Source organism: Borostomias antarcticus (genome assembly GCF_949987555.1).
Source record: "Borostomias antarcticus genome assembly, chromosome: 17".
In the NCBI taxonomy this organism is placed as follows: Eukaryota; Metazoa; Chordata; class Actinopteri; order Stomiiformes; family Stomiidae; genus Borostomias; species Borostomias antarcticus.
The window spans coordinates 5353607-5461106 of record NC_140250.1 but is presented as its reverse complement, the minus strand read 5'-3'; the positions used below and the strand labels follow the sequence as shown (position 1 = coordinate 5461106).

The 107500-nt window shown below is 46.4% G+C and overlaps 7 protein-coding genes across 9 annotated transcripts in view; 4 read left to right on the top strand and 3 right to left on the bottom strand.

Annotated features, from left to right (window-relative positions):
• LOC311319869 (CTD nuclear envelope phosphatase 1A-like) overlaps positions 1–3780 on the bottom strand; it is a gene marked incomplete at its 5' end in the record, with an annotated part of 6756 nt that extends 2976 nt beyond the window's left edge. The window contains 4 exons of the mRNA XM_084451493.1: positions 152–223; positions 759–877; positions 1674–1740; positions 3676–3780. Of these exons, the coding sequence (XP_084307619.1) occupies positions 152–223; positions 759–877; positions 1674–1740; positions 3676–3780 (363 nt within the window). The remainder of the gene's footprint in view (positions 1–151; positions 224–758; positions 878–1673; positions 1741–3675) is intronic.
• Positions 3781–4640: 860 nt separating this feature from the next.
• elp5 (elongator acetyltransferase complex subunit 5) lies at positions 4641–8110 on the bottom strand. Of its 2 annotated transcripts, XM_084452369.1 has the most exons (8): positions 7797–8110; positions 7574–7634; positions 7423–7503; positions 7113–7324; positions 6465–6643; positions 6204–6299; positions 5994–6094; positions 4641–5664 (listed from the first exon to the last, which is right to left on the bottom strand). In XM_084452369.1, exons 1-8 carry the CDS (start codon positions 7849–7851, stop codon positions 5556–5558), a joined length of 894 nt encoding a protein of 297 aa, XP_084308495.1. In that variant the 5' UTR covers positions 7852–8110; the 3' UTR covers positions 4641–5555. The 2 variants fall into 2 exon arrangements, with proteins under 2 accessions (XP_084308495.1, XP_084308496.1); XM_084452370.1 differs by lacking the exon at positions 7423–7503.
• A 496-nt stretch (positions 8111–8606) lies between these two features.
• On the top strand, positions 8607–12246 carry phf23b (PHD finger protein 23b). Its single transcript, XM_084452363.1, has 5 exons — positions 8607–8826; positions 10004–10035; positions 10142–10234; positions 10351–11011; positions 11287–12246. The coding sequence occupies exons 1-5, from the start codon at positions 8799–8801 to the stop codon at positions 11478–11480; spliced, it is 1008 nt and encodes a 335-aa protein (XP_084308489.1). The 5' UTR covers positions 8607–8798; the 3' UTR covers positions 11481–12246.
• A 9269-nt stretch (positions 12247–21515) lies between these two features.
• Positions 21516–30477, top strand: LOC311319867 (phospholipid scramblase 1-like). Its single transcript, XM_084451491.1, has 8 exons — positions 21516–21629; positions 22368–22493; positions 26829–27157; positions 27600–27642; positions 28224–28444; positions 29214–29375; positions 30041–30202; positions 30372–30477. Exons 2-8 carry the CDS (start codon positions 22481–22483, stop codon positions 30429–30431), a joined length of 990 nt encoding a protein of 329 aa, XP_084307617.1. The 5' UTR covers positions 21516–21629; positions 22368–22480; the 3' UTR covers positions 30432–30477.
• Positions 30478–48670: 18193 nt separating this feature from the next.
• Positions 48671–66872, bottom strand: tnk1 (tyrosine kinase, non-receptor, 1). 2 transcript variants are annotated; one of them, XM_084452222.1, is made up of 14 exons: positions 66745–66872; positions 63994–64181; positions 63540–63610; positions 60114–60311; positions 59115–59267; positions 57772–58049; positions 56864–56990; positions 54984–55130; positions 53535–53629; positions 51923–52165; positions 51358–51431; positions 50056–50543; positions 49875–49970; positions 48671–48956 (listed from the first exon to the last, which is right to left on the bottom strand). In XM_084452222.1, the coding sequence occupies exons 2-14, from the start codon at positions 64154–64156 to the stop codon at positions 48780–48782; spliced, it is 2310 nt and encodes a 769-aa protein (XP_084308348.1). In that variant the 5' UTR covers positions 64157–64181; positions 66745–66872; the 3' UTR covers positions 48671–48779. The 2 variants fall into 2 exon arrangements, with proteins under 2 accessions (XP_084308348.1, XP_084308349.1); XM_084452223.1 differs by having other exon boundaries at positions 51358–51428.
• Positions 66873–69450: 2578 nt separating this feature from the next.
• On the top strand, positions 69451–93456 carry trmt44 (tRNA methyltransferase 44 homolog; the record flags this gene model as incomplete). Its single annotated transcript, XM_084451636.1, has 18 exons — positions 69451–69796; positions 70077–70194; positions 70374–70593; positions 70795–70863; positions 70957–71064; positions 71446–71517; positions 74047–74153; positions 75147–75330; positions 75690–76041; positions 79322–79438; positions 81980–82206; positions 82730–82843; positions 83624–83705; positions 85613–85695; positions 86206–86362; positions 89294–89440; positions 92818–92929; positions 93396–93456. 18 exons carry the CDS (start codon positions 69451–69453, stop codon positions 93454–93456), a joined length of 2676 nt encoding a protein of 891 aa, XP_084307762.1.
• Positions 93457–97494: 4038 nt separating this feature from the next.
• LOC311320211 (uncharacterized protein) lies at positions 97495–100240 on the top strand. The gene is made up of 4 exons (XM_084451914.1): positions 97495–97596; positions 98850–99082; positions 99195–99354; positions 99931–100240. Exons 2-4 carry the CDS (start codon positions 98861–98863, stop codon positions 100047–100049), a joined length of 501 nt encoding a protein of 166 aa, XP_084308040.1. The 5' UTR covers positions 97495–97596; positions 98850–98860; the 3' UTR covers positions 100050–100240.
• The last annotated feature ends 7260 nt before the right edge of the window (positions 100241–107500 follow it).

Genomic DNA, 107500 nt, shown 5'->3' with positions numbered 1-107500 from the left:
AGGTACGGTTCAGAATCTGAAAAATGGCGGCTGATCATCAGAAAACCAAAAAGTTGTCCGTGGCATGTTGAAGAGAAGAAACCCCAACAAATGAATTTCTAATAAGAGCTAATACGGCAAAGAATGAAAAGTGAACCTAAACTTAACTTACCACTTCCAAAAAGAAGTCGACGTGCGGCCTTTTATGTACAAAGAATCTGACTGGGTGTTTGTCAATGACTACCTGCAAACAGAAAGACAAGAAAGATGCTCAGGACAGAGTGGCAATCATAAACAGAGCTGTTTCATTGTGTGTGTGCGTGTGTGTGTATGTGCGTGTACCTTGAGGATGAAGTCTGGAGGTGTACCAGATGTGTGTGTGTGTGTGTGTGTGTGTACCTTGAGGATGAAGTCTGGAGGTGTACCAGATGTGTGTGTGCGTGTGTGTACCTTGAGGATGAAGTCTGGAGGTGTACCAGATGTGTGTGTGCGTACCTTGAGGATGAAGTCTGGAGGTGTACCAGATGTGTGTGTGCGTACCTTGAGGATGAAGTCTGGAGGTGTACCAGATGTATGTGTGTGCGTGTGTGTGCGTACCTTGAGGATGAAGTTTGGAGGTATACCAGATGTGTGTGTGCGTGTGTGTACCTTGAGGATGAAGTCTGGAGGTGTACCAGATGTGTGTGCGTACCTTGAGGATGAAGTCTGGAGGTGTACCAGATGTGTGTGTGCGTACCTTGAGGATGAAGTCTGGAGGTGTACCAGATGTGTGTGCGTACCTTGAGGATGAAGTCTGGAGGGGTACCAGGTCTCACTGTGGGTCTGAGGACTCCATCGTGATGAGAGTGGATCAATGTCTCGTCCAGATCCAGAACCAGAACCTTCCTCTTCACAGAGTCTAATATATACACACACACACACACACACACACACACACACACACACACACAAAGGCTCATTTCTGAAGCACTCACATACCAGTTATGCAGTTATAAAAGCAGTCTAACCTGTATGCGTTTCATTCTAGCTTCTACCTACCACCCACACACACACACACACACACACACGCACACACACACGCACACACAGGTGCTTCAACAGAGGCTGTCGAAACGAGTCTGCTAAGAGACTGGGAGCATTTGTGGGCATATCCTCGATTTCTGAACGGAGGTTACAAAAACAGCATTCATCTCTCGCTCATTCCAGTTTCCAGGCCGTCTCCAGACTGCTCTGTAGACTTCTCTATAGACTGCTCTCCAGACTTCTCTATAGACTGCTACCCAGACTGCTCTGTAGACTTCTCTATAGACTGCTCTCCAGACTTCTCTATAGACTGCTACCCAGACTGCTCTGTAGACTTCTCTATAGACTGCTCTGTAGACTTCTCTATAGACTGCTCTCCAGACTGCTCTGTAGACTGCTCTATATTGCACGTGTCAATAAATACACAGTGTGTGCATATATGGATTTAAATCCATCCATGTCTGTCCAGGTCCTAAATCAGAGCGCTATCTAGTAAGACGGATATGGTATCTGCGCTATAGTAAGACAGATGAATACAAAATCAATAGGCAGTGGATCTAATCTAGACCGCCTGACCCTGCCCTGAGTTCTGGAGGAGGCTGGAGGCGCTACTGGAGGCGCTGTCAGAGTGTGTGCGTACTGATGGACTGCTGGAAGACACGGGTACTCACTGAGTCTGGTTCTGGAGATGGGAGACAGAGGTAGGGTGTCATACCGCACCGTCTGGTATTGGATTATCTGCATGAGGAAGTGACAGATGAGGTGTTTAGACAAGAGACTTGTAGTACAAAGTACAGTAGATAACACAAGTGCCTGTTTTTATGGTCAGTGCTAAGAACACTCACCCAAGCCGTGGATAAACTGTTCTATAAAGCCTTTAGGGGCAATGAAGCCTGAAAGCTCCCACCAAATTGATCCGGTCTCAACTCCCTACATGGACAAGCCTGATTGGGAAAAGTTTAGTCTGAGGAAAATGTGTGTCTGCCTATAATATGCTTGGCAAGATCTGAAAAGCAAGGCAGCACAGGGTCACACTAGACCTGGCTTCTTTTCGTACATCCAAAAACGTGTGTGAAAGCCATTTTGGTTGTGTCACCACCTGTAAGCAGTTATAAACTGTAACGCAAGCCGTGCTCTCTCTCTCTGTCAGTCATGTTTAGAGGAGAGGAGTGGACACCAGGGGAGGAGGCCACTCCAGAATATTGAGATGCATCCCCCATTGTCTCCGCTCCTTCCTTCCAACTTCCTTCTTTCCTCCCAGGTTCCGGACACCATGGAGTGGATACTGTCCTCTACTGTACCGGCCTCGGGCTCCGCTCGGCAGAAGAGGGCTATTTATACGCCCCCAGCTGTCCATGGGTGTCAGCGGAAGAGGGGGGATGAGCGGAAAGGGATCCTTGTCGCAGGGTGACTTTGACGGGATGTCGCTCGGGGCCTGGGTTGATTTGTCCAAATCCTGGAACAGGGCCTCCCTCCAGGGGTCCCTAACATGCCCTTTCTCCTGCCTGGCAAAAGCTGGCCCAGCCAGGCTGGGAAAGCCTGCTGAGAATGGGCTGCTGGGAGCCAAAGGGAGAGTGTGTGTGGGGGGGCAGGATGGGGGGTAACCCTGCTTCTCCACTCTGTAATGCAGTGTACCCCCCCCCCCCCAATCTCCTCTGATCTGAACCGACCTGCTCCCTCCTCCGTGTACGCTGGCTTTCTTTTTTTCTAGGAGCTTGTGCACTGTTGTCTTGGAGATTATGATGCAGCTGGCTTACCCTACGTTTACATGGCGCCTGCCACTCTGGTCAGACTAGACCGAACAGCCTAGCAGCATACGCGCTGGTTTATCAGTTATAGCTACACTAATCGAAGACTGACAGCAGCGCAAAGCAACAAAAGACGTGTTGGAAAGTTGGACATTTTATCTGTGTGTGATTTTCAACTTCCAGATAGACACATGGAGCTACATCATAATGAACTAGCCTCCATTTTTCGACAGGTCTAGGCCTAAACTTCACATCCCACTCAATGGGTAGACTAGCCTCTGGCCTGTGTGTGTATGTGTGCAGAGGGATAGTCTCTATGCCTATGTAACTCATATTGAGGGCTTGGCCCAAGGCTGGATTCCATACCTTCTACGAGCTCTCCCGCTTGTGAGTCGGACACACTAACCGTTGTGCCAAGAGGGACATCCCCCCCAACCTCTAACCACCACCATTATACCTGGGACTCCAGGACATTTTTACTTGGTTAAGCCAAGGAGGTAATCCCTCAAACTTCAGCCGAATCCTACACTCTCCACTCTGCCCCAGCTCAGCATCGAGCACAACAGTGACTGCACACAAACACCACTGTCACCATAACTGCAGTACTACACCCAGGGTTACCAAACCAACCATGAGAGGTGTAAGATGTGGAGTTTGCAGTGCCCTCGTTGGCACTAGTTGGTTTCTGTAAAATAAGGCTGAGTGAATCATCAGGTTGTCTTGCCAGATGTAGGGCCAGGCTGTGTATATGACACAACTGGAAAGTGACCACGTGGCCGTGGTCTATAGAGGATGAATGGTTGTGTGATTGAGATTAAGAGGGGCAGCAACACCAAGAATTCCACCTGATAGAGACAGCACTGACAGGTGTGTGGGCAGGAGCACACGGGGGTACAGGTGTTAAAGTCATATAGTTAATTCTCACCGTGCGAAGGTGCTTCCTGAGAATATACAGGACGAAGCCCCATATTCTGGATGTTACTCCGAGGAAAGTGCGGATGCCAAGTAGACACTGTCGGGTCTTCAGCATGACGACGACCCCTGAAGCACCCACTCAGGAACAGTACTGGGCAGGAATGACACCTAGCCCTCCCAGACACGCTGATAAAGGCGATGGGTTCTTTAATTAAGTCAATTTGCCCCTTTAGCTTCCTGACTGAGTAGCCGAATTTACCACAAGACCATCTAATTCAGACTGAGCAAACGTGTGGGTCTACCTCCGCGCGCCCGCTGCACAAGCTCATTGATTAAAAAGCATCGGCGTTGTGCAGTAGAGGGAATTTAGACATTTAAAAAACGTAAACGGGACTAGACTTTTGTACGACTGCTACCAGTTCACCACGCAGCCCGCTAGCCAGGGAAGCTAACCTAGCGCGGTAGGGTGACCACCTTGAACCCTGGAGAAAAACCAAACAGCTGCAAACTTTAGGGCTCCCCGCGGGCACGTCCCTAGTTAATACTCGTCTTCTTTACGCGGTATCTCAATTCAATTGAGAGAATTGATACAAAAAATAAAATAAAAAACCCAGAGTCCACATAAAAACTGTCTGTAGTTTACAGCGAATCCGGAATAGAGCTGCGAGCCGCCATCGCCGCCTTGCCGTCACTTCCGCGGCTTCTTGCCTCAACCCGATTCGAACCTGCCGGTTGCGCGCAGCACGTCCCCGTGGGAGGCACGCGAACAACGTGGACGAGCGACGAGCACAGGTGGCCAGGTGTGTTTTTGAACGTACTGTACAATATAAATGAGGCAGTGCACAGCAGTCTTCAAATCATTTATGTAATTATTTTTTAAATGTTTTGTGGTTCAGCAGCTGCTGTATTTCAACACACTGCATAGTCAACTCAGGACTGACACTATAAATAGAGGCGTTCATATAGTAGGCTAAACAGAATACAGAGAAGAAAAGCTAAACTTCCACTGCTTGTGTTGGCGCTGATGTAGATGACGTTCACAAAGCTTGGATGATGAGTTCCTAGGATGGGCACATCCAACACAAAAGCCTTCTCAAGTTTATTCATCAGCCTGTCTGTGCACATTCATCCACCGTAGACTCAAGCTCACACTCCAGTGGTGAGTGGTTGAAGCTGCAGACAGGATTACACAGGACAGGTGAACTGAGGTTGGATATCCATGGGAGATATGGGAAATATGATTTTTTTTTGTGTAATTGCTAAATTCATTATAGCATAAAAAAAACATTCTCAATAATGTGTGAAACATACATCAACACCAACATACCCTTCAAAGGCCTGCATTTACTAATCAGCTTTCAACTGCAGTTCAGTTTAGCATTGCTATTTCTATTATGAAACAAATCAAATGACAGTCTACACTGTTTTCATCCACTTGGTTCATAACCATGTTCTTCCACTTTAAATACAAAATGTTGTGCTGATTTTTTGTCAAATGTTATGACAGGCACGTCGCCATCCTCAGCCTGTTTCCAACTTCCACCCAAACCTTCACACCTCTGAAAATATCTGGAGGCACAAACTGGTAATGTCATAGCTCAAGCGCTTGTAGTTCTTTACACTCTCGATCCAGTCTGTGAGTGTCTTTTTCCAACTGTGGATCCAGTCTGTGAGTGTCTTTTTCCAACTGTGGATCCAGTCTGTGAGTGTCTTTTTCCAACTGTGGATCCAGTCTGTGAGTGTCTTTTTCCAACTGTGGATCCAGTCTGTGAGTGTGTTTTTCCAACTGTCGATCCAGTCTGTGAGTGTATTCTTCAGAGTATTAATTGTCTGAGGTGGGAGGAGCAGTGCGAAGCAGAGCGACCCTCTTTAGCGGGCCTTCCTCCTGTCCTACACGTCCAGGTCGTCGTCAGGGTCCTCCTGGTCGAAGTCATCATTGGCGTCAGGCTCGTACAGTATGCGCCCTGAACCGGGCCCGGACAGAAGAAGGGCCGACTTCCTGGGAGCACACGGGAGACGGAGTCATGACGATAACACTTAATGCACACATTCAAACAAGCACCAATTCCACATACAAAATTAAAACCCTCTAGATTCACTTCAACTACCCTGTTTGACATAGCAAAGGTGACTGTAGCCAAAAGGTGACAAGTTTGCAGGTGTGCCGATAGCTGCTGCTATCATGTACACTCAGGTGCAGCCAGACCCAAGTTATGTAGACGGGACAGAGCAAGCTATAGAGCTGCCAGTCCCAGCTAAAGACAATAGCAGGCTCAGCAGTTGTTGAGATAAAAAAATGCCACCGATCATCATATAATATAATCATACTTTTCTTTACTGAAGACGAAGGGAAGGGCCAGTTTTTCTTTGGCTTGGCGCTCCGTCTCAGACAGACGGAGGCTGAAGGTCAAGTTGGCTGTCGGATCCGCCTGAGGAGGCAACAAAAGAGGAAAGAACACGCCTTAGCGTGTTAAACATTTTTTTTTCTCATTGTCACCTATGGGATTAAAATGCCTACGAGTCAAACGGGTGTCCTACCGCCGTTTCCTCTGCGCTGGTCTGTGTGGATCTAGGTTGACTGGCCTTGCTGTGGATCAAGACTGTGAGGTCCTCCTTGATACTGAAGATCTCCTCCTACAGACATGGAAACTGTAATGACGTTTGCGATACGGCAGCACAAGTACCGGGTCTCTCTCATGAAGATCAACCATCCTTGCTCAACCCATCCGCGTCGGCATGCCCGGGGCGGGACTAGAACCCGGGTCTCCCGCTTGGCACGTTTCTATCGGTTACACTTACATCTTGCGTAATCTTTCCCGTCTTCGAGCGCCTCGTTGTTTTGGCGATGGCGGCGCATTGTCCTCGGGGCCCGGTCGTCACGGTGATGACAGAGGTGCCCAGGTGGCAGATGCTCCCCACTGTCCCGCGCTGGTGCAGGTCAGAGTGCAGCAGGCCGACCACGGTGCTCACAGCGCCGCCTGGTATGAGCCCAGCATGGAGAATCAAAAGCATTCTGGCATTTCACAATAGCATTGATTTTACGTCATGAGTGGTTATGGTAAATGGACTGCACTTGTATATAGCGCTTTTATCCAAAGCGCTTTACAATGGCCTCTTAATCCCCCATTCACACACACACATTCACACACCAATGGTGGAAGCTGCCATGCAAGGTGCTAGTCAGCTCACTGGGAGCAATTTGGGGTTCAGTTCATTTGGGGTTCAAGGACACTTCCACGTGTGGACAGGAGCTGGGATTCAAATCGCCAACCCTGCTACGATCATTGGACGACCCCACGCTCTACCTCCTGAGCCACAGCTGCCCCGAGCGTTAGGCGTGATAAACTATAATGGAGTGGTTTATTTTAGTCCATTAACAGCATTTAAAATCACACTGAGGCAGAGCAGGTCAATGCTACAGCAGACAGGCTTCAAACCACGACAAACCTTTTTTTAGCCGCTGAAGTGTCTGACAGACGCCAGCAGGATTGTGATGCCTCAAGATCCATGTCAGAGAGTCGATAACGAGAGTCGTTCCTTTGGGGTGGGGAGACTGCTTGAGGAGAGTGACGATGTGCTCTGTGGTGAACTGGTGGACAGTGAAAGGTGGGTTTTCGTTCCAGCCAAGGGGGTCAGTGTAGGCGTCGTGAAAGTGTAGCCTACATGTGACAAAATGAATGACAAAAGCACAAAATATAAAACTGTCTCCAGGCATCATTCCCCATAGTGTTCGCGGAGGACTTTAAATTTAAGTCACCGTTGAATAGATGATCTGTTCAGTCCATCATGGAGTTCCTCCCTGCTGATCTCGAACCCCAGTACGTGGACAGTTTCCTCCCTAAACACAACTTTGATGTCAGCATGGCCAATTATAGCCTATGATAATATGCAGATGACAACACGGTTACCTGTTCAGGGCTGCGTTAATGTAGCTTTTGAGGAGGTGTCGACCCGAGTAACTCACAGAATCTGTAAATGGGAAATATGTATAAATTTGCTGAAACAATTTCACACGTCATACCTGTTCTATTTGCTTGTACTATGGCTGCAAATAGCCATGTTACTCGATGCAATGAAATGCCGTACACAAACACCCATGCAGCTGTTTAGTTGACCTGCGTACATATTTACCCTGTAAAACAATAAATCCCCCTGCTTCGACTCCGTTTATTATTTCCAGTAACATGATGGAGCTAGTGTTAGCTATCTATCAATGTAGCTGCTACCACCGCGTGCTGTTTCTCGTCTCTTCGTCCTCCTCGAAAACATCCAGCCAGCTAGCTGTATCGCTCCACTCCCAAAGCCTTGGCAAGAGTTAAGAAATGACACAGCAAAGTCCATATATCGGAATGATTAGTAATCAGATTGTGTCAACGACGTGGACATCTGGATTTTTGTGTGCCTTGTTTTCAAAGCTAACCAGCACTAACGTTAGCCACTGTAGCTAGTTTATGTATGCGTCGAAATCAACAACTACATATCCCAGAGAGCTCAATAATGGCTCGTGGGTAATGTAGTTCCGTTATCTCCCACTCTTCGTATGTGTATTATACAATGCCTCGGTATAAACTACTGCTCCCAGCGAAGCTCAGGGGTCTGTCAGTGCGTTGTGGCAACCACAAGGGGTTTTGCATTCAGTTGACATCGCTGATGGCTCGAGTGAGGAGGGCGCGCAAGGGACGAAGACACGGAGACGGATTTTAATCAAACTACAGCTCGTTTGTTGCCTGTTGTGGAGAAAATGACCAAGTTCAGCTAATTCGTCGACCCAACGCTATTCAAACCTAACGTTGCGGGGCCTACTTGCCTTAGTTTCCCCCGGTTACTTTGCTTGTTGGTTTAAGATACAAAACTAGTTTGATTGCCAGAATTATTTATGCAATAGCTGCTGTGACGAAGAAATTAGCTCGCTAGCAAACAGCTAATCTTGCCCTCGTTTTACCACACAACGGGACTCTGGGGGCTCTTCACAGACCGAGGAAGCCTCGTCTCTCGGGCTGAACTGCGGTTGGAGGAGTTGTTTCGAGTCCTTCGTCCTCGGCTGGGGCTGCTCCGAGCAGCAGTCAAGCCGGGTGCGAGACAGCGAGCGGCGGCTACTAGCCAGCCACCAGGGCCTTGCTGCTGAGGGCGACAATGCTTGAAATAATGTCTGAGCACCAAGGTATGTTGTAGCTCTGTTAGATGGTTAAGTTGGTCGGCTAGCTAGACTAGGTCTGAAAGTGTAATTTACATGCATTGCTAATTAATCTTCACTTCATATAGCTGAGTTGAAAATGTTGCCGTAGTTTATAGAAATAATGTCAGTTTATTTTTCTCTGTTGTTAGTGCTAGGCTGGTGCTAGCAAACCTGGCTTGCAAACTTGCTGTCTTAGTGCTAGATATACTGTACTAAATTGGTAGCCTGCTGCAGTGCTAGCTAAGTTGGTCGGCTAGGCTATCAAAGATGTTAGATGTTAGACATCTAGCTAACGTTAGCACCGAGTGTTGTGTTTATGCAGACAGGAGTATATTAGCTAACTTAGCTAACGTGAGATAGTGCTAACGTTCGCTGTCTCCTTGCGGTCTTGTTAAAAAACCCACCGTCGTCGTCAGAACAGCTTCACAGGCAGACATAATTTGAGCTAGTCAGGTTAGCTAACTGTTAGCCAGTAATGCCATCAGTGCGTGGCTACTCCCGCGTATTGAACCCCTTCAGATTCAACACGTTAGCTGGTTAGCCTAGCTAGCTCTCCCGCAAACTTCTGCTTGACTAGAACTCAACGTTCATCGACATATTTGACTGTTAACGTCGAGCTGGTCTGTGCTAACTGTTAGCAGTTTAACACAAAGCACAGTAACGTTGGCGGGTGGCAAAGTTGGCTAGCCTAAGCTAGCTACATTAGATAAGTTAAGGTTAACTAGCAAGGCTAGCTAACTGCTCATGTTAGTGTGTACTGGCCAGCTCGCCGTGCTATTCGGCAACCGTCGTAGGGAACTAAATTGTCCATTGCTCGTTTAACGTTATGCTAACTAACTAGCCTATGCTGCCATCTAGTTAAATCTCAATTCGTTGCATTTTTCGCGAGGCCATATTAATTTCCCGACCGAACAATACTAGTTAGCACAAGTAGGTGTTAGCTACCAAGCAAACTAACTAGCTAGTTCGTTAGTATCAGTCAGCCTCGTCTTGCTATACACAGGCAGCAACAACAACGATGGTGCGCTTTGAATTAACTAATGTTGGGTCTTCTGTGAGATCGTCAGCTAATCTACACAGCCGCGTACAAGTCCGGCGTGAAACGAGCAATACTGTTTTGTTCTTTGTATCTCATACATTTCATCTCCCTTCTCCTACACAGATTCGTTATTGAAGTGCAAAACGGAGCCTCTGGTAAGCACCCCCCCACACACACCTTGAACTTGTCATTGCACCTGTAAGAATTTGATTACAACATTGTTTGGGTATTGACCTTCATCTGTACATGTTCTACCTGCAGCCTCCAGAGAGGAGAAAGAGGACTGTGGAGGACTTTAACAAGTTCTGCAACTTTGTCTTGGCCTATGCCGGCTACATCCCCAGTCCTAAGGAGGTAGGCTATTCAACCTCGTCCGACTGTTTAGTAACTCAAGACTTTTCGAACTCTTGAGTGCACAAAGTAAAAGTTGTATTTCTAAGCGTTGTGTGTTGTTCCCTGGCCATCTGTAGGAAAGCCCCTGGTCCCCAGCCTCCTCCAGCTCCCCTCACAGTTCTGGGACGTCAGCGGAGGGCGGGGGCGGAGGGGGGGGCAGCTCGATGGGAGCCAGCTGGGGCGACGGGGGGTCCGACCTGCACACCATCCACACGTTCGTCCGCAAGGCCCGTGCCAACAAAGGCAAGAGCATGCGGCGCCTGCACCCGGACAGCAGCCTGCTGGACAAGATGCGACTCAAGGACTCTCTATACGAGAGCCAATCCGCTGGCGGCGGCGGCGGCAACAAGGCCGAGCGCAAGAAGGACAAGAAGATGAAAAAGCTGTCGATGGGCCCGGGCATGTCGATGGGCGGCGCTGGGGGGGGCGGAGACAGTGGCAGCAGTGGTGGCGAAAAGAGGGCCCGCATCAAACGCAGCAAGAACCCCAAGCAGCCCAAAGCCCTGAAGAAGCTGAAGAGCTCGGCCACGCAGAGCGAGACAGACTCTGAGACGGGCCACGCCCACGGGGAGCGGTCGGTCATGATCGACCTGACGGGAGGCGGAGGCGGGGCCTCCCCGCCTAGGATGCAGGGGCTGGCGGCTAAGATGCAGGCGGAGGAGTCGACCCGGGAAGCGGAGATGAGCTCCAGCGAGGGAGAGACCTGGATCGCAGACGAAGACATCATGGTGGAGTCTGGTGAGTAAAAAAAAAAAAACGCTAGAACATGCTGAAATGTGAAATGGCGGTTGAAATGTTTACAAACCGCATTGTGTGATATCTTGTGTGTTAATCTGCTGTGCCAAGTTTAAGGTTGCGGCATTGACTCGCGTCCAGTCAGTCGCTCGCAATGTAATGAACCGTTGGAGTCTGCGTCGAGCGCACCCAGCGCGCTCTTCCCGGTACACTGGTCTCCGCTGATGAAAACGTTCTGTTCCTCTGTTCCAACCCTGCTGCTTTGTTCCCCTGCACAGGTGATGATTCCTGGGACCTGATCACCTGTTACTGCGGCAAGCCATTCGCAGGCAGGCCAATGATCGAGTGCAACCAGTGCGGCATCTGGGTCCACCTGTCCTGCGCCAAGATCAAGAAGTCCAACGTTCCTGACATCTTCTACTGCCACAAGTGCAGGGACACGCGACGGTCGGGGCACAAGAAGGACCCCTGAAGAGAGAGAGGGATGGGAAGGACGACAACCCCCCCCCAAACGCCCCATGTACACATCCCTCTCTCAGAACTGCCCCCTTACCCTTTCCTTTCTGTGTCCTCCAAACACACAGGCTCTGTTCTGCCTCGCCTGCCGCTGGTTTAAGCCTAAGCCGTCACCCAGGTGGCAAAGCGCGTTGTTAGTTTGATAGGTTTCTTTTGACAATCGAAGCATTCTCGTTTATTCATGTTAGATGTTTTGTCACTTTCTGCCTCTTCTGAAAACATGAAACAAGGTAAAGAGCGGGGGATCTATTTATCTTTAACACACATGTAACTGCCTCTCTTCCTCAGTGTTCCTACTAAAACCAGACTGGCTTACTGTTTATTGATGGAAATGTTAGGATGTGCAGACAGATATCCGCTCCCCCCGGTTTTCATTGACGGTGTTAGCAGAAGGTGCATGACAAGTTAGAGAATTATTTATTTAGGACATTGGTGGGCCTTTTTTCTGCCTCAGTGTCCAAGGAAAAGGTAGTATTTTATAATGTACATCAACCTTTCTGGAGCCCGTAATCAACGCCATGCTACTGCCACACCATGACTCGTTATAAACTCGGTTCCTTCCTGCGTCATTTGGAAAAGAAAACGGATACTCTTTGGGGTTTTTTGTCCATAGGTTTCTCTATTAGCGCTAGATGGGCAGCTTTTTTGTTTGATTGTTTTTGTGAAGTTTGTGATAAATGTTTGGGGTGGGGGGGTTGGGGTCTCATACTAGACACACGGTATTCGCTGAGTCAGTATGAAGCCCTCACCCTTGGAGGATGGTATCCCATTCAAACAAATGGCAGATCAAATCTGAATGTTGAAACGATTCCACTTTAACGCACATGTAACAGTTGTGCTACAACGGTGCACTTTTTTTTAAGGTGAGCCCACATGACCACCCTTTTTTGGGGTGTGTCATCGGAGAGTAGATTTGACAGTTTTTCCTCTGACTGCTAATTGTAATTTATAACTATATAAACTAACTCTGTGGGTTTCAGCAGGTTTGTGATGCAGAGCTTATCGTTCCCTGGTCTGGCTTGTCAACCTTGTAGTACAGTTCGACACGGCAACGATCGTTCGACCCCTAAATCGAAGCCTGTTCACTTTTTTTGTTGTTTTCATTTACATTTAGTGGTTTTGTTTTTCATTATTGAAAGACGTCTGATTTGGGAGGATTGATTTTTTTTGTCATTGGCAAAGTTGTGAAGATGAAAGTTGGCGAGTCTAGGCTTTACCATGTAGAAGTGGCTCCAAGACATTTGCATGAATGGTTGTACATTTTTATTTCACTTTTTTTTTCCCCTTTTCAGCTTTCTGAAAAGTGTTGATATGCTCCCAGATCAGAGAGTGAACATAACATGACTGTCTTACTCTAAGTGAAAGTTGTTGTGTACAGAAAATAAGTTGATGCCACAGGAGTCATTTATGTTGAGTTGGTTTTACCGATTAGTTTTTCGTTGGTGGTAGTCATGTTTAGTCCCCAAGAGGCAAATGCACACCTGCCACCTCCCTTCTCTGTATATACCCTGTCCTGTTTGACTGTATATACCCTGTCCTGTTTGACTGTATATACCCTGTCCTGTTTGACTGTATATATGTGAAAGTGAAGAAAGAGAAAAAAATAGCCAAGCAAATGTTATATTTTCGGCATCTGATATCGTTTTCTTTAACTGTAGCTTGAAAAATTAAAAAAAAAAAAAAAAAAAAAAAAACTTTTTGGGGAACACCTGCAATGTCTGGTCTTTGAACGTTCTTTTGAAGAAAGAACAGTGAATCGGGTATACATCTTTTATTTAGGCACACTGGAATTGTTTGTCGGTTATACACATCCACAACCACTGGGGGGCGATAGTCAACACGTGCTGTGGTAAGTTCTGTTTAAATATCAATAAATAGTCAAGTAACATCACAAGCCATCAAATAAACACAAATTTGTGAACACAATCCAAAGTATCATATATGGAGCTGTAGGCTAATGAAGGCAGGTTTGTGTTGAACACATGGTTAAATCAGCATTCACCACACTGGGTAACAGTTGGCAGCAGTCTTTACTCCATATATTCCACGTAGTCTCCAGGTTCATCCTGTATTCAAGAGACAAAAGTGAGCACACAGGCTTATTCATATTTGGCCAGACACCTGTAGATGACCTGTATTGCTCTGTCCAGTTCAGTCATGTCTGACCATACTAGTAAATGTACAGTAGGCCACAGTACAGAACACACCCTCACCATGATACCACGCTGGCTGGTTACCAGGAAGCCACCAATGGGGTCCAGAGGAGTCACTTTCCTCCTAGAGCACAGAGAGCAACCAGACAGTCTTCAGTTAGGGTTGGGGTCACAGAACGGACAGCAAACAGACGGTCCTCAGAGGCTGCTGGTTCAACATCGGGCCAGGCCACTTGGCAGTCATTGCCTACTGTTGTGCCCTTGGGCAAGGCACTTAACCCCCAACACTAGCTCAAAACATTGTAAGTCGCTTCCAATTCAAATGACCACATTTTGGTCTGGTGGTGGTGCATTGTAGCATAATATATTCTCATCTTTCCAGTGTTTAGACTTTTACCTATGACTGTCTTTCGCTACACTAGTAAGGTCTAAGACCAGGACAATGGATGTGGATGTTAAATCAATGTTGATTGATTGATTGATTTACTGATTTTATGGATATAGCAGACAATAAAGCCCAAGGGATAACATGCAAAAGTGATACACTTATTTCCAACATGGTCCCTGATGTCTTAAAAACAGGACAGACGGTCACACATGACTGTAATTTACGACCCGTCTCTCACCACTTGTCGTTGGTCTTGCGGCGGGGCTGTCCATGGTGCTGCTGGGTGGACAGGCGTTCCAGCGAGGCGTGGAAGGAGGCCGCCTGGGACTGGAGTCCCTCCCGGTCGCCGCGCCCCACCGCCGCCATCTCGCCATCGGCGTCTCCCGGGGATATGTCAGCGGGGTGGGAGAGTCCGTGTAGGTGCGGTGAGAACTCCTGGTCCAGCCAGTCCACATCCTGAGGAAAGAGACACAATCGTTTGATTTTTTACCCCCGATTGTTTCCACAGTGTTTCTACACACCGCCGTGGAAGCTGTGATGGACTCCACCATGGCAGGAAGATGGAGATCAATCAAGATTCCATCACACACTAACAGGCACATCTTTAAGAGAACAGAGAGAGAGACGCAGAGATTGAAATATGACACTGGGGTGTGTGTGTGTGCGTGTGTGTAAAGCTTACCCTTTTCTGCCTCAGCCTGTCAGGCAGCAGGGAAGCTGATGTGTCTTCCAGCATCAGGTAGAGAGCCAGGAGAGGTAACACACACCTGGAGCAACGCATCTGCCTCCACAAACACACACAAAGCTGTCAGACTGCCTCTATGGCTGAACACCACACACACACACACACACACACACACACACACACACACACACACACACACACACACACACACACACACACACACACACACACACACACACAAATCAACCAGAATCAAAATCCAACAACAAACAGTCTAACAGTCTAATAGCAGACACAGAGCTAGGTAGAGTTTGGTAAACAGTAGACTCACCTTAAAACCTCGTCTTCTCTGTGAAAATAACAAGCGCTGAATTTGTGGTGCCGCTTAATTGTTGCTTCTCAACTCGTATCTGTGTGGTTTCTGTGCCCTGGGCTGGTGTGTACGCTATTTGTAGGCATGTATTTGGGGTGGGTTTATATGTGAATAGGATGTAGGGGTGTTTAGACTATGGGTTTGTGTGTGTGTGTGTGTGTGTGTGTGTGTGTGTGTGTGTGTGTGTGTTGGAGACTGTGACTTCAGACATTCCAATTACATCTCATTCCCGGCATCACTGTTGTTGAGCTGGGGGGCACACACACACACACACACACACACACACACACACACACACACACACACACACACATGAAGAGTTTCAACTGAGTTTGAAAGATGAGGACATGATTAACATCCCTGTGGATACACTGTGTATAAATTATATTGTAAAATGTCTAAATCGTAAAATTAGCTGATTACACTAATTTATATTGTTCTGGTTTGGAACGTTTTCTGAATACAATGCAAAGGGAGTTGAAAGTCTTAAAGACATGGTTTGATATTTTGATATTATCATTGAATTTTAGTAAAACAAAAGTTTATAATATTTGGTAATCAGCAAATCAATAATCAAGTTAAAATTATGATCAATGCTGAAATAGAAAGAGTGCATGAACATACATTTCTGGAGTGGTAATTGATCTTAAATTATATTGGAAACCACACATGAATAATGTAAAAACAAAAATGTCTAAAACCATTGCAATACTATATAAAAATAAAGCTATCTTGAATCAGAATCAAATTATACTGTATGGTTCTCTCATAGTTCCATATTACCTACTGTGTGGAGGTATGGGATAACATACAAAACCAACAGTAATACAATTTTCATGCTACAGAAGAAAGCTATGAGAATTGTAAATCGAGCAGATTACTATGAACCAACCAAAGCACTTAAGAATGTGTAGTTAAATTTGCACAATAAAAACTTATTTCAAAATAAGGTGGTGAAAAAAAAAATCAAACGGAGTTTATTATGGTCCTTAATATGGTCATTATTACTGTATGTATGAAATGTTTGGAATGGTCTTCTCTTTGGTCCTTTGTCTTTGAATACTCTAGTCTAACCCTAGTGTAATGAAAGAGTAATAACCCTAGTATAGTGAAAGAGTAATAACCCTAGTGTAGTGAAAGAGTAATAACCCTAGTATAGTGAAAGTGTAATAACCCTAGTATAGTAAAAGAGTAATAACCATAGTATAGTGAAAGAGTAATAACCTTAGTATAGTGAAAGAGTAATAACTCTACAGTAGTATAGTGAAAGAGTTATAACTCTAGTATAGTGAAAGAGTTGCCTATCAGAATGTGTAAAAAGTGTAGGCATCATAAACTAAACCTTCTAAACTAAACCATCATAAACTAAACCTTCTGTTGCTGTCTGAATCCTGAATTTCCCCATGGGGACAAATAAAGGTTTTCAATTTCAACAATGAGCTTACACCTTCAGTCAATATTTCCAGAATTTCCTTTTAATTTATTGCTTCATTGTTAATTATTTATTCCTATGTGCATTCATTTTGGAAAATTTCTGAAGAGGACAGAGATAAATGACTATACTACTAATGTCTACTATCTCTCATGTAGTTCACATAGTTTACTCTCTGCTCTGCTGTTTCATCATGTTGTTTCTGGAGGCTTTGGAAGGATAGTATGCACATTATAGTTTAGAGACATTCTTCTAACATCTAACAAACTGTTCAACAAACTGTTCACAACCTCAAAACCAAACTATACTAATGTTATGCCGATCTAAACTATGAATGTTTATGCAATTCATAGTTTTAAGAAAAATGTGCTCCCAGTTTGTTTGATTCTTCCTGTGAAACAAGTGAGATGGTTCAACATCAGCATCAGCATCTAATCAATCCAGGTGTTCCCTGGGTCTTTGTCTTCAATTGATTGAGAGGGGAGAGAGAGGGAGAGAGAGGGAGAGAGCGGGAGAGAGGGAGAGACAGACGGACGGACGGACAGAGAAACAGAGACACCGGATGATACCATCAGATGGATGTCTACACCGTGTGTGGTCATCTGGAAACCACCAACTCGTTCTGCCCAATTTCAGCCACGGACTGCTGCCCCCCCCCCCCCCCCCCCCACCCCCCCCCCCCCCACACACACACACACCCTACCAACACACACACACGCACACACACACACACACACACCCCCTACCAACACACATACACACACACACACACACACACACACACACACACACACACACACACACACACACACACACACTACCAATACACACAGGGACAACAACACTGGGATGTAAGTGAAGGAGGGAGAGATGGAGAGAGAGATAGAGACAGAGAGAGAGGATGAGAGAGAAAGAGATAGAGAGAGAGTTGGAGGAGGGGGGGCATAGAGGAGGGGGCGACATGGAGGGCACGCGCGGTTTTACACGTTTTCACTCTTCCTCTCCTCCCTCCCTCCCTGTCTTAATGATGTCTATTTTGGGACGTCCCGTGGAGCTGGTGCTGATGGACATCCCAGCAGACACAGCCCTGCTCAGCCAGAACCCCCACAGGCCCGCCCAGGAGTCTGCCAACAGGGGCCGAGGCTGGATACACCCAGCTGATTACCTTAATGACCAGAGACGCGTGCTACTGCTGCCCATTATGAGTGTGTGTGTGTGTGTATGTGTGTGTGTGTGTGTGTGTGGTCATTCCATGTCTAAATACAGCCCAACTCCTCCACCCAAGTATGTTTGTTAATGCTTGCGTGCACGCGCGCGCATGTGTGTGTGTGTGTGTGTGTATCATTGTGTGTGCAGGGCCCCCACCCAAGTCAACTGCCCTATAAGTATCCAGGACTGCAGTGTGTGCCAAATTTAGCCCACGCCAAAGCACAGATAAAATCCCAGAGCAAGCATCTGACTTCGGTAACGAGGAGGAGGACAGGCCACAGGTCAGCGTACCAGCTCAGAGGTACCAGCAGCACAATGAGAACATGAGTCTGTGATAGGGTTTGTAGGTCAAAGGTCAGATACCGGCTGGTGAACGCCGTTGTATTGGCTTTATCTCTGCTGTGGAATTATTAAAAATACACAGGAATTGTTTTTAGTCACACAGAAACTCATACAGCCTTTGAAAAACAACAACAAACAAACAGACAACCAACTTTGGTCCCCTCGGTCCTCTGATGAACGCCATCTTTCATATTCTTATTTTATTTTATTGCCAGGGAAGGCGAGAAAATAGCAGTCAACCAAAAGGTAACATCCATACTGTAGGACTACACCTGTCCCTGTTGCTGTAAAGTATTTACTGTGTATTGGGTACTTTAAGACAATAAAGGTCTTAATGGTTATGATCTATTGTTGAAGACAGACCTGGATCCCCTGTTGTTTGTCTCACAGTTATATAATCCATCAATACCGGTATCTATCTTTATACTGTATAGAAATGGTACATCAGAATCAGAATCTTTTTATTGCCATGCAGTTTTACAACGTACTAGGAATTTGCTTTCGGTCGTGGTGCATAACATTGAGAAAACATTGGACAGGCTGCAGGGACAAGACAGGACAGTACAAAGACCTCTTGTGTAATTTGTAAATTGAGTATTGGAGTTTATCTGTAATGAGCTTATCTTGGAGCCGGCAGCCACAGTCACAGTCTATACTGTACTTTACATGTGACAAATGAAAGAATGTTGAATCTTGAATCTACCCAGTGCTCACTCCCATCTGGACAGGGCACTGTGAGGACCACATTTTTTATTTCTCCAGGGCCTTCTTCAACAACATACAGCTCTTCCTTCTGGGAGACAAGCTAATGTAGGTGGATGCCCCCTGGTGACCTGGATTACGGACGACTCGACTGGCAGACCACAGTATGTGAGGCTTCAGGACAGTGTGTCAGAGAGAGCGGTCAGCAACACAGGGGTCCTAGTAGTAGTCTAGTTGTGGGCAAAGTTCCACAAGGGACTTTCCTGTCCCCCTTCCTGTTCACACTCTACACATTGGATTTCAGATACACAACTTGGAAACGTACAGGAGTCCTCAGATGACTGCTATTGTTGGCAGTGTCAGAGGAGGACAGGACGAGTACAGAGGCCTGGTAGAGGACCTAGTTGAGTGGTGCACACATAACCACCTGCAGCTCAACGTCGGGATGACCATGGAGATGGTGGTGGACTTCAGAAGACCAGGGAGAGATGGTGGTGGACTTCAGAAGACCAGGGGGATGGTGGTGGACTTCAGGAGGAGCAAGGCTCATTTGACCCCGGTTTGATGTTAATGTGGAGTGCACCTGGACATATCCAAGAGGCAAGAGGGCCAGCATGACCTCCTGAGGAGGCTCTGGTCCTTCGACGTATGTAGCAGAACAGGTTGCACCAGTCTGTTGTAGCGAGTGCTGTCTTCTATGCGGTCGTGTCCTGGGCAGCAGCATCGCGGCAGCTGACCCTGGCAGGATCAGGCATGTTTGCACCATAAAGGCATTCTGAGGAATCTATCTACTGGTATAAACTAGTTTATTATTTAACTTTTTGTTGCATTCTTGTATACTTGGATTTCATCTTGTATTTTTCTGTCTACTGTAAAGTATATTTACTAGTCTTGATTGTGCTTTGTTGTTGTCCTTTGTATACTGCTGCTGCCCTCCCCCCCAGATCAATGAAGAACCCAACCACCTAACTGCCTACCTGATATCAAGAATTCAAGTTTAAGTAAATTTTTGGCTATATCCAAGTACAGGTACATTGGAATTCTTGGTCCTGCTCCTCTCCACAGTTGTTTATCAGTTCCTACATTTCTGACTTAACAATGTAATGTAAATGTGAATGTGAATAATATAATATTTAACCTAGACCTAAAAGTAAAGACTACGGATATGAATATACTACAGTTGAATAGCCGATGTCGATGTCAGGCCTTTCTGTGCGGAGTTTGCATGTTCTCCCTGTGTTCGCAAGGGTTTCCTCCCAAGAACCCAATATGAAAAACATGCAGAAGAACACATGCTCTTCAGTCCGGTCCCTGACCAGGACTTGGACTGAGCACTTGGACTTTGTTACCGAACTCCATGAACAATGGCTGCCCACTGCTCCCGGCTGCCCCTGGAGAAGGACATCTTGGATGGAAGAAATGCAGAGGACAAATTCCACTGGTGACCTGAAGTTGCATGTGTGTTTGATAGTATTGCAACTCAGGTGTGTGTACTTGTGTGTGCTGTGTGGTTGGATAAAGGGTCCGAATTATACTACTACTACTACGACTACTACTACTACTACTACTAGGCTACTACTACTACTACTACTACTACTACTACTACTACTACTACTACTACTACTACTACTACTAGGCTACTACTACTACTACTACTACTACTACTAGTACTACTACTACTACTACTACTACTACTACTACCACTACTACTACTACTACTACTACTACTACTACTACTACTACTACTAGGCTACTACTACTACTACTACTACTACTACTACTACTACTAGGCTATTACTACTACTACTACTACTATTAATAATAATAATAATAATAATAATAGTCCTAGTATAATATTAGCCTGAACCTAGAAATAACCTAAGTCTAAGTCTAAACGCATACCTCAAAATATAGCCTATTAGAATATGAATATAATACAGACAGTTGTACATGTGCAAAGTAATTGTAAAAGTGCAGTCAAGAGAAAAGTGTTGGGTGCCAACAGTTGAGGGGGTGCCAACAGTTGAGGGGGTATCACTGGATACAAAGGTTTGCAACCCTCATCATGGCAATGACAAGGACCTATGGCAAACCTTTCGTGTATGCCTTCATCTAGTTTTAAAAATGTTAATAGTGCTATATTTAATCAATGAAATAAGGCATTTACCATGGTAACAACTTCATGCAGGCTGGTTGTTGAGGAGATCATAATTGGGTCGACATTGCCCTCTGGCGGCCGATGAAGGCAGTTGAATGAAAATCCAAGCCTCTAAAATATTTACATTGATATGAACAGAAATATTGTCCGTTAGTGGCATTTTTGGTATGAACATAACAGTGTGTTTATCCACGTGTGTTTTTAAATAATTAAATGGCAGAGACAATTGTGCAATAGAAATGATTTGTAATGTCTTACAAATACAAGCCTACAATAGCCAACCTGCAAGTAGGCTAGGCTATAACCGCAGCGTCGCAATTTTGCTTTCTCTGGGAATATCTCACTTGAAGCGCAATAAACTCGAGTGTGGCAGACATAACCACGGGTAGCTTACGCTACATCTCTCTATGTTTGCTGTAGCACTAAGTAGCTTAATTCGGGGTTTCCTGACATTTGGTATCGATCACAAACAGCCTAAATAATACGTCATGAGGGGAGGGAGGATGAAAACTAGAGAATCAGGGAGGAGGAGGAGTGGCACAACATCGCCCGAAGACGACAGAAGAACACCAGTGTAGCCGACAGCAAAAAGTGGCTGAAACTAAACTTCCGAGTCCCGATTGTTTGTGTTTAACATCACAAAGTGTGCCCTCCTCTCTAAAGGTAAGATTTTTTGATCTTCCTATAGCCAGCTACTTCTTTCCTGCTTACATTTACACAACAGGTCAAAAAGCAAAACATTAAACAACCATTTTGAATAAAGGCCAACAGGGTAGTCTCGGTTTCTCCTGCGCCACAGATGATTGACGATCATGAGTAACCAGCACTTTACACAGCAGGCTTGGGGCTACGCAGGTTGTTGTGTAATTTGTGGGAAGTGTGATTTCTGATGCGAGATGTAGGCATGTTCTGTGCTGTACTGCGTTGTAGCCTATATTTTGTACTTGAATGGACTAATAATTGACTGAATGCCTGATTCTTGCTGCCCTTAGAAAACCACGCCCAACCCATCCCGCTCTTTCCTCCATACACTAGTTGCAGCCTCCACCAGGAAGCTGTACTTTTTGCTCATCAACCAAACCTCATTAACCACCTGCTGTCAAATGTACACACACATAATGGGAGGAACGGAGTGGTTTAAGGGCTTCCTTATTCCATAGTCCAGCCGGTGTTATCTATAGATGGTGTTTTCTGTTCTTATAATGACACTGAGGGGATTCTGTTCTCACTCTCACTGAGAGGTGAAAGCAGTCCTCATTTGCATGAGTGCTATTGTGTGTGAACCCTGGACTTGGACTGTTGTCAACATTGTTCACATTGTCTTATTCTCCCTCCCTCCCTCTCCCACTCTCTCTCCCCAACTACCTCTCTCTCTCTCTCCCACTGCTCTGCTTTTTATAGGCCTCCACCTCCCCTCCTCTCTCCTAGTCTCCATAGCGATCCTGGGAGTGGACGAGAGAGGAAGTCCGACCTCCTTTTCCCTCTGGTGTCCGAACAGAGCAGCCAAGCTCACCATGTCAGCTCCTGGTGAGTCTCTCTCCTGACCAATCAGCTCATTCTATTTTCCTCCATAGATCAGTCTGGTCATCCAACCATTCAAACTATGTCCTACCTGACCCAATATTAGTCAGGCCAATCACAACCGTTTATCTAGTATGGGGCGGTTTTGATACAATGACTGTATTGATTTGAAATGACAGTACGATGACTAACCCACGTTTCATTGCCCTGATTGGTTGTAGATCTATCCAATCGTATCCAGAAGCATTTTGATCTGACCGTTGATAACACCCCTTGGAAATTGAAAATAAATGCAGGATTTCCAGACACTTCGCATTTTTGTGAATTGGGTCTGGCGAAGCCAGGCTACTAGCCGCCACCATTTTTCACTGAGAAATTTCGCCACAAACACCAGAGCAAAGCTCAGATGCCACCGCTCTGTGACCCACTAGAGGAACAAGAGTTGAGGCAATTCTATATGGAGTGCTTCACAAATGTCAATATTTGTTCCCTGTGTCCACTATGGGAAACTCAATACCATAGATCAGGGCATTTGTACCACCTTTAGTACACAAATATCACTCTCCTCTCTTCTCTCCCTTCATCTCTGTGTATTAAAACACATATATCATATTACATTTCCCAAGGCGACTGGATGCAATGTGATGGGAATATTTTTCTCCAAGCTTACTGACTCGGTCACATTGCTGAGTTCTGCTCCCATTCCTGGAGGCCTTCCTGTAAGCACTCATGCGCCTCAAAAGTGTTGACATGGGATTTGCAAATCGCTCGCGTCTCCCATTTTCGTTAGCCTACTGTTCCTACAGCCAGTAGGAACACAGGCCAACTTCTCAATGTCAGTGTGTGTGTGTGTGTGTGTTCGCATTGTGGAAAAAGCTCTATTATCTACTGAACTATTTAGTGGGTTATGGTTTTTGCGTTGGAAGTTTACATGAGGGGAAAATGCACATCTGTGGATCTTCTGTGCCGAGGGCAACTCCTTCCAGTGAAGGTGTGTCTTCACTCCAGGGGCAGGTTACATTGTCAGAAAATATGCTGGAGGGGAACATTTCTGTTGCTGCCATGAAATTGAGAGATTGGAATGCGGAAAGGGGAGTCAAAAAGTTTCACAGGGCTGTACTAACTTAGTACATTACAGTCATTCAGCAGACGCTTTTATCCAAGGCGACTTACAATAATTGCATTTAACATAGGAAGTCGGTGTACTACTACTCACTGGAACTCACAAGTACATCTACTTTCTAAAACAAGTGATGGTTGCGGTTTTAGCAACCGTATGTGGTTTGGCTATTTTGGTTAGGTGTGTAAAATGTCAACAGTTCAGTATCCTGAGCATCTTGTCTTGAACAAGGAGAACCAATGGCGTCTGATAAGCGGCCTTCTGCCGTTCCCCCACAGTCAAATGACTTCCAAAATACATTAGCAGACTTGTTAGGGGCCATTGTTGTTGACTGGTCCAGCAGCCGGCCTAGGTGCTACATGAGTCAACATACTGACTGACCAACACAACAAGAAACAAACACATTTTCTCTGCCTTTAGCTGAAGCTAACTGAAGTGTAATGAAATTGGTATTTATATATGATACAGTTAAAAAAGCTCCTCTAATACATTTACGTCTGACTCTTCACACCATGCCTTCTTCACCTCTCCCCTATTTCTACAGTGATATTTGTGTACTAAAGGTGGTACAAATGCCCTGATCTATGGTATTGAGTTTCCCATAGTGGACACAGGGAACAAATATTGACATTTGTGAAGCACTCCATACAGAATTGCCTCAACTCTTGTTCCTCTAGTGGGTCACAGAGCGGTGGCATGGTGGCGTCTGAGCTTTGCTCTGGTGTTTGCGGCGAAATTTCTCAGTGAAAAATGGTGGCGGCTAGTAGCCTGGCTTCGCCAGACCCAATTCACAAAAATGCCAAGGGTCTGGAAATCCTGCATTTATTTTCAATTTCCAAGGGGTCAGATCAAAATGCTTCTGGATACGATTGGATAGATCAACAACCAATCAGGGCAATGAAACGTGGGTTAGTCATTGTACTGTCATATCAAATCGATACAGTCATTGTATCAAAACCGCCCCATATTAGATATGGGTCAGGTAGGACAAAGTTTGAACGGTTGGATGACCAGACTGATCTATGGAGGGAAATGGAATGAGCCGATTGGTCAGGCTGGCGATGCCAGGCTAGATGGATAGTATTAGATCTTTCCTTTCCTGTAGTCGTGCTGACATGACTGCTGGTCCATCCAGACACGGCCTGATTGGAATAATAACCAGATGCTGATATGCTTTTAGTGGAATTGCCTTCTTGGCTGGAGGGAAGCAGGACACCTCTCTTCTTGGTAACACTAGTGTTGTAATGTAGAGCAATGACACATGGACACTTCCACTTCTCTGCAATTACAGTATGCTGGAATTTGAAAATACTCAAAATAGGAGTTTGAGACTGGGATAAAGATGTTGAATCCAAGCTTTAAATAAAAGTTTGATGGACACAAAATGTTTTTTTTCCATTCAGGGAACATTGTACTGTAAGTTTGATCTGGTGTTTTTTAATAATACGATTGCCATTTGTCATCTAAAACAATTACGTAACTCATGTGCATATACAGTTGTCAAACATAACATTGGCTTACGCTACTCACATACATGTAATGTGCCTGAGGCTCAAATGCATAGCTTGCTAATAATAATCTCTGTCAACATACAGCCAGTTGACACTTTATAAGACCTGGTCATTGACACAAATAGCCTTCTCGTCCCAAACAGGGAATCACGCAGCTGCAACTCAATACAGTATGTAAAGCATGGAAATATGATGATGAGGTTTAGTTGTTGTTCAATCAAACATAGAATTGGCAAGGTGTGTTTTGACGGTGGTGTGATGGTTGGTGGCAGGTGTGGTGGATCTCACTAACGGCTGTCCTCCTGGGATTTTTACACTACAGTCTCTTGAGGTGACAGAGAACGGTGCCATGACCAAAAAGCATCCACAGCAGTTCTGTGGGCGGAAACACCTCATTAACTGGAAATGGTGGTCAGAGAGAACAGACCTCTGCCCCTGAATGCATTTCGTGGCTCTGTGTGCGCCAAAATTGAATGGGTTCTAAGTTGTCCCATGCTACATCCCTCCACCGAGTTTCATGAAGAGTAGTCTAGTTTTTGCATAATCCTAGTCCAAAAAATATATGGCGGTTAATGGCCAACCTGGCAGTGTTTGGGCAGCTTGTGGAACCGCCCCGTGATTCGGATCCACTCCAGAATTGAATGGGTTGTAAATTTACCCATGCTACACCCCTCCACCAGTTTCATGAAAATCAGTCTGGTAGATTTAGCATTAAACCTGATCTAAAAAATCAATGGAGGTGAATGGCGGGCCGTGTTTAGGCAGCTTGTGGATCAGCCCCGTGATTCGGATCCTCTGCAGAATTTAATGAGCTCTAAGATGGCCCATGCTACATCCCTCCACCGAGTTTCATGAAAATCGGTCTGGTAGTTTTTGTGTAATCCTGGTCAAAAAAATGATTGGCGGTAAATAACCGACCGGTTTGGGCTCGTGAACCAGACCTGTAATTCAGATCCGTTCCAATCCGTTAATGGGTTCAGGGCTCAATGCTAAGGTTTTTTTTTCACTTGCCCAGTCTGGCAAGTGGGTCAGAAATCTACTGGCCCAAAGTCATTTTTTACTGGCCCGAACTCATATTTCGCATTCGCCTCCATGTTGGCATGTTGTCTGACTCTGTGAGAAAGACTGTCACCACTACACGTCACGTACTCTGTAGGCGCTACTCAATCTTGATTGGCGGAATGGCACATTCAAATCAAATCAGGCAAAAAACCTTTTTGGAGATGTTTAAAACCTGCATATTTCCCTTCACCCATACAGACAAGATGCCTACTTCCCTGCTCAGAACCCTGGTCAGTCCATCACATGCAGAGGCATCACGGTACAGCGTTGGGTCATCAGTGTACGGCGTGTGTTCAGAACGACCACGAGTCCGTACCGCGAAGAATTGAGGGTGTTCTGGAGGCAGAAGGGGGTCATATGTTTTCTGAGATGGGCGTTGCGGAAGAGGGAGTCCTCAGCGATTAGTTCATCCCCCTAACCAATCACATCGCATTCAAAGGACGCTGATTGGCCTGGTTGGAATTCCAGCCGAGAAATCACTCTGGGCGAGAGTTTTTCCAGACCCTGAATCGCATTTCAAAAATTAAAGTGGGCATGTGATTCCAGGGCTAGAGTCTGGCTAGGGCCTTCCCAGTACTAAATACTGTAGGTGTTTATCGTCAGTATATCCTCCTAAAATATGTTGTTGTTGTCGTCTGTCTTCCTCAGGTTACCCGTCCCCTAACCAGTACCCCGTGCCCCAGCCCAGCAGCTACTCCATGACCCCCTACCCTGTCCCACAGGGGGGCTACGGCGACCCCAACCAGCCCGCCCCACCCGTGGGCTTCAACGTGGACTACCAGTACCAGCCCCAGCCGGGTCAGCCCGTCATGTACCAGCCAGGAGCGGTAGGCCCCGGCCCTATGCCCGTGCCCGAGTACGGAGCTCCGGATGCGGGCCCCCCTGGAGGCATCACCCCCGCCCCGGCTGGAACTCCAGCTCCGGCCCCGGCTGTAGTTCCGGTCGGTGTGCCGCCTGGGCTGGAGTACCTCTCTCAGGTACTATGGAAGAAGCACGTTGTAAAATCAGAAGCACAATCAGTTTTATTTGCCAGGTACTGAATGTGTTCTGGTCAGTTGGTGCATAACACTGATGGAGACTACATTAGTTTGGGGGGAGACCGGACTAGAAGGGACAGTGCAAAGACAGGACCGCGCAAATGAACAGTGCAAAAATGGTGTGCGATGTGTGTGTATACAGTGTGTGTACAGAGTGTTAATGTGAGTGTGATGTTTTTATATTATATACAATGTGTGTGCCGTTGTGATAACGTTAATCATTATTTCCTGTTAACTCCGTCACCATAATATAATCAGTGTTACTGTACATGATGTTGTTTAAACTGTAGAGTTGCATTTTGTTTTGATAGTGACATTTAAACATCACTTCTTGTTAGGGTGCTATAGAATGCTCTCACACCTTGTCTGTGTCTCACCTTAGATCGACCAGATCCTGATTCACCAGAAGGTGGAGCTTCTAGAAGGTGAGATTGTTAGTCTGGTCTCCTGGCACAGAAGAAACCAGAGGCTTGGCGAGAGGGAACTGTGGTCATCTCAGTCACGTCGCTCGCCATGTAGTCACCGGTCGGTATTTAGGACGACAGAGTGACTCTTGCTGTGAGGCGCTGAGGTGATGACGCCATCTGGACTTCGTTCCAGTTACCCTTCATTCTCCTCTTGATCGCACCATCGCTCGTCAGAATCAAAAGCACAGACACTCCCTCAGTCGCTTCTGACGGTAGTCGCTACGTAATCATAGCTCGTATTTTTGAAAAATGACCGTAAAAAGTTTTGAAGATGCAGGTTAGATTATTAACCTCTCTAAAGCATTGGTTGAGCACAGAATTTATATAGTATTTAGTATTTCTTTCTTTTTTTTAAGATCCCAAGAAAGAAAGAAAGAAAGAAAGAAAGAAAAAATTCACTTCTGAGGGCAGACTTTGTGTTGGTTGTTCCCCTTACAAGACTCCTCACGTCCCTGTACCCTCCCTCCTTCTCTCCTCCATCCTGATCCCTCCTTCCTCATCCTCCCTCCTTCCCTCCATCCTCTCTCCTTCCTCCCCAGCGTTCCTGGGCTTTGAGACCAACAACCAGTACGAGATCAAGAACAGCATGGGCCAGAAGATCTACAAGGCCAAGGAGAAGAACGACTGCTGCACCAGGAACTGCTGTGGCTCGCTGCGCAGCTTCGACATGAAGATCAAGGACAACATGGACCGCGAGGTCGTCCGCCTCATACGGCCCTTCCGCTGCGTCTCCTGCTGCTGCCCCTGCTGCCTGCAAGAGGTACGGACGCTGGGTGGTGGGGTGTGTGTGTGTGTGTGTGTGTGTTTGTGTGTGTGTGTGTGTTGGGGGGGGGGGGGGGGAGCCAATCATATTGTGGCACCTTGAGGGGTAAAAGTCAATTTCTTGGAGCTGACTCTCCAGCTGGGCTGAGAAGACGAGAAGATGACTTTGAGAAGACGACTCTGAATGCTTCTTTGTCAGTTTGAACTGTCTTCCCGGCCGTCGTGATCCCCGGCTGCTATCACTTCCATCTTCAGTCTCTGTGACTATAATTAAATCAGGCTAATTACAGCGCATTCCCTGCAGGCACGGGTACTGACCCTGGACCCTCCTGACCGCGCTCACACATGCCGCGCTTGTTCGACATCCGCCGAATGAATGCACAGCCGCTACTGTTGCCATGTGAAACACATTACCTCTGCAATGGTGATGGTTGCTACGCTAACAAAGGAGAGTCTGGGTCACTTCACCTCTGCGTGGTTTTCTGTTGTGTGCAGACTGATGGCAAAACCCAAGTCCCAGGCAGCGGACCACAGTGGAAATAAGCCGCTGACTTTACTGTGTATTTATCCTACAGTACATAGTTCCTATCATTCCTTTTTTGTGTCTTTGTGCCAGTGGGGGACTATATGTTTGTGTTTTTAACTTTCAAATAAACCAAACCAAACCAAGCACATGCTTTTTACTGCAAGGCCCAAAGCCAGATTCATGCACTTAAAATTTTGTGTGTGTGTGTGTGTGTGTGTGTGTGTGTTTTTTTCTCCCTTAGCTGGAGGTCCAGGCTCCTCCAGGCACCACCATAGGCTACGTGGTCCAGGACTGGAGCCCCTGTGCTCCCAAGTTCTCCATCCAGAACGCGGAGCGGAAGACCCAGATGAAGCTGGAGGGACCCTGCTTTGCCTGCAACTGCTGTGGGGACGTCAACTTCGAGGTGAGGGTTCAGCAGCTGGGAGCTCCAGTTTATGGTGGGTGCAGACTAGAGAATTTTTAGCCAGATTTTGGCTCCGATTCCAGGGGGGGAATTGTTTCCGAATCGAGTCTGGTCAGAACCGATTATCTGCCCAAACAATCCTGTAGTGTGAGGGGTTTACCCACCTAATCTTATGCCCCTGACACACCAGGCCAATAATCGGCCGTCGTGAACGTCCGTGAGTGTCGGTGGCTCGAGTTGGTGCGGTGTGTCGCGCTACGAGAATTTTCAGGACGAGTCAGGACATCTGAGCATGTCTAATCGGCGTTGGAGAGAGTGCGCACGTAGGGAAAAGAGAGATCACTCTGATTGGCTTACAGAAGTCATGGAAGTGACGAAAACAAACAAACTGAGGCCAGTGATGTTAAACATGACTGCCATTACGGTGAAAAAAAAAAAAAAAAACATGTGAAAAAAGCTATATATCTTCGCAAATAATCATTAAATTTGTAAAATCCGTGGAATAACTTAGTTTAATGTGGATTCAAAGGAACTTGTCACTGGATCGTTGACACACATTTCAGAAAAATCGCAATTCACGATATCTGTATCTACTGTACCTGCCTCTTCATATATACTGTACATATATATAACTAAAGATCTGTGTCCACTGTACCTGCCCGCAGCTGATGCCGAAAGATGGTGGGAAGCGGATTGGTCGCATCAGTAAGCAGTGGAGCGGTCTCCTGAAGGAGGTCTTCACCGACACCGACAACTTCGGTATCCAGTTCCCCCTGGACATGGACGTCAAGATGAAGGCCGTGCTGATGGGCGCCTGCTTCCTCATCGTGAGTCAAATCTGTCTTCAGATTTCATATCAAATCGGAAGAAACTTCAGTCCCGTTTTAATGTCGTTCTCTCCCCACGCTTGGCTATTGATCAGGCGTTAGCATAGAAACAACAGAAAGTGTTTTACTTTGGGTTCTTGTTGACGTGTCTCATTCTTTTGCCCGACAGGATTTCATGTTCTTCGAGAAGGTCGGAGAGATGAACCAGCGCAACACAGTGTTCTCCTAACACCGGAAGATGGAGAGAAAGAAAGAAAGAAAGAAAGAAAGAAAGAGAAAGAAAGAAAGAAAGAAAGAAAGAAAGAAAGAAAGAAAGAAAGAAAGAGTTTTTCTGTGTCCGTATTGAGGTGGTTCCTTTTTCCAGATCCCAGCCGTAATTCCTTCCTGATTCCAAAGTCCTTGGCAAACAGCCAATTTAAGAACTTTTGATAACACAACACAAGCTTTCTCCGATGACGGACTTCTGTTTGAGCCAAGATGGCCTCCTGTCCTACAATAATATCCGTCCAAATGGAAAAAACCCCAGCAATTTCACTTTCAGCTTTGAATGTTTGTTTTTTGTACTGGGTGTCTGTATTACTCTTTTGGCCAGAATGTTTTTATCTGTGTTCTCTGAAAATGCTGTCATTTGAAATATATTACTTGCCCATTTGTACCTGTGGGATTCACTTATAGAAACATTTCACTTTACCATAGGTTCAAGTCACGCAAAGTCACAGGCCTCAGAATATTCATTGCTGTAACTGTGTTATGTTATGTTTGTCATCATTTAATTAATATGTCTATGTAACATGTCTATCATCACTACAGTATATGTAACATGTCTATCACCTGCACCACTTTGGTAATCGAATTAACCAGGCATTTTTAAAGAGATTGTAGGGTTTATATATATATGCAATATGTTTATGGTGTCACAAACTACCTTGTTTTATATTGTAAAATTAACATGTACACTGTGATTAATCACATTTACATTCAATATCAGCCATAAGAATAAACAACAGTGTAGTATGAAGAAGTGTGGTGGTGTTCCCAGTGGGAGAGAACCTTCTGACTTGGATTAAATGTTTGAGAATAGACCGGTAGGAAAATTGAAAAATTATACTAGTGCACAGAGGTATTATCAAAGTAATGTTTCAAAGCGAGAATAGTTGAAGTCTGTTTGTGTTCTGTGGCTCTGCCTACTTGCCTTGTATCCCTGTTGTCTGGTGACCTCCTGTAGGGACGTTTTCTGGGTTCTACAGTTCTGTGTTGTGTGTTGCAGTTACAGTTCTGTGCTGTGTAGGCTGCCAGTGTTCATGCTGGTGCTGAATCTAGTGAGCTTGTGCACTGTGTTGGCTATAGTGTAGGCCTACGTTCCGTTTTCTGATATGCTACATCTCTTGATGTTATATCCACATGTATGGTTTTATATTTGGATTCTTTCGTCCACATGTATGTCACAGTATCTGGATGCTATATTCATATGTATGCTAAAGCTCTGGATACTAAAGCTGCTTGCGTTCTACTCGTCTGCATGCTGTAGTGTGCGCTTCTTATCCTATCCGTATGTCCTGTAGCCCTGCAGTGCCGAGCTCGGAGCTGTGTTACTGGTGCTCTTGTAACTGAGAGAAATGTGGAGTAGTTGGTGAAAATCTCGTAAAAGGAGTGCGATAGTCCCTCCAAGAGGGACGTCCCTATTGGCGCAACTGTCAGCGCCTCCCAAGCGGGAGACCCGGGTTCTAATCCTGCCCTGGGCCAAGACGGATGGGTTACACCCTGGTAGACTCTGTGCTCTGAGCTGTGTTACTGGTGTCTGCTAGACTGACACTGTCCATTTTCCCCATGTAGTCTTCTGGGAATAGGCGTATGCAAAAGCAGGGGTTGATATGAGAGGGAGAGAGGAGAGAGGAAGGAGGTGGACAGTAAGGGTGGACGTCAGGCTGTACATAAGTGGAAAACACCAACAGTCAAATCAAACACTGACCTTTCCCTCGGTGCGGCCATGTGGTTAGCCAAAGGAAACACTGAACTTTCCCTCGTTGCTGCCATGAGGTTATAGGAAGCACGCCTTGACGCAGATGTGCTGACTGAGCTCTCTGACTCTGCAGGTCAGAGAGCTGTACACACAACTGTGGTGTGAGGAGGAAACGACAGGTAAGCGTTGCAGATGTTGTGAAATGTGGTCGCTCTTGAACGAACCCCTCCCCACCTCAGACATGGCGGTGTCCCTCACAGGGTTTGGCTTCAAACGTACCTTGTAACCTTAAAACGCATTTGACTGCAGTGCCAATTTGTCTAAGGACTTCGATGCCACTATAGTTTTGTGTGATGTTTTTTTTCAGTTACTTATGTTACCAGTGTGTAAATCATTTTCTGCTATGTTTAATGGTCTGTCAGACTGTTTGCTTTTAAGCATGACCACTAACGAGGAAATAGCCAAAGGATGTTGTCAAAATGGTTTTATTTGTACAAAGGTTTAGGGTTGAGCAAGAGCTGACTCCTGGTTGTGAAAGCTGTGTTTTCATTCAGCACAAGGCAGTGGGTTAACTTCCTGTTTGATGACTTCCTGTTTGATGGTCTATTTGTTGATTCTATTCAAACATTTCTTAATGTCAAATATAAAGTGCAATTTAAAGAACTGTGTGTTGTGTGTCTATGATATATTTGTGGATTTATCTCAGAGCTTTGTGACAGGGACAGTTGGGGAGTGACTGGAGACAGCAGTATTTAGAAACCCCTGTGTAATGAGAGACATCTGTTTCCAATTGGAAAAATTGATCCAGGCTTTAAGAGGGTTCTCCACTCTCTCCACCCACCGCTTAGTCATAAAGTCTGGTTCCTGTTCAACCCACTGCTGCTTTCCTAGGTCTGGTTCCTGGGTCCTAGCTGCAGATTCTCATCTAGGGTGTCTGTGTCTAAGCTGCTCTACTCAGCCTGGGGGAGAGCTTGGTTTTTCATACATGCTTTCTTTTTCTTAGCTTTTCAGGTCCCTAAACAGCTCTGGGGCTGTATTCACAAAGCATTTAAACTTACAACTAGGAGTACTCCTAAATTGCACTAAAAAGTCCTAGCTAAGAGTTCCCTCTTAAAACCTATTCACAAAGCTGCTGGGACCAACTTTTACGAAGGAAGGGGGGAACTCTTAAACTAAGACTTAGAGTAATTATTTCAACATAGACATAGGCTACTGTAGGTATGTAGACATCCAGTTTAAAACTCTGGTACTAGCCTACAGGGCAATGGAAGTAAAAGCTCCCTCCTACCTCCAGGCCATGGTCAAAATCTACACCCCCTCCTGACGACTACGCTCTGTTACCTCAGGGCAACTATTTGCCCCGTCACTCCAAGGCCCCTACAGCCGATCGCCACATTTTAGGTTTGAGGTCAGGGAGAGTGTCCCACAGACGAGGAGTGGCCCAGTGGAAGGCTGGATCCCTGCGGTGCGGAGCTTGGTCCTGGAGGGAAGGACAAGGCTGCTGTTTCCAGAGTGAAGGTTTCGTGAGGAGGTTTGAGGGGTGAGAAATACACAAGCCAGACTTTGACTAGCTTTATTGGCCCTATGAAAGTAGTAAAAAAAAGTATTTCTATAAAAGACGGCATTCACAATAGAAAAGAGAGCATCTCAGAGAACGTAATGTAATAGTAAGAATAACATGATAAAAGCCAAATAAGTAACATTGTGTTTGTGTCAAAACAGAAACAACAGTAGAAATGATGTCTTTAATTTAAACGGTCAACTTGTTGAGTTCCCCATAGAATATCCTCAGCAAAAGTGTAAATATAAATGTCTGGTCATTTACTGAATATATCACTAACACTGTTAAAACAACAAACCACAAAAGTGAATGGTAGCTGAAATCACATAAATCTAAAAGAGCTTGAATTAAGAAATTCTTGAATAAAAAAAGCTATTTATAAAATGGACCAGCGAGTATCTTAGACTTTGTGGAATTCGTCCCAAGGCCCAGATCCAGGACCAGACCACCTTCCCCCAAAGCTGTCAGACACCATTGGCAGGGACACCACATGACTGATCTAAAATCAGCCTCTAAACAGCAGCTTCTTCCTGGTCCATCCTCTGGGCTGTTCCTTCCTCCCCCGGCCCCGCTTCAGCACTGGAATGCAGGGACACCATCTCCATGCTCTCCCTCTCTGCTGGCCTCCGCCCACTGGTGGTCTGGAGAGACACAACACTAAGAGTCATGAACACGAGGAGAGACTTGAGCAGCAAGATAATTATCACAGCCAGGCCTACATAAACAGATCACAGACCACAAACAAAACTAAAGCAAATCTACCAGCAAGCAGATAGGCAAATGTTGTAGTTAAGCAAAGACTTGTCCTCTGTGCCATAGCTATCATTCCCCTGACTGGGTAATAACTTGTACCTTAAAGAACAGATAGAGGGCAGTGGTGGATATCAACAAGATCAGCACCACCACCAGCATCACCACTCTGATGAGGAAATCTGTCAGAGGAGAGTCTGGAACAGAAACAGCTGTTGAGGAAACTGATAATCATCAGATCAGATTAAGCTGTTAACTGAAAAGTTTTAGTCACAATATGTAACTTTCATTTCCAGTCAAACGTGCTGCTACTTTGTGAACTGTGGAGAGAGGCAGTTAAACTAAGTTAGTAATACTGACATACATATTAAAATGATGTGGTCACATACCCACAGATCACCACAGGAATCAAAGGACTCACTGACAGTTAGTAAATCCTTTGACAAACTCAACCCAAAGAGGTTTACAAAACCAGGTCACAGCAACCCTTTTGAGTGGGTGAAAAGCGATAAGAGATTTTTAGAACTCCACTCTCATTTACCTGTGACAGTGACAGAGAGGAGCTTGCTCTCAGAGGTGAAGTTATGAGAGAAAACGTAGACCTCATAAACACAGCTGTAGTTTCCTTGGTGGGCGTGGTCTACAGCAGGAAAGAGGAAGTTGGAAGATTGATTGACAGCTGGGTGGGTGTATCTCAGGGTTGTGTTGGAGCTGGTGAAGATGAGGTGGAAGGAGCCTCCTGGGTACTGTGGCTGGATGGAGCAGCTGATGTTGAAGCTGTGGTCCTTGAACACCTGCAGCCCCTGCTGCTGGCCCTCTGAGACCCCTCGCATGGAGGAAGACAGGGAGATAATCGGCTGGAATAGGAGATCTGCAAAGACATAGAAGAGGGGAGAGAAACCAACCTCTCTGATTCAGGTGTGATGATGAGATCTGCTGTGTTCTCCTCCCTCCCTCCCTCCCTCCCTCCCTCACAGGGCAGCATGAGCTACTTTAGTGACTGAGACAGTTGTATAATATCACATGAAATGTCTTCCTGGTCAAGTATCTGAGAAGATCACTGCCAGAACACCATTAGTATTAGTCTCTTTAAACCAATACACTCCCTCAGACCAAGCACATTTATATTTAAAATGCCATGCATTACAGCGTTCATATAAGCTCTATCAGCAAAAGATAAAGAAATCTTAAATACAACAGATACTGTAGGAGCAGACTAGAAATGTGTGACTGCCAAGATCATCGGCTGAATACAATGACATGATGTGTGTATTACCTGAGCAGACCACCTCCAGGAATTTATAATCATACCCTTCATTCACTGGTCCACAGTCCCTGAGTGCAGACTCAGACCCAGCACAGTGAGATTTAAAATTCCATACAGGGCGGAATACACCACAACCAGTCACCATTCTTGAAACAGCAGAGCCACAGCCCAGCTCTCTACACACTACAGCTGCAGTACTCAGGTTACGGTCAGACCATCTGTTCAGACCTCTCCGCTCTCCCTGGTGGTTCATCTCCACTCTACCAGCACAGCGGCTGCCTCCTCCCACCAACCTCACATCATCAGGCTCTGACAGGAAAGACAGGAGACAGTCTGACATTATGCATCCTAACAAAACTCAGCCAAACTCTTTCTCATTATGTCACTCCAGGTGAGAAGCAGAGGTTGAGAGACAAACAGATTCTTACAGTACCTGAGCAGGTGAGTCCAACAGCATTGCCAGGTGAGCAGGTGTTTCTATCTGCGCCTGAGGTGTCACAGTCCAGCAGGCGGGATTCCTTGCCTTTACACTGGATCTCTTTAGCCCAGATTGGACCCTTCCCTTCTCCATAGAGTGCCCCCTGGAGGGCTGAAGGAGCCCCACAGCCAAGCTCCTGACAGACCACCTCTGCATCCTGCCAGTCAAAGTCAGCTTCACACACTGAGGCCCACGACTGATCAGACCTCATCTCCACTCTGCCAGAGCACAGACCATTTCCATTCACAAGCCTCACAGACTCTGAGGGAAGAGAGACAGATGGTCAATATGAACATTATAATTATTAATAACATAAAATCTTTCAACAAAATAAGAAGTGTGAGATCTCAAATAATACACTAATATCTTTAGAAATGTTGCCATTATTCAATGTGAATCCCTTCAACAGATAACATCAGCATACATCCAGTAAGACAGAAATTTTAAAGGGGTCCACGTTTGCAAAACTAACTTTTTCATTGTTTTTTCATACTGTATACATTTCGAGTCTCTGATGGGCCTACTAACACACAACGTATGAAGTAAAACAACCCAATCATTTTGTTGTGGTCAGCCGAAATGAAAACATTAGAAAAAAAAGTCAGTCCCAGCAAGCCATTCAAATCTCCCTTGTCAAATTACGTCACAGTCAGGGAATCATTATAATAATCCCGCCCCCATTTGAATACCTCCAATCACCAGTGTTTGTTTACCTGGATATAAAGGCTGACATTATTTGCAGGTCCCCCTAGCTAGCATAATGTCTTCGCACGGAAAATGCTTTGTTCTTGGATGTACAATACTAAGCAGCACAGATCGCTACATCGTCTCCCAAGCTCAAAGGACAGAAGAGGTGAGTGGATAATTTTTTTTTTGATGGCAACGTTCCCGCTAAAATTGGCTAAACACTGGCAGTGATTGCTATCCATTTTTTGCCTGATTGCTTTTCCAACCTGGATCAGTACAATGCAGGATTTTCAGGTAAACTCTTTCTGAATGTTCAAGCAATACCAACTGCCCGTGCAAATCATGCAGAAACTGTAAGTAATTATGCTGTGTGTTTCTTTGCATATAGTACTAACGATAGCTAGCTATCACGAATAAACTCCCCTTTCACCTCTACCCGGATGCTCGTCTCATCATATACGTTATAGTGACGTTAGCGGAATTAAATTGACTTCTAGTTGATCTAGCGGTCATTAAAAATGATCAAATAAGTGGACATCATTGGATTCCCCTCGGCCTACAGAATCAAGCTTTCATTGATTGTAGTCGAATTGTGTCATAAAGCCTGGTGGTGTCTAGCTAGCGAATGTAGCTAGAGGTAGCAGCATGCAACCATGGAGATAACATGGACACTATCATGTTTAGTAAGGGAGAGAGGACAATTAACTTTCTCACACAGCCAATGGCCCTGGTTCACAGCCAAACTCAGGAAGTTAAGGCTGGAGAAAGAGGAAGTAAGGATGAGGGGAGACACAGAATGTTTTAAAGAGGCCAAGTACAGGTTTAGCAAGGCAATGAAGGAGACTAAACAACGCTTATCTACAACACCAGTTCTCAGAAGGGAACACGTCCTCTGTCTGGAAAGGCCTCTGTCAGATCACCAACTACAAAATGAAATCCCCCCAGTCCATTGACGATCCAAATAACAATAGCCCCCCCACTCCACCCATCAGCCCCAACAACATCCCCCCAGCAAGGGCCCAGACCTCCCTACAGACCCCCCCCCTCCCTCACTGCAGCACAGCCTCTCACCATCCTAGAAAATGTTGTGAACCAACTGTTCAGGAGACAGAACCACCCGAAAGTGGTCGGACCGGACTCTTTCTCCTCATCCATGCTGAACTTTGGTGCTGATCAGCTGTCCCCGGTGTTCACTGACATCTTCGATACCTCTCTAGAGATATGCCATGTACCAACCTGCTTTAAAACCTCCACCATCATCCCTGTCCCCAAGAAGGCAAAGATCACCGGTCTAAATGACTATAGGCCCGTCGCCCTGACCTCTGTAGAAATGAAGGTGAGCGCCTTGTTCTGCTGCACCTCAAATCCATCACGGACCCACTCCTGGACCCTCTGCAGTTTGCCTATAGAGCAAACAGGTCTGTGGACGACGCAGTAAACATGTCCCTACGCCAGAATCCTGTTTGTGGATTTCAGCTCTGCTTTCAAAACCATCCTCCGCCCACACTGGAGTACGATCACTCCCAGCTGCATACACACACTCACATACTGTACACATTACACTCAGCACACTCTGTATATACACTGACCGCACTACATTTTGTGTATTGTTTTTTGTCTTATCCTATTTTGCACTAGCATTTTGAACCCGCTCTTTGCACTGTCCTGTCTTTGAGTTGAGTTAACTTTATTTGATATGGACATGACAGAAACATAAGACTTGTACATATGCACAACAACCAGATGCACTGTTTTTAGTGTTTGTAGCCTTATGCCAATTTCCAACACCTGTCCACAGGAGGCTTTGCACTGTCCTGTCTCGTCCCTGCACCCTGTCCAATGTTGTCTCCATGTTATGCACCACGACCGAAAGCAAATTCCTCGTACGAAAAACTACATGCCAATAAACGGATTCTAATTCTGATGATGTGTGTATTACCTGAGCAGACCACCTCCAGGGCTGAATTCCAATCAAACACTGTATCCAATTTTAGACACTCCCTCAGTGCAGACTCAGTCCCAGTACAATTAGATGTAAACATCCATACAGGATGTTTTTCACCACCAGGAGTCTCTCTTGTAGATAGAGCCGGGCCACAGTCCAGCTGTCTACACACTACAGCGTCATCACCCATGGTCCAGACATACAAACTGTCCAGACTTTTCCACTCTCCCTGGTGGTTCATCTCCACTCTACCAGCACAGCGGCTGCCTCCTCCCACCAACCTCACATCATCAGGCTCTGACAGGAAAGACAGGAGACAGTCATGCCCTCTGACATTATGCATCCTAACAAAACTCAGCCAAACTCTTTCTCATTATGTCACTCCAGGTGAGAAACAGAGGTTGAGAGACAAACAGATTCTTACAGTACCTGAGCAGGTGAGTCCAACAGCATTGCCAGGTGAGCAGGTGTTTCTATCTGCGCCTGAGGTGTCACAGTCCAGCAGGCGGGATTCCTTGCCTTTACACTGGATCTCTTTAGCCCAGATTGGACCCTTCCCTTCTCCATAGAGTGCCCCCTGGAGGGCTGAAGGAGCCCCACAGCCAAGCTCCTGACAGACCACCTCTGCATCCTGCCAGTCAAAGTCAGCTTCACACACTGAGGCCCACGACTGATCAGACCTCACCTCCACTCTGCCAGAGCACAGACCAGCTCCATTCACAAGTCTCACAGACTCTGAGGGAAGAGAGACAGATGGTCAATATGAACATTATAATTATTAATAACATAAAATATTTAACAAAATAAGAAGTGTGAAGATCTCAAATAATACACTAATATCTTTAGAAATGTTGCCATTATTCAATGTGAATCCCTTCAACAGATAACATCAGCATACATCCAGTAAGACAGAAATCTAAAAGGGGTCCACGTTTGCAAAACTAACATTTTCATTGTTTTTTCATACTGTATACATTTCGAGTCTCTGATGGGCCTACTAACACACAACGTATGAAGTAAAACAACCCAATCATTTTGTTGTGGTCAGCCGAAATGAAAACATTAGAAAAAAAAGTCAGTCCCAGCAAGCCATTCAAATCTCCCTTGTCAAATTACGTCACAGTCAGGGAATCATTATAATAATCCCGCCCTCATTTGAATACCTCCAATCACCAGTGTTTGTTTACCTGGATATAAAGGCTGACATTATTTGCAGGTCCCCCTAGCTAGCATAATGTCTTCGCACAGAAAATGCTCTGTTCTTGGATGTACAATACTAAGCAGCACAGATCCCTACATCGTCTCCCAAGCTCAAAGGACAGAAGAGGTGAGTGGATACATTTTTTTACACGTTCCTGCTAAAATTGGCTAAACACTGGCAGTGATTGCTATCCATTTTTTGCCTGATTGCTTTTCCAACCTGGATCAGTACAATGCAGGATTTTCAGGTAAACTCTTTCTGAATGTTCAAGCAATACCAACTGCCCGTGCAAATCATGCAGAAACTGTAAGTAATTATGCTGTGTGTTTCTTTGCATATAGTACTAACGAAAGCTAGCTAACACGAATAAACTCCCCTTTCACCTCAACCCGGATGCTCGTCTCATCATATACGTTATAGTGACGTTAGCGGAATGAAATTGACTTCTAGTTGATCTAGCGGTCATTAAAAATGATCAAATAAGTGGACATCATTGGATTCCCCTCGGCCTACAGAATCAAGCTTTCATTGATTGTAGTCGAATTGTGTCATAAAGCCTGGTGGTGTCTGCTAGCGAATGTAGCTAGAGGTAGCAGCATGCAACCATGGAGATAACATGGACACTATCATGTTTAGTTAGGGAGAGAGGACAATTAACTTTGTCACACAGCCAATGGCCCTGGTTCACAGCCAAACTCAGGAAGTTAAGGCTGGAGAAAGAGGAAGTAAGGATGAGGGGAGACACAGAATGTTTTAAAGAGGCCAAGTACAGGTTTAGCAAGGCAATGAAGGAGACTAAACAACGCTTATCTACAACACCAGTTCTCAGAAGGGAACACGTCCTCTGTCTGGAAAGGCCTCTGTCAGATCACCAACTACAAAATGAAATCCCCCCAGTCCATTGACGATCCAAATAACAATAGCCCCCCCACTCCACCCATCAGCCCCAACAACATCCCCCCAGCAAGGGCCCAGACCTCCCTACAGACCCCCCCCCCTCCCTCACTGCAGCACAGCCTCTCACCATCCTAGAAAATGTTGTGAACCAACTGTTCAGGAGACAGAACCACCCGAAAGTGGTCGGACCGGACTCTTTCTCCTCATCCATGCTGAACTTTGGTGCTGATCAGCTGTCCCCGGTGTTCACTGACATCTTCGATACCTCTCTAGAGATATGCCATGTACCAACCTGCTTTAAAACCTCCACCATCATCCCTGTCCCCAAGAAGGCAAAGATCACCGGTCTAAATGACTATAGGCCCGTCGCCCTGACCTCTGTAGAAATGAAGGTGAGCGCCTAGTTCTGCTGCACCTCAAATCCATCACGGACCCACTCCTGGACCCTCTGCAGTTTGCCTATAGAGCAAACAGGTCTGTGGACGACGCAGTAAACATGTCCCTACGCCAGAATCCTGTTTGTGGATTTCAGCTCTGCTTTCAAAACCATCCTCCGCCCACACTGGAGTACGATCACTCCCAGCTGCATACACACACTCACATACACATTACACTCAGCACACTCTGTATATACACTGACCGCACTACATTTTGTGTATTGTTTTTTGTCTTATCCTATTTTGCACTAGCATTTTGAACCCGCTCTTTGCACTGTCCTGTCTTTGAGTTGAGTTAACTTTATTTGATATGGACATGACAGAAACATAAGACTTGTACATATGCACAACAACGAGATGCACTGTTTTTATGTTTGTAGCCTTATGCCAATTTCCAACACCTGTCCACAGGAGGCTTTGCACTGTCCTGTCTCGTCCCTGCACCCTGTCCAATGTTGTCTCCATGTTATGCACCGCGACCGAAAGCAAATTCCTCATACGAAAAACTACATGCCAATAAACGGATTCTAATTCTGATGATGTGTGTATTACCTGAGCAGACCACCTCCAGGGCTGAATTCCAATCAAACACTGCATCCAATTTTAGACACTCCCTCAGTGCAGACTCAGTCCCAGTACAATTAGATGTAAACATCCATACAGGATGTTTTTCACCACCAGGAGTCTCTCTTGTAGATAGAGCCGGGCCACAGTCCAGCTGTCTACACACTACAGCGTCATCACCCATGGTCCAGACATACAAACTGTCCAGACTTTTCCACTCTCCCTGGTGGTTCATCTCCACTCTACCAGCACAGCGGCTGCCTCCTCCCACCAACCTCACATCATCAGGCTCTGACAGGAAAGACAGGAGACAGTCATACCCTCTGACATTATGCATCCTAACAAAACTCAGCCAAACTCTTTCTCATTATGTCACTCCAGGTGAGAAACAGAGGTTGAGAGACAAACAGATTCTTACAGTACCTGAGCAGGTGAATCCAACAGCATTGCCAGGTGAGCAGGTGTTTCTATCTGCACCTGAGGTGTCACAGTCCAGCAGGCGGGATTCCTTGCCTTTACACTGGAACTCTTTAGCCCAGATTGGACCCTTCCCTTCTCCATAGAGCGCCCCCTGGAGGGCTGAAGGAGCCCCACAGCCAAGCTCCCGACAGCCCACCTCTGCATCCTGCCAGTCAAAGTTAGCTTCACACACTGAAGCCCACGACTGATCAGACCTCACCTCCACTCTGCCAGAGCACAGACCAGCTCCATTCACAAGTCTCACAGACTCTGAAGGAAGAGAGACAGATGGTCATATGAATTATTGATAACATACATTCTTTCAGGAAAATGTGTGAAAAAGTGTGAAGATCTAAAAGAATGTCAAATAATACACTAATATCTATCAAAGTAAATAAATGTTATTTATCACAGATAGGGGTCACAAAATGCTTCACAAATCATCAATAAAAAAATAAAATGAAATATACACAAGGACAAAGAAACAAATAATAATATCTGAAACAATAATAAGAACCTCAGTCTTGTCAGTATTGAGCTGAAGGAAATTGTTGGCCATCCAAGCCTTAAAGCAATACATCGCGATATTTGGACCTTTACAAACATGTCTGGTGTTAATTCTCCAATTAGATTTCCTAAAGGTAAGCTGAATCGTCCAAACAGTCTACTCAGAAAGATAATACATTGACATTTATTACCTTTTAAAACTCGCGCTCCTGGGACGCAGCATTCAGTCGAAGTGCGCATGCGCAACGTTGTGCTTAAACAACACAGTAGTAGCTAACTATTCCGGCGTCTATGGATATCATGCGTTTTTTAGCTCAATGATATCATGGCGGAGGTGAGAAAACCGAAGCGAAACATCACAGAGGAAGCCAGAAAAAGAAAAAGACAATCTGATAACTTTGACAGTACGACAGTGCACTTACTCGCAGAGCCTGTGGGGGCGCAGTTCCGAGAAAACAGGAGAAAACGCTATGTATTGCTTTAATGGCAGTCAAACAGTCATGTAAAACAGATAGTTTGTCATTATCTGGCTTAAAAGATATGTACAGTTGAATATAATCAGCGTAGCAGTGATAACAGACATCATTACATTTGTTAATAATCAATCCTAGGGGAAACATATATAAATCAAACAAGACAGGACCCAAAACAGAACCCTGTGGCGCACCACAGGACAGGACAGCAGTTTCAGACATAGAGGGACCAACTGACAGAGAAAGTCCTATCGGAGAGATCAGACAAGAACCAGTCCAGGACGCTACCAGAGATACCTGCCCACGGCCTAAGCTTTTCTATCAGGGTGCAGTGATGTACTGTATCCAAAGCTGCGCTAATGGAGGACCTCATGATGTCATTGGAGACTTGGAGGAGAGCTGTTTCCGTAGAATGCTTCTGACGGAAACCATTACGTTACATTACAGTCATTTAGCTGATGATTTTATCGAAAGCGCCTTACAATAATTGCATTTAACATAGGAAAAGCCAATGTACTACTACTTGCCAGAACTCACAAGTGCATCTCCTTTCTAAAACAAGTGATTAAGAGCATAATTCATGCGGAAGGCAAAGTGCAAGAATAGCATTGTAAAAATACAATAGGTACTTAAGAGGGAGGATTGTGGTAGTACTTCTTGAAGAGATTAGTTTTGAGCCTTCGGCAAAAGATGGGCAGCAGCTCTGGTGTCCTGACATCAGTGGGCAGTTCATTCCACCACTCTGGGGCCAGGACAGAGAAGACCTGTGACCATGTCAATCGACCAGAGGGGCCTCGGAGTGACAGGGCAATCAGTCGCCCCGAGGTAGCAGAGCGTAGGGGGGGGGGGTGTAAGGTACAAGCGAGCTGTTAATGATAGTGACAAGACAGGGGCCTATGGAACTCAACATGTCTTTCAGCATGGACGTTGGTATGATGGCAAGAGGGAGGAGGGTGTTTTCATCAAACTAACTAGCTGATGTTATACATAACATCTAGGTGATGCTATATGTAACGTCAATTTGTCCACAAAAAATGAAAGATTGAAAGAAGTTGTCATTTTACATAATGTGAATTCCTTCAACAAATAACATCAGCTTGTAACCAGTCAGACAGAAATATTAAATACAACAGATACCTGATAACAGTTTAACTTAGTAGTCTGTTATTAAGTACTCAAAGCTACTGTGACAGGTGCAGACTAGGAAATGTGTGACTGCCAAGATCATCAGCTGAATATAATGACATGATGTGCGTATTACCTGAGCAGACCACCTCCATGACATCAGAGATATTATACAATCCATACACTCCTCCACACTCCCTCAGTGCAGACTCAGACCCAGTACAGTTATATTCAAACCACCATACAGGACGGTCTTCACCACCAGGAACCACTCTTGTTGAAACAGCAGGGCCACAGCCCAGCTGTCTACACAGCACTGCTTTGGTACCCATGGACCAGAGAGAAGAAAAATATAACCATCTCCACTCTCCCTGGTGGTTCAACTCCACTCTACCAGCACAGTGGCTGTCTCCTCCCACCAACCTCACATGATCAGGCTCTGGAAAAAGACAGGACACAGTCGGGCCCGGTCCAGAAACAAATGTTTACTTTCCTATATTTGTGGGGACTGCCTAAACCTAACCCTAGCCCTAAACCCTAAACCTCACCCTAAACCTAACCTTTGACCCATAACCCCTAAACCTAACGCTAAACATAACCTAACCCTAATTGTAACCCAAGCCCAAAACTCTAACAATTGACCCTAAAATTAACCCTTAACTTGTGAGGACCATCCCCATTTCCCCACAAGTGACCATTGTTCTTGTTTAACTATTCATGTAGTCCCTACAACTATGGATGCACGTTCTACCAACCTGGAAGCTGATCAGTGGCTTGATCCTGGAGACCTGAGGAGACAGTATAGATAGGGAAGAAATTAGCATCAACAAGACCCCCCCCCCTCCCCCCATCTCAAGATTCAAGATTATTTTATTTGCCATATGTAATGTACAGTGTACAGTCACAGTGAAATGTTACTGTACATTACATTAGTAATTTAGCTGACACTTGTATCCAAAGCGACTTACAATAATTGTATTTAACGTGTAAAGGACAGAGAAGAACCGTAGCCGTGTCGATCGACCGCAGGGGCCTCGGAGTGACGGAGCAACCAGTCGCACTGAGGTAGCAGAGCGTAGTGGTCGGGAGGAGGTGTAAGGCTTGATCATGGCCTGGAGGCAGGAGGGAGCTGTTTCTTTCATTGCCCTTTAGGCTAGTCCCAGAGATGCGAGCTGCTACAGGGAGCCAGTGTAGAGAACAATGAAGGGAAGTTGTGTTGGAGAACTTGGGGTGGTTGAACACCAGGGGCCTCATTTATAAGACTGTTACTAAGCTTGCTTACTTAAACAAGTTTGAAAAAATATGAAGAATATGCATATGCAAAAAAAAAAACTGATTTGTATCATGTCCCACATCGACTTATGCCAGACTTATGCCAGTTTCCCATTATAAATCACAATCAATCCTAAACTTGGCGCACGTGAGCACACCTGGTCACACCCTAATCAACACCCATGATTGCCTATAAATGTTCAATGAACCGCCCCATTCATCCATTTTAAATTGTGACAGCATGACGACACTGATGGTGATTTCAAAGTAAAATAAGCTCTTGCAGCAGAGCTGGAAGCAAGACTGGTGTGGTGACTGAATAGCAAAGCGTTGGTTTCGTAAACTGTAGATCACAGGTTCAATCCCAAGCCGCGTTACTGTAATAACAATATTAGTCGAAAATTTAAACTTAATTTATCAGACATTATTTCATGTCATTTAAATTCACAGCTATTTCAGTGGCATGACTAGCTTCCGTCCTACCAGTCCTGAACAGAAACAAGCCAGCCACGCACATAAGCAGGCTGGACCTGGCCTGGTTAGTTTAGTTTAGTTAGTTAGTTTAGATGTTAGGATTTAATATAGGATTTATACAGCCCCCCTAATATGTAACACACACACACACACACACACACACACACACACACACACACACACACACACACACATTCAGTATAGCACAGCCCTATATGAACTAATATATACCCAACACAGGTACAAAGCAGTATAACACAGCCCTATATGCACTAACACAGGTGTAGATCAGTATAGCACAGCCCCTATATGTACTAACACAGGTGTAGATCAGTATAGCACAGCCCCTATATGTACTAACACAGGTGTAGATCAGTATAGCACAGCCCCTATATGCACTAACACAGGTGTAGATCAGTATAGCACAGCCCCTATATGTACTAACACAGGTGTAGATCAGTATAGCACAGCCCCTATATGTACTCACACAGGTGTAGTATAGTACACTCATATATACGGTGTATCAGTACTACCACTATCCTACACGGTACAGATATAACAGAGCCTACCTGTACTCCAGAACATGATCATCAGCATCAGGACAGGGACCATATCTGTATCCAGACCAGTTAGGTCAGTAGATACAGTATCACAAAAAAAAAAAATAACGCTATCACAAAGAAAAGTAACACAACTGTGTGTGGAGAACTGGTTGACTGGTCTGTCACTTCTCAAACCTCCAACTGCTTTGACGTCTTTCAACGCCTCTATCTCCTGTTTATCTAATCATCAGTTATACATACATTATAACATAATTACAGGATGTGATGTGGCTTTAGGCCACCATAAGATAGTCGCATACAGTTGCATCACTGACATGCAGTCAAATGTCCAGTCAATGTCTCCAGGACCCTGAAGCGGGTCAGGAAGATTGTGTCAGACCCCTCCCACCCCGGCCATAATGTCTTGGTGCCACTGCCCTCAGGCAGGAGGCTGCGGTCCATCAGGACCACGTCTGCTCGCCACAGAGGCAGCTTCGTCCCCACGGCCATCAGCCTCTTCAACCAGGCTTGTTTCCCCCTCTGACCCCCCCGGCCCCACCACAGACTCCACCACCACAGAGATACTGTCGATACATACAGTACACACACACACACACACACACACACACACACACACACACACACACACACACACACACTCACTTATACATTACACTCTGCATACTTACTGTATAAACACCGACTCCAGTAATTTTTGTATATTGTTCTTTTTCTTAGCTTATCGTTTTTTGCGATAGAATATTGTACTTGCCCTTTGCACTGTCCTATCTTTGCACTGTCCTATCTTGTCCCTGCACCCTGTCCAATGTTGCCTCAAAGTTATGCACCACGACTGAAAGCAAATTCCTAGTACGTTGTAAAACTGCATGCCAATAAATGGATTCTGATTCCTGTCATTGCATGAACTGGGGACAAGGTGTAATAAGGCTCTATTGGCCCAGGTCACCTCTAGCCTGGCTAAAGCTACAGACTTTGTATCATGCTGTGTCCACATGTGTCTGTCTGTCAGGCAGGGTCCTCTCCTTCCAACCCTAGATGGAGGCCTCATGACCTCCCACTGCCCCCTGGTGGCAAGATGAGACTGCACCAACTGTGGGGATGTGTCTGTCTGTCTCTCTCTCTCTCTTTCTTCTCCTCTCTCTCCCTACCTCTTCCTTCTATCTCTCCCTTGTTATGCGAGTTCTCCATCTGGTTCCCCGTGGTCGTGGAGATCACAGCCATGCTCATGGGCACCTGCTTCCTCATTGTGAGTCAGTTTTTTTTAAATTGACAGTTTTTCACAAGAGTTCTTTTTAGTTCTTTGACAAGACTTCTTTTTAGTTGCATCATGTTTGCCATTAACAAGCATTTTTATTGACATATTTATCTTTTTGTCACACAGGTGGAGCTGATGGAGAAGGAAGCACAAACCCTAAAGGCGGGCGATCAAAACCTCAACCCCCCACCCCCACCCTGCGCCTCATCTCTGAACATGTGCTCCTGCATTGCTTTGGCAGTATATTAATTTCTCTTTTAATAATTAATTGAGTTAGAAAAAACTATTTTAAACAGCTTCACTTAAACCTCCGCCACCCAAGTCTTTCTTTTGACATAAGACACCCAACTTTACAGTTTACAACTTTACAGTAAATACTGTATATCCTACATTGCAGAATACATAATATTCATTTGTGTAAATTGAATCCACAATTTATTCAAATACAATAATCATTAAGAATACAATATGTACAAATCTATCTGGATATTATAGCTATCTATTTTAGAAAACAGACGATACAGCTGGCTGTCAATTCATTTAAAAAAAAAAAGTAAACGGAACGATAAAAAACAGGAGAGTGTGTGGTTGTCTTCCGCTCTCTCCGTGGTCCATGCTTTTTCACCTCATCCTTTTCCATGTCTCTCTTTGTCCAGTTCCCTCATCCTTTCCTTCCTTGTTCGGCGTCCTCCCCTCTCCCGGCTACACCCTGGTTGGCGGGGGGGCCGGCTCCCTCTCCGCCGCCGCCGCCGCCGCCCGCTCCTCCCGGGCCTGTCTGAGGAGGTGCCGGCTGGCCTGCTGCAGGTCCCACTGGTATCTGGAGAGGATCCTGAGGCAGTCGTCCCTGGAGCACAGGCTCAGGGAGTAGAGCTGCTCCATCTGGGAGGGGAGGACATCACATTACATGACGTTATATCAGTCATCATATCAGACACTTTTATCCAAAGAGACTTACAATAAAGATTGTATATGAGATCAGACAGCGGTTTAGTTTAGCCTAGGCACAACTCTGGGTATGTAAGTAAGTCATGTGCATCACCGTTCCCAAATACACTAAAATATGAACTGGTAATAACCATCACAGAGAGGGAGAGGGCGTGAGTGGTGAGCACTAGGTTTGACAACTAATAATAATGAATAATTTTTTTTTTGATTTATAAAGGACTTTTCATTGTGAGGCAAAGTGTTGAACTAGTTGAACACATGAGACAGTTTACAAAGTTTACACATAAAGGGGACTTCCTACTGTCGTTATCACAAAGCTAATGGTTCTTAATCGTATAACCCTTAGTACAATAGTAGTACAGTGTAACTGCATAACCCTTAGTATAATAGTAGTATAATATAACGACTACAGTATAACCCTTAGCATAATAGTAATACAGTGCAACTACCATATAACTGCTGTTTAACCCTTAGTACAGTATAAATGTAGTGTACAGCATAACTACTGTATAACCCTTAGTATAATAGTAGTACATTGTAACTACTGTATTACCTTTAGTATAATGGCAGTACAGTGTAACTACTGCTCATGGCGACCATATCTCCTGACTATGCTGTCCGTCAGTTTATACTTGATTCAGGATGATATGTTATATAAACTTAACTGATTGGATGGATGGATTGGATATTTATTATATATGATATAAACTTAACAGATTGGATATTTATTATATATGATATAAACCTAACAGATTGGAAATGTATTATATATACTATAAACCAGAGATTGGATATTTATTATATATGATATTATATATATATATTTTAACAGATTGGATGTGAATGCGGTACCTTGAGCTGTTGCTCCGCCCTGACCGGATTCCACTCGTTACGACGGAGAGCGTTCCGGACCTCCTCAATGGTCACTCCATGCACCGCCTCCATCACCTGGACCAATCAGAGCACACAACCGTAACACAACCGGCCAATCGCAGACCTGGACAGATCCAACTCCTACGCATCTTGATCATACCTGTGCGACGAGCGCTGCCCTGGTGAGCTGCACCTGAGGTGGGTACCGATCCCTCTCTCTCTCTTTCTCCCTCTCCTTCTCCCGATCCCTCTCTTTATCCCCAAGGTCGTCCAGCTGGGGTGTGGAGCGCACGAGGTGGGCCATCTTGGGCAGGTTGCTGAGCCCCATGGGGGGCTGGGGCGGGGGGGCCGGGGCCGCCTGGATCAGCTGCTGTTGGGGCGGCGGAGGCCAGGAGGAGCCTGGGGCCGGATTGACCGTGGGCCTCCGATCTCGGATCACCGTCTGGGGCTTGAGGCGCTTGAGGTTGGGGGGTGGCGGACGTGCGGGAGGGACGATGCTGGCCTCGCTGAACCGCCGCGGGTCCTGCATGACCACGCTGCGGGCCGCGCCGGGGAGGGGGGCTCTGCGGGGGTCCACTCTGACTCCGCCCACCGTCTGACCTCGACTCTGGGTGCTACTCAGGACCGACTCCAGACTGCGAGACATACCTTGGAACAAAGACACACCGGGGTTATAGCTTCCTGTCTAAAAATAAACTGTACAGCACCATAGTACACACAACATACACTGTACGTACAGTATACAGCAAAGGGTACATTCAAGTCAGTCAAGGGGTCTAGCACACTACAAACAAGTGCACAGTTAACATGTGGCCCCCCCACCAATGACGTATCGCCTCAGAAGAACAAGAAACAATCCCAGAATGCTCTAGAGACAGTGATGTTCAGACCGACAATACTTTTTTTTAGAATGGCAGAATAAATATCTCTGATGAAGTGAAAACAAGTTTCAACACCACCACTACATTTGACATTTGTTGCCTCTAAGTATCGGCACCCTAATGTCACAGACCCAAAACATTTTACCATGTAAATCAAGCAAAACAAAGGCTCATGGTGCATCATCTATGCTGTTTAACAGCAGCTGGGTTTGAACCAGCTGGCGTTAGCCAAGGTGCTGGTGGATGGATGGATGGATGGATGGATGGATGGATGGATGGATGACCTTATTAATCCCCTAAGGGAAATTGAATTGTGTAATTGTGGTTTTGGAAAGTCTTCTAGAATAGAATAATGGGCTGTACTTTTACTGAGACAGTATAGTATAGTTTTTAGTGTATATATTGGCAATGGGAAAACTGCAGTGTGGCTATCACCCTCGGTGGTGATCTCTGGTATAGCTGGTGTGACAGACGCAGGAACGGACTGATGAATGAACAGAGCCCATTTTAACAGACCCCCTGTGATGTCATCATGTGGGGGCCAATCAGAGACCCGCATGAGTGGAACACTGAATCCTCACCTGCCATCTTTTTTAGATTGGACCCTTCCTTTTCTCTGTCTCTGATGGCTAGGACAGTCCTCCGGTTTACACTGCTGGGAAATAAACACAAACGCATCAATAAACACACAGGATAAACATGTAAACAAACTCTGCTTCCCAGGGGGTCACAGTCTGACTGATTGACACCTTATGGCGGCAATCTCAAGGATTTTCATATAAATAAATGTCTGTTTTGTTGCTATCTACATTTAGGTAACAGTAATGATTCAGCCTGTTCTCCATTCATGAAAGCCTTTCCATTTGCAGCATTGGCAAGTTTCGTGAATGTGGGTGTCTGAGGTGACATTCCTGCGCAGTACTCATCAGCAGCGCACAGGTGATGTGATTGGTGGCTCGTCTTTGGTTTCGAAATCTCTGACAAAAACTCATGTGAAGCTGTTTGGTTTTGAAAAAGGACTCCTGCAGTTACTGCCTATTGCCAAAAGGTGGCGCCAAAGACAATGAAACTGAAATCCTTGAGATTGCCACTTCCTGTATCCGCGTCTTTAAGAGCTCACTGAGATGCTGAGAAAGGCCTACTGACTCGTCCAGGCGTTCGGGCGTGCCCCAGCTGCGGTCAGGGTGGGTGTCTCCGTGTCCCGTGTGCTGCAGACTGCCCCGCAAGGGGGCGGAGATGTGGCTGGTGCCAGGGGCGGGGCCAGGGCCGGGGGTCGGGCCGGGGGCGGCGCTGTTTGGGGCAGGTACGGAGGGCGCGGCCAGGCTAGGGGGGAACCAGCCCGCTGTGAGGGTCCGCTGGTTCTGACCCCGCCACTCACACAGCTCCAGACTGCAGGGGAACCAGGAAGAACACGTGGAGAACATACATGAAACACGCTACGGAAGTGTGGAGATAGGTCTGGCTATGTACAAGTGTGGAGATAGGTCTGGCTATGTACAAGTGTGGAGATAGGTCTGGCTATGCAAGACTACTGAAACACTGTTCCCTCCAGCAATGCACAACACTTGACTTGGAAGATCTCCTTATAGAACAGGGTTTCCCAAACTGGGGTCCGGGCCCTCCTTAGGGGGGCGCCAACGATCGTGGGGGGGGGGAGCAAGGCCTCAGATAAATTGAGGCCTTAATATCATATTTAGCTAGACAAATATTTGTGAAAGAACCATGTCATTGACATGTCACACAGCAGTTATAACAAAATACAGGATTGTGTCTGATAGGGCCAAAAGCCTACTACACTACAATTCTAATTTGTAACAAATTAATCTGACTCCGAATCGCGTCAACATTGACGTTACTGCTAAGTTGTCGAAGCGCTTCATTGTACCCTAACTTTCACCTGATGTCGTTGTGAACGTCAAGTTTATGTCGACCTCCGTAGGACGTAGACTGGACATCCAGTGTTGACCACTGTAGGACGTAGACTGGACGTTCACAATGACTTGGAAGGGGGGGGGGGGGCGCAAATTCTATCAGGTGTTAGTTGGGGGGACTCTAGGGGAGAAAGGTTGGGAACCACTGCTATAGACAACCTGTACATGCTCTACTCACTATCTAACATTCAGCGACCGCTCTCCTGACCACATCCTGGACCTTGAAAGAGTAGTTTTAGTCTGTCAGAATTTTGATATGGACCTTTGTATATGATAATAAATAACCTTACAACAGGGCTTATGATGTTAGCTAAATACCAAACTAGTCCTCTAAGCACTTGTTTGATATCAACAGATTGGCATTTGATCATCTACAGTAGCCTATGCTTTATATTAGAGGTCCCCTCCAGATAGAAGTAGCTATCTTTCCTAAAGGGATCTAATTAGAGGCATCTTTACTTTGATAGCCACAATAGAAGCGAGGTGTGATGCAGGCTTGAGGCCGCGGTCTCCACTAGAACCCGGGGTTTGATCCCCAGTCCTGACCATGTTGTTGCTGACCGTTAGCTTGTGTTCCTCTCTCTCAACATCATGGGGGGGGGGGGGTTGGTCTGCTGACTAGTAAATGAACCTGTCCTAGAGCCATTCAAGAGAATGGCCTTTAGTGACTGATACCAGCCACACCCCCTCCTACAGAGAGGGACAAGAATGTAGGGATTAGAGTCTGGAACGCTCTTTTGAAGTGGAGGCCTTTGAAGCAGTAACAATGCCCCCCTTTTTCTCCTTCTCTCTCTCTCCCCCACTCTCTCTCTCTCTCTCTCTCTCACCCGTGGTCTATGATGGTCACCAGGTCGTTGGCCAGCAGGGTGAGCTTCCTGGGCTCAGAGAAGTCCCTCACTGCACGCACCTCCATAGGCTTAGCCTTCAGAGAGAGAGAGGGAGAGAGAGAGAGAGAGAGAGAGAGAAAGAGAAAGAGAGAGAGAGAAGAGAGATAGAGAAAGCGACAGAGAAAGAGATGGAGAGAAAAAAGAGAGGAAGAGAGAGAGAAAAAGAGAGAGGGAGAGAGAGAGAGGAAGAGGGAGAGAGAAAGAAAGAGAGAGAGAGAGAAAGAGAGAGAGAGAGGAAGAGAGAGAGAGAAAGGAAAAAGGAAACAGTGAGAGAACCATTTTGAGAGGAACATTATTTACTGTAGGTCCTGGAGACATGGAGCAGAAGATGTCAGTTGTTGTGGAATCTGGTAGCGATGAGCAACTCCTGTGTGTAACTATTCACACACATCTGGTACACATCCCAGACAGGGTTGATTCTGGATGGCCAACTGTCCCGTACGGCCACCATCACAGCGACTGCGGGCTGCTCCTGTAGATTCTCCCTCTACAACATTAAGAGCCACACCCGTTCCTCACGACAGAAGAAGTGCAACTCCTGGTCCAGGCAGCGGTCATCTCTGGCCCTGACTACCGCAGCTCCCGTCTGCCGTTGCTCACCGGCAGACCTCTGCGACGCGTCCAGGACGCCGCGGCCGGTCAGGCGTTCAAGCTGACCGGATCCTCCCGCACAACCCCCCTCCTCTGCACCCTCAGCTGGCCTCCAGCTGCGGCCCGCCTCCGTTCCAGACCCGGCTGCTTCGCCTACCGGGAGGTAAAGGGAACGGCGCCTCCCCTCTCTGCAGACGGCGGTCTCTGAAGACCCTCTGAAGACCCGTCGAAAGAACGCCCGGGCTCCTCCTCCGACCGCTCCGCCCTGGAACTCTCTCTCTCTCTCTCTCCCTCTCTCACCCAAATCTTACTGCAACTATCGGCACATGTAGGTATGAGAAAAACATTGACTGTATCCCTTACGCTAACCCGGGTTCATATCCACTGGGCAAACCCCCCCCACCCAGCCCCCTAACCCTCACATCATGTATACAGTATGTGTATGATCCAGCACTGTGACTGCTGATGTCACCTGGTCTTACAGAAGGCTTTACTGACCATGACTGGGATGTACAGTCTACTGACTGGTGTGAACCCTGGCGTGGAGGCGTGAGGGGACGGACCTCTGCCACCTGTTATAAAAGGAAGGTCGGTGTGGAACCTGTGTGGAGGTGCATGTGTTAGAGTACGTTGGTGTGGAACCTGTGTGGAGGGGCATGTGTTAGGATATGTTGGTGTAGAACCTGTGTGGGGGTGCATGTGTTAGGGTACGTTGGTGTAGAACCTGTGTGAGGGTGCATGTTTTAGGGTACGCTGTGTACGTTGGTGTGGAGGTACGGTGTGTGTGAGGGAACGGACCTCCGCCACCAGGGTGCTGAGCTGGGTGAAGGTGGGCCGGTCGGGGGGGGAGCAGGCCCAGCACTTCCTCATCACGGCGTAGAGCTCCTGGGGACAGTCGGGCGGCCTCTCCAGACGCTCGCCCTCCCGCTCCACCCGCCACAGGATCTGGACACACACACACACACAGAGGGCAAAGGTCAGGCAGACACCCTAAAACAATTCAGAGGTCACATTCTGTTTCTTTCGCAAATCAGTCTGGACACTCTCCGTTCGACTGATCTGTTTGTGTCAGATTGTAAAACAATCTCGCCAATCAGCGCCAATTAGCTCTGAGGAATATGAATTACAAACAGCTACGCTGGGCGGGTTTAGGTGTGACGACAGCGAGGGGCGGTTGAAGTTGCCGCGTGATAGGCGGTGATAGACAGATGGTTCATCCAATCACCTGCCAAGTTTGAAAGTACCTGCCCTTTTCCAAACAATTTCCAAGGGAGAGTTCCCAGATGGTTATGCGAAGCAAACCATCTGGCGCGTCAGGTTAAAAACCCCCACACCTAAAACCCGCACCTACACACAGGGTCCCGAATCAACACCTGCCAAGCTACAAATGCTGGTAGATTTTCTATTTGGTGAGTTAAGGTTACCTGACACACTGGCGGTACATTTTTGTAACAGAATTATTGCAACTAAATATTATTAAAAAGAATCTTGCTTGGTGGCTGGGAGGAAATAGCTGGATAACTGCTGGAACCAGCTTCTACACATATATCTCATCACTGAATGTGCCACTGGTCAATTCTGCTTCTGCTTCCACCCTCACCTGCCCACACTGGACTCCAGCTCAGGTCCTCTGACGCCAACGCACATGACCACCTCATAAACACTGCTTTAGCCAGCTACTGTACATGATCACCTCTCATAAATACTGCTTCGGCCAGCTACGCCATCAAAAAGCTAGCGATTTTGGCACGGGTGGGTGGTATTCATACTGAGGAGTGAGTTCAAACCAGTTCACCTCAGTTACACTCAGCGTTGGCGCGAGGCCAGTAACTCAAACCGTGGTCTGGGAGGCCAACGAACGTGCCAAATTACCTTTATTATTTCAGCTAGGCTATGTGTCATCTCCTAAAAGCTAGCTAATGTTATATGGCAATTGATACTTAGAAGAAGGCGTGAAGTCTCCTGTAAAAAGCCATCCCTCCACTGAGGTATGGGAGGAGGAAGAGACCGCTAACGTTAAACCGCTAACATTGAGCCCTAACGCTAACCGCTAACGTTAAACCCTCACAGCTAACACTGAACCAGAAAATGTTTTGTGAGAGGCGGAGATATGATGACAACGGAGTTTGTAGAGTAAGGCTAAAGAGAAAACCTACAGCTCATTTGTTATCGTAACACGCCATGACGTTGGAGCATTCTGGGAAACCTTGAATTGAATTGAAATATCATTTTGCTCAAGGTCTGGTCAGGCCATTTCTTGAGGTTTTTATTCAATACAATATCCTATTCTCTCAATGAAATGTACAGTAGGCTGCTGAAAACATACTGTACATTATGTGGCACAAAAAGGCTATTTACAGCCTAATTTGGGCCAGTAAAAATTATCCTTGGCGGTCTCCTTGGCAGGTGAGCGGGACACACCTTTGCAAACACACACCCACATGGAGATACACTCTCACACACACTTCCACATACTGATACACTCTCACATACACACACCCACATGCAGATACATTCTCACACACACACACTCCCACATACAGATACATTCTCACACACACTCCCACGTACAGATACACTGTCACACACACTCCCGCATACAGATACAGTACTCTCTCTCTCTCTCCCTCTTCCACGCACGCGCACGCACACACACACACACGCACACGCACACACACCTGTCTGCCAGACAGGCCCAGCCAGGGCTCCTCACAGTAGGTGAACATCTCCCACAGGGTGATGCCAAACATCCAGACGTCAGAGGAGTGAGAGAAGGAGCCCACGCGCAGAGACTCTGGAGCACACCTGGAGGAGGAGGAGGAGGAGGAGGAGGGGGGGAGGAGGAGGAGAAGGGGGAGGAGGAGGGGGGGTGGGGGGGTGGAGGGAGGGAGCGCACAACCACAAATGAGAACAACCAATTTTTGCAGCTTAAACCCTCCTTGATGGGAATGATGACACTGTGAGTCACTGGCCAGTCTAGCCCACTGTACCCAGCAATCATCTGCTCTCTCTCTCTCTCCATCTACGCTCCTCACACACGCCTTATTACACAACAGACAGTAGATTAACTCATACTCCTCCTTTTAACACATCCTCCTCCTCCTCTTCCACCTCCTCCCTCTAACTCCTGCTCCTGAGCCTCACCCTGACTCCTGCACCTCCTCCCCCCTACAATTCCTCCACCTCCTAACTTCTCCTCCTACTTCTCTTTCTCCTTCCCTCCCCTGCTCCTCCAACCTAGAACTCCTCCTCCACCCCATAGTTCCACCCCCTGCTCCCTCCTCCACCCTAGAACTCCTCCTCCACCCCATAACCCCTCCCCCTGCTCCCTCCTCCACCCTAGAACTCCTCCTCCACCCCATAGCCCCTCCCCCTGCTCCCTCCTCCACCCTTAAACTCCTCCTCCACCCCATAGTCCCTCCCCCTGCTCCCTCCTCCACCCTTAAAACCCCTCCTCCACCCCATAGCTCCTCCCCCTGCTCCCTCCTCCACCCTTAAACTCCTCCTCCACCCCATAGCCCCTCCCCCTGCTCCCTCCTCCACCCTTAAACTCCTCTTCCACCCCATAGCTCCTCCTCCTCCTCACCAGGCGAAGGGGATGCGTCTGTGTGCCGTCATCACGTAGTGGTCCGTGTCCAGGCTCAGGCCCCTCATGAGGCCGAAGTCTCCGATCTTGACCAGCTCCCTGGAGGCCAGCAGGACGTTCCGGGCGGCCAGGTCCCTGTGGACGAACCTGCGGCCCTCCAGGTACTCCATCCCCGCCGCCACCTGCGTGGCGAACAGCCAGAGGCGCGCCAGCGGGTACTCGTACTGGCGCGAGCGCAGCGTGTCGTACAGCGAGCCCAGGCTGGCGAGCTCCGTCACCTGGGGACGGGGGGGGTTATGAGAGACAGGGTGGTTATAAACTGAGGTGTGACCTTTGAACCCGGGAGAGGAGGATCCCTGGCAGCAAGCGCCCTGACCGTCGCCGAGGTGCAGGAGATAATGGGTGAGACGTAGCCGTTGAACAGAGGGCGCTGGCGGCGTCTTGAGAGACGGGCTCAGATAGTTTGCTAGAGACGTTCTAAACCTTCGATCCCAATGCCACAGATTCGATTTTGTTTAGCAATCCTGCAATTAACTGTTACGTAATTGTTGATGTAAATATTACAGTAGAGTAGCTGAGCTGTGTGCAGGTGCAGCCTGTCTTTAGGACAGGTGCAGGATAAGACAACATGTGAATCTTGGAGGAAATGGATGTAAATATTGGTAAATAACTTGGCCACAGGTCTACACGTCACAGAACATAGGCCTGGTGTCAACTCTCAATTCTACCAACACAGTACATCTGTAGTAGAGATGGTCTGTGTGTGTCTGTGCTGTAGTAGAGATGGTCTGTGTGTCTGTTCTGTAGTAGAGATGGTCTGCGTGTGTCTGTTCTGTAGTAGAGATGGTCTGTGTGTCTGTTCTGAAGTAGAGATGGTCTGTGTGTCTGTTCTGTAGTAGAGATGGTCTGTGTGTCTGTGCTGTAGTAGAGATGGTCTGTGTGTCTGTTCTGTAGTAGAGATGGTCTGCCTGTGTCTGTTCTGTAGTAGAGATGGTCTGTGTGTCTGTTCTGTAGTAGAGATGGTCTGTGTGTCTGTTCTGTAGTAGAGATGGTCTGTGTGTGTCTTCTGTAGTAGAGATGGTCTGTGTGTCTGTTCTGTAGTAGAGATGGTCTGCGTGTGTCTGTTCTGTAGTAGAGATGGTCTGTGTGTGTCTGTTCTGTAGTAGAGATGGTCTGCGTGTGTCTGTTCTGTAGTAGAGATGGTCTGTGTGTCTGTTCTGTAGTAGAGATGGTCTGTGTGTCTGTTCTGTAGTAGAGATGGTCTCAAATCACCTTCTGTGTGTGTATGTTGGGTCTAACTCTGTGCTTCATAGAGATGGACGGTCTGTGTGTTTCTAACTCACCATCTTGAGCGGCTGGGTGAGCACCACTCCGTACAGGCGGATGATGTTGGGGTGGTCCAGAGACTGCATGGTGGTCACCTCCTGCAGGAAGTCTGTCAGCGTGTCCGTCTGTCGGGACAGACTGCTCCTCAGGGACTTCACCGCCACAGGCAGCTGCCATGGCAACAGAGAAGAGAGGAGAGGGAGAGGGGGAAGGGAGGGATGAAATAAGAGGAAGAAAGAGGGAGAGGATTGGGTGGACAGAATGATGATGGGTGTGATTGGGTCTTTAGGTGTGTTGATTTAACTGATGTTGGGTGTGATTGGGTCTTTAGGTGTGTTGATTTAACTGATGTTGGGTGTGATTGGGTCTTTAGGTATGTTGATTTGAACACAGGTAGCCGAACAGCCAAAACGGCTTTCTTCAATTATTCTCAATTCAATTCTTCTGTTGAGACCAATACTCTCGATGACGCGGTATTAAGTCATTCACTGTACCATAGTTTAAAACCACTATAGATAACGCGGTATTAAGTCATTCACTGTACTGTAGTTTAAAAATACTCTAGATGACACGGTATTAAGTCAAATGCAAGATGGCTGCAGGCTGAACTACAGGAAGAAGTGAAACGAACCAATCATACCACATCTGATTTTTAAAATCTCCTACAAGATACTGTAACAGAGGAATGTACTTTTTTGAGATGCTATGTTTTACTCCAGACTGAATAGCTGTGTCTAGTTTTATGTATTGTTGACTGTTGTATTGTCTGTAACTATTGTACTGTTTACTGCTGCTTCCCTGGCCAGGTCTCTCTTGCAAAAGAGATTTTCATCTCAATGAGACTTCCTGAATAAATAAAGGTTATATTACATCAACATCTTGAGCGTTACATTACATTACAGTCATTTAGCACACGCTTTTATCCAAAGTGGCATTTAACGTAAAAGTTGAGTGAATGAATGAATGAATGAATGAATGAATGAATGAATGAATGAAGGAAAGGGGCGGAGTCTCACCACTCTGCCGGTTGGCGTGTGCCACTCCCCTCTCTTCACCACGCCGAAGGAGCCAGAGCCGAGCTTCTCCCCCAGGCTGAGCTCGCTGTCCTGGATCAGGCAGGTGAGGGACCGGCCCGTCTCCTGACCCAACCCAGGGCCGCCCGGCCCCCCCGCGCTCCACTGGTCACCCCCCTCCGGGCCACGCCCACTGAACACCTGGACACCGCCGAGCACGGAGGTGTCATGGACATGTCAAGTCAAACTCGTACATTTAAAGGATTAACATGGTGATTTTCACTTTTTTTGAGTTTGAACGTGCTATTTGCACAATAGGACATTGAAGAAACACAATAAAAACATTAAATCTATCCGTTTTGTCGTTTTTGAGAAACTGGAAGCGTAACATTTTCAGTCCAATTTGACTCGGGGTAAAAATACTCCGAATTCGTGACGTTTTTCCCATTCTTGGCGTCACCCTAAAGTTTGAAAATCCCGCCTCCACTCCCCTGCACCGCCTCCAACAGAAACCTGTCTGCGCCGTTTCACCATCTATCGAACACGGTAAGGTAGTTCTGAACCTTTTCTCATCTTGAGAACAATTGAATAGTTGCAGTCTCAATGATGACCACCTCTTATTTTAATATAATTTGTACATTTTATAGGCCTAATTGTATTTGTGGTTGTCATACAAATTGGGAAGTTTTTACCATGATCGTGTCTGATTAATAGCCAACCTAGCTAATGTTAGATAAACGAACCATAACGTTAGCTGTAATTGGCAACAGTTTTTAAAAAGCTGTCTGATCCAGCTAGCTATCTGTCTTTATCCAGCATGTTGACGTTAGCTAGCCTAATGTTTGGAATGTCAGCTAGCTGTGTTAATTATCCTAGCATGCTAACGTTAGCTCTCAATGCATTTGCTTTTGGTAACGTTAGCCCTCCAGTGCAATGGCAGAAACACAGCGCACCATACTGTACCCTTCCCTGGTATAAACACAGCGCACCATACTGTACTCTTCCCTGGCATCAAATCTACTTGCACCAGGTGCAAACTGTGCTGTAAGGTTTCCGAAGCGATAGCCTACCATAACTGTTGTGCTTTGTTGTATAGGCCAATACAATAGGCAACGTTACGAAGTCAAAGGTGGATATAAGTCAGTTTGTCTCCACAAGAATCACCCGATTATCTCTCGCTCAAACTTAATTCGATATAATTTAGACTTACTGATAAATAGCCTATTGTTGTAATTTATGCTGTTTTGCATATGCAAAATATCGATGCTATTACTAATCGCTTTTATAATTTGTCCCCTTTTCTTGTAGCCAGATCACTACATTTCCAATACTGGGACTCGGGAGGTCCAGGTCCCTTCAGGGCTCTGGAGGTGTGCAGGTCCTGGAGGACAGGTTGCAGCCAATGTCACCTAATGATATTATAAATGTTACAACACCACCCTGTTTTATGAGAAAGTAGCCTATGTCTTAATTTAATGTCATGTTGTATGCGCAACAATTACCTCGGAAAATAAAGACGTAGTCCTACAGTACCCGTGCGGGTTTTTGTCATTTATTTATTCTCACATTTGAACTTGATCAAACACACCTGCTGTGTACTGAATCGTTTGTCCTAAGGTCTTGTATTGCAGCGTTGTGATGCGCATATAGAGGCTACTGTGCTAAAATTATGACTACATTTCAGGGTGGGTGGAGGTGAAGATATTAAGTCAAGTTATTATGTTCCTTTCATAATTTACAACTCTAAATAATTGTAATTCTGCAAAACATTCTGAAAGTTGTGTAAACCTTATCATCACTGTGGCATCTGCTCCACATAATGTTGATCATCCCAGCACCTCGATCCGACCCAACTTCAGGAAGCATTGCGCATTTTGGGATTAAACAGCTCCAGTAGATATATTCTATTAGAACCAGAGGGCATTACAATAACATTCAAAACGAGATCTATTGACTGCATGACCTGTTAGTCTCCAGACTCCGGAGTAGGCTATACCCCTTGACCGCTGCGCTCACGGAGTCGTGGTGCACGGCCCGCTATCTCTCCAAACGCATGCAGTCTCCCACATAATTCGGGGTAGGATAAGTAGGCTACATGTAGGCTACATCCTCTCCCCCTTTCTGTAAAGCGCACATTGTGTTGCCTTTGTATATGAAACAAGCTATAATGATTGAATTGATCTGACTAATAATCAGTTATTGCGGTGGTATTCCACTCAGTTCCTTTATATCACCACAACTGACAGATGTTCCCAGAACAGTAACGTTTCAGTGTTCAACTGGCTTTGTTGGACACCTACTAAGATAAATAACGTTAGACTGGTGAACAATGCGGATTTTATATCGGTTTCACAGCGCAAATGATCTGTCTTCTGGTAAGACCCACAGTTGCAATTATTTGACTAACTAGGTCTATACTGTTCGTAGCTGGCTGAAAGCTAGTCTAATAGCCCAAGCCTCCAAGCTTGCGTGGCCGGCTGCAGGGTGCTTTTCCTCTGTCGCGGGGGAGACGTGTCGTCGTTATACTTTTATCGTACTTTTCCCAAATTGGCCTAATGCAAATTCGAGGATACGGCCTGTTAGGTAGCGTGTATCTTTATAATGTTTGGGGGTTAATATAATATTAAGGACTTTGTAAATGCCCCTGGTTAGCAGCTAGAAAAATGGCTATTGATCTGGCTGTTGCGCGATCTAGCTCTTGTGTTGTTTAGCTCGGAGCGGTGGTAGCTATGGTAACGGGGCACACGCCTGTCAATCAGAATGATTCCAGTTGGTCATTTGCTCAGAGAACTGTCAATCAGTTGTTATGAATCACGCCCAGTTTTGAGTGAGTGAACTTTTTGAGTGGCAGATTCAGACCTCTAAAAACATGTTTTAAAAGAATTTGTATGGATGAATTCTGAAATAGTTAAACACATGTGTTTTGTTGTTGCCTAAAGATACCTGGAAAGTGTTATATTGAACCACCATGTTAATCCTTTAAAACAACCATTTAAAACAACCATGGTTGACCAAAATGCCGAACAGGAATACCAAAAATAGATATGAAACAAATAAACAAACAATAACAAACAATCAACATAATACTAATACACACAAATAGTAGCGCAGTTTAAAATGACTTTGAGGGATCTAGCTCTCCTCAAACTGAACACCAACGAGAAGAGGTGGGTCTTTAACAACGACTTAAAGACTCCTATGGTCTGGGCAATTCTTAAAGTAGGTAAACTGTTCCACAGATTAGGAACAGCCAGAGCAAAGCCTCGGTCGCCTCCACTTTAGAGCCTGGATCTCAGAACATCCAGTTGCAGCTGGTTGATGGACCTCTGTGCTCTGGCTGGTCTGATCTGGGAGACATGCTACGGTAGCCAGCCAGACACTCTGGACACGGACGACGGGGGGGGGGGGGGGGGGGGGTGAATATCTCACCTTGGCCATCCACGACCGCGGTCGCGCGTTGGTCTTGTAGCGTTTCAGAGCGTCCCATAGTCTTCTCTGTCCTAAGTGTAAAGAGCGGCTAGTTTAGCACACAGCCACACTGCACAGAAGAAAGCTAATCTTTAGCACCTAGCAGTGTCCCTCCACATGATACGATTGTACAAACATGTACACATTCAGAAGATTATGCAACTGTAAAGCACGTATAACACTGAAATACCAATACAATATATAAATCATTTTAGGGTCAAAATAGTCTTGCATAGCCAGACTTGTCTCTACACTATTACATAGCCAGACCTGTATTTCTTTAAACCAATCACAGTTGTCTTCGGCGGAGCGGTTGTTAGATTGTTGTTGTTTTACATAGTCTGGATTGAATCTGATTGGGCAGACAAGTCAAAATGGTCAGCTAGGGTCAAAATGGCAAGAGCGGCTGACTAACCCGGTTTGCTGATGCCGATCTGCTCGAGGTCAGCCTCCTTGACGTAGGCGAAGTGCTCAACGCGGGTGATGTTGAGGCCGTCGCGGACGCGCAGGTAGAAGCGCTCCAGCTGGACCTCAGCCAGGAGGTGGTATAGCCACTGAGTGTCCTGGTCCATCAGCATGACCCTAGCCGGCACCGCGGCAACGCTGGGGGGGGGGGGGCAAAGGGAAAAGGTCACGACGGGCAGCGGAGGAAGGGAACACATCCGAGGCATTAACGGCCATGTAACAATACTCTTTAAACACCCCCTCCTTTCTTAGAGTAGTCTAGATACCAATCTACTGTATAACTGACCAGAGAGGAGAGAGAGGCAACAGGACAGGGATTGATTGCATGCGTCTCACCAATCAAAGCCTACAAGCCAACAAGTTGAGAACAAGTCCGACTAGACAGCAAACATTGTGTGCTAATTCCCAGTAAAAATGTCAAGACTGCTCCCTTTTTGAGTAACCATGTTTACAGGCTGTTTTAAAATATCGCTAATAAAACCCACCCCTTGCACCCCTTGTGGTTCAGGGGAAGGACCGTAACCAGGGGCGACAAAGCCTTTTCTGGGCCCCTGTTCACTAAGGAGTCTCTATTTTACTGTAACTATGCTGCCACACACACGCATGCGCACACACACGCATGCACGCACGCACACACACACACACACACACACACACACACACACACACACACACACACACACAGGCTACTTACAGTCACCATGGACACCTAACAAGTATTCAACCATAAACCTTAGCAGCTCTGCGGTCTAGAGAGAGGGGCTGCAGTAACAAACTAACAAATGTCTATTTCAAAGAGGACTGGAGTCATTTTGAACAACACCACTTACTGTATGAACTTTCAAGGAACCTACTGTATGTCACGTCACATACAGACATGGAACGTTTGTGAATGGTTGGACGGCCATAAACCAGTCCGACCAGAACAGTTTCACCCAGTTATGTAACCCCAAAGAAAGAAACCCAAACGATGCTCAAGTGCCACAACACTAAATCCTTGCTCTGTGTGGGGAATCGCTTAATAGCAGTGTCATGTCTTCTGAACAAGACAACGATATCACTTACGCCTTCAAATGAACTGTCCACTCCCCACAAACAAGACCTTTATAAAAGTGATACTATAGCTACTATCACCCTGCCGGGTTGTGTTGCTCCCTTGTCAGTTTCAGAGGACATAATTATCTAATTGTGCCTCAGGTAACAACCGTCGTAAAACCATAGCCTGCTGTGTACAGACTGGACTGGAGAGCAGGGTATGAGTCAGGAGGGGCCTACATTCCTGTGTCAACTACAGACCAACAGGTTCTCTCACACAAACGTCTGGCGTGGGACCCGTCTAATAACACACATCCATCTCACCTCGACAGCCACATTATAGAACAGCGTCATCATACACACGCTCGATGTAAACTCCCCTGTGAAGACAGTGGAGATATTATGTGCAATAAGGGGGCTAGCCCAGGCAGGAGGGTTAATGTGGCACTCCCAAAACTACTCCCGAGACCACACCCAAACCCATTACGCTAAAACACACTGTTGTGGGGCTGGGATGGCTATACCTCACCTGCACGTGAGCCAGTCAGCGCTGGGGTCACTCCTCATACCATCGCTCTGAGGTCATTCGACTGGACTGACTCTATGTACATAATGTAGAAATCTTTAACCTCGCTCAGCTACTGAATATGCTTCTGAACTGGTGTGTGTGTGTGTGTGTGTGTGTGTATGTGTGTGGAGAGAGGATGATGGGGGGTGCCTATTAAGCACACAAGTATGTTTCACGTGTCCGATCATTACAAAGTCGGGTAGCTTTGAAGGAGGGGCCCTCAGATGCAAGCTTTGTTGCTGAACCGGGGAGCATGTTAAGTTGCTTTGTTCACACTTGAGGCTACTTCCATTGAAACACACACGATCAAAATGGAGCTAAACATATGGAGCTGACCATATGGCGTAATCCGAGGAGCCAGAAAACAGTTGGAAACATGATCGTTGATATAGGAGAACCCTGACAAAATGACAGTTTCACAATCAAACTGTGCATCTGTCGACTCTTGTTGCAGCAGGAATCACAGACTGATTCTCAGGAGGGGGGGGGACGAAACACAACCAGCACTTTCTGTTACTCATCTTCAACAGTCTACAACAAAGGGTGTGTGTTAATTGTGCTCTGGTTAATGCAGTGTTGCTGTTGGCAAATAGTATTCTGATACCTTAAGCCGGGTCACAGATAGCTGCAGCACCACAGTAGCCATCCAGCCTACTGTGGCCACTTTATCTAAAGTATAGAATAATAAATGTCATTGGACTGCAAATCCTTTATAACACTGTGGAAGTTTTCATGTAACATTATGTAGATTAAAATGTTCCTTCCTACCGTGCTTGTGTAGTTTTCTTTGCCAGGGCATATATATTATATCTTATAGGATAGATCACAACTGGTTAGGATCACATCCTTCTAAATTAATTGAGTTTTGGACTATGATTGGGACTATAAAGTGCATTTTGGGGAAGGTCAACTCAAAAATAACATTCTCTAACCGCACACTCATAGCCTACTTATTAATCATGCTTTGCAATCTTACAACTTCTTTATTTGCAAATAAACATCTGATTTATACAGTAAGCTATAGCCTAACTAGTCTATGTAAATCCACACACCAAAGTCCAATCCACCATTAAGTGGAATTCCCTAGGAAGTACCTACCGTTAATAAAACTGACCAGTGTTGTTTATGATTCCAGCACTCCCGAATCTACATGCGAGACGAAATAGTCCTTCACTGTCACCAGGCTACTGCAGGTACGCATGGGCTCGACGAATCACATAGTCACATAGTTCTTCTAATGAGTATTTAGCTTCGCGTACTCTTCATTTTAACGTGCCGCGGTTTTTTTTTTGTTATCTTGTAAAACAAAATTGTATTCTTCGTACAGAAGTTACTCTGTAACCGAGCAGAAACCTTTTCAAACTACCTGTTGTGCATCCCTAACCCCGCCTCTTCCGTGTTTTTCACTGACGCCGCCCCGCTCGATCTGTCACTGCTGCGCACCTTGACAGGTGCTATGCTGAAGTAGCCATCCGCCTGGAGATCACATGGCACTTCTTCTTTAAGGCACATTAACAGTTGTTCTGTATTACAAGACTATGGCCTGTATGGATCAGCATATAACATATATTTTGGAGCTCATATCCTCCAACATCATTTAGGCTAGACTGAAAATGAAACGGCATTTTCCATCAATGACAGATTGATGGAACAATCTGATAACATTAACTTAAAAGTGTTTTATTGAATCACATATATATGGTAATGTAAATTTCACTGTATATTGTACACTGTACCATATACTGTACAGTACATGTCATGAATAAAACCTGATTTTCTGAGCTTCATGTAACTCATCGTTTTACATTTGAATGAGATACTGTCTTGGCCGGGTGCTTGTTGGCTAACAAAGCAAGCCCTGAGTCAGAAGTCATAATTTGAAATATTATGAAGTTGAATATCAGGTAATTCAAGGTGAATCATCATATTGCATTTCATAGCGCCAAAAACCCATCTCAAGTTGTAGTCTTCTCCGATGTCGTCCATACAATTACCATACAATTACCCATACACAGGAAGAGACTAGACTTGATTCAATTGGTTGTCTTTGCAGCTGCTGAAACTTGCCCGAAGCAATGAGAGACATGAAAAGAAACCCACAGAAGTGCTCTCTCTCCCTCTCTCTCTCTCTTTCTCTCTCTAGGTAGATAGTTCTCCCCCTTTCCCCCACACACAGCCTGGTCTGCTCCCGCCAAGCCAGTCAGACCAGATTGTCACCTCTCACGCGGGCTGCCAATTACAATAGTAAACTACAGGGTTCCTGCTGCTGTACACCTTGCACTTCCTGGTACAGTATCACACTCTAGCCCCTCCCTCCGCCAGATTACATTGCACAATGGAGACCTGCCAGCTTCCATTCACACAGCTCTTCACACAGGAGTGGCCTTTAAAGAACAATTTCCATTTCAAAGACAGCGTTAAGTGGTTTGTCTTTCATGACGTTATGACATGATTGTGTCACTGAACTGTTACTTTGTGTTGAATTGTTCTTTTTGATCATGATTTGTAAGCATCACTCATTCGTTCACTTGTTTATTCATTAACAGATTTGTGTTGAGTTTCTGGAGCTGGTGAGTCAAGGCCTCCTGAATGTGTGTGGGAGTGAAGTCTGAGTCTAACCCTTCAAGATTCTTGTGTAAAAAGTTTTGGAGTGTCATCTTTCATCATGAGAAGCTCTCTCTCTCTCTCTCTCTCTCTCTTCATGGTGTGTGATTGGCCTGGAGGGTATGGAAAGTGCCTAAAATACTCCCTAACGTGCAGTGTTCTTATGTCATATGTATGTACTGTGGAGAACCATTTAGCTGATTTGAATAATACACAAAAGAGGAGGTGGGTGAGCTTCACCGTTCATGGGATAGGCTGTACTAGACAGGAAATAATCCCACTAGTAAACTGCATATAACACAACGCAATTAGGTTTTTACAGATGTTGTATGTAGAGCAGGCCTACTCTCCCACATATGCCGTAGCATGATTAATACCTACTGGATCTAGGTCAGTACCACCAAAACCAGAATAGCAGTGAGGTTGACCCATATAACCTTTTTGCTGTTGTTGTATCAGATACATTACCCAGGTGGTGCACTTTATTCTGGGCTCAGCCGCTGGTACTGAGGGTGAACAGACTGAACTGTGAATACTCATGATCAGGTGATTTGAGACCGATATATAATCTTCGTCACGGCTGTTGAACTTGGATGCAGCTGAGACAAACAGTAGCTGATCTTACTAGTAACTTGAACATAATGTAATTAACAAGCATTGTAATTACACAAAGCAAATGTAATTTCACTGTTATTGGTGCACTGGTTTGCATTTCTTTTTCATGTATTTCTGTATTCTCCTTCATATATATGTAGTATAGTATAGTACTTTATAAATATAATGTATAAAGTGTAACTATTTAGTTAAATCTAATTGCTACACATTCAGAGATCAGAGGTCACAGAACTGAATGCTCTGGAAGTGTTCTAGTCTCCATGGTTCTAATGGTGAAAAACAACAGTAGTGCCACCTGCTGTCCCTTTATGGAATTGCCGTTTTGTTCACTGACGGGATGTCATCATTTTGCATTAGCAAACACTAGATCTGAAAAAAAAGTCCGCCCCCCCTATATTTAGACATTCAAACTAGCTTTTTTGTTTTGTAATATTGCCATGTGTTTAAGCTAATATTCCTATTAAAATTCAACTCAGAAGTCAGGAGCAAATGACGCAATTCTTGACCTTTATTTTGAAAGACAATAAAAGTACCCGGAAGTCATTTCATTCCGTAAACACGTTGGATTTAAAACGCCGCCGAACGATGCCGAAGCTCTGTGATATAAACTTCCCGGACAAATGTACGACTCTTCCAGAGGGATTCTGGTCGGCTGTGGAGGTGTGGATACAGAAACCTCACGTTGTGAACAAACGTCTTTGTGGAGTAAAAGAGACAGAAGGGAAGCAGGTGGACATTGAAGAACTTGGACACATTCTACAAGCCCATAGGGACGTTGCTTCAGAACTGAATGATGTGTTCTCTTTTTTGGGAACGAGTGATATTGAATTTGAACATGGGAAAGAGGGAGTGTGGTCTTACAGTGTTAGAACATTCATTCCAAAAGTAAATTGTTACGGGACAAATGCACATAAAGAAATTATACTGAAAGGTAAGGACATACGACTGTCAGACTGAGCAGCATGTCAAATGTAGCCTACTGTCAAACAATGTTCATTAGATATTATTATTAGATTGCAATGTCGTTATGCAAGGTTATGCTAGTTTAGCTCTCGGTTAGGCTAGATGCTTGTTTAGAAAGGAGAGGCACTTATGAGTTATTGTTGTTGTACAGTTTACTGAATGCACTTACTGTAAGTCACTTTGGATAAAAGTGTCTGCTAAATGACTGTGATGTAATGTGAAGTCATTTGTTATTGTACACTCTCCAGACTTTGACAGTCAGAGAGTGACCTTCATCCCGTTTGAAGAGGAGACGGAAGGGCGGGTGTCTCAAAGAAACGGCAACATCTATCAGCTACGTCTGCGGGCTCAGGACTGTGAAGAGTGGTGAGTCTTCTCTCCTGGTACAGGAGCTCGTAAGATGATGCATCCTCCTTTTGGTAGAAGGTGTCTACCGGAAATCCTTCCAGTTGTGTTCAGTTATAAAATGCGTCTAAAGTATGTGAGTTGTGCCCTAATTTAGCAAGTGAACGATGGTCCCCACGCCCCCCTCCTCCTCTCCTCAGGGTGCTGGAGCTGCACGCCTTCAGCCCAGCGGAGTGGCTCTCGGACGGGGTGGCCTACCCCACGCTGCCCTGGCTCTCCAGAGAGCTGCTGCCAAGGCTGGTGCGCTGGGCTACGGAGAGGCGCGCCAGCGAGTTCCCCAGCACCCTGTCCCTCCTGCCCGTGGAGAAGTACAGCCTCACGTACCAGCGGCTCAAGGACAAGTACAAGGGCATGGTCAAGGTCATACGACTTGTTCAAACACATGTTTCATGAAATGTGATTTATGGTTATCGGTTGTGCAGAATTGTTCCAAGTGGATAGAAAATTAATTTGTATCCTCATGAAGAGGGTGGCTGACACGCAACAATAATATTGCATTTGATTTATGAGCAATTTTATTGAAGCACTTTTCATTGAGTGAGACGATCTTCTGTGTTCCAGGTTTGGCCTGAGGTGACTGATCCAGAGAAGTTCGTCTATGAAGATGTTGCCATCGCTACATATCTTCTGGTAGGACAGTTGTTGGGCTGTAAAACGGGAGTGAATGAATGAATCATGAACAATCATGAAAAGATTTAATATCTTTCTCTTGTTCATCGTCAGGTCCTCTGGGGTGAGGAGAGAGCAGAACAGGACCTCACAGACAAACAGTCTTTTGTGGATCTTGGCTGCGGAAATGGCCTCTTGGTTCACATACTGAGCAACGAAGGGGTATGTAGTCGGCCAGAGTGCAGACACAGTATGACCAGACCTGCTCAGCTGCTAACTAGCACAGCCTCAACCTCACCATGACATTTTTCATATGGAAAACTGACCTCAGTCGCTGTTAGATCTCAAACGTTTAGCGGATCATAAATCAATGACATGGACACAAGTGGAGGAGATTGAATGTCTGCGAACATTTTTATTTAATTAGAAATCCGATATTGGCCCATCGTCCAATCAGGATCCTGGGTTGGTGTAATTTAAATGACACAGAGTGTCTAGGTGGGGAGTGTGGTGGGTTGGTGGGGAGGGGAGGTGCTGAGCCCAGCGTCGGGCCAGATGGTGAAGTGATGATGGACTTGACTGTCACGCTAAATTGTATCGCAGCATCCCGGGAAGGGCATCGACGTGCGGAGGAGGAAGATTTGGGACATGTACGGACCCCAGACGCTTCTGGAGGTGAGAGAGCTAAGCTGTATTAAAATCTCATTAACACTGCGGTTGGAGTGCACCATGGAGAATTGAAATTAGGATGCACTTTGAAGTGTGGACACTGTGGAACATAAAAATTAATAGACTGTAACCACCCACACACACAAACCCCCACTCTTCAACTCCCATACACAATTTGAGGGAACCCCTTTATTCCAAGACTCTCATAGCTTCAATGTTTCCTTTGACAGAAGAACAGCAGTGCTCTCTCAGGCATCCATTATTGACTGTGTTCAGTCCAGGGAGAAGGGGTTCTGGGCCGGAGTCCGGATCCCACAGAGACCTGCTGCACGCTCAGCTGAGGGGGCGGGGGCCTGTCAGAATCTGCACCCCGTTCGTTTTGGCCTCCTGTCTCTCTGAGGTCTCTGACAGGCCTCTCAAGGAAGCTAGTGGTATCAAAACCAAGCTGTGTTTTTAGTGGTTGCGTTTCAACTCTAGGTTCTCAAGGTTAAAAACCTGGTTGAACTGACATCACTAGAAGTTGCTTCAATACGCAAGACCTCGGTGTAAGCACCTTGTCTATACTGCCCTACAAAGCCAGAAGACCGTAACTTAATTTTTGCCGAAAATGAGTTTTTGTCATTTTTGGGACATTAAGCATATACTTTATCATGTGGACAAGTATCTTGAGTCAATTGTGTTGTGTTTTCGAGAAAATAGTGGGTTGACTTTACCTTAACTTCCAAAAGCGCTACAGAAGCCAAGGCAGAAGAACGTAACTTCAGTTACGGTTCTTTGCCATGGCTTCTCGGCACTCTTGAACGTTCGATTTGAGATACGGTAGTCCTACTCTGCCTTTGTTTTGCTGTGCATCAACGTGGAGTTAGCCTACTGTTTACTGCGCTCAAGTTACGGTTCTATATTTGTATAATATCTGTCACCGAAGCATTTCTGACACACACCTTAGTTATAACTTGAGAATCAACACTGCTCCCATATGCGATCAGAACAATGCAAACAACGCATTGGAAAGAAGCAATGCTTGCCAGCTATAAGTTATCGTAAATCATAAGCAATTAATTATTATTTTTTCCTGTCAGCCTTTGACAGCTCGACAGCGAAACAAACTTGGCGGACTGTGGTAGCCCAACAGTGTGAGACACTTTCTAGGGCAGTCGCTAGTGCGAGTGAGACACAACTCCTAGCCTAATCATACACACACACGCACGCACGCAATATGCATGTTCAGCATTATGATTCACAATTAGGCCTATAAAGATAAACATTGCCTACCTTTTCTTTAACCTGATCAAATCTATTGCAAACGGCGACAAACTATCTGTTTTGAGTACGCTGCATTCAAAACGTTAAATCCATTATTCTTTCTTGACCTGCTGACAGGTTATCCTACTGACATTAATCCAATTCAATACAAAACGCGAGTCTGAGTCCCCTAAACTTGCGTTGGTTGTAACCCTTGCATTCAACATTGTCTAACATTGTTTGCAAAAAGTTATCCTCCACATGCAAGAACGTGTGTTTGTTGACCGAACGGATGTTGATGTTTGTGATGTAAAAAAACAACAACATCCAATCACGTTCGCTATGAATTGATATGTTTTTTTCTTTTAATCTTCATAATGCTGTGGTCACAGCCATTATCTGGAATGGTTTACACTAGGTATTTAACCACCTATAGGTTAAATAATTATATATATAATTATAATTCATCCAGTGAGTAGATCTCCACAACAGTGTGGGAACCCCTGTCATAATCATAATGTAATAAATAGGGCCTAATGATATGCGAGTTTGTAATGCCTTCAAATACACATTAATTCATACTCATTTACATTATATTATATATTACATCAAGCCTAATTGTGCCATGATCAGTAGATTGTATGCAGATGGTATCATTATTATCATATACTGATTTTGTATAGTGACCATAAACCAATTGATTGATCAATTGGAAGTTACTGCCTTTTGCCTTGGCATGACTCCGTATTATTTACAGGCAATGCAAAGGCAGAGTACAGTAACTTCCAAATAAGGGTCAAAGGTCAAGTTTGAACTAAATATTTTTATGTAAATAAATTACTTCATAGAAAAACAAATAATTGCCACAATTTAAATATCCTACCTACAATAGATTTGGCTGGACAACAAAAAAACTTTAAAGTCATTTTTTTCAGTTCTGCACTCTGGCGAGTTAAGGTCTTTTGCCTTTGTAGGGCAGTATAGTACCATAGTGCTTTATTCGCCAAAGCAGTCGACCGGATTTCAAAAACAAGCCCAAAGCTCTATTTCAGACCGTCCATCCAAACACACAGCCCAGACACTAAATGAGTTTGGATAACGATCACATTAAACTGATGTTATCCCTGTGACATATTAATAAACAGATGTTATCCCTGTGACATATTAAAATTCTTTCCCCTGGCACCACCAATCACTGTCACAAGCAGCTTGTGATGAATGATTCAAAATCAAATTACTGCCAGCGTGCCTCTGATTTGAAAGGGGCTCTTGGGGGACTTGGATCTATTTCAGGAAACTGCAATCACCCCCGGCGACGGCTTCTTATTCCCTTCCACGGATTGGCTGATTGGGAACCACTCTGACGAGCTGACGCCTTGGATCCCCGTGATAGCGGCCAGGCAAGTCATCAGCATGTCGTTAGCCTGGCGGCTCAAGTGCCAGATGATCTAGAGCGTGTGATAACATTTTTGTGTTTTGATTGAGTTGGGGGTAGGGGGGGGGGGCGGGGGTGACCGAAGTGTGTTTAGCAGTGACGGCCACCGGAGGGCGGTGTTGAGCTGGAGTCCATGTTTTTCCACTGTGTATAGCTGTTGCTCCATAGACTAAATGGTGTGAATCTCCCTCCCTGGAAACTAGGATTACTCAGACCCCATGTTACTCAATCCTTCTGCTTTGAGCCAGTCACACACAGTTGCACTTGATGTGGAAAAACACACAAACACTCGTCCAAATGCTATAACCACTAACCAGGCCCTCCCACACTCCTCTCAGTGCCTGGCCCTTGTGTGGGGAGATGCATGACTGGATAGGTGAAAATGAGTTCTCTACATATCGCCCTCTAATAGTCCATTCATCTCTCTGTGCTGTTTACTGTAGTTTACTCTGATCTCATCCTCTTCAGATCTACTCCGTCTGCCGGGAAGGGAGGAGTTGGTTTCTGACTCAGAAGCTGTGTTCGGAATCGCTCCCTATTCACTATATAGGGCTTCAGCCATTTTGTTTGTACTGTCCGAATTCTCCAAGGAATTTACGTTCCCTATATAGTCCCCTATTTATTACCCACAATTCACCTTGATTTGCAGGGAACAGTGCATGTACCCTACATTTTCTCTGTTCCCTAGGTAGTTCACTACATGGTGAACCCTATGTAGGGAATAGGGAGTGAGGGAACGAGGGAGCGATTCTGAACACAGCTCTAGACATCGATCTATGCTACAACCAAAACAAAGTTCACTGACAGTGAGCTGTTTCCCCCCCAGTTCATCCTGCTGACAGTGAGCTTCCCCACAACCAAAACCAGGCCTGATGATTGGCTGACAGTGAGCTATACTACAACCAAGACCGGGCCTGATGATTGGCTGACAGTGATCCGTGTGCTCGTTCGTCCCCAGGTCGTCCTACGGCTGCCGCTACTTCGTGCTGCCCTGCTGTTTCTTTGACTTCTATGCTAAGTACCAGAGACGGCAGTGTGGGCGGTCCCAGTACCAGGAGTACATCGCCTTCATCAGCGAGGTCAGCGACGCCTGCGGCTTCCACACCCAGGAGGACTGCCTGAGGATCCCCTCCACCAAGAGGGTAGGCAGGCTAACGCTGGAACCATACCTAGAGGCTAGGCAGGCTAACGCTAGAACCATACCTAGAGGGTAGGCAGGTTAATGCTGGAACCATACCTAGAGGGTAGGCAGGCTAACGCTAGAACCATACCTAGAGGGTAGGCAGGTTAATGCTGGAACCATACCTAGAGGGTAGGCAGGCTAACGCTAGAACCATACCTAGAGGGTAGGCAGGTTAATGCTGGAACCATACCTAGAGGGTAGGCAGGCTAACGCTGGAACCATGTGTAGAGGGTAGGCTAGCTGTGACACTGGTACCGTGCGATGCATTGTGCATGAACATCGTGTTTTGACCGCGTTTCGACCGTGTTTCTCGAGCAGGTGTGTCTGGTGGGGAGGTCGAGGACATACGAGCGGGCGGAGGAGGCGCGGGCGGAGCAGCGCAGGGCCCACTACATACGGGGCCGCCAGGCGTACTCCGGGGCCACGGCCCAGCAGACTGAGGTCGTTGCCGCCGCCGGGGGAGGCGAGGCGGTGAGTCACGGCAAGCGCACGGAAACCGACGGGACCCACGCCAACGACTGGGGAGCCGGGTTCCGGCCCAGAGAGAGGGTGGAGGCTGTCCGGAACTGCGCCGCCCTCCCCCGGGCGCTGGTGGACGGCGTGGTACTCAGGGTGGCCGGCGCTCTGCTGGGCCTGAACACGGACCAACACGGGACCTGGAACCAAGGAGGTACGGACAGAATCAAGGTTGTAACAAAACAACAACAGTGCGAGAAAATAGTGGAGAAAAGAATGTCTCCGTCCACGGCTACATGACCGCATGTGGGAGGCAGGGTTCATATCTACCTGATGAACAGATCAGGGTTCATATCTACCTGATGAACACCTCTGACATGCACCATCAGAGCTGTGTCTCTTTCAGTGCAGTTTGACACACACACACACACACACACACACACACACACACACACACACACGGATACACTTTTGTCCTACTCACTTAAATTCCTCTCTGTCCTTCCCTTCACCCCCCCCTCTCCCTCCCTTTATCTCTCTGTCTCTCTCTCCCTCTCTGTCTCTCTCTCTCCCTGTCTCTCTCTCTCTCCCTCCCTCCCTCTCTCTGCCCCCCTGTCTCCCCCCCAATCTCTCCCCCCCCATCTCTCTCTCTCCCTCTCTCTCTCTCTCTCCCTCTGACAGACAGGCTCCTGGTGGCTCAGGGTGACCCTGCTTTGAACTCTGTCACTGTTATATCCCTGTGCCAGCCACTCCCTGCATCACATCGTGCCCAGACCACCAATACTCTCTCTCACACACACACACACACACACACACACACACACACACACACACACACACACACACTCACATTCTCTCTCTCTCTCTCTCTCTCTCTCTCTCTCACATACACACACACACACACATACACATTCTTGCATGCACACACACTCACATTCTCTCTTGCTCTCTCTCTCTCTCTCTCTCACACACACACACTCACACGCACAAACACACACCCATTCACATTCTCTCACACACACACACACACACACACACACACACACACACACACACACACACACACACACACACACACACACACACACACACACACACACTGTACTGTACTGATAGATGAGATAAGGAGATGAAGTCTATCCTGATTAAAACAGAAAATTCTGTCAGAACTTAAATTAGAAGGAGAGAGTGGTGGAGACAGACAGAAAAAAGAAGGTGTGGAGAGAGAGCGAGAGAGGGAGAGGAGAGAGAGAGAGAGAAGAGAGTGAGTGGAGAGGGAGGGGAGAAAGTGTAACCCAGGATAGAAGTGACAGCATGAATAAAGGATTATAATGTGTAATTTATGCATGAGAGTGCGTTTGTGTTGAGATTTTTAAGAAGTGCCTGGTGTATACATGCATGCAACCTACAGCCCCCCCCCCAAAAAAAAATAAAAATAAAAAATAAATAAATAAACAGCTATATGAAACAAATACAGCAAAAACACACCAGTAAGAAGAGAATAGACAGCAACAGTTACTGGACACCGAGCGGCATGGCTGTGACACTGACCAGCCCAGCCAAGCAGTTAACTCATGCAAGTTTAAGTGTAACTTAAGCAGGCTGACGTTTCCCATGCGCCACAATAAGAGGTCTAGTTATTAATGGATGAGTATTGTAATGGGGGATGTCTGGCTGTGGATGTGTGCTTATCGGGTGTCCTGCATCTTTTCTTTGGTGATTATTATGGTATATTCAGTTGCTATGCCAGTACAAAGCACAGTATGAATTATTTTAGGACAGTGTAGTTTCTCCTGGATCTGAGCATACAGGCCAACCGGAGGACCGACTGAGGAGTGTTCAGGTCTGGTTCCATGCAGAAGGGTTCTGGTTGAAGCCCCCCTGTGGTGCTGACATTAAAGTCACCCCCCCTGCGCCCCCCCCGATATCCAGTCCACACTGTGTTTTGTCCACTGCCGGGGCTCCTCTCTGTGCCTGTGTCCTGGCCTGTTCTTCAGCCACTCCGTCTCCCACTCCAGCTGATTCTGAATCGGAGAGCAAGATGAACTCACCACCCGGCTGCTGCAATCAATCTAATGTTAGCTTAGCATCTAGCCTGAGGGGTGAGGTGTTAGCTTAACATCTAGCCTGAGGGGTGAGGTGTTAGCTTAGCATCTAGCCTGAGGGGTGAGGTGTTAGCTTAGCATCTAGCCTGAGGGGTGAAGTGTTAGCTTAGCATCTAGCCTGCGGGGGTGAGCGGGGGAGTGGGGTGTGTTAGTTAAGCATCTAGCCTGGGGAGTGAGGTGTTAGCTTAGCATCTAGCTTGGGCGGTGAGGTGTTAGCTTAGCATCTAGTGAGGCAGGGGCATGACTGTAGGTAAAGTTAAAGGCATTAATAACAGTCCTAGTCCAGACTGAGTTCACATTGTCAATACCCTCCCCGTTTGCCATTAATCCCTATTAGCGGGCTGCTCTCTAAAGGCCAAGTCTGAACCTGTATTGATATTATATTAGGACCAGGAGCTCGCAGGCTGGCGTCTGGGCCCTGGGGCTGTCTGTCTGTCTTCCCCCTCGTTACTGTGCCAGGCTGAGACTGCAGAGAGGTCCCTTAAGAAGTAATGTTTTGACAAATTAAAGTGATTAACATCCATTTTGAAGTTGAAGGTCTTGGAGAGCTGTTGCTGATTGATTGACAAGGCATGAACTGTGATTTTCTTTACAACGAGGACACTGGCATTTACACACGGCCTGGCCTAAGAATCAGGAGAAAGGAAAACGGAGGGACCCCCGGGTGAATTGCCCTCCCGATACGCCAACAAGAGAAGATGAGATTGTCATTTATACGACCCAAAGGTCAGCGCAGATTGAATTCCCCACTGGGAGGCATTGAGAGGCAGAAATACTCTAATCTTGGAGAAATGGAACTCAAAGGTTCTGGTCAAAGGTTCTCCCCGTGCGGACCAGAATTCATTTCTCAATTTGCGGCGTTGTGGCGACACAGACTGGCTTTGGCAACGCAGGCTGCAAGTCTGTAGGAATTCCTCGTTTTAATATCTCACTCCTTTTCCTCTCCCTCGACGGTGTCTGGAATGGGGAAATGGTGGGTTGGTTTGATTTGGATTGTGGTGACAGTGACTCAGACATCATAAAATGGCCACTGGGGACAGTGGTAATTAAAATTCTCTCTGGCTGTTTTGATAGTGTTCGACTTGATTGAACACCACAGCTTAGAGACTGACTTTAACTGAGGAACCCTCACAGCTTAGAGACTGACGTTCAGAGGAACCAACCAAGGGTTTTTTGGTGATGCTTCTGTTCTGTACGCTACACTGTACCACACGACCACACTAAGGTTTCAGCAGAGAGGATGTGGGCTTGAGGTTCACAAGACTCAAGCACTCTCCTCTCTATCCTCTCATTTTCACTGGAAATCAACCTGTTTCTCCTCTCTCGCTCTCTCTCTCTCTCTCTCTCTCTCTCGCTCTCTCTCTCTCTCTCTCTCTCTCTCTCTCTCAGGCAGTCTCCTGATTAGGGAGGTGGCGGAGCTGCTGGAACAGGAGACCCTGCAGAGGCTGAAGAAGGAGTGTGGTGGTCTTCAGACCCTGCTGAGGAACAACCACCAGGTCTTCAGAGGTAAGGTCCGGGACGGGCCCCTGTCCGGCTGGTACAAACACTGGACTGCACTCACCGGACTGATTTAAGATCAGATAACACTTCATTAATCCCCAGGAGAGGAGAAGGGGGGGCGGTGGTTACAGCAGCAGAGAGTGACAGGAAAATAAATCCCCCAGGGGCTGTTGTTGTCCGGACCCACTGGTTCCTCTCCCCGGCTGGATGCGATGGCAGCAGGTGGGGGAGGGCGGGAGGCGTATGGGTGTCCTCAGGTATCAGGGACAGACTGGGGTGGGAGGAGGTGTTGATTGTGAGGTCATCTCCATTGGCAGTTTAAACCATTTTAAAACTAGAAAAAACGCGTAGCGGCTAAATGCCTCCGCCCAACAATGCCAGTTGCAGTTAACCTAACTAACCCTAACCCTAACCTTGACTAACTGCTAACCTAATGCTAACTCCAATGCTAACGCTAATGCTAGCTAGCTAAAGCTAGCATTAGTGTTAGAATTAGTGTTAGCTAGCTAGCATTAGCATTAGGATTAGTGTTAGCTAGCTAGCGTTAGCGTTCAAAAGTGCCTTTTGTGATGTCACGGTGACCTTGACATTTGAATACCAAAATCGAATCCAATTAATCCAATTAAGTCCAACTGGACATTTGGCCAAATATGTACAAATTCTGTCAAGCCTTTCTTGAGATATTGTGTTCATCAGACCAAAAACACATTTTGGGAGGTCACAGTGACCTTGAACTTTGACCTTTGACCCCCACGATCTAAGCAGTTCATCCTTGAGTGCCAGTGATCATTTGTACCAAAGAGGAAGAAATTCCGTCAATGCGTTCCCGAGATATTGCATTAACAGACATCGGATGGACGGACGGACAACCCGAAACCTATCTATCGCCTGGCGGAGGCATAATAATTAGGCCTATCACAGAACGGTAAGAAATAGTAGCCATATAAAATGATGACCAATACAATGACTTGTAAAGGTGCAGTATGTAGACCTAGTACAATAACTTGTAACGTAGGCTATAGGCCTAATACAATAGCTTGTAACGCGTATACACCTATGGGAATTGTGCAAGGCAGCAAGGTGATCAACTGTTAATCCTAGAAAAACGGCAGCTCCATCAGCTCATCAGCTCATCAAACATTCGCGCCACGTCAGCAGGAGGAATGGAGGCCAGGGCTGTTGTTTGTGGGCGAATTCCACATCTCCTTTGTAGCTCACCCACATCTGCTGTACGGCCAGATAGTCTGACTTAATTGGAAAAAGCACCCACGAAAAGCACCCACACATTTGCTCATAATTACTTGATAAAATAAAGGTTAAATAAAAATAAATAAAAACCTTCAGGTGATTACATCTGCATTAGGCTACAAAATATTTAAAAAATAGATACAAAGAAGAAGATTTTTTTACATTACACTGCATTAAAAACAGTTTAAAGGGAAGGGTATCAGATTATACATTCCTACAGTATAGTGCTCAGTTGCTCAGAACCAAAAACTATAGGAATGTATAATCTAGAGATTATAGACCAGGTCCCAGTCCGTGGTCTCTCTAGACCAGGTCCCAGTCATGGTCAGTCTCTCTAGACCAGTACCCAGTCCATGGTCAGTCTCTCTAGACCAGGTCCCAGTCCATGGTCAGTCTCTCTAGACCAGGTCCCAGTCCATGGTCAGTCTCTCCAGACCAGGTCCCAGTCCATGGTCAGTCTCTCTAGACCAGGTCCCAGTCTGTGGTCAGTCTCTCTAGACCAGGTCCCAGTCCATGGTCAGTCTCTCTAGACCAGGTCCCAGTCTGTGGTCAGTCTCTCTAGACCAGGTCCCAGTCCGTGGTCAGTCTCTCTAGACCAGGTCCCAGTCCATGGTCAGTCTCTCTAGACCAGGTCCCAGTCTGTGGTCAGTCTCTCTAGACCAGGTCCCAGTCCATGGTCAGTCTCTCTAGACCAGGTCCCAGTCTGTGGTCAGTCTCTCTAGACCAGGTCCCAGTCTGTGGTCAGTCTCTCTAGACCAGGTCCCAGTCTGTGGTCAGTCTCTCTAGACCAGGTCCCAGTCCATGGTCAGTCTCTCTAGACCAGGTCCCAGTCTGTGGTCAGTCTCTCTAGACCAGGTCCCAGTCTGTGGTCAGTCTCTCTAGACCAGGTCCCAGTCTGTGGTCAGTCTCTCTAGACCAGGTCCCAGTCTGTGGCCAGCCTCTCTAGACCAGGCCGGCACAGTCCTGGTGGTAGCAGACACTGCCTGATGACAGGCTGGTACATGATGCATCAGGCTGTGGTCTGATCTGCCCAGAGCAGACCAGTTCGGCGGAGGGCGTGGTGGCCTTCACATTGCCAACAGGTCCAGATTCGGATGCTTCTGAATGCTATAGTCCGCTAGTTCATATATATACAGTAACTGATCTGTGAATGACTTAACTTGGAGTAGCGTGTAAGAGTCAGGGTGGGTTTGGTTGGCCTAATAGTTCATAGATCAAGGAGGATAAAACGCTGCTTACCTTGCCTATTATCTCTCTCTCCTCTCTCTCTCTCTCTCTCTCTCTCTCTCTCTGGGTCAGTGGAAGGAGGGAGGGTCCACATCAGGGACTGGCGTGCGCCGCCCCACAGACCCGGGGGAGAGCGCGCCCGCCGGCCGCCCCCGCCCCCCGGCGCCCTGAAGACACGCTCCTGCTGGTTCCACCTCCACCACCCCCACGGTTGCCCCCTGCGGGCCGAGGACTGCGCCTTCGGCCACGGAGCCGGGGACCTCCGACCTTCCACTAGACCGCTGAAGAAAAAGAAAGAAGCACTCTGAAAATTGAGGCTTTTATTTAGCGTCGCAGCGACTCCCGGTTGACCGGTGGTGACAGGAGAGTGTCAGAGCCGGCGACATACGGCGAGACAGAGGCAGGACTTCTACTTCACCTGCTCATGGTTTTACTCTATTTATTCAGTTGTCTGGGACTCTTCGTTTGGTTTCTCAAAAACGATTGCCTTCGAAAGGTCATGTAAAGGTCATGTAAAGGTAATGTAAATTAGGCTTGTGTTGTCAATTCAAGGACACACCTTGGTTTTTTTGGGTTCTGGTGTTCCTTGCCTAGCAGAACAGAATAAACACCACAGATAAGAAGGCTGTTCTCCTGGTGCGTTAACCCCCCCCCCCCACCGCCCGTCCCCGACCACCACAGCCCCAGAGCCCCCGGTGAGAAGGCTGTTCTCCTGGTGCGTTAACCCCCCCCCCCCCCCCCCACCGCCCGTCCCCGACCACCACAGCCCCAGAGCCCCCGGTCGGTGTGGCTGTTCTCCTGGTGTGTTAACTCCCCCCCCAGCCCCAGAGTCCCCAGTCGGCGTGGCTGTTCTCCTGGTGTGTTAACCCCCCCCAGCCCCAGAGCCCCCGGTCGGCGTGGCTGTTCTCCTGGTGTGTTAACCCCCCCCAGCCCCAGGTCGGCGTGGCTGTTCTCCTAGTGTCTTAACCCCCCCCAGCCCCAGAGCCCCCGGTCGGTGTGGCTGTTCTCCTAGTGAGTTAACTCCCCCCCGCCCCAGAGCCCCCAGTCGGCGTGGCTGTTCTCCTGGTGTGTTAACCCCCCCCAGCCCCAGAACCCCTGGTCGGCGGGGCTTTGAAGGCGAGCGGAGAGACTGAGGGACTCGGCAGAGTAAATGTTAGCGGTATGAATTATTTGGTGGCGTCGGGAGGCGTTGCGCGGGCGCCCTCTGTACTTCTCTCTACCCAGCTGGACGCAACCCGGGGTTCAAATGTCACTGGGAGACTGCGCGGGGGGGGGGGGACACTTTTCATCAGCTCGGCCGCCGGCCTGGGTCTGTCAGCATTGCTGAGCGTTGGGTCAGCGCAGACCGTATTGCCGGTATAACACTGAAATAACGTTGAGCGGTGTAGATTTTCCTTCAGAGAGAACATCCAGGAGTCGTGACAGTGGTGCGTGTGTTTGAAGTGGGGGGGGCGGAGGACACTGTGACACACTGTGAGCCTTAATGAATGTTTACTGGAACATTTCTCTCTCTCCTCTTCCTCTCTCTCCCCCTCTCTCTCTCCCTCTCCCTCTACCTCTCTCTTGTTCCTCCATGCTCCATCGAGGGAAATCAATTCATTAAAAGCCTCAGCATCTCCGGTGCGTAGATCCAAACTGTCACACACACACACACACACACACACACACACACACCTCACCTTCTATCCATTTTTCTCTGTGACCCTTTGGCCTCAGAGATCCAGTGACCGCATCACCCCCTCCCCCCCTCAACCCAGCAGAGGGAAGATCGATCGCCGCCCCACCCCCCGCCCCAGTGGTGAATAACACACAGACGAACCTTGTCTAAAGAATACATCGCCACACCAACCACAACAACAACAACTAATTAGGAAGTCGTGTGTTCATTCAGGAGTGCCAAAGACAGAACCATTGGGGAGCCCCTGTGGGTATGTTTATAGTGTGTGGGTGTGTGTGGGTGTCTGTGTGTGTATCTGTGTGTGTGTGTGTGTGTGTGTGTGTGTGTGTGTTTATCTGTGTGTGTGTGTCTGTGTATCTGTGTGTGTGTGTGTGTGTGTGTATATATCTCTGTATCTGTGTGTCTGTGCATCTGTGTGTGTGTGTTTGTAAGAGAGAGAGAGAGAGAAACTCAAGAAACATCTCCAGGCCCGGTCCCTCCCTCCAGGAAGTCAGAGAGGGAGAATTCAAAGTGACAGACGGAGAGAGAGAGAGAGTGGGAGGGAGACGGTGTGCCCAGCCCTGGATCTGGGTCAGGGAGGAGAGAAGCGTCTGCATCTCTCCTGGAAGAAGATAGCTTTCGCCGGCGCGTTCCCTCTCGTGTGTTATACGTACTGTACGTGTCTCCGTGCTGCCGGGGCCATGTGTTCGCCCTTTGTTGACGTGGACATAACAAAGAGCCTCTCACGAACTCCATTACAGCGAATAACACCCGACATCGATAGCAGCTGCTGTTTCCGTTTGCATGTGTGTGTGTTATTTGGCGTGGGTCGCTGTTGCACAAGTTCAACCCTTGGTTTCCTCCTCGTGGAGTTTTCTGAAGACCGTAAAGAGCGACTGCGGAAAAGTTTTTGGAACATTCTTTTCCAGCGTGCTTATTAAGGACGGCTCGTTCGCCAGCACTTCGTCAGGGGTCGTACTCAGTGAACACCTGACTTTAATCCACTGTTCACTGTTTAGTTCTACACTGCGTGTGTGTGTGTGTGTGTGTGTGCGCGCGCGCATGTGTGTGCGCGTGCGAGAGTGTATGCATAGTAGTTTGTGTGTTTTGTGCCTGTGTCTGCATGAGAGTGTGTGTGTGTTAGGTGCGTGAGAGTGTTTGTATGTATAGTAGTGTTTGTGTGTGTGTGCATGTTTGTGTAACTGTGGGTGACCATGAACTCGGTGTGTGTGTGGAGAAGGAACAGCTGGACCTGGTCTGAGCTCACTCCTGGCTGCGGTGGTCAGTCAGACAGACGTCTGGAGAGCAGAACCATGTGGTCAGGCTGAGGTCATCGTCATGACGACCGACCATGCAGTGTAAACATCGCACTCCAAAAACACGAGGATTTACGACCATGTTAATGTGGGGAATGTGGTGGTGGTGGTGAGGGGGGGGGGGGGGGGGGGGGGTTGGATACAAGTCTGGGTTTTTGTGTGTATTTGATTTATTAGTGTGTGTGTGTGTGTGTGAGAGAGAGAGAGATACACCCCACACGACTCGCCAGAAACACAGGAATGCATGAAGTAAATAAGTCCAAGACGTAAAACAGAAACGTGTGTGATGCGTGTCAGATTGACATACCAGCTGTAGCCAACTGTACTGTATGCTGTTCACCATCACGGGTGAAACGTAGCGGAGTTCACGTTAATTTCGTCGTACATGTGCTTTGCCCAAGTATAATGACAATAAAACTGAATTTAATTGAATGAATTGAATTCTGTCCACTTCCCGGTGTTTCACTTCACATCACACCTCCTGTGGTAACGCCTGCGTGACTGCAGCTCTGCTGCATTGCTTCTTTTATCATTTAAATAGTGAATGACATACGAGTAAACCTTCACACAGAATTAATAGGCTACTTCACTTCCTGGTGTTGCCAGGATCTGATCATATCAGCGAGATATGAATATGAATTGCCAATTAGCGGTTAGTTAATTAGTGGTTAGCTAATTAAGGACGCAGAGCACAATGACATTTACATCTGCGCCGCGCGTTTGTGCCTCCAGACGCAGAGGAGATGGAGAGGGGGTCAATGGAAGTGCAGAGACTCGTTCCGCTGGAGCTCAGACGCTCGCCGGCGCTTGACGGAGTGTGTTTATTTCCCTGCGGGACTCGCTCAGTCGAGCCCTTTGGGACCAGTTCCATTACTTTTCAAAGAAGCAACTTTACTTTACTCGCTTCTCTCCAAATCGAACACGATTGGATTATCGTGGCACGGTTCCCAGCACATAAAACTCTGTTGGATGAGACGTGGGAAGGGAGCGCTTGACAGGTATTTGGACGGGCTGCTGTACCCCACAACTCTACGCCCCTCATACTATCAGTGCAGAAGCCTTAACCAACAAGGCTGTTTTATTGCTGCTGACAGGTTGGCTACTGCTCACTGATCTCTCTTTGATTAGATTCTCTTCTCGCGGACAGTCAAAAAGTCAAACACTAATACAGTTAGTACACGTCACTCTCAACAGTGGAAAGTGACCGATCCTGTTCTGGTTCCGCTGAGGGCAAAGCACCTAAATAGTCGGTTTGGAAAGGAGACACATTGAACAGAGTAACAGGACCGTAGACCTGAGGCAACGCTGACTCATCCGTGCCCCAGAGCGCGTTTAACAGGGCTGTCAGCTCAGCGACGGTCAGTCCGGTCCACCACCTCCCTCTGGGAGACGACGCTCCGGACGTGTGGGAGTGTCCTCTCAACCCGGAGCCGGGCGCAAAAAGGGAGGACACTGGCGTAAATGAGTTAACCGCCCACAGCGGTCACCGCTCAGCGTTCTGAACACGAACACTTTGTTTAGGACGACGGCTTGCATTCACATCGACCACGGCTGATACAGTTCACCATGGAAACGCCATGGAATAGGGGAATGACGAGGACAGACATAAAACCAACCCATTAAAGACTTCAAACTCACATTTTTCTTCAGTCCATGACTCACGAGGGGCTTCGTGATCGCCCCCCCCCCCGCACTGCTGACACGGAGACCAGTGTGACGCAGCGATAAGGAGCGTACTGCCAGCTGTCATCGTACCTGTTCCCCCAAGCTCCGCCTCCTTGCCGTGGCATTACATTACATTACATTACAGTCATTTAGCAGACGCTTTTATCCAAAGCGACTAACAATAATTGCATTTAACGTAGGAAGAGCCAATGTACTACTATTTGCCAGAACTCACAAGTGCATCTTCTTTCTAAAACAAACAAGTGACTAAGAGCATAATCTAGTGCTGAAGGCAAAGTGCAAGAATCACAATCTAAAGTACAGTGCAATATAATATAATCAGTGCTTAGGTGGGAGGATTGTTGTAGTACTTCTTGAAGAGATGAGTTTTGAGCCTGCGACGAAAGATGGGCAGCGACTCTGCTGTCCTGACATCAGTGGGCAGCTCATTCCACCACTGCGGGGCCAGGACAGAGAAGAGCCGTGACCGTGTCGATCGACCGCAGGAGCCTCGGAGTGACGGGGCAACCAGTCGCCCTGAGGTAGCAGAGCGTAGTGGTCGGGAGGGGATGTAGGGTTTGACCATGGCCTGGAGGTAGGAGGGGGCTGTTCCTTTCATTGCCCTGTAGGTTAGCGCCAGAGTTTTAAACTGGATGCGAGCCGCTACAGGGAGCCAGTGTAGGGAACGGAGGAGGGAAGTTGTGTGGGAGAATTTGGGGTGGTTGAACACCAGGCGAGCAGCAGCTTTCTGGACAAGTTCCAGAGGTTTAATGGCTGACGCCGGTGCCCCCGCGAGGAGGGAGTTGCAGTAGTCCAGGCGGGAGATGACCAGGGCCTGGATGAGTACCTGCGCCGTTTCATTAGTGAGGAAAGGGAGAATCCTCCTGATGTTGTAGAGCATGAATCTGCAGGAACGTGTGACGGATGTGACATGTGAGGAAAATGACAGTTGGTCATCCAGGGTCACACCCAGATTCCTCGCAGTCCGAGTCGGGGTCACCACTGTGTCTTCAATGGTGATGGCCAGGTCCCGGTGCGGACAGCCCTTCCCCGGGAGGAACAGCAGCTCAGTCTTGTCCAGATTGAGCTTGAGGTGATGTGTCGTCATCCACTCCGAAATGTCAGCCAAGCACCCAGCTATGCGTGTCTCCACTTCTGTATCAGAAGGGGGAAATGACAGAACCAGTTGGGTGTCATCGGCATAGCAGTGATAGGAGAAGCCATGCGAGCGAATGACAGAGCCCAGAGATGTAGTGTAGAGGGAAAACAGGAGAGGACCCAGGACAGACCCTTGTGGAACCCCCGTAGTCAGACTACGCGGTTCCGACGTCGACCCTCTCCATGTCACCTGGTAGGAGCGGCCCGTCAGGTAGGATGCAAACAGGGAGTGTGCAGAGCCATCGATGCCTTTCTCCTCGAGGGTGGAGAGGAGGATCTGGTGGTCTACCGTATCAAATGCTGCTGACAGGTCTAGGAGTATCAGGACAGAGGAGAGAGAGTTCGCTCTAGCGGCATGGAGTGACTCTCTGGTCTCTGTCGAGTGGCCAGCCTTGAACCCGGATTGGTGGGGATCTAGGAGGTCGTTCTGGTGGAGGTACGAAGACAGTTGGTTAAAGATAGCACGTTCAAGCCCAGATAGCAAAAGACATTGATTCAACGTTGGATTTTGGTCAAATTGGTTATTTTTGGTTGAGGTTGAAAAATCTATGTTAATTCAATGTTTTATTACAGATACCATTTCAACGATTGAAAAAGTGTTGTTGAATCAATTTAATATAAATGCTGGTTTTTCAATGTTGAAATGCCCTACAATGAATTGACATTGTTTCAATGTGTGGTGCTCCCTCCACCTTGCGCAGCTCGCGAGACCAACCAGATCTCACGGGACTTGAGGTCCCCAAACTTTTGCATTTAATGTTCCAACGGCCATTTATTTTTCCCATACGAAGAGGAGTCAAAGAAATCACAAATCCGTAAGAAATCTCTACCATCCTTCAGACATGACATCGAATTTGGTCTGATACAGTCAAGATAAAGCATTATATGGAATATGTGGGTAAAATTGTGCATAGAAGACGATATGTTGTCTAGCTCCATGTGTAGGCCCGGACTAGCACCTGGCTAACGCAGCTAGCTCATGAAATCCAACATGAATCTCGACCATCCTACAGAAATTAAATCAGATTCGGTCTGATACAGTCAAGCTAAAGCATCGTATGGGATATTTGGGTAAAATTGTGCATAGATGGCTGTTGTGCGTTTTTTGTTTGAGCTAGTGCTAGCATCATGGTCTTCCTAGGTGCCTAGCTAACGTGTAGGCCTGTACTAGCACCTAGCTAACGCGGCAGGCATGCTATCTAACGGAAATTAATCTACCATCCTTCAGACATGACATCAAATTTGGTCTGATACAGTCAAGTTAAAACATCATATATGATATTTGGGTAAAATTGTGCATAGATGACTATGTTGTGTGTTTTTGGTCAGCTAACAGTGGTATCCTCTAACCAGCCTTCTTGGTTGCTAACTTGGCTTAAGCTAGTAACGTTAAAGCTTCATATAGGATATTTAGATACAATTGTTGCATAGATATATATGCTGATATATATTTTTTACTGTTGGTTTATGCATAATTTTTTTATTCTGCTTTGTTTCCTCTAATTTCAGGATTTTACTACAAGTCAAGGGGATTCACTACAAGGCCAAGTAATATAATTAGCACCACCTCTCTTTACCTCTTTTAATCAGCATCAGCCCAGCACCAGGTCAGTCCAGCCCCAGCACCAGGTCAGTCCAGCCCCAGCACCAGGTCAGTCCAGCCCCAGCACCAGGTCAGTCCAGCCCCAACACCAGGTCAGTCCAGCCCCAGCTCAGCTCAGCTCAGCCCCAGCTCAGGTCAGTCCAGCCCCAACCTAGACCCAGCTCAGGTCAGCCCAGCCCCAACCTAGCCCCAGCTCAGCTCAGCCCCAGCTCAGGTCAGCCCAGCCCCAACCTAGACCCAGCTCAGGTCAGCCCAGCCCTAACCTAGCCCCAGCTCAGGTCAGCCCAGCCCCAACCTAGCCCTAGCCCCAGCTCAGCTCAGGTCAGCCCAGCCGCAACCCAGCCCCAGCTCAGGTCAGCCTCAGGTCAGTCCAGTCCAGCCCTGCATAGCTCATATGCAGTAGCATACTGGCAGCCCAGTCCAGCTGAGGTCAGCCCAGGTCAGTCCAGTCCAGGTTAGCCCAGCTCAGGTCAGCCCAGTCCAGCTCAGCTCAGTCCAGCTCAGCCGCAACCCAGCCCAGTCCAGCTCAGGTCATTCCAGTCCAGCTGAGGTCAGGTCAGCCCAGTCCAGGTCAGCCCAGTCCAGGTCAGCCCAGTCCAGCTCAGGTCATTCCAGTCCAGCTGAGGTCAGGTCAGCCCAGTCCAGCTGAGGTCAGTCCAGCTCAGGTCAGCCCAGCTCAGGTCAGTCCAGCCCAGGTCAGCCCAGTCCAGCCCAGGTCAGCCCAGCACCAACCCTTGGCACCGCACCACCTCTCTTTGCCTCTTTTAATTAGCACCACCTCTCTTTACCTCTTTTAATTAGCACTACCTCTTTTTACCTAAGATGGCGTCTTATTGGTCGAAAAGACGTAGAGTAATCAAAACTGTTAAGGATATAGAGAAAGACATCCTCAAGGAATATGAGGAAACTCTTCATAATGAAAGGTCAGATTTAGACCCATGTGTGAATAGGGACCCACCCTTCAGAATCTCTCACGTTTCCCAACTAGATACACCGCCAGCTTCCAATGTACAAATGGAAAATGATCATACAAATGGTAGTGTAGCTGGGGATGATGAAGTTGAATCAGATCATGTACAAATGGAAAATTATCATACTGATGGTAGTGCGGCTGGGGATGAAGTTGAATCAGATCACGTACAAATGGAAAACGATCATACAGATAGTAGTGTGGCTGGGAATGATGAAGTTGAATCAGATTCTGACTCCGACAGCAATGACGAGCCTCAGCCTAGTAAGGATCTGCTTATAAGGAGCCTAAGATATTGGGCAACATCCTACTCAATCAGTCTGGTTGCTTTGTCTGCTCTGCTGTCCATCTTAAAGCTATTTCACCCTAGGCTCCCTAAAGATGGAAGAACTCTGCTTGGAACACAATCTGATGTTGCAACCACTCAAATGCAAGGTGGCGAGTACTACCATTTTGGTTTGGTGAGAGGAATACTTTCCCGATTGAAAGGTTTGAGTTTACCAGTGAACCTCAGAACTCTTACTTTACAGTTCAACATAGATGGTCTCCCCCTCTTTAGGAGTTCAAGACTTCAATTCTGGCCTATACTTGCAATTCTGAAATGTGATTACACTAAGTCCCCATTTATTGTCGGTATCTTTTGTGGTTTAAGCAAGCCCAAGTGTGTTGTTGAGTATTTGCAGCAATTTGTTAGCGACCTTAAAAATGTACTGGCTAGTGGCGTTGTTCATAATGGTAAGAGATTGAAAGTACTGGTTTCCTCATTTGTGTGTGATGCTCCAGCCAGAGCCTTCGTTAAGAATGTCAAGTCACATAATGGCTATTCAGGATGCGACAAGTGTGATCAATACGGTCTGTGGAGGAAGAAAATGACTTATCCTGAAACAAATGTCAGGCTCAGGACAGACTCGAGTTATTGTGATATGACTGATGAGGAACATCACTTGAAACAAACACTCAGTCCTTTAACAGGAACAGTAAAGATGGTTTCTTCATTTCCAATTGATTACATGCACCTCTGTTGTCTTGGGGTGATGAGAAAACTGTTGAATATGTGGTTAAAGGGCAATCTAGCCACTAGGCTTCCTTCACAAACTGTTAACAGTATATCAAGCAAACTGCGGGGGTTACATTCCCACACCCCTTGTGAATTCAATCGCAAGCCAAGAGGTTTGAATGAGCTGGATCGTTGGAAAGCTACAGAGCTCCGATCCTTCATATTGTACTGGGGCCCTGTAGTTCTGAAGGATTGTCTTCCCAGTGAGCTTTATGACAACTTCATGTTGTTTTCAGTGGCCATGTATTTGTTTTTGTCTCCTGGAATTTCTGGCCAAATGGTTGAATTTGCGCATGGATTGATGATTTCCTTTGTGGAACACTTTGGACAGTTATATGGCAGGGGTGAGATTGTGTTCAGTGTACACCAGCTTATACATTTAGCCGATGAATACAAGCAATTTGGACCTTTAGATAATGTTTCAGGATTCCCTTTTGAGAATTATCTTGGCCAAATAAAGCATCTTATACGCAAGCCACACCAACCTCTACAACAGGTGGTCAAAAGGTTGTCAGAACAGCCACATTTTGAGGTTCCATTATCAACAGATGAACCAGTCTTACAGAACATTCATACTGATGGTCCACTCCCCCAATATTTCAGTGTTGCTGTACAGTACACAAAGGTCTCCAGTAGTCGTTTTAGCTTGTCTACAAAGCAGGGGGATAATTGTATTGAGGTGGGAGATTCTATTGCAGTAGTGCAGAATATAGTCCAGGCAGAAGATGAGGTCTATGTGATGTACAAAAGGTTCAGACACCAAGAATCATATTACACATATCCCTGTGAGTCCTCATGCATAGGTACATACAAGGTTAGAGAGTTGTGTGACAATATTGGGGTTGGTAAACTTGGTTGTATCAAACGTAAATGTGTTCTGTATCCAGAGTCAGAGGGAAATGGCCTCATCGCTATTCCAATAGCTCATATGCAGTAGCATGCCGGCGGCCCAGCCCAGTAAAGTCCAGCCAAGCCCAGTCAGTCCAGTGAAGCCCAGTCAGTCCAGCCCAGCCAAGCCCAGTCAGTCCAGTGAAGCCCAGTCAGTCCAGCCCAGCCAAGCCCAGTCCACGTCAAGCCCAGCTCAGCCCAGCCCAGCGAGTTAATGACATTTGATGAGCAGTTTTTTTGGTTATTTTGATTTTGTATACAGAATGGAAAGTGAGGTGGTGCTTTGGGCTGTTGCACTATTTCCAAATGGCGGAGCTGCAACAGTTCTTGCCAGCTGGTTCAATCCAAAAGAAGGTACATTGTTATGGCCCCCCAGAAACATAAATTATTCGAAGGCCCTTAAGGAACATATGACACCCCATAAAGGATGGACCACATACGAGAATGTCCGGCTCTTGATGACTTGTGGTAAGTAGTAATTGCATTACTATTGTCTGATGTGAATTGTTCCATATCTAGGCTTGTCAATTCAATTTGTGACAATGACTACTTATTAAGAAATGTCATACTGTTATTTTCTGCTTGTTCTTTTACAGACTCATTTGAAAAGGCCAAACGAAATGAAGAAAAGTATGTGAATACTGGATGTCCAACCACTGATCTGGACTCGGAGGACGAAGCAGATGCACGTGGGAAAAGAAGAGTAAGGTACAGTTGAATTCCTCAACCAAATGTGTTTAATGTATTGGTTAATTAGCCTACACCTATACGCTTTGTGGTGAGTGTCCACCCTGAGATTAGGAGGTCAGGTTCGATATCCGGCCTGATTTTAACTCAATAGACACCTTATCAGACAACGTCACACTGATAAGAACCAGTATGCGTGCACAGGCTGGAACCAAAAGAACCCAACCGCTCACAAGATGCAATGGAAAAGTGGTCACAGCACCCCCAGTGTAGAGGAAGAAGGCTTAGGATGTGTACTTTGATTGTTCCCTCCTGAAATATATAATCCTTGGTTTCTGTTGTGTGTAAACAATAAGTTAAAAATAAGTTCAAACCCCGCCTCCAGTCGCTGTCAATAGCCGAGACATACGGAGGGAGCGCTTCACTTCACCCTGGCACCAGAGTCTGCTTGCTTTCCCAGTTCCGTGCGTGATGGTTTTGTGTGCAGAGAACGGCCGAGAATAGCAGACCTACAAGCTCACAACGGTCGCATCCACGGTGTGTTGTGAGCTTGTACATCGTTGATAATCGGCGCGCAACACCATTGTGCAGCACCTGTCCAGTCAACATACAGGAGGAGGTTGAATGAACTGAAACCAGCTCTCCCTAAAACAGGCTTGGGGATCTGTTGGGACATGCATGCAACCGGCACTTGCGCGTCCAATCTCAATGTTTTTAAACCAATAATTGGTCTATTCTTCCCTGTAGGGTTGGGCGATGTGTGCTGAAATATGACATCACGATGTGGCCATCCAAACATCGCGATGGACGATGATATCGTCATTTTATGGAAATAATAATAATAATAAAAAAAAAAGTAAAACATGTTTTATTAGGCCTATTACGTATCCCGGGTAGGCTATTGTAGAATCAGGCTTCACATTAACTGGCTACATGACGCAGTCACTTTATATGAAATAACTTAGGCCTATATTTAATTTAGAGAGAAAATGCAAGTCTACAATAGCCTACCCGGGATACGTAATACGCCTATAAAACATGTTTTACTTTTTTTTCGAACAAATATGATATTGACGCCACCATGGCTATCTTGCACAAATCAGCACTGCTTGATCCAAGATACCGAGGGGAACACATGCAGCCACCCGAGCTGAACCACGTCAAGACCGAGCTGGTTGCAGAGATGGTAGCAACAACGACCCGTGCAGAGCGCCCAACAGTCAGTCCCACCACGCAGGAAGATCAGTCCAGCGCTGCTGCTCCTAAGAAGAGCAGAAGCTCGCTGGGCAGTCTTCTAGGGGAAAAAAACAAACCAGCTACGCGCACTGCTGCTGAAATCGCAGAGGTAGAGATCACAGCCTACTTGCTGGAAGAGACAATTGACGGAGATGACGATCCACTCAGATGATGGAAAGATAACCAAACGAGGTTTACTTTTATGGCTAATATTGCGCGTAAATACCTCTCCATATGCGCAACCACACCATCAGAGCGCGTGTTCAGCACCGCAGGTAGTGTTGTCACTCCTCTCCACTCCCTACTAAAGCCTGATAAAGTGAACATGCTGGTTTTCTTAGCCAGGAATCTAGAATAGAAAGAGTAGGCCTAAACCCTGGGGTAAGAGTATAGAGTCAGATTGTGGAGTTTTTGTTTGCCATTTTTTTATGCCATTTGTGGTATTTTTTTTAAAATATATGTAAATAACAATTATTTACAATTTCTTTATTATTACTTATTTATTATTATTTCTTTATTATTCAACGAAATATGCGGTTGATAAACACGGGCCCTATCAAATTTTGTGAGTTGTTTATTTTATGCATAATGGCCCAGAAGCCACACATTTAAATAAAGCCGAATTTACATTGTATTTTATTGTGGTCTTTTGATTAAAGTAGGCAAGTAAGTACGAAACGAAATTATTATTTAACCGGGTATCTACATTTCTACATGCATATTAACTTTGGTATCTACATTTCAGGTCCCGTTGGCGAGTCTAGGTTCTGATTGGCTCTTTCTAGTTTGTTATTCTGCCCAGAAATGAGCATTTAGCTTGCCTGCATGTACGTGTTATAATAGCAACGAAACAAAATATTTTCTGTTCTACAGTAGGCCTAGTGTGTCATTTATTGATAGTTGGTTCGCTTAGAACCTTGAACTGGACTTATTAATGAAAAGCGTTGTATGCCTCAATGTGGCGAAAAGGTAAGAATTAAATTGCAAAAAAATAGGCTAATGCTATATTATTGTTGTAACAGGTAATATTTATGTTGCATGTGGCTGATCATGGCAGGCTAAGTTTGATGAAATCGTTTATCAAGTGGAGTCCGAAGACCCTACTATTATAGGCCTAGTCATAGGCCTAGTTATAGGCCTAGTCTTGTATCATAAATGACTGAGGGAAGAAGTTGCAAATGTTTGCCTATGCCCTTCCACTACATTGTTTATGTGTCATAATTTAACAGATTAGAATTTATACAGCTAAACAAACGTTCACTCCGTGTCCGTGCGTAAAATGTTCCATGAGCGCACGGGCTGTTGAACTACATCAAATTGAGATGTTTGTTAAGCTATAGATACATTCTAATGTTACATTTTATGACACATAGGCCTAGAATTAGTAGATTACGACTCAAATTAGTTAATCTAATTATTTACAATGTTTAAAGAAGCAGAAATAACTCCGGTATAGGCGTCGACTCGCACCATATGCCTCTCGCTCAGTTTGCTGTCCAAATTCTTCACGAAGGACACAATAACTGTGGGAAACGTATTAAATGGTCTTCATTAATGTAGGCCTACACATATATAATACCCAACTGTTCCATTAACGTAGGCCTACACATATATAATACCCAACTGTTCCATTTTCACAGCTCGTGTTTAAAAAGCGCCGATGTGACGATGGTTCTCAACCATCGTATTTTTCTATCAACCATTGGCGATGGACGATGATATCGTCCATCGGCCCAACCCTACTTCCCTGCTTGGCACTCAGACTCAAGGGTTGGATTGGATGTCAGTCCTGTGTTAGACTAGTGTCATGTCTGTGTACTTGAACATCAAGCTGCCTCGTTCTACAGAAACAGGCCATGAGCTCCTGACATGGGCTCCTTATTTCAATTGCTGGGAACGTTGAATGTTTATTTTTTTATTTTCCAGGCCAAATCCTGTGTACATGGATGAGGAGCAAGAAACAGGCAGTGTTAAGAGAAAATTTGTCAAGCCACCTGATGTCCATTTTCCAGGTACAGTGGTGACACCTATCAGTTATGGCACTAACTGCTACACCTACTGTAGCCTACATATTGTCATGTATAATTCCACTTGTTACTACAGTGCTGCAAGAATCCAGCCAGTACCCCTCAGCACCAACCCCAAAGGCAAGCAGTGGTATGTCATAACTAATTAAATGGCAGAAACAAAATGTAATTGCATGTGAGCTTTAATTTACAAGCATTTAGTTCCTCCGTCAAAAACATCAGTCATGTGATATGTGTTCAAAAGCATCCATTATTCATGTCTTTTGTTCCCTTTTAGCCTCTGGAGGAAGCAACTCGGAGGACGTTCAGTCATTTGGCCAGGCTAATAATGGTAAGGGGACCACTTCACACTACTACCTCCGGATTGACAGTATGTAAATGTCCATTGTCCGAGTTACAGCATTCATAGTTCATGTTTTGTATTCTCTCATTGTAGGCTTATGTGGAAGCTACTTGGCCGAGTTGGGGTCAGTGGACCTCTGTAATGATGGTAAGTAGACCAATGGTTTAAGTCAGCGTACACTCGTGTACTGTAGCTGCCATATGACCAACGTTTCAGTCTGTCCGCCAACTCTTTTATTCTTTTATAGTGTGTGTAGTTGACCAGCACCTCCTAATGACAGGTGTGTGTTGCAACTTGCAACCCTCGTTATTAAGTAGACCAATAGGCTATTATGTGGACTTTTTATGTTAGGTGGTAAACTATTATTTTAATTACTCACTCAGTATTCAAGTGTGTTCATCCCACAGGCCTCCTTTATCTAAAGTTGGAAAGTAACCCTATGGAGCTAGGTACATTGCCATATGGTGCTCATGGATGATAACTTTGATAGTGTTCATTTGCCTTATTTTGTTATTTCTGTCTATTTCTCTAGGAACGCCAAAATGTAACGCCAGCCCCTACTACGCTATGCCATCAGAGCAAGCAAGGAATGGTATGTATTTCTCATCTTAAATGTTGCTCAGTGGCCTTGTGGTTAGTGTCCGCCCTAAGATTGGGAGGTTGTGAGTTTGATCCCTGACCGAGTCATACCAAAGACTGTAAAAAAAAAAAAAAAAAAAGGTACCCGATATCTCCCTGCTTGGCACTCAGTATCAAGGGTTGGATTGGGGTAAGTCCCTGCGACATACTAGCCTCATGTCCAGGGGGTGTACTTGTCCATCAAGCTGCCTCACGCTATGGAAACATGATATAGGCTCCTGCTCTATGGGCCACTAGGCTCGAGAAGCATTGGTTCTCATGACTTGCTTATAAACAATTAATAATGGAGTCTTATCTTTTAGACAGCGGTGCCAGCTATGCACACGGCTTCAGCTCACCGGGCCTGACTCAACTGACCCCTCGCCCCCCACCCCACCCCCCTTCAGCTCCAGAAACACCACCGGGAAGGTTATATGGAGGGGAATCAAGCCAAGTGTTGAAAGGCAAGTACCTTTTTCTGAGCAGGCTCTTAACCTTACTGATGCCCTCTGAACTGAGAAACCTATCCCTTGTGACTTTCCCATCTTTGTCATGTTTCTTTTGGAGTTTAGGCTTAAAATTTAAGCACTTAAAGGTGGGGTAAGTAGTTTGACGTCAACAAGGCCTCCGATTGGTCATCTTTTCCAAAAGAACCCGCCCCTCCCTCCTGTCAATCATGATGTAGTCCCTCCCTCCATACATGACTGGTAGGTGTGGCGAGATAGAGGCCCTGATTGGTCAATACATTCGGGAGCGGTGCATTCTTTGAATCCAAAATACAGAGGCAGCGGTAAACACGGAGATCCAAGTTTATTCTCAGAGCACTTCTGTTACTGATAGCTGAAAGGATATTATGCCAATTTTACCAAATAAGCCAAAAGCAAACTACCTATCTCACCTTTGAACCTGCACTACGTAACTTTTTTGTGATTATATTGTTATTTTGTCCAAGCTGTATGGTGTTTTGAAACTCTAAGGATCCTGTATTCATGGAATGAGCAACACAGCTAAACATGTTGGTATTTTGCCAAAATCCCCTGTTGGTATAGGAATGGAGGGAGGGGGGATAGGAGGGAGGAGAGGACGGGAGGGAAGAACGGATGGGGAGGGGAGGGAGGGAGGACAGAAGGGAGGAGGAGAGGAGGAGAGGACAGGAGGGAAGAACGGATTGGACAGGAGGGAGGGAGGACAGGAGGGAGGGAGGACAGGAGAGGACAGGAGGGAGGATAGGAGGGAAGAACGGATGGACAAGGGGGAGGGAGGGAGGACAGTAGGGAGGAGAGGAGGGAAGGAGGACGGGGGGAGAATAGGAGGGAGGGAAGGAAGACAGGAGGGAGGGAAGGAGGGACAGGGAGGGAGGAGAGGGATGGAGGATAAGAGGGAGAGGAGGGAGGACAGGAGAGAGGGAGAGGAGTAGTGAGGGAGAGGAGGGGATTTTGGCAAATTCTTTGGGGGCGCTACCCACACGTTTAGCTGTGTTGCTCATTCCACAAATGCACAATCCTTACAAGTTGTACCTCGTTGTAAAGGTGACTAAAAATGCTTTCCAACGGTATAAAATACAACACCAATTGCTATTACTAAAGGGGAGAAATGATTGACTGAAATAATGTTTCCGAACTTTTTTGAAGAGCTTACATATAACTTACACAAATGGTGTAAATGGTGAATCTATCCTTGAAATTGAATGTAAAACCAATTCTTTTTTTCCCCCAAGACATTGCTGCCATGAGAAACACAAAGATTCTTACGGAGCTATGTATGGAGGTGAAGCAGATCTCACGTGACATTCAGTTTATAAAGACTGAGATTGCTAAACTGAATATTCATGGAGCTGGACCAGTGTCACCGAGAGAAGACAACTTCCCCATCGTGCTGCCACTCACCAACGAGGAGCAGTTTGATGAGGCTGAAGCTGCTCTGAGGGAGGAAGCAGTCCGTCAAAAGATGGTGAACAACTTAAAATTCATTACATTTGTAATTATTTATAAATGAGTAGATACTCTGTGCATTTACATAGTATTCTGTAGCACACTAACCATTTTCTCTCTAATCTGTTAAGATTACGCGCCTGGCATTAGTTGGAGGGACCAACTCTGAAAACATGATCCGACGAATGCTATCCGCTGCCATGACAAACACTCTAGCCTGCATTTTTAACTGGGTGGGAAAGGGAGAGAAGAGGGCCTTCAAGGACACACTGATGCAGGACTGCATGTTTGGTGAGCCTGCACCTCAAAATACTAGTATTAGTACTTTACTCCTCTGAGACACAGAGAGTAGACAGAATTGAGTATTAGGGCCCATTCATACTCTACATATTCATACTCTACGCATATTCTACATAAGCGCAAGCAATGCAAGCTTCGCAAGGCTACGCAAGACTTCCTTGCGTGTGTAATGCCGAAATTTGTCACTTGATGCAAGCACAAATGCAATTCCTTGTGTTTCCGATAGGGATGCTAAACTTTCACCATGGTTTTCGCCGTATAGACCTATTTGCCCCCCCTGCTGGACTGGTGATATATTACATCTGACAATACACAAGCTCAGAGTCGTATTGGAGCTTACGCTCATAACGTAGCTTGCGTTGCTTACGTGAGTATGAATCAGGCCTTGGTGTGAATCAATTATATGAAGATAGGCTTGAGGGTGGGTTGATGGGTGAATTGCTCAATTAAGGCCGCCTGAAAATCTAGTACACTACAGTACACACTGGAACGCATCCACTGCAGCTTTCTTCTCCCTATTATTATAATTAAAAATAACTAAATTATAACTTCTTTTTTTTTTTTCAGTTGCTGCTCGTCAATTTGACCGCAGGCTGACGGAATTGACTTACAGGGATGGAGTGCAGAAGTGGCTGCGTTACGCACCAGAGAGGAATGGCGGGGTACGACGGAAAGAGAAGTCTTAAGAGTTAAAAGGACTAGGTATAATTCATTCAGATTAAGTTCATACCTGTTGATCTGTGATTTAGCTGCTCTCTCCCGTCCTTTCACACTTTCTACTGTTTCGAGTGGGTTTGTTATTTTTTGTTCATGTCGTCTTATTCTGCACGACGGCCTTTCTGAGTATGACAACCCTGTTTGCAGATGCCAGGTTTTTGTGTCCCCTGGAGTTTCAGGAAATGTTTTGTGTGAATGTTGTGTGCTTAAGTGTACAAACGATTTACAATGTTCATATAATTGAAACAGTACTGTAATAAATAACTGAATGAGTAATGGGCTCTTTTTTTGTTCATAGAGCATTGTATAAGATATCTTGGTCGGTTCCCTGTAGTGTCTCAGATGTAGTAGCAGGATGTACGTGCCATATACAAGCGCAAGCTACTTGTGACTATAGAAAGCAAGAAACTGGGTATGGAAAGCACGAGATTGGAAATGGAATATAAGCGGCACTAATAAAGGTCAAGCTAGAGATAAGAAAGCTGAAACAGGATGAAAGTAAATTCGAACACTATAAAATTATTGATTACTAGTTATTTTGAATAACATTGTTTCAATGTATAATGCAATGCATAATATAGTTGAATCAATGTTGATGCAATTCTACATTCTTTCAATGTTGATCATATCGTCATTGAATCAAGGTTGATTCATTGTCGGGATTGATTGAAAATTCAATGTTCTTTCAATGTTGATCATAGCGAGCACTTTCAATGTTATTTTCAATGTCTGACATCAATGTTGATCTCAATCTTCAGCGTGACAATATCTCAATGTTGATTCAATGACTTTTTGCTATCTGGGAGTGTTTTGGATAGAAAGGATAGAAGGGAAACCGGTCTGTAGTTTTTGACATCAGAGGGGTCGAGAGATGGTTTCTTTAGGAGGGGGGTGACTCTGGCAGTCTTGAAAGCAGAGGGAAAACATCCTGAAACAAGAGATGCATTGATGAGGTGGGTTAGGAAGAGCCAAGTGGCGTCATGCCAGGCTGTCCGCTGCCCCCATGACAACCTCCTCTCCTCTGAATGACAAGCTGCCACTTGAGAGCGAGGGATTGCCACCTCCGAGGAGAGGGAGAGAGGGAGGGAGTGATGCCAGCTGACATTCCTCCATTCACTCCAGCGCCATCTTATTAAAAACTCCAAAAGTTCAGCAGTGGACTCCATGCAGTGTATGTATAGGCCTAGTGTGTGTGTGTGTGTGTGTGTGTGTGTGTGTGAGAAAGAGAGACTGCATGCTAGGCCTACTGTAGCGCTAACCAGAGTGTCTAGTGTAGATGAGCACTGGCATGAGCTGTAAAGCACACGCACGGTGGCATCAATTGATTGACGTGGGTGAGAGCTGTCAAACAAATCCAATATTGGCTTGAGCCTTGCATGCACACACACACACACAATGTTTGTCATGTCTGCCTGTCAACTTGAACTTCAGCATGTAAACGCTACACTGCTGTTACTACCCCCCCCCCCCCCACACACACACACACACACACACACACCTCTGAACAAGCCCCCTCCGAGGAGTCCCGGAAGATCAACTGAGATCCAGGGTGACCAGCTGAGATCCAGGGTGACCAGCTGAGATCCAGGGAGACCAGCTGAGATCCAGGAAGACCAGCTGAGATCCACGGAGACCAGCTGAGATCCACGGAGACCAGCTGAGATCCAGGGAGACCAGCTGAGATCTGGGCAGAGGAAAATGTTCAGAAGTTTAACTATGATTTGAACCCGACAGCAGAGAGCTGTTCTTTGGTTGCATCACCATTTCAACTGTTTTATTAACAATTACAGTGACTCAGAAACCACAAGACACACAGACTAGATAAGTACAACGATGCGAACGGCAACTTCACTAGAAAGTCCACTTCTGATTGAAATACATTTCTGATGTGCTAATTCGGAACTGTCCAAATACAGTCGATACCCACTGCGACGCCATTATTTACATGTCACATGTCACTTCGCACTTCAGAGGAGAGCTCTAGAAAATATAGCTGCAAGCAGCAATGTGGTGGCCAAGCAGGACGCGCGACCAGCGCATCAAAGACAACAAGCGACATACCCCATAGCCGCGTTCAAATCTCTACTGCAGTTTTGAAAATCGGGCATACGGTTCAGAATAAACGCATTTCCAGCTTTGACAGATTGGTGGCGCTAGAGAGTTTGAGGTGTCGACAGACTTGGTGACGGGTCACGGGACCGTCCCCGATGAGTGATCCTAATGTGGTTATGATGCATTAAAACGTTACTGAGATATGACCACACTTCCTGTTTGGCGGCTTGGACGCCAAATTCGATTGGCTGTAGCGGGCGAACGCCTTTGACAATCGAAAATCCCTGTCAATCATTTGTGGACATTGGTCTAGAGAATGTGTAGAGCCAGTTTCATGTAGATTGGTGCAAATTGCTAGGAGGAGATACATTTTAAGTGTTTTACACAAAATACAAAATGGCGGGAAATCCAATTGGTGGAAAATGGCATCATAGGGTGCGATGAACTCTGCATGAGCCAGGGATTCCAACGGTACCTTATTTTTGAAAATCGGTCACACAAGTCAAAAGTTGTGTGCCTAAACACACTTCCAACTTTAACATGGTGATGGTGCTAGAGGGTTCGAGCTGTCGTGGTGACACTTGCTGACAGGGGCCATAGGACTGTCCCCGATGTGGCTTTGATACATTAACAATTTGCTGAGATATGACCCCATATCCTGTTTGAGAAAGAAAGAAAGAAAGAAAGAAAGAAAGAAAGAAAGAAAGAAAGAAAGAAAGAAAGAAAAAGAATAAGAAAAGGTACAAGAACAATGGAGGCCTTCACAGCTTCGCTGCTTGGCCCCCAAAAAGACATGGTTTAAACAGTCAGTTCAGTCAGGTTGACTTCTTATCGCCATTTCCAGGAATATTCTGTATCTCTCATCCCATTAAACTATGCTTTATATTTAGACTGCAGACAGACTTGAAGAGTCGAAATTGGAAAATTATCCTTTTGTTGAAAATGCCATTGAGGCCGGTGCTCCAAAAAGATCTCAGAAAAATTGCAAAGGGAAGAGGAGTCCTTTTGTCATCTTGGGAGTTTGCTTCCTCCAGTACAGAGCTGTCCTCCAGTAGAGGAGCTGTCCTCCAGTACAGAGCTGTCCTCCAGTAGAGGAGCTGTCCTCCAGTACAGAGCTGTCCTCCAGTAGAGGAGCTGTCGTCCAGTACAGAGCGGTCCTACAGTAGAGGAGCTGTCCTCCAGTACAGAGCTGTCCTCCAGTAGAGGAGCTGTCGTCCAGTACAGAGCTGTCCTACAGTAGAGGAGCTGTCGTCCAGTACAGAGCTGTCCTACAGTAGAGGAGCTGTCCTCCAGTACAGAGCTGTCCTCCAGTAGAGGAGCTGTCATACAGTAGAGGAGCTGTCCTCTAGTAGAGGAGCTGTCCTCCAGTACAGAGCTGTCCTTCAGTACAGAGCTGTCCTCCAGTAGAGGAGCTGTCCTACAGTAGAGGAGCTGTCCTCCAGTACAGGAGCTGTCCTCCAGTAGAGCTGTCCTACAGCAGAGGAGCTGTGCTCCAGTACAGAGCTGTCCTCCAGTAGAGGAGCTGTCCTTCAGTACAGAGCTGTCCTCCATGAGGAGCTGTCCTACAGTAGAGGAGCTGTCCTCCAGTACAGAGCTGTCCTACAGTAGAGGAGCTGTCCTCCAGTACAGAGCTGTCCTACAGTAGAGGAGCTGTCCTCCAGTACAGAGCTGTCCTCCATGAGGAGCTGTCCTCCAGTACAGCTGTCCTCCAGTAGAGCTGTCCTCCAGTACAGAGCTGTCCTCCAGTAGAGCTGTCCTCCAGTACAGAGCTGTCCTCCAGTACAGAAGCTGTCCTCCAGTAGAGGAGCTGTCCTACAGTAGAGGAGCTGTCCTACAGTAGAGGAGCTGTCCTCCAGTAGAGGAGCTGTCCTACAGTACGGAGCTGTCCTCCAGTAGAGGAGCTGTCCTACAGTACAGAGCTGTCCTCCAGTAGAGGAGCTGTCCTACAGTACAGAGCTGTCCTCCAGTACAGGTGCTGTCCTCCAGCAGACAAGCTGTCCTCCAGTAGAGCTGTCCTCCAGTACAGAGCTGTCCTACAGTACGGAGCTGTCCTCCAGTAGAGGAGCTGTCCTCCAGTACAGGTGCTGTCCTCCAGAAGAGCTGTCCTACAGTACGGAGCTGTCCTCCAGTAGAGGAGCTGTCCTACAGTACAGGAGCTGTCCTCCAGTAGAGGAGCTGTCCTCCAGTACAGGAGCTGTCCTCCAGTAGAGGAGCTGTCCTCCAGTAGAGCTGTCCTACAGTACAGAGCTGTCCTCCAGTAGAGGAGCTGTCCTCCAGTAGAGGAGCTGTCCTACAGTAAAGAGCTGTCCTCCAGTACGGAGCTGTCCTCCAGCAGACAAGCTGTCCTCCAGTAGAGCTGTCCTCCAGTTAGGCCAGGCCATTTACTACCAGGTAATGGACAGAGTTGACTGAAAGGGAAGCTAGGAAGGATGACAAAGAAACTCTGTCTGTGTCTATAACTAGGCCAAGCTTTGCCTGTGTGTGTGTGTGTGTGTGTGTGTGTGTGTGTGTGTGTGTGCGTGCGTGCGTGCGTGTTTGTGTGGGTGTGGGTGAGCAGGTGTGGCTTTCCCCTCTGCAAGCCTGCCTGTTTCCATGGCACCTGCATCGTTCAAAAAGAGCTGAGACTTTGATTAACTGCAGTTTCTGGATTACAGTAGATTAGGAGGGTTTACAGTAGATTAGGAGGTCTGACAGTAGATCAGGAGGGTTGACAGTAGATTACAGTAGATTAGGAGGGTTTACAGTATATTACAGTAGATTAGGAGGGCTGACAGTAGATTAGGGCGGTTTACTGTAGATTAGGAGGGTTAACAGTAGATTACAGTAGATTAGAAGGGTTGACAGTAGATTGGGAAGGTTTACAGTAGATTACAATAGATTAGGAGCGTTTACAGTAGATAGTCTACTGTAATGTATTCCAGTAGATTAGGAGAGCTGACTGTACATTAGGAGGGTTGTCAGTAGATTACAGTAGATTAGGAGGGTTGACAGTAGATTACAGTAGGTTAGGAGGGGTGACAGTACAATAGATTAGGAGGGCTTGCTGTGGTTTCCAGCTTCCACATCACAAAAACATCTTGGATCCCCAATAAAACACAGAGACAGTGATCTAGTCCTTTCTATGATACTTCTAGTGATCATTTAAGTGTTTGGTTAAGTGGGTATGATGGAGTGAACTGACCAGCCTTCAGAGGAACACAGGAGTCCTAGTAGAAGGCTACAAGTCAAGAGAGAACTACAGGGGGGGCAGTAGCCCAGTGGTTAGAGTGTTTGACGAGCCAGGCCACTTGACAATCACTGTCCATCGTCATGCCCCTGGGTATGGTACTTAACCCCAACACTACACCGTCATGCCCCTGAGTATGGTACTTAACCCCAACACTAGCTAAAATAGTATGGTAGTTAACCCCAACACTAGCTAAAAGAGTATGGTACTTAACCCTAACACTAGCTAAAAGAGTATGGTACTTAACCCTAACACTAGCTAAAAGAGTATGGTGCTTAACCCCAACACTAGCTAAAAGAGTACGGTACTTAACCCTAACACTAGCTAAAAGAGTATGGTACTTAACCCTAACACTAGCTAAAAGCAAGTGGCTCTGGATAAAACCACCCGTCCACTACAATGACCAAATTGTAGCCTACGACAGGAACTACAGGTAGGAACTGAACTACAGGTAGGAACTGAACTACAGGGAGGAACTGAACTACAGGTAGGAACTGAACTACAGGGAGGAACTGAACTACAGGTAGGAACTGAACTACAGGTAGGAACTGAACTACAGGGAGGAACTGAATTACTCATTTACATAGATGAGTTTACACAGAGACACAAATCAAACAAAACAAATGCAATGTACAAGAACAACAACAATAATTATAATAATAATAATTAAAAACAGTTACAGGTTGAAGTACATAGGTCTAGAGCCATGGACTCAAACTGTGACTGAAGGAAAGACCTCAGTCTGTTGTACCGTACGGTAGGCTATTCCATGTATAAGGAGCCTCATGGAAAAAAGCAGCCCTTCCAAGTTCAGAATGCACTCGAGTAGTAGCCTAGTAATGCAGTCTGTAGTGTGTAGAGAGGAGACGTTTGTTTTATCTTATTACGCAAGTAGCTAGAACACACACTGCCACCTGAAAAGTGACAGCAGATGGTGATGAAATCTTTCTCTGCTATGAAGTAGGCATATTGGTGTCCGACCAGAAAAAGCTGAGCCTGGCTGAGGGAGGAGGCGCGGTATTGGCCTGGACAGCCTTGACGAAGGGTTAGCACAGAGGCCAGGCCGGGGGCGGCGTTTCCATGGCGGCAGGACATGGCAACTAAACTGAGACACCGCCAGATCTGTCACACCGATATCACACACCCCGAAGTCTCAGTCGATGCGCCTGACAAGGGTGGGATAACTGTTACGTAGCCTAGGCTACGACAGTGCAGTGTATCAGCGTTTTACCCAGAACTCCTACTGTATGTGGATTCCTAGACGCGAGAGCGGAGTGAAAAACAGGTCCGGTCTTGAGAAACTAACCTACTGTAAATCATCCCTCACACCTCGGCCTGTGTGAACAACAAAAAAAAACTGTTTGTAGGCCTATTTCATCGCGCAACGGCTTCTACAAATACACCGCACAAATGTTTTTAGCCGGAGAGGCGGGTCTGTGTTTGCGAGGGGGTGGCGAGGCGACTCCTGGCAGCTGTCGGGGACAAGGCAAACAGAACCATGTGGACCAGTGGTGCACAGACAGCCGTGTCTTATCAGCGGCAGGCGGCGGACATGGCCTGGTTTGTTGAATGAGCGGGCGACAGCGATCCTACGCCTCATGCAGACGCCACGCAGCTCCAGGACAGGCCTATGGCCTACACCGCATACAATCACCGTACGTCATTTGAGATAAAAGCGCTAAATGGCGTGTGTATAAGATTCAGAGATGAGATTCGTCAGACTAATGACAGGGTAGGTTCAAGGTTTTTTGACTGATGAAATTTGTCCAGGCATGTGAGTGTTGTTGCAGATACCTACATGCAAAGGAAGCACCATTTAGGCCACATTCTCTGAAGAAGAATTGTGTACCGACTGCCAACTGTTACAAGATATTATTATTATTATTATTACTATGATTATTATTATTATTTAGCTGGCCCCATGCTGAAACATTTTCAAGCAGTGTGTCCTTTGGGTCCAGTTCATATGAGATATTATGCATCTAAGGTGCATGACACACACACACCGAGTGGCTGGTAACTTGGGGCAACAAGTCCTGGCAACAAGCTGTTTTTTATGCAACAGCCGAAATCCCAGGTGGTTTTGATGGGAGCACTGAGCAGGACAGTACTATTGTAGATAGTGTACTAGTACTAGTAGTC

Excerpts from the sequence above, each read along its gene's own strand:
- elp5 (XM_084452369.1), bottom strand. The coding sequence starts at position 7,851 with ATGTTACTGGAAATAATAAACGGAGTCGAAGCAGGGGGATTTATTGTT. Across the intron at positions 7,635-7,796 it reads GGGATTTATTGTTTTACAGG|ATTCTGTGAGTTACTCGGGT; the intron begins GTAAATATGTAC and ends TCCCATTTACAG. Across the intron at positions 7,504-7,573 it reads ATTAACGCAGCCCTGAACAG|GGAGGAAACTGTCCACGTAC; the intron begins GTAACCGTGTTG and ends AGTTGTGTTTAG.
- phf23b (XM_084452363.1), top strand. The coding sequence starts at position 8,799 with ATGCTTGAAATAATGTCTGAGCACCAAG. Across the intron at positions 8,827-10,003 it reads AATAATGTCTGAGCACCAAG|ATTCGTTATTGAAGTGCAAA; the intron begins GTATGTTGTAGC and ends TCTCCTACACAG. Across the intron at positions 10,036-10,141 it reads AGTGCAAAACGGAGCCTCTG|CCTCCAGAGAGGAGAAAGAG; the intron begins GTAAGCACCCCC and ends TTCTACCTGCAG.
- LOC311319867 (XM_084451491.1), top strand. Across the intron at positions 28,445-29,213 it reads GCCCCTGCTGCCTGCAAGAG|CTGGAGGTCCAGGCTCCTCC; the intron begins GTACGGACGCTG and ends TTTCTCCCTTAG. Across the intron at positions 29,376-30,040 it reads GTGGGGACGTCAACTTCGAG|CTGATGCCGAAAGATGGTGG; the intron begins GTGAGGGTTCAG and ends ACCTGCCCGCAG.
- tnk1 (XM_084452222.1), bottom strand. The coding sequence starts at position 64,156 with ATGCTGATGGACCAGGACACTCAGTGGCTATACCACCTCCTGGCTGAG. Across the intron at positions 59,268-60,113 it reads ACACGCCAACCGGCAGAGTG|CTGCCTGTGGCGGTGAAGTC; the intron begins GTGAGACTCCGC and ends TTGCCATGGCAG. Across the intron at positions 56,991-57,771 it reads AGACGCATCCCCTTCGCCTG|GTGTGCTCCAGAGTCTCTGC; the intron begins GTGAGGAGGAGG and ends CTCCTCCTCCAG.
- LOC311320211 (XM_084451914.1), top strand. The coding sequence starts at position 98,861 with ATGAGAAACACAAAGATTCTTACGGAGCTATGTATGGAGGTGAAGCAG. Across the intron at positions 99,083-99,194 it reads AAGCAGTCCGTCAAAAGATG|ATTACGCGCCTGGCATTAGT; the intron begins GTGAACAACTTA and ends TAATCTGTTAAG. Across the intron at positions 99,355-99,930 it reads GATGCAGGACTGCATGTTTG|TTGCTGCTCGTCAATTTGAC; the intron begins GTGAGCCTGCAC and ends TTTTTTTTTCAG.